General features: G+C 43.8%; 1 protein-coding gene across 2 annotated transcripts; it reads left to right on the plus strand.

Moving 5' to 3' along the window:
* The first annotated feature begins 3595 nt into the window (after positions 1 to 3595).
* LOC146797038 (myosin-4-like) lies at positions 3596 to 62330 on the plus strand. 2 transcript variants are annotated; one of them, XM_085629644.1, is made up of 41 exons: positions 3596 to 3773; positions 4200 to 4245; positions 8102 to 8320; positions 8431 to 8574; positions 9536 to 9692; positions 9780 to 9807; positions 9914 to 10034; positions 10130 to 10222; positions 10332 to 10395; positions 10483 to 10581; positions 14709 to 14812; positions 14946 to 15084; positions 16885 to 17003; positions 32126 to 32275; positions 32373 to 32543; positions 32630 to 32936; positions 33050 to 33126; positions 33288 to 33375; positions 33481 to 33598; positions 33923 to 34046; positions 34131 to 34267; positions 34359 to 34614; positions 34706 to 34948; positions 35039 to 35215; positions 35423 to 35568; positions 37464 to 37554; positions 37662 to 38051; positions 38134 to 38260; positions 38597 to 38715; positions 42264 to 42460; positions 42551 to 42734; positions 42820 to 42985; positions 47846 to 47970; positions 48074 to 48382; positions 48473 to 48676; positions 49388 to 49513; positions 49763 to 49933; positions 50025 to 50129; positions 50671 to 50766; positions 60952 to 61086; positions 62176 to 62330. In XM_085629644.1, the coding sequence occupies exons 3-41, from the start codon at positions 8117 to 8119 to the stop codon at positions 62191 to 62193; spliced, it is 5829 nt and encodes a 1942-aa protein (XP_085485770.1). In that variant the 5' UTR covers positions 3596 to 3773; positions 4200 to 4245; positions 8102 to 8116; the 3' UTR covers positions 62194 to 62330. The 2 variants fall into 2 exon arrangements, with proteins under 2 accessions (XP_085485770.1, XP_085485769.1); XM_085629643.1 differs by having other exon boundaries at positions 3757 to 4245.
* The last annotated feature ends 81849 nt before the right edge of the window (positions 62331 to 144179 follow it).

Raw genomic sequence — 144179 nt, forward strand, 5'->3', positions numbered from 1 at the left:
CCTAGGGCTGAAAAGTATTCACAATCGTTTTTTATTGACGAGGTTCGGGCTCGACCTCTTTCACTACTATTTGGTACACCCCCTTGGCTCCCATTGAGGTCAGTGCATCATGCCCTGTGGCTGCGACGGTGAGTCTCCTCAGGATATGATGAACTTTTTAATGTTTTGTACTTTTTATGCTATTCCTAGAAAGTTATTTATTATTCCCATTATTAAAAAAATGGGTTTTAGGAGGGTGAGACCAGCTTTTATCTTTTTACAACTTCTCTCTAGTGATACCGTTTTGTATACTCTTAATTGTTTACGGGTCGTCGTCAGACTCAGGGCAAGCTGTAATTAATATCTGTATTGCAATTCATGTATTTTTATCCTGTGATTAGATTACCCGGAACTTACTATATTTGTCAATTTGTAACCCGAATCATGGTTTATTGATGTTTGTATGACTTTCATGGTTTTATCTTTAAAGCCAAATAAAGTTATTGTTGTTGTTGTCTAAATATTTTGTCCTCTTAGTCAGAAACTCCATTCCAGAATGTAAATAGAAATAAAACCAAGATTATGAGGTTCAGTACAGAAGGGCATCGGACCAATACCAAATATAAGTGGTTCTATAATAATTCTGCATTAGAATTTGACAGATACTGAACATATTGCACACACATCTAAGAAGCCATATGCTCAAAAGAATGCACTGAAGCCACTTTATGGAGCATCAGGTTACAGGCACTTTAATAATCTCCTAACAGTATATGAAATGCAGATTTCGTCGACCCTTCTTTATGCTCTAGAGACAATAAATATTAAGTAATGGCACTTTATGTATAAGGTGAAGGGGAAGATCCTCTGCACTATTTGCACTTTAAATTCTATGGCCTCGATAGAAGCGCTAAGGCTAGAATTTGGATTGGTGAGCACTTACAGAAGGGAATAGCTGCCAATCTAAGATGGTATTATATCCTTTATGCCAAGCAATAGTCTTTAAGGCGTCTTATGGCCATGGAATGTCTTCTTCCCACCACTGCGGCGAGTCCATTTAGAACAAATATTTTAGCTGCCCTTTAGCACTTTTCCCTGACTAAATCAGAGATTGTGAATATGAACTATGTTCACCTTAAAAGATTTTTAAAGCTTACTATAGCACCCTGTTCGATGGAGAATTATATGGTTATATGTAGCGCGAAACCTCGGTTCCAGTGTGTCACTCAATCATGTCAGGCAGCAGTACCCCAAGTGTATTTGAACTGAAACCTGGATCACAGGGTGCAAAGATGTATAAAGCTTTGTAGGTTGAAATGTTTACCGTTAAAAACTGTGACAGATGCATGGCAGAAGGCAGTCTGGGACGAAAGAATTTGCACTTTATGTCATAATGGTATACAGACTATTGAACATGTATATTTATTTGTCCTGTCTTAAGGGGTTATCAACAGAGATTTTTAAAATACCCCTTTTTAAAAAACACGGATTTGCAACTGCTAAAGCTGTTATGGAGGTGATAAACTGTCCTTTGAATAAATGAATGTGCTGTAATATTTTTAAATTTTTTTGCTCTTTTTTAAAGTTGCATTAATTGCTGTTTATATATTGTAGATCTCCTTGTAAGATCAAAATCTCTAATACAAATCTTGAACCTTGATTACTCAAATGTGTATTCACCAAGGTATACATTTTATAACTCGTTCTTTGTATATGGATAATTCTACACACTAAAACTGAGCCAATCCATACTGGAATCAAGCCCCTTGGAATACATGGGATCTTCGGCCAATTGATGACATACTATATACCATTCTTGGGCATAAACATCACCCTACCCCGTCTATATGGTCCACTTGCATTGCAGCAGGAGAAGCTAACTGAATGATGAAGAGCATGCCACCTTTTTAGCGCAAATTTTTTTACCGCCGGCTATCGCTGGATTTTATCGCTGAGATACGCGTTGCTAATAACACGTATTTCCAAGGCGATAATGAATCCACGATAGCCGTGATAACATGCTGTATCGTGGGAAAACAAGCAGTGATTTCCCAGCGATACTGCAGACCTTAATGATAGGCAGGTATGGTCTCAGCCATGCAATCCACCTCCAATGTTAGAGATGGCTAAGTCGTATTTTTTTGAGGTGTTAAAAACCTGCGATAAAGGGGGCTTAGCGCGGCTTTCAAGCTTGCATCGCCGGTCTTGTGCAGCTTTGCTAATATCCCGAAGCTGTATTAGCGAGTGTTTGCCATGGGGTGGTGTGGAGGAACGCCCACTTTGCATGTCATTAGCGATAAATATCGCTGATATGCAAAGTGGCACCAAAACGGTCGCTTTCGCCATAAAGCTGTCGCTAACAGCTGTTAGCGACAGCTTGCTAATAGGGTGATAGAAATATCGCCGCTTTAGCGGCAAGAAGTGCCGCTAAAGCCGCGATACCGCCCTTGCTAATATGCCCCCAAGTCTTTGACTCAGTATCACAGATGGGTTGGGAGATATTCAAGTTTCCAGGTAACAGCAAACTCGAAGCCTACCTAAGGAGACAAACAGGTTTGCAGAGAACACACAGACGCTGTGTTTTACCATGCTAGGATTCTGTTTTCACTCCAAACAGGTTGCCATTAATTCTGTGTAGTTTTCCTTGTGATTGTTATCGGCTAGTGACCGAGAACAAAGTATTAGCATTTATAGCTATAGTGCGAGATGAATCACCAATTGTATGTCCAAAAGCACAGCATTCACTATCAGTTAGATCCCCAAAAATTGTATTTTGGAAAATAGTGTGGAAAGGGTAAGATCTTCCATCATATTTTGTTGCTTTATTGCTCTGTCACTTACATCAATTTGATTATATATTTATGCATGTAGGCTGTTATTAAAGGGTTTTTGCAACTAGGAATGCTGGCTGGACAATACTTGATTGTTGCTATAAAAACGGAGTTATGGTACATACGTTCCCAGTGTCACAGCTCCTCCTTAGAGCTCGCTCTGTCTTGACTGCTTGAACAAACCACCTCGGAACATCAGAGAGGTTTTGGGACCAACTTTCCAATGCTGGAGAGTACCCAATGTTTTGTTACGTAAAAGACAACTGCAATCTTTGATATTGTAGGAATGATTGGGAAAGAAGTCTGACACCCAGAGTGGAACAGCTAGCACTACAGAGCCCAAAGCCCATTCAGAGCGTCCAATAGAATGGAAGTACTCAAGTATAATTGGGAACACTAGTGAATAGTTTCAGTTGTAGAGGGTCCCCAGCCATGTGACAAGAAGATGCGAAGAATGGAACCCCTGCACCCCATGTTGTTATTAGAGCTGAGGAGCATTCAAAGAAGCCAGAAACGTCACAAACACGGTAACCTTTCTAATGAGACACTTTAACATTGTGCTCACATTTTAGCATGTGATAAAATATAAATATAAATAAACAGTACAAACCTCTGGTGAGGCTTCTCTAAAAGAAGTTTAGAGCATTCTATCCATTTTCATTAGAATATTGCCTCTGACGTTCAGAGTCCAGCAGCCAGAAAGGGCTTCCTACACTGCATGCTCTCTCATTTCTAAATCATAAATCTCCTGCCCGTATTAAAGCACGGAGCTACTTGGCACCAATAGGCAGGTTTAATTATACCAGATATATTTAGTATTAACGGTACACGGTGGCTTGGATTTCAGCAGAACTTTGGCAGCGCCTTATTCCCTTGAGAGGGAGGACACAGGTGCTGAATCAGCAGGTGAATTTCCTATATAAGAAGAGATGAAGTGCAGTACTGAAGCTTCAGACTTTTCAGGTAAGTGCAGAAACTTTGTCTGGGACTTGGGTCATTTTGCATGCAGTAAGACAAGCAGAAGCTGCATGTCTCGAGTTCTGCCTCGGGACTTTAGCTGGATTTCTCTTTCCCATCATCACTCACTCACCATTCACTCACCTGCCCACTTGATAGTTCCTTTGCCTCCCCCTTACTATCTCATTCAGTACCGTGTTCAGTCACTAACTTAATTGTTCACTTAGTAACTCACTCACTTATCTGCTGCTGCTTTCACTCCTTTATAGTCGCCCACGCATTAGCTTCCATTCAGTCTCTACACTACTCCCTCAGTAACTCACTCACTCATCACTCACTCACGCGTAGTAGCAACTATAACTAGAAGATACATTTTCTCATTTTAATAGTGAATAATCTTAATAACACAGGTATTTTTGCTTTTCCTTCCAGGGACCCTGGTGAAGGTTTCTTTCTCCTAACACAGCGACGCTGTCAGGTAAGGCTTTTGTTCTATTGAGGTCATGAAGTCACAGGATGTCAGACATTAATTGCTTTAGGTGTTCATGGTTGAATACTAACGCTTTATGCATTGTACACAACAGCAATCCTCAAACATTAGAGGGTCCACAACCCACCCCTCAGCAGAGGCAGCTCAGTGAGGCTAGGATCCTGTAACACTCAGAACAGCACTTGCTACATATGGTCAGAGTACTTCAATCATAATATCCCATAAGAGCTTCTTGTCCACGCTGCACTCAGCACAGGTGCAAGGCTCCTTGTGATCTTGTGGAAGGAGCAGTCCCATGAGTCTGGGAACGACGATCATCTTCAAAGATCTCGGCCGATAGAACGGCAGGTCAGCCCTACGTACATGTTATGTTATGTTATGTTATAGTGTGTTTATATAGCGCACGGCTACTCCAGAGGAGTGTCCCGGCGCTTTCCACAGGCAGCTCAGTGTAACACAGCAAAACAAACAAACAGCAGAGCACAAGGCAACAGGGGAGAAAGAAAAACCTAAAGGTTAAAAAGCCAGGTCTTCAAGCTCTTTCTGAACTGCAGCAAATTAGCAGAGCTGCGTAGAGCCAGCGGAAGCGAATTCCAAAGCTGGGGAGCCTACATGCATACCAAACAAACATGATGGTCCAACAGTGGCACAGACTCTCCTCTGTCGTGTGTGGGGGGCTTTGTGAATACTTATATTGGCAGACACGGAGCATGTGAGTGATGCTAGTGATCAGCAGACATGCTTTCTCCAGTAGTCATTCAAAAAGCAACAACTCTGCAAATGTTGGTAGATCCACCTTTACTGGCTGCTTGAGACACGTACTGTGTCATCCCTCTGCGGTACTGAGAACATTGAACTCAATAACTGAGTGGACCCTCATTACGGAGGATAATTCTTGATAAACACGCTTTTATAAGTGGCTGGTAAACATATCCACACAGCTTTCAGGGGTGTTTCCCCCCTCTACAGTACTGGACACATTGAACTCAATAACTGAGCAGCTCCTCATATTATTTATGTTAAATTCTTAATAAACAGGTTTCTATTAGGGGCTAGTACACATATCCACAAAGCTTTTAGGGGTGTCACCCCCCTTTCAGGGGAATCATCCCCCCCCCCCCACGGTACTGGAAACATTGAACTCAATAACTGAGCAGCCCCTCATATTATTGAGGATAATTCTTGATAAACATGCTTCTCTTAAGGGCTGGTACACATATCCACATGGCTTTCAGGGGTGTTTCACCCCTCTACAGTACTGGAAACATTGAACTCAATACTGAGCGGCCCCTCAGATTATTGAGGACAATTCTTAATAAACATGTTTCTATTAGGGGCTGGCACACATATCCACACAGCTTTTGAAACTGCCTTCTACATTGTTGGGCACACAGATCGTTAATACTGAAGGACATCCGACACCTGAAGACGCCCCTACAGACTGTTCTTTACCAACTGGAGAGGGGAGATATAAGTATAAACTGACAAAAAGTATTCTGAAAACTGGAAAAGCCTTTAAAAAACATAAAGGGAGCCTTAACATTGTGATGTTAGCAAACTGAAAACTGGTCATACTCAATAATTGATTGTAGGGCTCCCATTTGCCACTATGAGGAAGGACACAGCCATAGCAAACACATACCAAATCACACACAGGTATGCATTGGGTAGCAGGAGGATTGCTAACATTATCAGATGGCTCAGATTGTGGCAACCGGCAGAGATGGACAGGCCATTCCTCCACTCTGACATTTGCCTGTAAGCCGGCCAACTCGGTGCTGCTTTAAAATCAGTGTGAGCTACCATGACCCCACTATGCATCTAGGGCATCAGTAAAGCACTATGTTTACCAACAGGATGGGCACTTTGTATATTGATTAATATATGAGTACCTGTAGAGGACACTTATTGGCAGCAGCTTTTAAATAGTGAAAAGATGTTTACTATACTTTACTAACACACAATACACACTACACACTAACACACAATACAGTGAACTATGCCGCAGAAGCAGCAGAAGCCGCAATGCAAAGGAACAGCAGAGCAAGTTTCCTTCATATATTCAAAAGTTGCCACAAAAGTATCAGCAGAACACACTTACACACACACACAAACGCATATACACTGAAAAAAACACACACATACACTTACCCACACGAAAAACGTGTGGAACAGCAGGTGGAAAACCCGTAACAGCTTCATTCGTGTTCACTTAGAAGTAGCAACATCAATGCACCTACTTAAAACACACAGAACAGGTACATCATCTGACAAGACTGTAAGCTTCCCTTATTTTTCGTGTGTGTGTTGCTGTAATGGTTTTGTGTGTTGATGTAAGTATATAGATTGGAGAAAGGTGCTCTGGTTGGAGGTTAGAAAATGTACTTGCAGGTAGATTGATCAAACGTAGATGATAAAGTCTCTGATTCGATGCTATATACATTTATGTATTAAGGAGATCTGTAAAATACTGGTTGCCATCTTGCAATAAACACATAGCACTGAGTTGCACCAAAGCAAAGCAGGACAAACAATCACTAATAAGTACCATGTGGTTAGAGTCCAGTAGGATGGTACGGAATCCACCACGCTGCACTCCATGATCAGGATACCAGGAAAAGGATTGTCTCTCACATTGACTACAGAAGAAAGGTTCTTTGGAAGTACAGAAATTACAGGACCTTTCGCTGGAAGCAAGACATTTTAGACTGTACGATGCTGTATTATTTGAATTCAAAGCAAATGGTTACAGGCCATTTCTTGTAGCTATACGGATTTTGCCTCCTCCAGTGGATCTACTGATGCGGAAGAAGCACTCAAGGCAGAGCTAAATGCTCAGTGAGCACACTGTTTTATTCAGCACTCAGCATTCATTTCACAAACGGTGCAGGGGAGAGGGGACATCTTGCACAGAGGAAGAGTTAGCCTACGTCGAATTTCAAACACGGCTGCCTATCCCTACCTCTTCCAGGGACAACAGAATGTGTATGTAGCTTGATGAGTTCTACTTGCTTAAGTCCATTTCACAAATCAATTTCTTAAAAGAATACACGTATGTAGTGTCTTCTGGTGGTACTTTAATGGGATTAAGATGGCAAGGGAAAGCTTTGCAAGTGGATGTGAAGGGGCAGGTGAGGACAAACAGAATATTTTGACTATTTGCCCTCAATGAGCTATATGTACACAATACCTTTCATATGGAATAAGGGGGAGCATGTCTTCTGTTTTCTGTGCAGCACAGACTGGGGGTTGGATCACTTCTAGCAGCATACATGAACCCTAGGGTAGAGTTACTGCTTCTACATCTGCTGAGGGAGTGCTTGCACCTGAAGTTTAATGTCCAAACAAGCTTCCCCACTGCTCCTGACAAGCCAGTAAAAGCACCCTCTGTCACTCAGTTAGTCTGAGTGTCCTGTCCGCGGGCAGTCCCCAACCAAGGTGACCCCTAGCCCCATTGGCTAACATTGGCACTCTGCATCCGGCCGGCCTAGTGCCGCTGGTGGTGCCCCTTGAGTGCCTTGTCTAGCCCTATTAAGTCCACGACTTTCTACACAAATGACAACCACGTTGTCAGTAAGTGTTAAACGTGCTTGTGTTTTAGTGAAGTGGACACATTTCAAATATGTCACTTGTGAACAACAGGTTCAAAAGCTTCACTGCCGTGAACCAGAGCACCTAAACTGCAGGCTCAGAGAGCATCGTCATTCGCAATCCACTGAAGTCTTTATTGTCATATGTGGGGGTGCTAAATGGATAAACTGCATTTATCTGTTTCAGTGATGTTTGTGACAATATATGTCCTTTGTCTTTGTATGACAAACATCTTGTTTCTAACCACTTTTAGTGATTGCCAGCAGCCATGGCTTCAGACGCAGAAATGGCCGTGTTTGGGCAAGCCGCACAATACCTGCGCAAGTCTGACAAAGAACGCTTGGAAGCTCAGAATAAGCCCTTTGATGCCAAGAACTCCTGCTTTGTAGATGATGAAAAAGAGCTTTTCGTTAAGGGAATGATCACGTCTCGAGAAGGTGGCAAAGTCACCGTGAAGACCGATGATGGAAGGGTAAAAAGAGTTTTATACCAACAATGATGTAAACAAGCCAAGCACCATAATGCAGCAGACATCTCTGCTCAACTCCAACTTTATCTTTGCATGTCTTTCTTTCTTTCTAGACTGTAACAGTCAAAGACACGCAAGTCTACCCCCAGAATCCTCCCAAGTACGACAAGATTGAAGACATGGTCATAATGACCCATCTGAATGAAGCCTCCGTGCTGTTTAACCTCGCTGACCGATATGCAGCCTGGATGATCTACGTAAGTACAAATCAGTGACGCTTCAGCACTGCTTGCTTTTTGTTCACTAAGATATTTGTCAGTAGATGTGACATACTCATGAAGTAGGTGTAACTTACTCCTGAATTTTATGAGCAAATCACACGTACGGAAAAAAAGCTTTGTTATTTAGGCCATGTACGTTCAGTGACCAGTGTATGACATGTATCACCTCTTAAGGGGTGAAACAACTCAGTGCATGTTCAGAAACTGACACAATTGATCTGTGTGCTAAGTGTACACATGCCATTCTTTTTAAATGTTGTTTTGTCTTACGGCAAGGACCCAAGTGCACTTTATATAATTATTTTCTCCACTGGTCTCACTCTTTCACCTTCTGGGTTTCATTATCATAAAAAACATATATACTCTTCTGATTTTGCCCTACTGTCTCCCTTTTGAATCTTGTTAATGACTCATGTTGTTCACCTGATTAAACGCAAGCTAGCCTCTGCATTTCTTTTTTGCCGCCAGTGCTAAACGGGCAACATAAACACTAGTGTTTCCTCAGCTAGGTGAAAGATGCCAGAAAGATTTTATAGTCTTGGTTACTAAAATTCTAAGAAACTCCACATGCACAGATTACTATTGTGAAGCGCAAGTTTAATCATGCATACCAAAGGTGGAAAAGGAGAAGGGAGCTGGCTAAAATTGGTGTGGGGAAGAACTTTCATATCACAGTGGGCATGAACGAGATCCTGGCATCACTGAAATGCCAAGCCATAGTGGCAGATTCTATAATGGACCTGATTTCTATCAGGTCACAATGCAGGAGTAATCACATACTCTTCAGGGTGATAGTGATAGTAAACAAAGGAGCATAAATGAAAGGTAACCAATTAAGATAATTGTGAATGTTTAAAACATGTCAAAGTAGAAAATCTCTTCTCGTTACTACAAAATTATGGTTCCTGACACCTAAATAAGTTATTTCCGTTTACAGACCTACTCTGGTCTTTTCTGTGCCACTGTGAACCCCTACAAGTGGTTGCCAGTGTATAACCCTGAGGTTGTAGATGCCTACAGAGGCAAGAAGCGCCAGGAAGCCCCACCTCACATCTTCTCCATCTCTGATAATGCCTATCAGTTCATGTTGACAGGTAAGGTTTTGTTTTAAATTGTGTGCACTGTTTCAAATTCATCATTGCCTACCCAAAAATGACATGTATTTATTTTCTTTTAAAAAGATCGTGAAAACCAGTCCGTCTTGATCACGTGAGTAAATCACATATTGCTAAAAAGTCCTTTGCAAGAAGCACATGTTTTATGGTGTAACATGTCAATGTACATGATCAATTAATTTTTCTGATTTTATTTAAAGTGGAGAATCTGGTGCAGGGAAGACTGTAAACACCAAGCGTGTCATCCAGTACTTTGCAACAATTGCTGTTGCTGGTGGTGACAAGAAAAAGGAGGGCCCTGCCATGGCCAACAAAATGCAGGTTTGTAAATTATGTTTAATGGATTTTTACACAGCTGCTCATGATTCTCAATATGCCAGACTATTTCATACATGGTGAAACTTTGCCTCTAATAGGGAACTCTGGAAGATCAAATCATCCAGGCTAACCCGCTGCTGGAAGCCTTTGGTAATGCCAAGACCGTGAGGAATGACAACTCATCTCGTTTCGTAAGACTTCCACCTTCATTTATTTCCTTCCTAATTCTCACTTTGAAAGAGTCATTTACTGTCTTGCAATAAAAACTTGAATCTATTTTACCCTCTATTTACCCTTTAGGGTAAATTTATCAGAATCCATTTTGGAACTACAGGAAAACTGGCTTCTGCAGATATAGAAACATGTAAGCGTTGAATCTAAAATCTACATATATCATCAAATATGCCCCAAAATAAGTAGTACTCTTTATTATTGATGCTTTATTTTACAGATCTGCTGGAAAAGTCTAGAGTAACATTTCAGCTCTCAGCCGAGAGGAGTTATCATATCTTCTACCAGATCATGACCAATAAGAAGCCAGAGCTTGTTGGTAAGTTTTAGAAATGGTCATAGCTCCAGGTTTCAGAATTCATCTGCACCAATGAGTGTTAAAGAAGGCCAAGACAGCATCGCAGAGATAACAGGGACAAACATCGCTTGAAGTCTGATTTGTCTTGAAAAAAGGAAAATCATCTCTATTTGACCAACATGAAGTCGTTGGGGAACATGCATGTTTCCTTAGCATCGAATCGCATTTAATGAAAAATTCAGAAAATAGCTTTATCTGGCAATCATTCTCACCAACAACGTTTCCAAACTGAATATGAACAATTTTTACAGCTGATATAAATTATTGAACATTTTACACTTGAAACGGAGTGTAAAATCTCAGGTAATTACAGTTGATGGCTATGTAAAGACATTTTGAGGGCCATTTAGTGCATTCTTCCAAAAGTTCAAAACCCCCAGGTGACATAACACATAACATCCCCTATATCAAGTATTATAGCCCTCATTTTTTCATGACCTGTGAGGAGAAGCCCCATGATGAAGCAGCCTCCCTTTGTGTGGGTGAGAGCTTTTATCTATTAAAAGGAACATCACATCCATATCTGAATAGAGAGGATATTCTTCCTTCCAAAAACACCAGCACAAAACTAAGGGGCTAAATTAGTAGCTACTTTAAGAACAGCAGCGATGGAGCAACTCTACCTCAACCATTATTTCCTAATGCTTCTGTTTTATTAGTTCGATGTCACTTAGAAGTAGATATTCAACTGCTGCAGCTGGGACAGTAAAATAATACTATTACTAAACTATTACAAAATAAGACAAAGACACACCACTGAGTCCAAAGTGCAGCCTGTTGACATAGAGATAAAGAAGCACGGTGAGGCCCAGACCTTGAAGTTGAAGGAAAACCTTATGACTGAAATTTGCAAATTGCAAGCATAATTATAAATTGATGAGTAAAAGAGTGTGCATTTATTTATATATATATATATATATATATATATATATATATATATATATATATATATATATATATATATATATATATATATATACACACATCCACATAGACACACACACACACTCACAAAAGACAGCATCCCAGCTGTGCATCTGTCCCCAATGATTGCAGCGTGTGCTCAGGTGCGGGGAACCTGTAATATTCTAATCCAAAACTTAGTGAGTCACAAAGAAACGCACACTCTCCAGATGTTAGAATTCCCAAGTGCCTATTGCAATGGCAGTGACACACTCACAAGTTGCGAGAACCCAAGTTCTCTTGATCACCACTGATGTTCATCAGTCAAATTTACATATATACTTTCACCTGTGCCATAGAAACAAATGAGGGACTGCACATGCTGCAAGGGTTCAAAATAAATCGGTGCCATCTTAGAAAGGATTTTTACATACATGAGAGTATTGTAAAAAGAATAAGATTTAAGTCACAGGCGGGTGCAGCTCATCATGAAAATGCCCAATATTACTGCAATTATTCTCATTGCATCTAAGGAATAAAGCAAAGTATAGGGGAACGTGATGGTTGACGAAACATTACGTTCATGATTTCACCAAAATACAAGAAACAAGGCAGCCAAGTATTGTCATGTTGGTGTTCCCAGTGCATAAATAAGTCATCAATCATGCCCAAGTGGGCAATCGATCACCATTGACAAGGTACAAGGGTAGACTCACAGGTAAGGCATTAGGTCCAAAATAAATAAATAGGTACCTGCTTAGAACGGCTAATTACATCCATAGGGACCGTGTAAAAACATTAGTAATTGAGTCAGAAGCTAGAACAGCTTATATTGAGAGGGCCAATACATATTGTAACGTGATGAGCTCCAGAAATACAACAACGTATAAGGGCACAAAAGGATGCATTCAAAATTGAGCAAGCATGTTGTGAATTCAGCAAAATTGAAACAGACATGATTCAGACAACTAAAGAGTTATGGCGCTCCCGGTGTACACTTTAACAGTCATGCCCATGTGGGCAGACGCATACTTTCCCTGCAAACACAGTATGCAAACAACTCGCACTGTATAATCTTAATGTTTGAAACACATAAAGTAAAGGTTTGTGCTGCATGAACCAATTTCCAAAATGTTCAACATTTGGCCCAAGTGGGCATGCACAGTAGTTGATTACTACCATAACAACCAAATGGCAGTAACATAAATCTTTTAAGGAGGCAATCCTCATATGAATAACATTCAAAAATGGAAATAAGTCATAAAAGCACTCAATAAATATACTTAAATTGGTGCCAGAAATGCCAACATAAGAAAAACAATAGATACAGTCCCAATGTACCCATACAGGGCCCTAAATCATCATGCACATCAATACAAGAATGTTAACAGATAGTAATAACAAAAATAGAAGAATATCCAAAATGTACAGCTAGCTCCTTATCCATCATATTCAATACCTATAGATATTGCATGTTGAACCCAATAATGTAACAGGATTCCAGCCTCCTGAGCGCTAGAAACCTTTTGCCCCTGACCCCTCCCGCCCCCCCTTCTGATGTGGGTCACGATGTGGTCAAATGCAAAAAATGTAACAAGTCTGAATTGCCCATATGGAATTCCTTAAATTGCATTGCCACTGGATATTTTTGTCATTGTGCACAATGACCTTCCTGTGCTCCAATATGCGTTTTCTGACTCTATGTATCATGCTCCCAATGTAGTAAAGATTGCACAGGCGTTTAAGGGCATTGACTCAGAATTCAGAGTTACCTGACAAGCCTTTGGAGATCATGAACAGCTGGGAAGTATTGGGTATCACAAATGAGCATATATCAGCGCTGGACTTGCAAGCTTTGCAATTCCTTCATGTCACAAATTCTACAGTGCTAATGGTACCATTATCTTCACATTGATTGGTGATCATATTATTGCAGAGTATGTCTTTCAGAGACTTACTTCTTGCGTATGAGGATGAGTGGTCACATGTTTGGGGATGTCATCAGTGTGACGCACATGCCAATGTTTGTGTGGCACTCTCCTTAATTCATTGGCTTGTTCAGTAAATGATTTCTTCCTTTGAGACAAGGAGAGCTTCCCTCTTGAGTTTGTTCACTTCGATATCAGTAGCTTCACTATGTCAGTGCTGTAGCCCCTAGTACGGAACCTGCCTAACATAATTCTTTTCTCACATTCTCACAAGAATTGCGTCATTACTACAATTACACCTTGCGCGGATTAGCTCAACATACTACATGCTACTGATTAAACTCTTAGGATGGCAACTAGTTACATGCAAAATGTTGTTTCCATTGGGGTTTTTTCCTAAACAGAACAGTGTCAACCTGAGAATTCATTATGGTGAGCTTTAAATCTAAAAATTCATGGCTGTATTTGTTGATGTTACTCGTGAATTTCAGGTTAAGATTATTGGAGTTGAGTTCTTCCACAAACTGTAAGGCAAGTTTATTGGACCCTTTCCAGATGGCAAAAATGTCATCAATGTAGAAAGCTCAGAGCACTACATGTTCATCATAGAGACGGATGTCACTCATGGTTTGCTCCTCCCCCAGCCCATGTAAAGACGAGCCTAGCTGGGGGCGAAACAACTCCCCATCAGAGTGCCCAGGGTTTGCCGATAGTGTTTGTTGTCAAAAATGAAGTCGTATTTGTCAAGACAGAACCTGATCATAAAGAGGATGGTTTCAGTGTGGAATAATTGGGACAGGGAACTTGCTCGCAGGAAGTGACGACATGCCTCTATCCCTAAATCATGAGGGATAGATGTTTAGAGGCTGCAGACATCTAATCCCATGAGTACAAAATCTTCCTACCATGTTATGCCATTAATTATCCTGAAGAAATACCATAGCCAAATATTTAGTATTCAAATCATAAAGCTGTTTAAATTGCAAGGATGTTTGAATCTTAATGACTGACTTAGATTAGTTTGATATATAGCATCATCAAAATTGTTTTGAAATGAAAACACTTGATGGTGTCGCTAAATAAATGTGTTAAAATATCTGTAAATTAAACTGTAAAATATGAGATTTTTAGATACCCATAACATTTAGTCACAGGTCAGAAGGGAATTCAAGCACTTTGCATCTAGATAGCCATAGGTGTGTCATGAACAGGGGCCTACTGTAACATTTGACTCCTCGTATTATTTCTCCTAAACAGAAATGCTCCTCATTACCACTAACCCATATGACTTCCCAACCATCAGCCAGGGTGAAATTACGGTGAAGAGCATTGATGACGAAGAGGAGCTGCTGGCTACTGATGTGAGTTACAAATACCACAGCTCGCCTTGTGTTGTTAATTGAAATTACTATAAATAAGGACACAAACCAATACATGACTATGTCTCTAACTAAATAGTATCATTCATAAAATGCTCCCCTTGTTTCATGCCAGAGTGCCATTGATATCCTCGGGTTCAACCAAGATGAGAAGATCGCCATCTACAAGCTGACAGGAGCAGTCGTTCACCACGGAAACATGAAGTTCAAGCAGAAACAGCGCGAGGAGCAGGCCGAGCCCGATGGCACAGAAGGTAGGGCATGCTGTGCACTTCATCAAAGAGAAAATCATCAGATATTAAAGTGCAACTGTATCGCCCAGTGATTACAACTAGAGCCTGCCTACTGAATAGATTAAAACAAGCAAGGTGAGGTGAAGATGGAACGCTACAGAGAGGCAGAAACCAGAGGGATTTACAATGTAAGAGAAATGTTTTTTAAGAAGAGACATGGGATATAAAGACAGTTTGACAAATAGACACAATATTACTTTAATGTACAAAGTAAGAAAATAATATGTGAAAACCCGATAAAACAGCAAAGGATTTTACAACTATAACATTTTCACTTCTTACTTATTTTAAACAAATACCTATTGTATTATATTGCATTGGTATGGGTGAAATTTCAATTACACTGGAGTAATTTCGGTATTTCCACGTTACTCTTTGATGCGGATTATAGATAATTACACAATTACGCCTGCTCGCATAATTTGGGGGGAAATCCTAACTGCGAGAGCACATTTAGCGGGTATGAGTGGCTGCCTGCACTCACTTTTGGTGTTCTCATGCATTAAGCAATATTTTGTACTGCAGGATGCAGTGTCACGTCCCTTTTGAGCTAAGAAACTTGAGGTAAATGCTGGGAGTAACTTGGGGTAAAATCCTACCCCATGAGCACATTTGGCAAGCACGAGCGGCCCCTCACGCTGGCTATTCGCGTTCTGTTGCCTTTGGTGCTATTTCTTTGCGCAAATATGCCCTCTTGCGTCCATTGCATTTTTACGCTAAGAAATAGCAATAAACGCCATTCCATGTAATCTTGCAGAATTCTTAGCCAATTCCGTGTTATTACGCTACACAGGTCACATGAGTTACACCCGACCCTACCTAAAATATTTTTTTGACTATTGAGAAAGTAGCTCCTTGGTATGTCTATTTTACATAGTGCTTTGTAGTCCTGACAAGGACATAGGAGATTCTTCCCTTGCATCACGGGTGCCCTCGAGGTTCATGGTTGAAAGCATGTTAGTTGTGGGTTGTCCTGTTTCTGAGGAAGTTGGGTGCTGTGCAAGAAGATAGGAAACAGACTAGACGTGTTGTGTGAGGCTTTCTGCCCATAAGTTGAGAGTGTGATAAACAGCAACAGCCGCTGATGCAGGTCCATAAAAAATATATGTTGCTAAATGTTATATATGGGGTTGCTATTTAGCAACTACAATTGCCACATCTTATTGGTCCTCACACATTTGTGGGACATATGCAGGAGTCTTCTAATAATTTTCAATGGTGCCATGGCTGTGATGACTGGGACATTTCATACAACATCGTGCTGCATTCTGGACTGTTTAATAAAGGAATGGTCTAACCATGCACTGATATCTGTCAATGGTGTGTAAATAGAGATTGATTCTTTGTATGTGTGCTGGATATTATATTGCCTTAACTTTAAAACTAACAGAGCACTGTATACTAATTAGTGTAAAGATGATTCAGTATTTATACTACTTCTTAACTGCAACACTTTCATGTCTGGAGACATTAGAGGAGCACACCTAACAAGACGAATCAGTCACTCGCTTGACATTTACAAGGTAACGATTACAGAAACCTGTTCCCTGTAAACGGGCAGAGGCAAGTAATGAGATTGGAAGACCCCTAGAATGGGAGGCAATGTGTGGCTGAAATCCAGTTACCCTGTAATAGATAACATGTTGCATTGTGATGGACAATATGCTAATGTTTACAAGTTAAAGTGTTTACACGAATTGTAAAATTAGATGATGATGCAAAAGACCGTAACACACTCACCCCTCTCATTTCTACCTGCAGTTGCTGACAAGATTTCTTATTTGATGGCTCTCAACTCAGCTGACTTACTGAAAGCTCTGTGCTACCCAAGAGTGAAGGTTGGCAATGAATATGTCACTAAGGGGCAGACTGTTAATCAGGTACATTTTTTTACATTTTCAACATACCCTTGACATATTGGAATCAATAAAACGCACTTCTTTCTAAACAAAAGTTGCACTGTGGCAAACTTACAAAACATTTAATTGAATGCAACCCAGTACCACTTTTACCAATGATCAATTATTACACTAAAGTGTAATAAGATAGTTCACAAATGCACTTCAAAATAGAAAAAGTATCTTTAACCATCTAGAGTACCAACAGATAGTCTCTTAAGATCCCATGTGCAGAACAGTGCTCTCAGTGATCCTTAAAAATGATTATGTGGGAATTTTATCTCTAAATAGCAATGGATCTAATATTTCTGAACTGTATATGAATCATTTTAGTCAAAATCTATTGGAAAAAGACACACCAGTAACTTATTAGCAATGTTTCCGTTCTGCTGGAATCTAAAGCAGACACTTGATTTATTTGTAAGAAAAGTTGATATCATCACTGGCCTCGTACATGCACTTGGGAGGCAATAAAAACTCTGGGGCTTATTTACAAGCCCCTTGCGCCACCGGTACGTCAGTTTTCCCACGTTAAACATTACGCAAAAGTGGCGCAAGGGGCTTGTAAATAAGCCCCTCTGTGTACCCCTTAGTAAATGGAATCCCACTTTAGCTTGTCATTATTTAAACTCAGGTCTAAGATCCATTTAGCTACCTGTGTACCTCCAGTTAGCAGTAAGCATTCCAGCATTAACCCAGAACATTAGGTTGGGGCAAAGTTAGCACCCTGCCAAAGAACTCAATCAAACCTTTTGTCTGTGAGGAAAATACCGAAATGAATCTTGCCTGTCTCCACATAAACTAGCTATGGATAGCATATTCCTGCCATTCCGCTTCTTTTAGGTGCTTCACCTACCCCAAACCCCCCTCATTTACTGAATGCTTAGTCTATTACCCCAGTTATGTCCTGTTCCTTAAATGTTGTAGGGAAATCTGTAAGTTTCCTTGTAAAGGGCATAGTTCGTTTAGCATTAAATAAATAAAACACATACAGGAAGCTGATATGTCAAATTCATGAAGCCGCAGATGCAAATTTGCAAGTAGCAGCATGATCCTCACCACAGTGTCAGAAGCTACAGGCCCCTGATTCACCAATGCGAATTGTGGGCAAAGAGGAAGGCTGGGGCGAAAGTGCAGAGGCTGCATCCCAGAGGTTGAAATCGGCATGGCGTGGGAGAAAGATATTCCCAAGATTTAACCATTTGATCAAAACAGTTCCCATACTTTTTATTAAAAAAACAAGTGTTCCTAAACGGCTGAGTTGCTTCAGGTTGAAAGGGGAGAAGAAGGGACTTCTTTAGCGTGAAGTAGGAGAAAGGCGAGGTAGAAGGAACAAGCATTCTCTCTAGGGTGTCTGCTACCTAAAAGAAATATAAATCTAGAATGTGTCCTTTACAACGAACCCTAAAAAATTGTTTGCACTAGTTACAATCAGCGCATCACTAAAAATGTAACTTTTGAAAGCACTAAAACATATAAACTAAATCTTTTTGCACATGACTGTATGTGTGCAATTTATCTTATAATTGTGTAATACATATTTTAAATTGATGACTTTCTCAGTCACTGGACTTTCTGTCACAAGTGAAGTCACCCACTTCTAAAATATGGCTGCTTAAGGGCTGGTGTAAATTAAGCTTTCATTTATTACTTAACTAAAATGTAATGTGACGACAAGCAGGATGTGCTATTGTCATATGAAAAATAATGGTCACTGGTCCGCCTCAAAGATTCAATTTAGATAGAATGTTTTACCACTGCTCCTTTTCCTAATGTTGGACAATTAAGTGATTTGCAAGAAAAGAATCTGAGTTGACCCATGGACACAGTGTACCTATTAATATCTCTACTTGTAGCTCTCAACCAAACGTAGTCAAAAATCCTCAACTTGCCATTCTGGTCTGCATTCTCCTGTGAAACTACAGGACTCCTCCGTTGCCCTCACTACAAGGTCTCCTTTGTGAGGCCCGGTAACTTCACCTCAATGAATGTATTAATACCAGAAGTCCTGGTAACTCTTGGTGGGAGGAAGACATACCGGGAATTTCTAGCGGCACTGTGAGGATTCCCATAGAGATGAGGAATTACCAGGGGGATCAGTAATTCCGGGACCTATTGACCCAGTAATTCTTCAATTTCTTTTTGAACTTTCACCCAGGTTTTTTTGGTTTCTTTAAACAGCAAAAATATCCGAATGAATCAAAATGTATCCACAGTTCTCCAGCGGATCTTGTCATTCCTATGAATATGGGAACATATGTTAGTTGATGCAATGGAATTAAGGGGGACCTTGTATTTGAGGTAGTCCAATGAAATAAAGCCATCATATTAACATGCTTTCTGAACATTTCTAAACTGCAAATGAAACATTAAAAAAAATGGAAAATAAAAAAAAGTTAACTACCATATGTATTCTGCCATTTGATTCCCGGTACTGACAGTACTTCCTTACACCCCCTCCCGTTTTCCTGATGACTATTGTTTGGTAGATGGATTAACACACAATGGATGTTTTTTTAGGAAAGGGCAATATTTTCATGAGGACATTCACAAGGAAGAAGCAAGTAGAGGCAACATGTTTGAACTGCCCTTCTACCGAGAGTTCCAACTCGAGGTATACCCCCAAGTTTTTTACAGTTAAGGCAAAGATAGATAAGACAGAAGGAGGGCAGAGGGCAGAAGTCCAGTGTACAAGGGATAAGATAGCACCTCTGTTTTTTTTTAGTTGAACATCACAATCTTACATAGTAGCAAATCTGACACCGCAGCTTTACACAGTTGGGGGAACTCAAAGTGGGCACAGCTCGATCTTTCCATAGTAATGATAAGTTGGGAATTGTCTGCATAATTTATGAAGCAAAGGCCAAAAGATTTCCCCAACTTAACCAACAGATGTACTTAGATGTTGAAATGCACTGGGGTTAATGCTGACCCCTAAGGAATGCCTTGGTGTTGTGTCTTGTACTCTGACACAAATAGGGTAGGTAGATTGCCTAAGACCTACCTTCCAGGTACTATAAACACCAATTGAGCGCCATCCCCCAATTCTAATCTCCTGTAGACGGCAAATAAAATAGTGTGAGATACCGTATCAAATGTGGCATAAAGATCTGACAGCACAAGAACCAACGGCTCTGCTTTGTCTGTCAACAGTCGGTGACAAATATTTTCCCACTTTAGGCGGGTCTACTCTTTTATTTGATTGCTCGATTGCAGAGTCGCTTGTGCTTCTCTGTGCTGTTCCCTTATCAACTTTTGATTATGCTTGCAAATTTCAGTCATAAAGTACTGCTTCGACTTCAAGTTCAAAGCTTCAGCATTCTTCTTCTTCTCCATGTCAGCAGGCAGCACTCTGGACACAGTGGTCTCTTTTGCCTCATTCTTTGACTGTTTAGTAATAGTATTATTTCTAGAGGGCACTTTACTGGTAAAACAGACGCATTGGGAAATAATGACTTGAGTAGAGTTGCTTTATCATTGCTTTTATTAAAGTAGCTAAGATAAAGCTCCATAGTTTTGTGCTGGTGGCATACTTCATCATAGGGCTCCTTCCAAAGGTGATGTACCAATGAGGACTACAATCCTTGCTAGAGGGGTGCTCCTGGTGTCCCTATGTCTGTGTTTTCATGGTGGAAATGTCCTAAACTTGAAAGGGGAAAAAAATGGAAAAGCTAAAACTACTGACTTTTAAACCACAACATTAGTCTTGACTCCAGTGTGGAGTAAGAAAATGCATGCAAATAATTCAGGCCTGTAAGGGGATCTTCATGGAGTGGCCATACATGGACTGGTGTTGTGAAAGCTGACAAAATATGATTCAGCAATGTACCAACCCCTCTGTAGGGATGCAGAATCACCCATAGTTAAGTTTTCCTGGAGATGTTAGACGCTTCACCCACCCTTGGACTTTTCTTGTCTTGTATTCTATTACTAGAAATCGCACTTCATGACAATCACAAGCCATGATGCCACACACACCAAGAGGGTAATGGTCTTGATGAAAGCAAATTAAACCCTTTGAGGGCATTCTTCTTGGATGGAAACATGTCAACCACTTGCTTCTCTGCATTTAAAAAAATACATATTTTTATTAGTGTTTTCAGCAAACAACATATGATGCACAACAATACACTAAAAACCATATGTACATGGTTTTGAAAGCACAGCGTTCAAGGTTTGCAACAGCACAGTGTAGTATCAATGGTATCGCAGTGGCCATTCCGTAATCAGGTATCACATTACCCCAATGTTCATCACCCTGTGTGGTTTGGGGTGGTTCCTCGCTTTCCCCAAATCTAAACCATAGTGTTTTATCCAGGGACACCATACCTTTTAAAATTCTTTGGGCTCCCTCTAGCCTTGTAGGTGACTTTTTCAGCTGCCATGTAGAGATCCATCCCTGTTCTCCATTTCCAAAGGGTTGGAAGTTTGGGGCACCCCAATGTTTAGCCACATCCCGTTTTGCCACTACAAGGCCCAAATTGCTAAACAGGAGTTTGGCTCGAGGGACGTTCACCTCTGTGAGTATACCTAATAGGAAATACTTAGGGTCAATTGGGTAGTGTTTCTCCCAGTATCTATTGAGTTCCTCCACTATACTGGTCCAGTACAGGTGAATGTCAGGGTATTTCCACAGTGTGTGCATGAACAACCCCCTTTCTGCCATACAACGCAGACAACTGGGGGAGTCCCTCATTCCGAATCTATGCAGGCGGGCCCTGTCATAATATGCCATGTGTAGGATCATAAATTGGATCAGTCTGGAGTCTGGATTTGATTGCAAATTCTTTCGGGTGTATCAAAGCTGCCTCCTAGCCCGTATCGTCCAGGTCTCCCACCTCCATTTCCCATCATGCCCTTAGCTTCGTCAATGAGTCAGGCCTGTTGTTAATAATTGTCCTATAGGCCAATGATATCTCTCCCTGGAGCTGTCTCCCCTCTAAAGATGCATATTCAGGGATATTCTCTATGTCGATTCTCACAGCTTTCCAGGCAAGTTTGCATTGCAAGTATTTGAAATGTTGTGTTGTGTTGATTGTCTCTTCAGAGGGAACTAAGGGGAATCAGTGTTTCGTCTTCTACGAGGTCTCCCGGTTTGAAAATCACAACGGTATCCCATGCCCTGAAACCCTTCAACTTCCCAGTTTCCTTCAGACGTGTTCCTACCCATAGTGGAGTCGCTTGTGTGACCCATGCGTCCCATTTTATCCACCCCCTTGCAGGCTTCTATGGTCATCCGTGTTGCTAACAGTAGTTTCTTTGACCATTTCCCAGTGTAACGGTAGTGTAGGTATGAGTGTGTTTGAAATTGAGTTCTCTCTATTGCTTAGGTCACGTCGTCCCCAGGTGAGTGTCCCCGGTCATTGAGTATTAAGTGAGCCGCCCAATAGCATGCTCTTATGTCTGGAAGGGCAATGCCCTCATTATATTGATTACGTTGTAATGTTTGCAGTGCCACTCCTGGATGCTCCCCACTACACAGCAAAGTCCAGACTCCCCCCTCTATCCTGACTAAGTTTTATCAACTGGTTCATGGCGGCCCTTCCCAATAATGTTAGGGGCAGTGTTTTCCATCTTTTTCAATCCTAATGGAAGTCGATCACTACTCTCCAAATGTTGCCTTCTAGGCTATCTTCCTTGTTTGCGTTCACATACGGACCCCTAATATCGGAACTCCTCTCTATCTATGCGCAATTATTTTGGGAAGACATGTGCGTCAAAGTGCCGTCCTGCCAGATATAAGCAGGATTAGTCCCAATTAATCTTTTAACCCGCATGTGCCCCATATTGTTCAATAATGGGACTGTAGTATTGGGGCTTGTGACATACAGCAGGATGTAGTTGGCGGAGAGTGAGATCCGTTCATCCCCCTTCGGCCCCACGCTCTTTCTAAACCCTATGATGCCTGTGTGTAATCAGACTATACAGCCAATGGCTCCAGCACGAGGGCGAACAATAGGGTGGACAAAGGGCATCCCCGTCTCGTGCCCCTCTCATTTGGGAATTCTGCAGACAGCTGCCCATTCATCCTCACTGGGGCTATCGGTTCTTTATAGAGAAAAATTCTATCCAGGCCATGAATTTGGGACCAAATCCGTATCTCATCAGAGCCTGCCTCACGAATGGTCAATGAACTGCATCAAATAACTTCACTGCATCCAGGGACAGTAACATATGGGGGCAATCTCTGTGCTGTGCTGTCTCAAACTCATTGTAAAGCCTGCAAAGATTGTATCTGGGTGAACTCTTTGGCATAAAGCCCAATTGGTCATTATGTATTAGGGAGGTAATTACTGTTGAGAGCCGCTTGGCAAAGTAATGTGGTCTCAATGTTCAAGAGGCGGATCAGACGATAGGAGCTACATTTCGTTGCGGGCTGGCAGGGCTCATGAATCCCCACTATTGTGGTGCTCTGGAGGCCCAGGGGGACAGTGCAGCTCTCCTTTTCCTCCGTGAACAGCTTAAGTAGGTTTGGGCTCACTGTTTCGGCATTTCTCCTAAAGAGCTTTGCCAGTATTCCATTAGGGCTAGGGATTTTCCCTGTATTTAAATTGCCTACGGCCGCCAGCACCTCCACAAGGCCCACATCTTCCTCTAAGGATTGCAGTCTTCTGCTGTCAGGGTTGCACCCCTTCAATGTAGTCCCTTATCTGGAGAGTGTCAGCCAGTGGGCGTGCTTTGTAGAAGTCAACATGGTATCGGACAAACTCCTTCGCAATCTCCCCGACTGTGGTATATGATTTGGCACTCTCTCCCAATATGGTATGTACCCATCACGCTCTACCTCCCTCTTGCCCAACCATGCCAGCAGTTGCCCTGCTTTGTCGCCTGCATCACAGAGACAACGTTCTGTGGGCTGGATCAATGTTTTGGCCTCCTGGTGGGCTAACACCTGATGTTCCTTGTGGATTATCGCAATGATGCGCAACAATGAGGGGTCTGTTGGTGCTCTAGGTTGTGCCTCTAACTCCACCAGTTTCTTCTCCAGCACTTCTATTTCCTGTAGCTCTCTTTTCTTTTTGTATGCTATGATGTTTTCCGCCCTATCCCTCAGTACTGTTTTGTAGCCCTCCCAAAGTGTGATGGCCGATGACACCAAGACTTTGTTTTTTTTAAAATATACTTCTGTGTCTTCACTAATTTCTTGGGCGACAATCTTGTCCCTTAACTCCCAAGCGTTGAGTCTTCACCCTGTTCTAGATCTATGAGATCATGCCCGAATTGTAAGCCACAGCGGCGAGGAGTCTGACAGACCCCTGGCTCGGTATTCTGCCTTCTCTGTCTTCTCTACCTCCCATGCAGGGGCAAAAATGTAGTTTAGTCTGGAGAATACCTTGTGGATACCTGAGAAACAGGAGTATATATGGTCGTCAGGATAGCAGCAGCCTCACAGGTCCAACAGCCCCAGGGTTGTCACCAACCCTGCCAGTGCAGTCTCCCTCCGTGACCCTGGAGTCGAGCAAGTACAGTCTAGGTGTGGGCTTATAACATCATTGAAGTCGCACCCAATTATTTGGCTGAGGGAGCCCGCCATCAGTAGTATCTCCGCTACTTAGTCCAGTGTCCGTCTTTGTAACCGTGGAGGGGCGTACACGCTGACCAGGGTTGTGTCTCTCTGTCCCCCATTCCCTTGACTGCCACATATGTCCCGTTAAGGTCAACCAATGTTTTTTCCATCCTGAAGGGGGGGGGGTTCCTGATCAATATGGCAACCCCTTGGGAGCCCATTGTGAATCCCGCATGTGCCAGTGTCTTGTAGGCCCCTCTACCCAGGATCCCACACTGTGAGCCCCGTAAGTGTGTCTCTTGTTGCAGGACCACTTCAGGTTTCAATCTCCTGATGTACGCCACCAGCCCTCTTCTAATCTTATTCCCTAGCCTGTCTGCATTCCACAACAGTATGGAGCTTCTCCTATCATCTTGAGTGTCAGCCCCACTCATCTGGGGTGTGTGATGGTGTCCCGCCATTAGGCATGGTGGCCCCTACAGCTGCACCTATTTGCATTCTTACTCCATTCCACATGTATGAACAACTCCCAGCAGCTTAACCCAACCATTCATACCATCCCTCCCCAATATCCCCTGCGCACCTACCTCTTCTGTCAACCTGACAAATGTGCCACAGGTAGGTTAGAGAGGCCTGTCGCCCCCCTCCTTCCTAGATTCAAATTCCCACCCTGCAACCCTAGAAACTCTGTAATTTACTTACAGAGTAGTCAGTCTTAAACTTGTAAGGTACAAAACAAAAGAGTTAGGTTGAAGAGTTAGCTAGAGAGCACTCTTTCAAGTGCATCCAAAGGCTCTTTGTATTTTGCCGACCCTTCATCCTCCACGGCTCCGTCTGGCTTGTTCACTTGTTCAGTCATATCTCTCGTCTCATGTTGTGTCTTTGACAGGGTGGGGAGATTTGGGTCAACGATTCCGCTCCCAGATTTGCTCTTGGTATTTTCAGAGTCTGTGGAGAGTTGGTGATCGGATAAGTCAGATGTGGTGTCCCTCCATTGCTAGTCTTTTTTCACCAACAGGTCGTACCTTCTTCTGTTTCTGATGAGGGACCAGACCCCGAGGTCTGTCATCTCATGGGACGGGGGTCCCCACCCGTTGTTTACTCGCAATGCCACTACCATGTCCCCTGCTTGTTTTCCGACTTTTGGATCTGGCCCCTCCCATGTGACTCTATGCTGCCGTTCCTGTTCTGCTCTGTTCAGTCTCATAACATAAAGCGCACGTTCGCCCAGAAGGGTTTCTTGGCGCTGAATAATTGTTTATTGTTACCAAACTCAATGGTACTCCTTTTATCAACCACAGAAGGATGAAAGGCTGAGTGGACCCACATGGATTTGAACCTGTAATTGGGAAACATCGTTTACAATGCACAGTTACAACACGTGCCATTACAACGCAATTTTTACAATGCAAAATCCATTACAACGCATGTCATTTCAACGCATGGCATTACTACGCATGCCCCAAAGTAATGCCCCAGCGGAGTAAGAATAGTAATTTGCACTGTAATGGATTATGCGTTGTAATGGCTTGCGTTGTAATGACATTCGCTGTAATAGATTTTGCATTGTAAAAAATGCATTGTAATGGCACACAACAAGTGTGTTGTAACGTCTTATTCCTTGTGATCATGAGGCTGAACGCAGGGCCCCTACAGTGGATGTATGTATGTATAGGATTTTTAAAGCGCCGGAATCACCCCCAGAGGGGTATGTCCACACTATCTTTGTGGGAGAGTCAGACGACCATGTGCGGATAGAAATTACACCCTGAAAAGAGCAGTTTTCAGAAGTTTCCTAAAGTGTACAAGACTGGAGCATTTACGTAGGTCCACAGGTAGGGTGCTCCAAAATTTTGAAGCCAGATGGACAACCGTTTTGCCACCAGTCCTAAGCTTCTTGAACCGGGGAACCACTAACAGCCATTTTCCTTCTGACCTTAGGTGACGATTGGGGCAGTAGACTTTGAATTTATCTGCCAGATTGGGGTTGGTGCTATACAGAGCTTTATGCGTGAGGCAACCAAGCTTAAAATGAATTCTTTGACGGATAGGGAGCCAGTGAAGCTGTTTTAATAAAGGGCCTGCTGAGGTACGAGGAGGTTTTTTTAGAGCTAGGCGCACGGCCACATTTTGAACAATCTGCAGTCTGCTGAGAAGGGACTCATTAGCAGATATCAGCAGAGCATTGCAGTAGTCCAGGTGGCCAATAATCATTGCCTGGATCAAGGTTCTTCGCACGGCGAGTGGCAGCCAGCGAAACCCTCTTCGCAGGAGGTTTAAGGTATGGTAACACGTCCCCATTGTGGTCATAACTTGGTCCTTAATAGATAATAGAACATCTATGCGCACCCCCAGATATTTTACTACGGAGGTTGAAACGGGGGCTGGACCTAATGTAGCAGGCTACCACCTAGGGGACCAGACGGCTTGAGCTGTACCAAACAGCAGGATTTCCGTCTTAGACGCATTTAACTGTAGACAGTGGTCCGTCATCCATTCTGATATAGCTGACATACCCTTTGCAAAATGCTGCTCAATATCCTCAGAGTCCTTATCAAAGGTTAGAAGCAGCTTGGTATCGTCAGCGTATGAGAAAGGGGTAAAACCGAGCTTCCTGATAACCTTGGCCGGGGGGCCACATAGACATTAAACAATGTCGGGCTAAGACAGAAGCCCTGGGGCACCCCCTTAGTAAGTTTTAAAGTTTGGGACCTGAAAGTGCTCAAGTTGATGGTCTGAGTGCGCTGGTAGAGGAAACGGATGAGCCAGTTGAGTACCTGTCCCTGCAGCCTGGCCTCTCTCAGTTGAAAAATCAATTTCTGATGAGAGACCGTGTCGAAGGCTGCTGTCAGATCCAATAAGACCAGAATCACTGCTTTATTACCATCTAAAGCCATTCTGATATGATCCGTGACTCCAATAAGGGTTGTCTGTAGAATGGTGAGGTCTAAACCCAGATTGTGAAGTATGGTTAGCAAGGTATTCCATGAGCTGAGTGTTGACATCGCTCTCCACCATTTTATTCATCAATGGGAGGAGCGAGATGGGAAGATAATTTGAGAGTGTGTCATCAGATAGCTGATCTTTTTTTTTTTTATAGGAATCACTTGAGCGGATTTCCAGGCAAAAGGTAAAATACCTTCATGTAAGGAGGTATTCAAAATCTCCGTAATCGGGGCAGCTAAAATAGGGGCAAGCAGAGCATATTTGTATGCTGGCATAACATCTAGGGGGGAGCCCGATTTCGCTGTGCTAAGCATAGCTTCCACCTGAGAGACCTGCATAGCATTGAAACTATACAGGCCCATTTTTAAATCTTCAGCTACTTTAGAACCCAGGTCAGTGGGCACAGCATAAACAGATTTTTGCGGAAATTCACTATAAATCCGATTTATTTTCTCATCAAGGAAAACAGCTATGCTGTCACAAAGGCTCTGAGAAGGAGTGATCTGTTGGGCGCAAGCTGTAGGCTTAGTGAAGGAATTAAGGACTTTATATAATTCCTCTGCAGAGTTTCCTGCCTGGTTCAATTTTAAAATAATATGATTTTTTCGTGCACTTTTTAAGTTCTTGTGGTAAGCAGCAAGGGACAATTTAAAACTAAGTTCATCATTTTCAAAATGAAATTTCCGCCATCTTTTTTCCAGCACCTTACAACTGGATTTTTCCCTGCGTAATTCTACAGTATACCATTTGTCATTTTTTTTCCTAGATTTGTTCGTGCAGTGTTTCAGCGGGACCAGCGTGTTAATTATTGTGCTAACATTGTTTTTAAAGACCCTCAGTTTCATAGTACTGTCCATGTGTTCCTTGAAAATCATGGGCGTATATAGTTTACTAAAAGAGTCATGCGTGACTCATGCCATCGTCTTTGAGGGACAGTCTGAGCGCTTTCAACCAGTTTCTGTCTAATGCAGCTAGTGATCCGAAAAGGGATCATAGAATGATCCGACCATGTCAGTGTGCAAGGGGGATCAGCGTTTATAAAAGGGGAATTAGTGAATATAATATCCAGTGTGTGGCCGGCCACATGTGAGGGGCCAGCATTAATCTTTCTCAGTCCCAGGATGGCCATGTCCGTTAAAAAACTAGCAGCCTCGTTATTATCTTTATCCTCGCTGTGGATATTAAAAGCTCCTAACAGTAAAAAATTATTAGAGGTAACAATGTGAGTGGCGATTTGCTCAATTCATTTTAAATTAAAATCTTTAAGTGGGCCCGGAGGGTGATAAATAAGTGCGCCTTTTAGGATTTCCTGAGAAGATAGCTCAATTTTAAAAATACACATTTCCATCAAGCTATCCGAGACGGAGTCAACCACTGTAGCTTTCAGCTCTTTTTTAAAGATAATGGCCACTCCACCCCCCACTTTCCCTACTCTATCCAATCTGAGAATACAGTAATTCTCAGGGAGCGCAAGGGAGATATCAGGCGTGGAAGTCGGTTTTAGCCATGTCTCTGTTAAAAAGCCAAGATCAGGAGATTCTGAACTAAACAAGTCCCAGAGTTCCGTGGCATGTTTCGGTAAAGAACGTACGTTAGCTAACAGCACCTTCCAGGTATACAACAGTTTTTTTGTGTTAAATCCAGTTGAGCTAAGAATCTCATCCGTTACCCCAGTCATACTCTTCTCGTGAGCGCCACATGCATTAGTCCACAAAGCCACCACACCCATCTCAGGGGTAGTCATTCCTCTATCCAGGTCCATGCCTTTTCTGGCACTTGGAAAAAGATGGCCTTACCCCCTATTATGACTTTGAGCTTTGCTGGGAACAGCAACGTGTATTGCACATTAATTGCCCACAGTTTCACTTTGACTGAATCGAAGGTCCACCTCTGTTTATGTATTTCTCTGGAGTAGTCAGGAAACACCATGTTTTTAAATTGTGCATGCCTGTTCTTTCCCATGTGCCTCACCTCTCGTAGTATTAGGCTCGATCTAGGTAATTTAGGAAACGGGCAATGACTGTGCTTGGGGGTGCTCCCACCATTGGTTTGGCAGTCAGAGCCCTATGGGACTGCTCTATTACAAAGCATGAGGAGAACTGTGCTGTGGAAAGAGAGTCTCTCAAACATTTTTTCAGGAATGTCCCCTTGTTGAAGCCTTCAACCCCTCCGGCAAACCAATGAAACGCAGGTTGTTTATCCGTGCCTGGTTTTCAGCATTGTCGACCGTCCGGGCCAAATCTTTCAGGGTAGTTCGAACATCTGTGACTTCATTTCAGGGGGTATGTGTCACGTCTTCTATCTCTGATATTCTGCTTTCTGCCTGGGTTACTATTTTAGAGACATTACAAAGATTTAGGCGGGGAGAGTAACTTCAGAGCGTTCCTCCCCCATTCTCCATTCCAGGATTTTCCTTTAACCTTGTATGGCCTGCAGGAGCACAGATTTGTCTGGCATAGTAGCTGTATCCTCCTCCGACCACCATTTTGCCCTGTTTCGGTTGCTTGGGTTCTTTGTCTTTAGCCATGTTGGCTGGTTTTGTGGCAGTGTCTGGGAGCTGGAGCCCGGAGGGACACCAGGAAGAGAACGTTATACCAGTTCAGGACTCTCAAAGGGATGTCGGGGGTGTTTGCATCACCTTGGCTGAAGTACTCGTGGTGCAGTATTTTCTCTGTCACAATTCAGGTGTCCATTTTGAAAATGATCATGAAGATCTGACTTCTGCATGCCGCTGGAGGAAGATGTCGTTTGTGGCTCCCATGTTTCGATACGTCTAGGCTTAATCTTTACCTCCACTGCCTCTTGTTGTGAGGTCTAGCAGGCTCTCAGTGTTATTTTGGCCTCCAGGGTCATTGATGTCCTAGTCTCATTAATTGATAGAAGTGAGACAGGGGTGTCTCCTTTATTTATGTCTCGACCTGGCTTGCAGTGTCTCCCTCCTGTATTCGCCCTCAACTTCTCTCACCTTGTGGGGATAATAACAATGTCACCGCAATTTGTTCACCAGGAGCTTCCACAGGGCAAAATCTCTTTAGTGGCCCGAGATGAGCGGTCTCCGCCCTTTCATCTCTTCTCACTCATGGAGGGACAAGGACCACCGAATATCTGTGTAGTGAGTCCAACAGCCATCCACCTCCTCCTCCCAGTCTGCCCTCCCGAAGCTTCAGTGTCCGCGGAGAGGGAGTTTTCCTCACCCACACCATCGTGACAGGCCTCCACACTGCCCATTCTGCCTCGCAGGCCACTCAGTGCCTTTTTCCGTCACCTCTGTCCGCATTGTTCTAGTATGGTAATTCTCTCCTTCTGTGCCTCTTCTCATCCACGAGCCGCAGGGCATTAAGCATTAGGTCGATGTCATCCCCTTCAGCCTAAATGTCCAACAGTGCACTTTCTTAAAGGGTCTCGCAGACTCTACTGGTGTCCACAGGGCAAGCGCAGCCTCACGCGACCACTCCCAGCCACATCCTCGCATGGCCCCAGTGCCATATCTGTCCTCACCGGCCCAGTCCCCATCTATGCCCCGGGGGAGTCGTAACTTTAGAGTGTTTTTTGTCTCTTCCACTCCACTGTGCGCACACCAGTTAGGCTCACTCCGTTGGAGGGCTCCGCCTGCCCCCTCCCGCCTTCCACGGACTCTGCTCAGGGTCAAGTGTTCAGCACCACACGTTCTGGTGGGGAGAGGGATGCGGGCCATCTGCACCTTATTCTATTGCGGGAAAGGGGCTTCTCTGGCGTCTCTCACTACGGGTATCATTGTCTGGTGTACCGATCTCACCGTCCTCGCCACCATGTTGAGGGTGCCTATCAGGCCTCTAGTTTGGTGGGTCACCTGTTCCATAATGGGCTCCTCTTTCAGCCTGCTCTGTTGTGGACCTTGGAAATTGATCATGTTTTCTGAATTTGGACAGTATGAAGATCACAGGATTATAGTAGGATTACGAACCGGCCGGCAGAGCTGGTAAGAATAGCTGCTAATTGGCCATTTCGCTGATCACGCCGTCACTTCTATGCATTTTCTAATCCACACACTGGAGACAGGAATAAAGTCCAATACAAATTACCTGAATAGACAGGATATTTTACCTATTTACTTCACATTAAGAGTACTTGTTGTATAGTTATTGTCTTGGGAAGGTGTATAGTGACTATCTTTTGGAAGACACCCTGTCTTTTTTCTTGCCTTACTGATTTTGAAACCGGAATTAGGACCATAAAATTCATAATGTTTAATACTCCAGCCTGAGAATGAAGAAGAAAAGCATTAATCCCTAAAACCACCCTCTACATGCAGATCTTCTTGCATAGATTGCAGCTGAACTCCCAGAGACAAAAAGAGTCTGTATTATGTATAAACCTGACAGGTATTATCTTACAATGTGCCATATAAGAAAACAAAAAGTAAAAACTGAAACTACTTAGCTCATTCTGCACCTGGTATTTTCTAGCAATAGGTGTGGAGGACGTTCTCATGAAAACAGTGATATAGCTTTAGGAGCTCACACCACAGCCTCTCCGCAAACAATCTCCTTAACTTTTCCTTCTTTGTATATGACTAACAAAAATATTTGGATCTTTTAAACATGCAGAAAATAAACAATGTACGGCTAACTACACTGCTTGAAGCTGACCAATGTAATCTTTTCCCCAAAAGGTCTATAATTCCATTGGTGCGCTCTCCAAGTCTATTTATGAAAAGCTCTTCTTATGGATGGTGATCCGCATCAACCAACAGCTGGACACCAAGCAAGCCAGGCAATACTACATCGGTGTCTTGGATATTGCAGGGTTCGAGATTTTTGATGTAAGTTTCAGATCTTTTGGTGAGTGATGTTTTAAACCATGCTGACACTCTGATCATAATAAATCTCTAATCACAGAACATCTGTGTTATGTTTTAGTTCAACACCTTAGAACAGCTGTGTATCAACTTCACCAATGAAAAACTGCAACAGTTCTTCAACCACCACATGTTTGTCTTGGAACAAGAGGAATACAAGAAGGAAGGCATTGACTGGGAATTCATTGACTTCGGCATGGATCTGGCTGCCTGCATTGAGCTTATTGAAAAGGTGGGTGTCTATGTGAACAACTTGTGGATTTCTATATGTAGTTAACAAATACACTGAAGACTCATAGAAATCTTTATGCTTCTCAGCCCATGGGCATTTTCTCCATCCTTGAAGAGGAGTGCATGTTCCCCAAGTCTACAGACACATCCTTCAAGAACAAGCTCTATGACCAACATCTGGGCAAGTGCAAGAACTTTGAGAAACCTAAGCCAGGCAAAGGAAAGGCTGAAGCTCACTTCTCCCTGGTGCATTATGCTGGTACTGTGGATTACAACATCACCGGCTGGCTGGAGAAGAACAAGGATCCATTGAATGACTCTGTCATTCAACTGTATCAGAAGTCCTCCCTTAAAGTATTGGCCATGCTTTACACAGCAACTGCTGCAGAGGCTGGTAAATATTTTGTAGTAACACATGTAAAATGACATAAAGAGAAATATGCTAAGTGGGCACTCTTGAGCAAGTGCCCGATGAATGGATTTTTTTTTGCTATGTTCAAATTATAGAAGCAGCTGCTGCTGGTGGAAAGAGTGGAAAGAAGAAGAAGGGTGGATCTTTCCAGACGGTGTCCGCTTTGTTCAGAGTGAGTAGTATACATAAACTTATATTTCTGCTGTACAAATAGCCTTTTGGTATACAGTACAGGTCAATAGGTCTTCAGAGTTAATTGTTGCATCAAATTCGTGAGGCATTGACTAAAATATTAGCAATATTTTAAATACACGTATATCACTACTACTACAGGAAAATCTTGGCAAGCTGATGACTAACCTGAGGAGCACTCATCCCCACTTTGTACGTTGCCTGATTCCTAATGAGACAAAGACTCCAGGTAGAGTGTCTCTTTAATGACTACCCATTCATACAGTATTTGAGCATCACTGTGTTGCTTGTGAGCATTAAGTGAACTGATATGAGCTCTATTCTCTGCCTTTAGGTGTAATGGACAATCATCTGCTGATCCATCAGTTGAGATGTAATGGTGTCTTAGAAGGCATCAGAATTTGCAGAAAGGGATTCCCAAGCAGGATCCTCTATGGTGATTTTAAGCAAAGGTAAAAAGACTGCACGAAACAGTTAAATACATCTTAAACCATAACTAAACAATTGCACAGTGCATAGTTACATTACAAGAATAGAAATGTATATGATACCTGTTTAGTTAAGAGCTGGCATAATTGTTTTTATGACTCATGGAAAAACTAAGATATGCACTAATGAAGTGAGAGAAAGCAAACTTATACACAGGACTTCTTTCTCATAAATATGTAATATAATATTTGTATGAGCTTTCCATTTATCAAATTCACATTTTAAATAAATTTAAATAAACCTAGTGCTATTACCACAAAAGTAAGAGTGTACATAATTTATTTAAGGTACAAAGTGCTCAATGCAAGTGCAATTCCAGAGGGCGCATTTATTGACAGCAAGAAGGCTTGTGAAAAACTGTTGGGTTCCATAGATATTGACCACACTCAGTACAAACTTGGACACACAAAGGTAGGGAATTACGTAATCACTTCATAAAATGGCAGCTGATCATATTGCAAGAAGGACTTTTCTCATTCACTTCTTTCATTAAAGGTGTTCTTCAAAGCTGGTCTCCTGGGTGGTCTAGAAGAAATGAGAGATGAAAAGCTGGCAGAGCTCATCACACGCACACAGGCGGCCTGCAGGGGATTCCTCATGAGAGTAGAATTCAGGAAGATGATGGAAAGAAGGTTTTTACTAGAACTGATTCTTCAGTGAAACTTATATTACTAATCTATAATGGGTCTTTTTTAATTTCTTCTTTGTTTCAACCCCAAACAGAGAATCTGTAATGACCATCCAGTACAATGTCAGGTCATTCATGAATGTCAAAACATGGCCATGGATGAAGCTTTACTTTAAGATAAAGCCACTTCTGCAGAGTGCGGAAACAGAAAAGGAAATGGCGAACATGAAAGAAGAGTTTGAAAAGACAAAAGAAGCTCTGATAAAATCTGAAGCAAGGAAGAAGGAACTGGAGGAGAAAATGGTTTCCCTTATGCAGGAGAAAAATGATCTTGCATTACAGGTTCAGTCGGTAGGTGAAATTTCATACATTTCAAGGATGACTGAGTAAGTTTTTATAAACAAAAATTAATTAAACTTACTTTATTGTAATATTAAATTAGGAAAGTGAAAACATTGCAGACGCAGAAGAAAGATGTGAAGGTCTCATTAAAAATAAAATCCAATTGGAAGGTAAAGTGAAAGAGCTGACAGAAAGACTTGAAGACGAAGAGGAAAGTAATGCTGAGCTGACAGCCAAGAAGAGGAAACTGGAGGACGAATGCTCTGAGCTGAAGAAAGACATCGATGACCTTGAGCTTACTCTTGCCAAAGTAGAGAAGGAAAAGCATGCCACGGAGAATAAGGTAATGTGATAAAGTTCGATTTAAATCTAAACATCAACATAGTAAATTGAAGAATAATTAAAATAACAGCTACTCATCTGTGTGATTTAGGTGAAAAACCTCACAGAGGAAATGGCGGTACTTGATGAAAACATTGCAAAGGTTTCCAAGGAGAAGAAAGCACTCCAGGAGGCCCATCAGCAGACCCTGGATGACCTACAGGCAGAGGAAGACAAAGTCAGCACTCTCACAAAAGCCAAAACTAAGCTGGAACAGCAAGTAGATGATGTAAGTGCCCATGAAAAGAGAAATAATAGAGAAAACCTCAACACATTTCTTGTTATAATGCTGAACCAGTACATGGAATTTACCAATAATAGGTGTAGCTCTTTCAAAACTCTCCAGTTAAGTAGTCATTTTGTTCAGTAATTAGTATTAAAGAAAGAACATCTTTTTGAATAGCATCAATTAACCAACATGTTTATCAATACACAGCTTGAAGGCTCCTTGGAACAAGAGAAGAAACTTCGCATGGACCTAGAGAGGGCCAAGAGGAAGCTTGAGGGTGACCTAAAGCTGTCCCAGGAAACGACAATGGATCTTGAGAATGCTAAGCAGCAAAGCGATGAAAAACTGAAGAAGTTAGTGTCAACAGAGAAAACCTAATTCCTAAAACCATGTTTTTGTTTCAGTTTCAATGATGAATATTTGTAGCTTTTTTATAAATTGTTTTATTAAAAAACTATTTGTTGTTACTGGCAACTTTCAAAACAAATGTATATATTTAGAAGACATCAATTTCGAGAGTACTTCATTAATGAAAAGTATACATATTGATTACATTACATTTCTAGTGTGTCTTTGAATGTGTCTGTTTCCAACACAACAAAGTCCGGACTCCTGGAGGCAGAGGTCTGCCACGGACAAAAGGAGAGAACTCACGGAGATGAATGACAGGTTAAACAGGGCACAATAGACAGGGCAAAACAACAAACACCAGAAGGGGAAGCACACTCCAGGGAAGAGAGAGGATAGTACAAGAGAAAGAAAGACACCAGAAGAGGAGTCCACGGAGCTCAGCTGACAAATAATCGTAGTCAAAAACAGCATGCTCCATGCACAAAGAAGGGTAGCACCAGGACCAGTAGAGACACGACAGAGTCTCGCTAACCTTGTGTGTCTCACACCTGGAAGAACAGTCTCACTCGATGGGTGTGATTATCACATCTCGAAGATGAAGAAAATTTCATTTGTTGGTGTGTGAGTCCCACCCCTTTGAGAACAGTCTCAATTAATTGAATAGTCCTCTTGTGGCTAAGAACGTGGTTTAAATTAATGTTTTATAAATATATATATTTGTTTTGGAAATGTTCAAGATGCCAGAAGAACAGATACTGACCGCTGGAAATGTACAAGGGATTACACTCCAAAAAATGAGTTTCGCTGTAGTAAGTTAGATTGCAATCCAATATATGCACCTTGGAATGCCATCTACTTCATTGGGCCTGATTTTCATTTCTTCGACAGATGATGGCTGTAGTTAGAATGTAAAAAAAAAAAGTAAAGGACAATCTTTGTGGCGGCTGCAGAAAAAAAGACGACAGCAGGCGCTGGGTAGGGGGAACACAATAAAATCAATCTGTGGCCACCGAAACATCATGCTGGCTATATTATGTAGGAAGGTTCAGAGATAGTTTAAGAAGAGGATTTTGGGTGGGGGGAAAGAGATGAGGATAGGCAGATAAGCAGAGGTGCTGGGAAAAATACAACATGCTACCACTGACACAATGCACTTATTCATATTGTTCGTAACCTTTGATGGGCCCGGAAACATGAGTTACCAGGACCATTGGGATTACGAGTAACATGGTAATCCCAATAGCACTGACATTTCCCCCTAAGGACATCAGCTGGTCAAAGCAGCTGGAATTCCTTGGCAAAAATACTGTAAGGAGTGAAGAATAAACAGGGGAATAGGTGTGTTAAATCAAATTCAACTGGGTTTGCACATTTCTACGTGGATCATCAGGGTCCAGCCTGTAATGGGGTAACATTAAGGTTTGTAACTGTAGCTACTGGACCTGGAATTTCCAGCGTCATTACCAGTCTGTATGTAATGATGGCTAACCTGGCACAAAGTAAGAAAGGGGAGCGGCAGATCAGAAGGAGGAGAGAGCTATAGACTACAGCAGGGTGAAAAGATAGGGCTTAAAGTCTGCATGGTGAGAAAGAATTTAGTGAAGGCACCAAAGTAGGCAAGTCACTAGCTGCCAGGCTGCCACAGACCACAGGAAGTGGGGGCAAAGCAGAAGCAGGGTTAGTGGGTGATTGTTGAAGCAAGCATCAATTCAATGTATATGCATTGAAGTTATATAGTGTTTTAGTGTATTATTATTCTTTTCTTATTTTGTATTTTATTTTGTGTTAACAAAGTAAATTTTGTTATGTTTAAACCAATAGACCTAAAGCTCTACTGTCAAAATCCTACGGTTATATAAATTACTTGAAAATAACACCACATTTTCCACAAAAACAGGAAAGACTTTGAAATAAATCAATTTCAGAGCAAGATTGAAGATGAACAATCTCTGGGAGCCCAGCTGCAGAAAAAAATCAAAGAGCTTCAGGTACTTACATTTAATATATGTACTTCATTAAGTGAACTAGCATGGCTGAAATGCATACTGTTATCATTAGATTGCCATTTATAGGATTTCATATTTTAATATTTGAGGCTCGTATTGAAGAACTAGAGGAGGAAATTGAAGCAGAGCGTGCAGCTCGGGCAAAGGTTGAGAAACAAAGGGCTGATCTCTCCAGGGAACTTGAAGAAATCAGTGAGAGACTGGAAGAAGCTGGTGGAGCCACTTCAGCCCAGATTGAAATGAACAAGAAGCGTGAAGCAGAATTCCAGAAAATGAGGCGAGATCTGGAAGAGTCAACTCTTCAGCATGAAGCTACTGCTGCTGCCCTTCGCAAGAAGCATGCTGACAGCGTTGCAGAACTTGGGGAACAGATCGACAATCTGCAGAGGGTCAAACAGAAGTTGGAGAAAGAAAAGAGTGAATACAAGATGGAAATCGATGACCTTGCCAGCAACATGGAGAATGTTTCCAAGTCTAAGGTGAGACATTAAAATGCAATCTTCTGATAATGAAGTTTTACTCAGTTATGGATTATAATGCCAATGCAATCTGTTTTTAAAGGCCAACCTTGAGAAGGTTAGTCGCCTTTTGGAAGACCAACTCAGTGAGGTTAAAGCTAAAGATGACGAGCATCAGCGTCTCATTAATGACCTCACCACTCAGAAGGCACGCTTCCAGACGGAAAATGGTACGAATTTTTACACAAATGTTTGTTGATTTACAGCACATATCCTTAAAGTTATAGAGTAATACATACGAGAATCATACAGGAATATTTAGCAATATGGATCCCCTGTTTCACCATGTATGACTGATAGCTTTCTTCTCAAAGCACCTCACAATTATCTTTAATGTAATGCATTCCTTACGACAGTGAGTTATACAAAGTTTCACGCTCCTGGTGTGATAATCACTGCATATGCACAACCTCAGGGAAGGAACCCCAAGAAGAAACAAAAAAATTTCAGGAAAGCATTAAAAATTCACATTAAAGGTACTTACATGACTTGCTTGTTTGTTAAAGGTGAACTCTCTCGCCAGCTGGATGAAAAGGAATCGTTGATCTCCCAACTCTCTAGAGGCAAACAAGCCTTCACTCAGCAGACAGAAGAGCTGAAGAGACAGCTGGAAGAGGAAACAAAGGTACCTTATTTTCGACTTTTAAAACTCTGCCCCAAGCAAATGTCTTCACAGAATATTGAAGGCCACATTTGGCTGACAGAAACAGCAATTGCAATGAATAAGATGCATTTTATGGAAATAGTAGCATAAGGGGAACTTAGACACAATATTAATGGAGCTCCAGAACATGCATACGTCCCTTTCAAAGCACCACCGCCTTTTCATCCGCGTCAGTTCAGGTAATGGAATGCAAACTACGTTTTCACGCAGTTAAGGAAGCCAACCCAAATAGAGTGGATGAGTTAGTGAGATTCTTGTATGACAGTGAAGTGGCTTCACTGGGCGCTCAGTTCAGATAGAAGGAATAAAAAATTAGTCAACAACTGAGAAAGCCTGAGAGAAAGATCTCGGACATCACTGGCCAAAGTCTTTCAAACTGTTTACCTGGAAACACAAGACGGCTAGTGCTTGATGACAGATCAGGTCCAGAGAGGTGGGGATAGGAGAACCTGTTAGGGATACAAACAGAACAAGAACCCATAGGTTATTGACATTGTTAGGAAATTATACTGTTCTGTAACAGTGTATATCAAAATGCATTAAGGCAGAAGCAGCGTGGGCGCATATCTTAGTTCTCTCAAATGAAAAACTGAGAGGAATCGAGCAGTATGATCGCCTCAAGCTAAAGGAAGCATGATAGTAATCTGTACATCAGGGATAAGCAAAGGATTACAAGTACGGTAGGGGCACATTAGAAAATCAATATAGGCCTAGTCGCTGCTGTCTGAGTCCAAATTTCCTTGAATCTTATCTTAAGCATGAGCCCAATGTAAAGACTTTGCTTTCAAACAGATAGAGGCCCATGATAAAAAGCATATCAAGTCATTAAAATTTGAGAAACATTTAAGTTTGTTTACACATACTTGTGTCACACCAGATCATCACATATCGAAATAGATTGCTCTATATGATTGCTCTTTGATACATGAACCACATGACTTTGGACAGAGGAGACATAGCAGCCCTCATCTTCCTGGACTTCTCTGCAGCATTTGACCCGGTCTTCCACCCCACCGCACCTCATCCTCAACCAACACCCATACGACATTAGGATCCAAGGACACACACTTCAACGGATCTGCTCTTTCCCCACTAGAAGGACCCAGTCAGTCAGCCTGGCATTATACACCTTGAAAGCCTGTGACCTCATCTGCGTAGTTCTGCAAGGATTCTCCCTGAGCCCGACCCTCTTCAACGCATACATGATCACTCTAGCCAGCTTCGTCCATTCTCACAACATCAACATCCTCTCCTACGCTAAGCACACAAAACGTATTCTCTCTCTCTCACTGAGAAGATGCCCATACCCTGATCAAATTCAATGCCTGCATGACTGAAATCACCCACTGGATGAAGACCAACTATCTAAAGCTAAACTCACCAGAAGACTGCAGACTAATCAGAACTCAGCAGCCAGAATCACTCTAAACCTTCCACACCATCAGGCACATGCATCAATGTAAAAACCGGTCGCAAACGGGCAGATTCTCAGAATCAGCCCCTTTGCGACCGGTATTTTTGCATTTGGGATGCATCATCCCAAATGCAAAAATCGCAATTTAAGGAATCTCTAAATTGCGATTCCTTAAATTGCGATTGCATTTAAGGAATCCCAAATTGAGATTCCTTAAATGCAATGCATCAAAGTGAAGAAATTTGCGATTTCGCTAATAGGGGGAGCAAATTACCATGAAGTTGAACTTCATGGTAATTTGCAAAAACTTTGAAAAATACACTTTTGTGCATTTTTCAAAGTTTCATGCTACGCACACACATTTTTTTTTTTTAACACGCACTTTATTGAGTTTTTGTACAGACACCCACAAATCTGCACACAATATTTATCAGCAGAATCCCTGAGGTATAATCAACAGCCCCCCGCCAGTTATACAGTACATAGTACGAATATACATACATCTGTCCAGAGCCATGCGTCGAATAAACCAAAAACCTCCCTAACTAAAACCTACCCCTAACCACCATGAAAAGTATAGATTCCCTCCCCCTCCCTCAGTCCCCACCAGCAACGCAGGTATCCGTCTCTGTTCTTATGTATCCTACATGCCAAGGAAAAACTATGTGTTAAGCTGTGCGATGATCCCATCTTGTTCCGGGGCTATCTCCCCATCCATGGCCTGCCCTTCTCTATCGTCATGTGGCTCATAATCTCGTAGTGCCTGCACTAGCATCTCCCATGCAGCCGCCGCCTCTAGCGCCTTATCATCATTACGCCTGCGCGACAACTGATAACGCAGTGCACCCTCACTGGTGGCCCATTTGAGAAATTCACCTTTCCATCTTTTACTGGTGGGGCTCACTGTTGCTTTCCAACGTTTCGTGATTTCCCGTTTTGCCAGTATAAGTCCCATATCTATGAACTTACTCGTAATCTTATTCTTGGGCGTGTGGGGGAACCAGTGCAGTATACTAATGGCCATATCAAACACCAGCCGCCGCTCTGTCACCTCATTCAGGGTATCCCCCACCTCCTTCCAGTAAAGACCCATCGCTGGGCATGACCACAGCATATGCTCCAGCCCCACCCCCACTCTCGTACATCTGGGACATGCCAATGTTGCGCACACACATGCCCTTAGAGCATGTGTGTGTGCAACATATGTGCACAGATCAATTTCAGGGGTGCAATAGGGTGTCATTTTGACACCCATGCACCCTTGAAATTGCATGAGCAATTTGCGAGTATCTACTGGTACTCGCAAATTGCTCATGCAATCTCCAATTCATTCCTATGGACCTGGAGGCCCATAGGAATGAATGGGACGGCATTCCTTAATTGCGACGCGCAATTTGCGAGTCGCAATTAAGGAATTTGTAGGAATCGCTATTTTTATAGCGATTCCTACATGCACAGGCTTTTGCAATTCCTTAATTGCGATTCGTTAAAAATCGCAATTAAGGAATCGCAAAAGTCTTTGTTGATGCATGTGCCAGCATATTCATATCACACCACACCCGGAGGGACTCCTCTGGCTTCCCATTCACAAACTAGCACAATTTAAACTCCTCACTCTCACTTCCAAGGCCTTACATAACACTGGCCTTGCATACCTCAACAAACGCATTTGCTTTCACAAACCTTCCAGACTCCTCCCCTCGTCCGGTCCCATACCTGAACACATCCCACACATAGAGAAGCCAGATCCAGTAGTCAAGCCTTCTCTTACATTGATCCTAGAGCGTGGGACAACATGCCACTACACATAAGAGCCTTCTTCACACATTTTGAAATCAACAGGAAGCTGAAGGCTGGCTTTTCGAATAGTCCCCTCTAGGCATTAGGTTTGGTTAGACTCACGCCTGCTCAGCGCCAGCATACCCACCCGGGTGATAGTGCGCTCTACAATTCTACATAACGTAACAACATAATTCACACTTATTGTTGAACAAATGTCATTCAAAAAACACAGCACTTCTACTCTTTCAAACAGACATGCTGTGTCATACAGTATTAATACTGTGAAGGTGTATTTACATTTTGATCCACACAGGCAAAGAACGCCTTGGCACACGCTTTGCAATCTGCTCGGCATGATTGTGATTTGCTCCGTGAGCAATATGAAGAAGAACAAGAAGCTAAAGCTGAGCTCCAGCGTGCTCTGTCCAAAGCCAATGGGGAAGTTGCCCAGTGGAGGACCAAGTATGAAACTGATGCCATTCAGCGGACAGAGGAACTGGAAGAGGCCAAGTATGCTGAGTTGAATAAGCCAATATATTTTGATGTGTTATAGCTGAGCTATTTTCACTGTATAATAATCTGGTTCTTCCAAATATCTAGGAAAAAGCTGGCTCAGAGACTTCAGGAAGCTGAGGAACAGGTTGAGGCAGTGAACTCCAAGTGTGCATCTCTGGAAAAGACCAAGCAGAGACTACAATCTGAAGTAGAGGACTTCATGGTCGATGTTGAGAGAGCTAACAGTGCTGCTGCAGCTCTTGACAAGAAACAGAGGAACTTCGATAAGGTAACACCTGACACAAAGATTCATAGAAAGCATTTCAACTACTTTGTGCAGGTTCACTAAGTACACTGCATACTTTTTTTCACAGGTCCTTGCAGACTGGAAACAAAAGTATGAGGAAGGCCAAGCTGAATTAGAAGCCACTCTGAAGGATACCCGCTCCTTGAGTACTGAACTGTTCAAGATGAAGAATGCGTATGAGGAGTCTCTGGATCACCTTGAAACCTTGAAACGTGAAAATAAGAACCTGCAACGTAAGCTTCTCAGTATATGTTAATAACGCTCAGGTCACTCAACATACAAAGAAATGATAGCTGTTAACAATTTCATAGCTGTTAACAATTTCACCAATCTTAATACTCACAAAAATTTAGTTAACATAATGGCCAACCATATTTGTGATTTATAGGTGATTAAGCCGTCTATGTTAAAATACTTAGTGCCTGATTACAATGTTGGTCGGAAAGGCTCCAACAGCTGGCCGGAGGCTTTCCGACCGACATTGTAGGTTGAAACTCCAACCACCGCATTAGAACGACGGCGGTCGGAATCTAAACCGGTTGCGGAATCCGACTCGGTTCCGAAGGGCTCAAGAATGGCCTATAATCCCTTAAGGAAGGTGTTTCCACTGTCGGGATTATGAACTTTGTTTCTGACACCATTTCCATGTCAGCCTTTCCAACATGGAAAGGCTGTCGGAAAGCGATTTTGGGGGCCCCAAGCAGGGCCCCCTACTCCCAGGGGTCACCTATGGTCCACTCTTGAGAATCCCTGCACTGTGTGGCAGGCACCATGAGGTGCCTGCCACACGTTGCAGGGATTTTCATGAACTCATTTCTTAATGGGAGCTTGTGCTGCAGGTTTCCACCTGACGCACAAGCTCCCATAGAGAAATGGGAGTTTGCGACCGCACCATGCGCTGCCACATCATAATCAGGCGTGCGGATGCACCGACCTATGGTCGGGTGGTTCCCACACTGAAACGGTGTTGGTCGGAGACAACTCCGACCGACATCGAAATCAGACCCAAAGTCTTTTTTAGTTTTTAATATTATTTTTCATTTGTGCAATAGCAACATCTGAACTATATATGTATCACATTCAAGTTTCTTTTAATCATCAATAATGCAATCTTTGAATTAACTATTCTAGAATTGGGATAGAAACTGCCCAACATTTTTTATTCTTCTGAGTTAGCATTGAAGGATGCTTCTAAGTCAGACTGGTTGCCATTGTAATAAACCCTCTCTACCAAATTGCAGAGACTTTTCTGAAAAATGTTGTAGACCATTTAAATGATGTGTCCATGGTTGAATGAAGCAAACTCAGTAGGGCTATGATTTGAACAGAGTTAACATCTCAGACAGAATAAGAGGCTAGTGACCCTGGGGTTTGTGCACAGCTTACATACAGTATTTTTTGAGGCATAAATGAATCAAAAGAATATGTTTGTGATCAACTAAATAGTGGAAGGTTAACTAGATAGAGTCTAAAATAAGCCTGGAAAAGGCCATTGGGTTTCTGGCGCCGAAGTTGCGCCTAAGTTAAGCCCGTCTGCGCCCGTCCGCGACGGGCCGGGACTAGGGACTATACACTCTGCCCCTGCTGTGGCTTATTCGGCTGCCCAGCTCACAGCACTGTCATCTTCTCTCGCCCCGCCTCTCCCCCTCTTGCAGCTCCTCGACTCACATGGTATCCTCTTTTCTCCCCCTTCCTACCCGGTACCTATCACTCCTTGCCCTATTCCTCGCCCGTTCACCCCTATCCCTGCTCCCACCACTGCTTCTGTCCATCTTCTCAATACCCGCTCTGCGGTCAAGCATCAGACGGCCCTTTTAAACCTTTTGACCACAGACTCCCCTGACATTCTTTGCCTGACCGAAACATGGTTTTCCTCTGACTCTCTCCCTGACCTTCTGGCCATCCTCCCCGACTCTCATTATGCCCTTCGAGCTGATCGCCCGGGAGGCAAAGCCGGGGGAGGAGTGGCGATGCTCATCCGCTCCTCTCTTAAATTTCAACTTCTTACTTATCCTCCTATACCCAATGTGGATTACCTGGTGGCCCGCTCACTCAATCTTTTGGTGCCTATCACAGTTGTTCTCGTGTATCGCCCCCCCCAATCTATGCCTTCTTTTGTTTCTTCCCTCCAGGACCTTTTGGCCAACTTGGTGGTCAACAACTCCTCGGTCCTCTTGCTCGGCGATTTTAACTTCTGGCCGGGTGATATTAGGGAAGACTCTTCCTCTAAAGATTTTTCTGCCACCCTTCACTGTCTGAACTTCACACCCTACGTCACAGCTCCCACTCATGTTCAGGGCCACACTTTAGACCAAATTTGGTCTACTTGTTCTAATATTTCCTCTCTCTTTATTTCCCCCTGTGTCTGGTCGGATCATTTTAATATCTCGTTTTCCATTTCTCTGGGCATGGCCGTTAAGCCCTCCCTTCCTAAAAATCTCTTAGCCCGAAATTGGAACTCGATTGACCTCGACGCCCTCACGCTCACTCTGGCTTCTTCTGCCCCGGCTCTTAACGACCTTCCTTCCCCTTGACTCCCAAGCTGAGACCGTTGGCACTTGGCTCGCTTCTTCTTGCGACCTAGTCGCCCCGCTCAGAAAGGTCAAAAAGGTTCGTCCCCATGACGCTCACAAGTGGTTCTCTCCCGAGCTTAAAGTGCTCAAACTCGATCTTAGGCGATCGGAACGCCTTTGGAGACGCAACTACAGTCCATCTCGGCGCGTCAAATACAAATCTCTTCTCACGGAATACAAAAAAGCGATCACTGCAGCCAAAACCGCTTACTTTACTGAGAAAGTGGCTTTGGCTGCCAATAAGCCTCGGGAAATATTTTCCCTGGTTCACGCTCTAGCCACTTCTGATCGCTCCACCCCCGGTCCCGTTCCCTCACAAACCCTCTGCTCCTCACTCAATGATTTTTTCATTGACAAAATCTTGAAGATAAAAGCCCACATTCCCCCTGTGCCCCAACCTTGTCTTGTCTTCCCCCCCCCTCCTCCTCTCTCTTCTTTTGTCTCCTTTCCTCCCATTTCTTTTGAATTATTTTCTAAACTCCTGGCCAAAATCAGGTCAGGTTCTCCTGCCGATTGTGCGCCAGCTCGTATCCTCAAAATCTTATTCACCAGCTGCTCTGCTCCCCCTCTTGCTCTTCTCAATTCTTCTTTGGCTTTGGGTTCTGTCCCTTCCTCTTTTAAATCTGCTATTGTCCTTCCCATCTTTAAAAAAACTGGCCTGGATCCCTCTCTTCTTTCTAACTTTCGTCCCATTTCCCTTCGCCCATATCTTGGAAAAATTCTTGAAGCACATGTCACCTCTTGCCTCTCCTCCTATGTCGAGCAGAATGGCTTATTGGCATCTCACCAGGCCGGATTCCGCCCGGGTAATTCCACGGAGGTGGTAGTCCTCGCGGTTCTGGATGAGCTCAAAGCGAAAGCCGATCTCAATCTTCCTCAAGCCTTGGTCCTCCTCGACTTGTCCGCTGCATTTGACACGGTCGACCATTCCATCCTTCTCGACCGTGTCAGATCAGCTGGTATTCGGGGTGTGGCCTTTTCCTGGATAGCGTCTTTTCTTCGGGATAGGTCCCAGGCGGTCCATCTCTCTGGCTTTTCGGCCCCCTCCCGCCCGGTTACCTGTGGCGTTCCCCAGGGCTCCTCTCTTTCCCCTTTACTTTTCAATCTTTACATCCAACCCCTTATTACTTCCCTTCTTGAGCTGGGGGTCTCTGTATATAACTATGCCGATGACCTTCAGCTCATCTTTGATTTATCCTCTTCTTCTGACTCCCTTCCCAAATTGTGTTCTACTTTAGTTTTTATCTCTGAGTGGATGAGCGCCAACCATCTGAAACTCAATCCTGACAAGACGGAACTTGTCCTCACGGGTGGCCCCTCTAACCCTTGGTCCCCTGCACATTGGCCCCCCTCTTTTGGTCCCCCACCTTCACCTGTCCCCTCTGTCCGTACTCTTGGCATCAAAGTCAGCCATGACCTTTCGATGCATAGTCAGATCAGCTCCGTCGTTTCTTCTTGTTTTTTGTCCCTTCGTCTCATCCGGAAGATCTCTCGGTTCTTTTCCACTGACGCCCTCAAAACCATAGTATTGGCTCTTGTCATCTCCCCCATCGACTATGGAAATGGCCTGTATGTAGGCATTCCTGCTTTTCAATCTCGCCGACTTCAGGCCATTCAAAATCAAGCTGCTCGCCTTATTCTTTCCCTTCCTAAATTTTCTCACATCACTCCTGCACTCAAATCTCTTCACTGGCTTCCTGTACACTTTCGATCTTTTTTTAAATTGGCCTGTCTAGCCTTTCAGGCTCATTCCCGTTCTGCCCCTCTTTTCATCACTTCTCTCATTTCTTCTTATGCCCCCTGTCGCACCCTTCGCTCTTCTTCTTTGTCTCTCTTGCACATCCCTCGTTTTCGTAAATCCAGAACCGGGGGCACTCGCCTTTTGGTTCTGGCCCCTCAGCTCTGGAAAGTCTCCCCCTTTCTATTCGTTCTATTCCCATTTATTCCCATTTTCGTAAAGCTTTAAAAACCTTCCTCTTCTCTCAGGCTTTCTCTCCCTAACCCTTCGGTCTGATTTATGTGAGTCTTGATCAGGTTTTAGCGCCAGGAAGCCGCTTGGCCGCAGTGCGCTTTATCAAATATCTTTTTCATTTCATTATTTTTTGAGGCATAAATGAATCAAAAGAATATGTTTGTGATCAACTAAATAGTGGAAGGTTAACTAGATAGAGTCTAAAATAAGCCTGGAAAAGGCCATTGGGTTTCTGGAGTCCAATGGACAAGACTTAGAAGCCAAACTCAAAATATTTAGAGAAGCCTACTTATCAACACTACAGATGAGAAACGTCATACTATTTAAAATTTCCTAGAAATCAGTTGAATATCTCAAAGCAGACACAATTTAATTTCGGGTATACAAAGAAAAATTATTCATTAACAAATTGTTTGCAGGGGAATGTCAGCATAGCAATCTCTCCTAAAAATGTATCTCATTAAAGACCTCTTTAATATTGATTATTCAAAGGTTAATAGCGTCTTTGTTTAGAAATAAGCTACCTTTATATACCTATATCTTTCCAGAGGAGATCTCAGATCTTACTGAACAGATAGGAGAAACCGGAAAGTCTATTCATGAACTGGAAAAAGCAAAAAAACAGATTGAACAAGAAAAGAGTGACTTCCAAACAGCCCTGGAAGAAGCCGAAGTATGTAAAACAGACATGTTAATAACAATAAAACAATTCAATTGTTGTGATTCTAAGCAATGATTAAATGGTCTTCAAACTGTACATTTTTACGTTTTGAAAGGGATCATTGGAACATGAAGAAGCTAAGAGCCTGCGAATCCAACTTGAGCTGAACCAGGTGAAATCCGAGGTTGACAGGAAGATTGCAGAAAAAGATGAGGAGATTGAACAGCTGAAGAGGAACAACCAGAGAGCTGTAGATTCTCTGCAAAGCACACTTGATTCTGAGATCAGAAGCAGAAATGATGCCCTGAGGGTGAAGAAGAAAATGGAAGGAGATCTTAATGAAATAGAGATTCAGCTCAGCCATGCGAACCGCCAGGCTGCAGAAGCACAGAAGCAGCTCAGAAACATACAAGGTCAACTCAAGGTACTTTGATAGTAACAACAGCAGAAAAGTGGTGTTCTTCCTTTCATTTTGGCTAAAGATAGCTAAGTCATAACATGTTTTTTTTTATAGGATGCCCAATTACATCTTGATGATGCTACTAGGGGACAAGAAGACCTGAAGGAGCAGGTGGCTGTTATTGAACGTAGAAACAATCTGCAGCAGGCAGAAATTGAAGAGCTAAGAGCTGCTCTTGAACAGACAGAACGATCTCGTAAATCTGCTGAACACGAACTTCTTGATGCCAGCGAACGTTTGCAGCTCCTCCATTCTCAGGTAGAACCTTTTTATATATACATTTCATGATATATATAAACATCTTATTACGAACAATGGGGTCTTCAAGAAAAATATTTGTATAAAGGGTGCAAAGAGCCAGTGGAGGCTGGCAAGGATTGGGGGTGACAGGGCAGGAGGTGGGGGGAGATGATGGGGGAAAATCGGGTGTAAAAAAATAAAAAAGTACCTTCTTGCTGCATCTCTCCTCCGTAGTCCCTCACACTCGCCAGAACAGGAAGCACACCCAGGCTCCCCAGAGCCTATCATAACGCTGCAATGCAGCGTTGTGATTGGTCTGAGCACCGTGATTTGGAGCTCAGACAGGCAGTGAGAGCCTAGGCATGTTCTCCACCCAGGCTGCAGAACAACCTAGGTGGAGAACATGTAAATTGCTCATGAATGTTTGGCCGGCTCGAGACAAAGTGAGCTCAACACTCCACCTGCTCCTGTCGTCAGAGTAGCCCGCCCGCCCTGCTAAGCTACGCAGCAGGAACAAATAACATGATAATAACGTCAAATTATTTTCATGTTATTGTTCCTTTAAGTGGGACGACGTTCCTCCGCCTTAGCGGAGGAGCCGCCACTGCAAAGAGCACATTGCACATGTCATTTCTGTCAGGTATAGTGCGGTTTGCAAATAATGATGAACTTGGAGGTTTTCCACTTACTCACAGGTTAATGTTGAATGTATGTTTCTTTCTTTTTAAGAATACAAGTTTGATCAACACCAAAAAGAAGCTTGAGAGTGACAGCGCCCAGCTCCAGAGCGAAGTAGAGGAAGCTATCCAGGAAGCCAGGAATGCTGAAGAAAAAGCCAAGAAGGCCATTACCGATGTAGGTTCCTTATTGAAACTAAGGAATTAAGTAAAAAAATTTATGGAATTCTCAAAAAACAATATACGTGCAGAGTTGTGACTAGTTCTTGCACAAATATACAAACTGTAATTGTAAAAGTTCAGTCAAGTAAAACAGTCACTTACTATCATAGTACTTATATGGTATTTTATTAATATTTTTAGTTAATGTGATTCATTAGAATCTGTTTTGTTCTATAGTAAGTCACATTTTTATGCTTTCATGAAGGCTGCTTTGATGGCTGAAGAGCTGAAGAAGGAACAAGACACAAGCGCCCATCTTGAGAGGATGAAGAAGAACCTGGAGCAGACCGTGAAGGACCTGCAGCATCGCCTGGATGAGGCCGAGCAACTCGCCATGAAGGGAGGAAAGAAGCAGCTCCAGAAACTGGAGAGCAGAGTGAGTTATACATTGAAACTTCGAATTGGTTAGATAGTGGGGGGCTAATGACATAATATACATAATGTTATCTTATTCACACTATTCTCAGGTACATGAACTGGAGAATGAGTTGGAAGCTGAACAGAAACGTGGGGTAGAAGCCATTAAGGGTGTTCGCAAGTACGAGAGGAAAGTTAAGGAACTGACATTTCAGGTATTTGAATATTTACTATTTGAAGTATTTTCTAGTAATCATAAGTAATTAGCTATTCTCCATGAAGCCTAACTAGACTGCACCTTTTGTTCCCCTCGTTTACATATTAGCTTTTCTTTTAACTGCTCTGAGGGCAATGTTTTTGGAATGTAAAAAGTACTACCTTCTAAGTACTCCTGCTCCAAGTCCTCTATTTGCTTAAGGCGCCTTGGACTTCTACATCTGCTCATACCAGAAGACATGTCCGGTGTGACTAAGAAGCTATTATATTGTGCCATCTTTATAGGTCTTTGCTAACCTCATTGAAGGATTTGCAACATCCAAGTACATACATATCACCATAATAGCAACAGAAATCTAAACACTACAACTTCTGTAGATTTTATTGTACCTAATCGTTGTACATCCTCACCCATACTGATGTTCTCATCAGAGTATACATCTACATGTATTCTAGATTTGCTTAAAAGTTTACCAGACTGCGGTCATTGAAAGAATAACCAGATTGCACTGATGATGTGCGTTTTCCTTTTGCTTAAAGTCTGAAGAAGATAAGAAGAATGTCCTAAGACTTCAGGACCTCGCAGACAAATTGCAATTAAAGGTCAAAGCCTACAAGAGACAAGTCGAGGAATCAGTAAGTTATGTAATATTTTTAAACATACTGTTTGTAATACAGGCACCTATACACACATCAAAATAGAGCTACTGGTTCACAGAACTCCTGCCAGGACTACTTCTGGCTGTAGAATGACTTTATTTCCATAACACTGTGATTATACAAACAAAGTGTGATATGAATCGAACCACTGCACTATGCAATAGCAATGTTGAAAAGCTCAGCTGGGAAGTCTTAAAATATGTTAAAAAGAAAGTCTCATCTAGGAGAAAGCACTACCATAACATTCCTGATTAAAGCAATGTGCTGTCACTTACTTTTATACATTTCCAAAGAGATTCTGATAAGAGGAAGCCTTCTACTACAGGATTTTTTGCAGAACTATTTAGTACATTATAATATTCAAGGACAATGTCGTTTTTACCTACAGCTGAACAGCTGGGCATGAAGAAACGTTTGTCAAGAAGAGCTTGGGGGGGGGGCGGGGGGGGAGTTGACTTGGACATTACAGCAATAGGTTGGATGCATAGCCTAGAGTTCTGATACCACTGGCCTGCTGGTGTGAGTATCATGAGCCTTCTGTCCTAGCCCCATGCCTCTGTGCAGCTAATTGTGGTCCTGGGTGGTGTCGGGCAACTGTGAGGAGCTGTGGAGAAGCATTTCTGCAGCCTCTGCCGCTTGGTGGCTGGCGTGGTGAGCTGGGCCGTGGTGGAGCACTCTCTGCAGCTGCTGACTGCCAATGGCCCGGAGGAGTGCTGGACGGGGTAGAGGAGCCAGAGGGGCCTGGAGCAGCCTGATCTGGAGCACCATCGGCGACGCATCTGGCGAGGTGTGCCGGGCTAGGTGGCAATGTGATCGGGCGGCCTGACAGGCTGTGCTGGGCCGACACCATAAGGAGGCACTGGACGGCACAGAGGAGTGCAAGGAGCCCGACGAGGGTGCTGTGGACTTGGCCGGTGGGACTGCGCAGCTAGAACCGATTATCTAGGAGTGAGCTTAAAGATGACATGAAGAGCCCCTGGGTGCTGATTCGTCTGAGGGGGGCAATACTATGAGATGCCACACTGCTGGGGCTTGCTGGGGCCCATGCCATCGGACACCCTCACTCCTCTTCTGGTACAGCGGGGCCAAGGAGTTGGCCCTGGGACACATCAGTGGCTTAGATCACTGTTAGAACTGTTGGTGGGCCAGGAGGCGGAGCAGGCCCTCGGTGGGGCTGGAAGTGATTTGGCAGTAAGGCCCTCCCCCGTCTGGCGCGGGCCTCACGAGAGAGACAGCTGAGGGCCATTTGGACCTTTGGCTGCTGGTGGGGGAGCTGGTGGAGGATAGTGGGCTCGGACCTAATATCCCCCACAATGATACACAGTAAACCCGAGGTCCGTGCCAGTAAATGGGGCCATGGAGGGCCATGCTCTGGAAGGGGATGTAATGGACTTGGAGGTCTACATGGCCACAACTGTGGTGGCCATCTGAGACACAAAGGAGGCACTGGAGCATAAAATAGAGGTAGTGGTGATTGATGTGGATCTCCGGAGGGCGGACTACACCAAACTGGCCAACAGGGTTACTGATGTGGAGTCAACTATGGTCTGGCTTCAACTGGCTGTGACGGACCATGAGGACAGGTTGACCAGGCTGCAGAGGGAGGTGGAAGTCCTATAAGCCATGGTGGAAGATGCTGAGGGGTGCTCCCACCGTAACAATATGCCTTTGGTGGGGGTCTTGGAGAAGGGGGCAGGACCCTTGAGGGAGCTCTTTGTGGAGCAATGGCTGTCCTCTGGAGTTGCTGGGGGAAAGGTGATGTGGCAAGGGTGCATAGGGTTTTGGGTCGCCCCTGGTGCCTGGAGTGTCAACCAGACCAATAGTGGCCCACTTGCTCAAGTTTTGGGGCTAGGACAATATTCTACAACTGGCATGAACTCACGGGATCGGGCGAATTGAGAACAGCCTACTGAGCATCTACTCGGACTATAAGTCTTTGGTCCAACATAAACAGGAGTCCTTTTTGTCTGTGAAGAAACATCTGCGCCATCTCAACTTCAAATATGCCTTGCTGTTTATGGCACATATCCAGGTGTCAGTGGACAGAGCAGTTCATTTCTTCATGAAGGTGAAGGCGGTGTGGTTCTGGCTGGAGAGGTAGGGCCACCCGTTGCCACAGGGTCATGGAGAGCACTCCCCTGAATGGCAGGCTTGACGGCCCTGACGGCGTACACAAAGGGGGGCAAGGGTGACCTCCGTGAAGGCTGAGGCAAGAACGGAGCGAGACAAGGCAGTCACGGAGCTACAACGTGGCCTCCTGCAGCCCACAGCGAACCAGAGGGAGTCCCAGGTTTGGGATCTGGGACGGTCAGAAGATTGACTAGTTCCAGTGCAGACATTCAGAAAGTGGACCTCCAGAGAGTCACCTCCATGATGGCAAATGAGGTCGTCTGACAGGTCACCTGATGGGAGGATGCAAAGGGACTCCTGTGGACTTCAGGGGTTGTGGGCTGGTTGTATGAGCAGGGTGGCTGTTCCCCAGACAGAGCCTGAACCAGGTAGCTGGCCACACAATACCCTACTGGACGAGTTATGATTGTAAGTAATACCCAAAGTTGGGTTGGGGGCCGACATGTGCCTCTAGTGTTGGGGGGAGGGGGTCGTTCAATACTCTAAGCACGAGGTGGCAAGGAGGGTTGTTGGGAGGGGATAGTTGAAGGGAGTTGCGGATGCTATAGCAGAAGTGGGGACAAAGTGGGAGATGGGGTGATTTAGAACACTCCTATCACTCACAGACAATTGTACAGATAGGTTCTCAAGAACTAGCCTGGGGCACCTCCCTTACAATCCTCTCGTGGAATGTGAAAAGGCTTGAACCAAGCTGAAGAGCAGTGTGGTACTGTTGTACTTAACAAGACAAGCACTGGATTTGATTCTGTTGCAGGAAAGGCACCTGGGGGGTTCCAATTGTGATTTCCTGAGAGGGGCAAGGATAAATCTCTCATACATGCGGGCTACACTGCTGGGGCCAGGGGTGTTGTAATCCTTATTGGCAGATCCACAGCGTTCCAAATAACAAACACATGGACAACGCAGTGTTTTTAGCTCGTACTAGTAATGCGCTCCGCCGATTAGTGATGGGTTATACTAACTTTATGAACCAGCTGGACATGAAAATTAATTATTCAAAGTCCTTTGTCTTGGTGGCAGGGCCAAAGCAGCTGAAGCAACCACAAATCTGTATTGAAAGGGGCAAGTTGGGAGTTTTGGATTCTTTTAATTATTTAGGGATTATGTTTGACTGCCAAAATAACTGGCAAAGCATGGTCATAAATAGGGGGTTACAGATGGAGAAAAATATTGGGGCACTTTTTAAATTTATTTAAAAAAGTAGGCTCTAAACCTATTGAAGCAATTAAAGTTTATGAAGCCAAAACGGTATCTGCTGCCACTTATGGAGCAGCTGTCTGGGGCATTAGAGATTGCCCAAAATTACAATTTATAGAAGATACCTTTTCGAAAAATTTGGTTTCACTGCCAAAATCATGCTCTAATTTTAATTGTCATACGGAATTGCGAGTCCCTTATATAACTGATAGAATTTGTGTAGCGCCCATCTTAATGTGGCACTCGGTCTGGGGGAAGGAAACTCTCTCGTTAACTAGGGATATTATAAATGACGTCTTAAAGCTCGATGGTGCAAATAATATCAGTTGGTTATGTTATGTTGGATCTACACTTCAAGCAGTTGGGTTATGTGATCTGTTCACATATCCCACAACTTGCTGGTCTATTTCTAAGAAAGATTTAAAAAAACATTTGTTATCTAGATTACAGGCAAGGAGGGAGGTCTCCAATTTTAAGATGACAACTGTTAGAGCATTCTTGGAGGTTCCAAGCATAATGCAAATGGATGTGAATGCATTCTATCTATCGTTCGTCACTAATTTACAACATAGATATATTTTGGTTAGATTTCGACTGAATTATATCCCTTTGATGTTAGGTCTACCTCGTAATATCTATGTAACATCTGAATTGCCATTTTGTACATGTGATGATCGATCTATTCAGAATGATTAGCATTTCTTGTTTTTTTGCAAATTTTATTGTGAGGAAAGGAAAAGGTTTATTGTCCCCCTTATCCGTAAAATGAATTTTAGGCAGTGTTGTGTGGCCCTTTATTATCTGCAGTTATTACCTGATCCTTTTACGTGTTTTTCGTTGGCGTCCTTCTTTTAATCTGCTTTAAAAAGGAGACGATTAATTCATCAATCTAATAATTAACTGAAGCTTTAACTGTATAAATTGTGTTAATCACTGTATGTATATATGAATTTTTTATAACCTTTGTAATAAGAATAATGCTGTTTTTAATGTGTCTTTTTTGGTAAGATTGGAAATTGTTTTATCTGTAGAATACTTTTTATGCCATCATTTTGTTGGCTAAATAAAGTTATTTCTGACTGACTGATCTGTCTGGATGTTGGGCGGCGGTAGGTGGTGTGTGGAACGGGGAGCGCCTAATAGTAGCCTCCTCGTACCCCCCCAGGCCTCCAGGGGCCCAGCCAGGAGGGCCTGGGAAAATGGATCGCTGACTATCCAGAAACCTTGTTACTGGTGAGAGGGGACCTCAACCTGACCCTGCACGGAGAGGTGGACTAAATGGTACATACGGGGGTGGAGGGGAACCCGGGCCTACCCACAGCTTTGCTCCTTTTTGGGGGCCTTGGGGTTGAAGGACCTGTGGCGGGCCTCTCACGTGGGGGACATACAGTTTTCTCATGCAGCCAATGCCTCCCTTTCGTTGGCACATCCTGACTACTCTCCGTTATCGGGGACCCAAAGCTTTTGATACGGAAATCAAGCCTATTTGATGAGGGGGAAATCAGACTATTTCCAGATTGTCACAGAGTTGTGGGTGCAAGGGCCCTGTTCCAGATCCGGCTGGCTCCTGGACCAGTGGGAGCTGATAATGACTGGGATACTTGATACCGCAACTTAGAGGTGTCTGGCCAATATTTCCAGAAGAATGAGGGGTCAGTGTCTTCTGCGATGGTGCTTTGGGAGGCATATAAGACAATGGTGCGGGCCAGCTAACATTGCATGTGGCAGGGAAGAATAGGGAGAGACCTTGAAAAGCGATGGAGGTGGAAAGAGAATTGTTGGAAAAGGAGGCTAGGTATGTGGAGTCACCTGACCCGGAGAAAGCAAGTAATGTTTCTTAACTCAGGGAGGAATATAGACGATTGGTTCATCAGAAAGTGAGGACACTTTATAGAGCAAGGCAGAGTAGAATCTATGAGAAGGGGAACAAGCGGGTAAGATGCTGGCCTGATTGGCCTGGAAGGAGTAGTGCCAATGTTGGATCCCGGAGGTATGCATGCCAAAGGGGTTGAGAACGGAAACCCTCAGAGCAATAGCCCGGACCTTTGCGCACTACCTCAGTACTCTTATTCCTCATCGCTCTCTTGGAAGATGGAAGAGGACATGCATGGTTTTGTGTATGATGTCCCAGTGCCTAGACTAAGTAGAGAGGCTAGGGATTCACTATAGGCCGTGATCACTGACAGAGAAATCGCTGAAGCCCTGACCCAAATCAGAAGTGGGAAGACCCCAGGTTCAAATTATGTCCCCCTGAGTTTTTGAAATGTATTAAGAGCAAGGTGATAAAGCCTTTGCATGCTCTGTACTGCGAGGCCCAGATGCAGGGTGGGCTTCCCTGGGATCTTAGGCAAGTGCTGATAGTGTTGACTCACAAACCCGGGAAACTCTCATGGGACTGTGCCTCATTCAGACCAATTTCCCTCCTAAACATGGAAGCTAAAATGCTAGCTAAAATTTTGGCGAACCGCTTCTCGCAAGAGATAGATGGCATGGTGGCATGGGTTCAATCAGGATTCATGGCGCTAAGATCTACACATCGCAATCTCTGGCAGCTCTTCGGTTGTCTGGTCATGGCGACTCCATATACACGAACCGGCAATTCTCTGGGCGTGGGATGCTGAGAAGGCATTTGATTCCTTAGTGCGGCCCTCTCTACTGGCTCTCCTTGATCATTTGGGCTTCGGCCCAAGTTCCAAGCATGGGTGAGCCTCCTTTACCATGGGACTCCGGTGCAGGTGAATGGCACACAGAAGGATTTGAATTGGGTAGGGGAGGTGCCCCCTTTCTCCATTGCTCTTTGTGTTGGTGCTGCTGGCAAATTGAGTTCATCAGGATGCAATGTTGCTGGGTTTCCGATGAGATGGTGACTGGGAAGATATGATCTCCCTTTATGCAAACAATGTCTTGCTCTACCTTACAGATCCAGATCACTGCATACCGAGGGTCATGAAGATCCTGTAAATCTTTGGTTTCTTCTCCAGCATAACTATCAAATTAGGTCAATCCACAGTGTACCTGCTTTCTCGTTGGGCATCTCGGTGCAAATGGCCCGGCAGCTGATGTGGGCTCACCTCGGTTTCACTTACCTGGAAATCTATGTGACCGCAGACCGTAATATGTTTTATGATAAGAACTTGAGGAGGATATTGTGGAACGTCCGTAGGGATCTGGAACACTGGCGTCGGCTCCCCCATCCCTGTTGGCTAGGGCAATATGATGATTTATCTTCCTAAGTTCCTTTATGCTGTGCAAAATTCATTGTTCGAGGTCCCTGACCATTTTTTCTGAGCAGTGGAAGCGGAGGTTAGAGTCCTTCTCTGGGATGGGGCCACACTGAGGATCACTCTTGGGACACTGATGAGGTGTCTGATGGATGGGGGTATTGCCCTGCCGGATCTTCAACTGTACTATTGGGTGGCTCGTCTCCTACTGGTCAATGACTGGACCTTTGTGGATCAGAGGGAGCTGACCCTGATGGCAGACAGGTGGGCACTGGAGCCCACTGGATTCACAGGTGGCTCTACAGTGCAGGGAGAGTGGCAACCCTCCTGGAACTGACTGCCTTGGTGGTCCAGACGTGGAGGCCTGTAACAAAAAGACTGGGATAGGTGGGTCAATTGACACTGGAGAACCACCGTGGGACTTGGGTGCGTTGGCAGAGCTCCAAAGGGTGTTGGGCTACCCGCACTGGGATATTTTAGCATCACAAAATTGGGTGATCTCTCAGCAAAGCCAGTATGATATGCTGTGGGGGGGATGGGGCATTTTTTTACGATTTTTTACAGATTAGGTCCATCTTGACATGGCCGATCCACTGCCCTCAAGTCTGCATTATGGGGAGATGGGACTCAGACTGCTACCTGAGGGCCTACTGGCTGTGGGGAAGGCCTTTCCATACACTTTGGTAGTCCCTGAGAATAAAGGCCTTTGGGGGGAGTTCAATGCAGGCTCTCTATGCCCAGGGGGAGATCCTGAAACGAACTCCTCTATTGGTCTGTATGGGCATCTAGGGAGAAGTGACCCTAGCTAGGTACACATTTTCGCTTTGCAGGTTTGCACTGGCAGTGGCAAGAAGGGAAGTGATAAGATATTGAAGTTGTGCACAGATTCCTTTACTGAGAGACTGGGAATCCAATATGGAGTGGTGCAGGCAGGAGCTGATATACCAAGCAGGGCAGGGTGCCTTGGAAGTTCTCAAAAATATGGGACAGTTGGTCTGAGGCAGATGGGGAGTGATGGCGGGGGGCATGGGGAAGGAGAGTCCCAGGAATGACTGTAATCTGTGCAGGTCTAGGGATGGAATTGTGAAATTTCCGATATGAGTGTTTACCAACTTCATTCTAACTTAAGGCTGACACTGTCACTTGATGTTTCCTATGCATCTGTGTGCCACAGCAACATGGGAATTAGGTAGATCTATGTATCGTTTTATAAACTGTTTGTTGCAAGAAAATATGATAAAAAGATTTTGTTTTAAAGAGCCTCTGGGTGGCAGCAGGTGACGGTCTGGATTCCCCCATCATAGATGGGAGCGGCAGCTGTTGATCTAATCTATTGAAAACCTTTCAATTGCACTGCCATGCAAAGGCGCACGTGTGAAGGACTAGGCTCACTGGAGTTACAGATAATGTAATGGCATATAAGGAACACGGGTAGTCTTGGCAGACAAATATACCCGGAACAAATGTGGGCCATTTATTTCTAGTTTAGAATAGTTCATTCAGATATGATCCTCAGAATTACAAGTTCCAGCAGTTTCCAGTTCAGATTAGGTGAATGATCTTCTATTGCCTTAAAAGTTGTAAAACAGCTTGTATTCGTGTCGCTGGGACACTCCTTTGGAGTAGCTGTGCGCATTACAAGTCACTTCTTCATCATGAGTCGCTTCATCACCTGTGAACTCTTCTGGTTTTTCTACCATTTAGATGAGTGGAAAAGAATTCCCACCACCTATATGCAACTTTGCTGTGCACCAAAACAAATGTTAGAGGTGACAGGATATGAAGTATTGTATTTCAATATTTCTTTATTTCGGTTAATAACCTTAAAAGAACAAACACAGGTATTTACAAGACAGGTTAAAACTGTTAAAAAAGACTTTAAAAGGATAAAACAGTTCATTTGGGATGTTACTTTAGATTAGAAAATAGTGGGAAAATCAATCACATTTCCAGTCCTTGGCTTTGTGCTTTGAGAAAGTTCCTCCTAGCCCACCACATGGAATTTAAAAAGCATGAGACCGCATAGACAATATGGGGATCGGTGTTATATTTTAGAAGTCTAAATGCTTCCATACAATGAGTTGTGCCTAGATTACATAACTGTACCAACCATCTATGTCTAGTTGAATGATAACCCAGGCAAAAAAAGAAGACATGGAGTTCAGTCTCTTCGCACATGTTACAAGCTGGGCACCCCACTGGATTGCCACTAGACCATTTACAAGTGAATGCAAGCAAAGGGAGACAACCATGCCGAAACTGCACATAAAGTTTCCTGCCTAATGCCGGAAGAACTTCGTCGAGGCATGGCTCCAACTTGTATGTGTCCTTTACGTCCCAAAAATGTGACGTAAGGGAACCATGGGCAGATTCTGCATGGATTTTTACGGTTTTTCCGCTCCAGTAACTAGAACTTAGATGTTTGTGTGAGGTTTTCCGACGTGCTGTGTCAGGGTTGTCCTATAGGTCTTTTCGTCCTATTGCACCGAGGCCTTCCCTAATATATATGAGCCATGGCAGCTTTCCTGAACCGGAGAGTCTCAGAATTTCTAAGAGCTCTGATCTGTACTCTGCCAGTTACGGTGTCACCCAGAGACGCCGCCAAAAGAGTAAAGGCCTGCAGCCAATTTCCTCAGCGATGGATCTCACCCCTAGGTCCAAATGCAATGGAATCAATCGGGCTCACTGGTTTGTGGAATGACTTTCTAAAAAACCTAGCCATGCCGCCTGTGGTCCGTGTCAGTTTGAGATTTAACTTATTTATTTGAGCCCCCAGGTCATGTTTTCAGTGAGAGTCAAACCCAAGTAGTCGAATACAGATACCCACTCCAGGGGAATGCCATTCATATGCGGGTTGGGACGTGTTGATTTACTGGGGTTGAAGACCATGAATTGTGTTTTTTGAATGTTGATCTCCAATCCCCTGGACCTCCAGAACTCACAGAACCCATCTAAGATTCTCTGAATACCCATAAGAGACTTAGAGAGGAGTAGGGTATCGTCTGCGAACATTATGGCCGGAATTTGCTTTTGTGCTATTTTAGGAGCGTCTGTATCCTTGCAAGCTCTCAGCGTTCCTACCAGTCCATTGATGTAAATGCAGAACAGGGTAGGGGCGAGCACACATCCATGTCCTACTCCCCTATTTACAGGCATGGGCTGTGTCAGTTCCCCGTTTTTCCCATATCTAATTTGGGCGCAGTTTCCATTATGTAACCTTCTCAGTAGGTCTAAAAGGTAAGGGGGAAGTCCTAGCTCGCTCAAAACCCTCCACAAAGCATCTCTGGGTACCAGGTCAAATGCACTCTTTAGATCAACAAAGACCAGATACAGGCTACCCCCTTCTAGATGGACTGTTTTCCAGTAGAGAAGCTGGAGCCTGAAGATCTGGTCTATTGTTGTTGTGTTTTTTCCCTGAAACCAGCCTGCAAAGGGGTCAGAATCTTTTGTTCCTCCAGCCAGGATTTCAGACGTAGTATGAAGTGAGTTAGGATGCATTTTTACAACATCAATGGAAAACGATCCTGTTTACAATTGGCTTTGACAAGCTAGGGTAGTTCTGCAAATTCATTACATGCACGTGCCTTTTATTTTGCTGTTTTCCTCCCATTAGGAGGAACAAACCAATGCACATCTGACTCGATTCAGGAAAGTGCAACATGAACTTGAGGAAGCAGAGGAGAGAGCAGACATTGCTGAATCACAAGTGAATAAACTCAGGACCAAGAGTCGTGAAGTTGGGAGCAAGGTAAGCTAAATCAAACGGACGTCATACGATTTTGTTTATAGTTTTTAATTTTGCCAACATCATACTGTGTACCAGCTTTGGAGCACTTTATCGAAGTTGCAGAGGATGGATTAAGAAGAGTGAGGTAGACTTACAGAAGGATGGGAAACCAGCGGAGCCAGTGCATACTGGGAGCTCAAAGAAGAGTTTAATTGTATAGAGCTTGCAGCAAGAGAATCTACGTAGAAAACGTTTTGGATCTAGTTGTCAGCTTTTAGGTCCTTGAGAAGAGTTTGTCTACTGAGTTGAAAATTTGTGTATGGCGGAAATACTTGGAAATAATTCAAAGCAATTGTTATGTACAAAGTCATGTAAGCTGGAGTGGAGTTCAGAAGAGGTTCAAAGTTTGAATACATTGATCTGGAAATCGAGAGGCGCGAAGGAATGGCCAACTAGATTGCACTCCAGAAGTCCAGGCAGGAACCATCAGAGAATAGCAGCTCTACCTGGACTTGTTTCAAAATGACTTTTTTAGATGGCATATCTCTCTTAGAAGTTCTTCTGCTGCTCCTTCTCTTTCGCAGTGAATGGAATTTATATTTATGTGTAAATTAATACAAAATGTTCTACCAATATAAAATAAGAAAATTCATCAGTGGTAAGTGAGGTAAAGAAAATCACTTCTGTGCTACAAAACAATACTTTTGAACGATAAGACCTACGTTCTTAATCCCCATAAATACAAAAGCTTATTTTTTAAGATATATACAAACTTGTTCTTGATAGCGAACGCCTTTAGCGATACTCACAGTTATTACCCTCATAATGAATAGATATACAAGGCAACCAATTCTATGCATTTCTAACTATAAGTCTGCTAAAAGTAATAGGTCACGTTTGACCAGTGTCCATTTTAGGAAAATGCAAAGCTGTTAGTGGGTTAATACTTTCTTTCGATATGTTTTTTGCTGCCTTGAAATATTCAACTTATTTTTAGTAAAAATGCATTTTTATTAAGTGCTTGCTTGATGCAGTCATTAATAACTTATGTTTTGTCAAAATAAAATATACATTCTAATTAGTGTTTTAATAATTGTGTCTTTCTCCTAGAAAACCGAAGGTGAATAGTTGCTATATTTCTATCAACAAGTGAAGAATAACAAATTTGCAAAATGTGAATTTTTTGCTTCCTTGAACTTCTGTATTTATTTGTTGGCTTCCTTGTGTCAACCTGCATAACAATAAAAGTGTTACTGTTTTACCAAGTTTTCTCACCTCTGCATTAAGTATGGACTTTGATATGCAGGCTAGAGTGTCTTCAGTAGGTGTTTGTGAACATGTTATAGTTGTTAAATGATCCCCTTGTTATCTTCTCTTCCCTTGTGTGCTAGCATGTGTCAGCTTCAGACCAAAAGTAACATTCTATAAACAAGCAAAATAAAAAGCAAAAATAAAACCTAACACAGAAACAAAATGCAGGGCATCCATGTAGACTGGCTCGGTATATACTAGACCAAAGTAAGGTATAGTGTGCACAGAGTCCAGTGGCTCCTCAATGGCTTTACAGAGGTTAAAGTAGATAATACCAATGATCTCTTTTGTGGTAGGGTGGGCGAGCAGTAAGGCTTATCAGAGGTAATGCTAAGCATTTGTTGTACACACAGGCAAAAAATGATTGCACACACTCAGTGACTAAATACGAGACCAATGGTTTCTAAAAATATTACTTTCAGTATATTTATTTTATAGAACCAAAGATACTTTGTTGCATTAAAATACATTTTGCAATATCACTTTTTCAATATCAAAAGTGGACACTGCATTTTTCAATCAATACAATGTTTTCCTATGGGAGAAAACACAATTAGCAGGTAAGTTAAAAAAATTACGAAATTGAGCTTTTGGATGAAGAATCAATACCAGGCAAGGTTCAGGTAAGTGACCTCAGTGCACCACCAGCGGCACAGGAGCCGGGTGCAGAGGTCAAACTCAGTTACTGATGCCAATGTTATCCACTAGAGAAAGGGGGCAATCGAAGTGGTACTACTTGCAGGTGAGTAGCACAGTTTTGGAACCCACTCTCTGTGGTTTAGGGTAAGTCCAGGGTGGTCACAAGACAGCACTGAACTTACACCACCAGCGAAACACAGGTGCAGAGTGGCAACACAGCGTCAGGCGCCCAATGCAAAACAATGGGGAATCTTGAACTTAGAAAAAACCTACAGCTGCACAGGTAGGTTGGGGTGTGCTGATGCATTGGCTCACCGTCGGTAGATCTACCCAGGGCCCCGGGACTCTGGATGCAGGGGTACCTTTTGGCGTTAGAAGTCAGCTTACCAGTGCGGTCGTGGTTGGAGGGATCGTCATGCAGAGGCTGCTGTTGTCGACGTGGAATCCGGCAGGGGAAAACCCATGAGGGACACTTGCTCAGGATCGCTGGGGAACCTTAACTGGACTGGTAGGCCTCTTGGACTCAAGCTGCGGGCATCGGGTGCAGAAGTGATCGACTTTGCAGTTCCACAGGCAGAATGTTGGTCTTGAAAACTTGGCTTTCGGACAGGTCTGCTGCCCATGAGAGATCAGGAGTCTTTGTTGAAGGCAGGTAGATCTTTGCATTGCCAGGCATGCCGTCCCCAATGTCTACATCATGGGTACACCAGTGTGTCTGTCCAGGGGTTAAGGAGAAGAGCTCAGCATACTGCTGCAGGACTTGCCTGCAGTCAGCCTGCTGTTGGGCAAAGAGGGTGCCTCAGTAGACAACTCCATCAACTAACCCATCTGCTGGACTGTAAGAGCGGTAGCCCGGGAGAGGTTTACCCTCTGTCTCCTGATCCTCATCAGTAACCATCATCATGGTTACATCAGCCCTGTCCTGAAAAAGTTTGAGGCAGTTCACATGGATCACCCTCTTGGGGGCCCTGCTAGTGCCCAGGTCTACCAAGTCGGTGACAGCACTTTTCTTTTCTAGGATAGAGTAAGAACCACTCCATTTGTCATGGAAGGTCCTTGGTGCCACAGGCTCCATAACCCACACCTTCTGTCCTGGTTGGAATTCAACCAGAGCAGCCATTTGGTCATACCAGAGCTTCTGATGCTCTTGGCTGGCCAAAAGGTTTTTAGATCCTTTCTCCATGTACTCCGTATCCTGGTTAGGTTCTTGGAGACGCTTCTCCCAAACTTCCTACACAAGACAAAGCTGTACCCTAACAGGATGGCCTAACAGAAGTTCAAAGGGGGAAAACCCAACTCCCTTCTGAGGCACCTCTGTAGGCGAAAAGCAGGCATGGAAAAAGGACATCCCATCTCCTTTTGAGTTTTCAGAGAGCCCATGATCATGCCTTTCACTGTCTTGTTGAAGTTTTCAACAAGACCATTGGTCTGTGAAGGATGTATGTCGTTACAACGCACACTTTTACAACGCATGCACTTACAACGCATTTTTTACAACGCATAATCCATTACAACGCATGACATTACAACGCATGACACTACAACGCATTTTTAAAAACTACCTTTACAACGCATTTCCATTACAACGCATACTACCTTTACAACGCATACCATGACAACGCATAATATTAAATTGCATTTAAGGTAAGTATTAGATAGTATAGGGGTAAAAGTTACTTTTCTAACTCCAGGGGGTGCAACAGTAGGGTAAGTGTTGGATAGTATAGGGGTAAAAATTACTATTCTAACTCCAGGGGGTGCAACAGTAGGGTAAGTGTTGGATAGTATAGGGGTAAAAATTACTATTCTAACTCCAGGGGGTGCAACAGTAGGGTAAGTGTTGGATAGTATAGGGGTTAAAATTACTATTCTAACTCCAGGGGGTGCAATAGTAGGGTAAGTGTTGGATAGTATAGGGGTAAAAATTACTATTCTAACTCCAGGGGGTACAACAGTAGGGTAAGTGTTGGATAGTATAGGGGTAAAAATTACTATCCTAACTCCAGGGGGTGCAACAGTAGGGTAAGTGTTGGATAGTATAGGGGTAAAAAATACTATTCTAACTCCAGGGGGTGCAACAGTAGGGTAAGTGTTGGATAGTATAGGGGTAAAAATTACTATTCTAACTCCAGGGGGTGCAACAGTAGGGTAAGTGTTGGATAGTATAGGGGTAAAAATTACTATTCTAACTCCAGGGGGTGCAGCAGTAGGGTAAGTGTTGGATAGTATAGGGGTAAAAATTACTATTCTAACTCCAGGGGGTGCAACAGTAGGGTAAGTGTTGGATAGTGTAGTGTAATATTATGCGTTGTAATGGTATGCGTTGTAATGGTAGTATGCGTTGTAATGGAATGCGTTGTAAAGGTAGTTTTTAAAAATGCGTTGTAGTGTCATGCGTTGTAATGTCATGCGTTGTAATGGATTATGCGTTGTAAAAAATGCGTTGTAAAGGTAGTGCGTTGTAAAAGTTGCGTTGTAAAGGTTGTTCCCCGTTTGTGAATGATAAGGTGTGGTGAACTTATAGTTCACCCAACACTCATTCCACGTGTATCAGCTATGCAGACATGAAGTTGGAACCTATGTCTCACACCACCTTCTTAGGAAACCCTACCCTGGTAAAGATACTAATGAGGGCCTTGGATACTGCAGGGGCTGTAGCAGTCCTAAGGGGAATTGCCTCAGGATACCTGGTAGCATGATCCATTACAACCAGTATGAATTTGTTTCCTGATACTGTGGGAGGCTCAGCGGACCCATTATGTACATACTTACCCTTACAAATTAAACCTCAACCACTGGTAGTGGATTTAAGGGGGCATTTGGGTGTCCAACTGATTTGCCACTGACTTCACAGGCACACGGGAGCTGACAAACCCCTTTACTTTCTGGGACATGTTTTGTCAGGAGAAATGGCAGACAAGCCTATTCCAGGTATTTGTCTGTGCAAGATGCCCAGCCCGCTAGGGGGATGTCATGGGCCGATTTGAGGAGGAAATCTATAAACGCCTGAGGCACTACCACCCTCCTAGTGGCACTAGGTTTGGGGTCTTTGGCATCAGCGTAAAGGAGTTCCTCCTCCCAATATGTCCTGTGGGAGCCACTGCCATCTCCTTTTTCATGTGCAGCAGCTTGCTGTCTCAGGCCCCTTTAAGAGTTGGACTGCTCCTCTGTCCAAGGCACAGCTGTTCCCTAGAGGATCCCCCTGGACCCAGGAGCTCAACCTTGTACGGTTGAAGTGCCATAGGCTCAGTTCCCTCCAGGGTTGACAAGTCCTCTCCCTGAGGAGAGAGGTGCTGAGCTTTTGCTGTTCAGAAGCTAGTTCCCTAGTCTTCTTACCTTTTCCCTAGGAAGGTAGGGACATTTTTCCAGGCTCCAACACTTATTTTTCACCCTGTGCTCGGCATTGTGCCCTTGTTTTCACACACACCAATTCATGGATTCCCAGAATGGCTGCACAGGATTTCCGTTCTTCCTCAGCCCATGCTGAGGGCTCCAGATCATTCCCTAGCAGACATTAAATTGGGATCTTGGTGGAGACCATTACCTTTTCCAAGCCAGTAACCCCTCCCCATTCTAATGTCACCATAGCCATGGGGTAGACTGTTGTGACACTATCAGAGTTGGTGACTGGGTAGGTGTTTCCAGACAAGTATTGTCCTAGAGAAACCAGTGTTTCTTTCACCATGGTGACACTGGCATCTGTATCCCTCAGGGCTTCTATCCTAGTCCCTTTATTCAACAGGTACTGCTAGTACATTTTCATATTAGGTGGCCAGCCAGTCAGAGTGGCTAAATCTACCCCACCCTCAGAGACTAAAACCGCTTCAGTGTGAACCCTGATTTGCTCTGGGTACACTATTGATCCCAACTGGAGACTTGTCACACCAGTGCTAACTGGAGAAGGACTAGGGGCAATCTTTTCGGGACAGGCAGAGTCGCCAGTTCTGTGGACTAACTTTTTACAGTTGTGATACCAGGCCTTTAGGGGATCAATATTTTTACCCTTGTACCCACTATTGGCCTAGGAAGAGTTTTGAAGCCCACCCTCCTGTGCAGGTTTTTGGGGGGCTTTTAGAAGACTCTTGATTTGTATCTTTAGCATGATCACCCACTTTCCCCTGGGAGGTTTTGTAACTACTTTCTTCTGTTATGTTATGTTAGCAGTTTTGTAAAGCGCAACAGCTGCCCTGGCAACGGGGCGTCCCGGCGCTAGAACCATCGTAACCAACTGGGAGAAAAAAAAAAAAACCCTAGTCTTGACTCAGTACTCTGCCTTCTTTCATAACTCTTGGGGAGAAATTAGACCTAGGTCTATCAGATACTTATGCAACTTTTCATTAGTACAATTACCTAAAATTAGGTTTTTTTCGTAAACAGATTGTAAAGTCCAGCATAGTCATGCACTTCACTGCCAGTCAACCAGACATCTAGTGTTTTTACTGAGTAGTCTATAAAGTTACCCCAGGAGTGACTCGAGATTTTGTGAGCCCCGCTGAATCTAATTCTATATTCCTCAGTGGGGAGTCCAAAAGCCCTCAATCGGGGTACCCTTCATGAGGTCATAGGACTCAGCATCCGCCCAAGTAAAGGTATGGAGTCTGTCCCTGCAGTTACCAGTGAACAGTGCCCAAAGCAATGCTCCCCAGTGTGACTTATTCACTTTTCTCATTCCACAGGCACTCTCAAAGGGTGTGAACCTTTTGGTGATATCATCACCTTCCTCATATTTGGGGACAATCCCTTTGTGGATTTTAGGGTCATAAGAAGTCTCTCTGTCCCTAGGTATTACATTTCTGCCACAATTGATGGGTGCTAGACCCAATTCTTCTCTCTCTTTTTCTAGAGCTGGGAGTTTAGCCTCCAGGGCCAGTCTCTCAGTCAACCTTTCTAAAGGATGTCTTCTTCATTGAGGCTGTCCTCAATGTCACTTGACGGGCCAGTCCCATCTGTGTGGAATCTAGATACCCTAATCACTCCTTTTGGGAGGATGGGTGGAGGGACTACACCCGCTTTATGTAGGTGAGGGGAAAGGGAATTGGCTTCCTAATCACTACATTCTCCTTCTTCAGGGAGGTCATCCTCTTAAGAAGGGTGTTCCTTAGCATATTCTGCCAAGAGCTGCTGGAGCTTAACCTTAGTAGGATTGGAACCAGTTTTTTTGAGTTTGCAGACGGTCCTTAGCTCCTTCCAGCCAAGATTAAAGTAAGGGGTAAGGTTGAGTTCCTCTTCTATAATTTTACTAATAGTTGGCGTCTATTACAAAAAGGACTGCACCAACTTCTAAGTACTTTCCCCCTAACTTAAGCAGACTTTTCAAACTTTTAAAATACTAAGAGGGACTTAACCAAGGTCCTGACAAAACTTTTACAAATCTGGAAAAATGGTCATTCAAAAATACAATTAATCTTTTGGATTGCAGTTGTGTTTTCAATTATTGTCAGAGTGGTCCAGCAAATGCAAAGTCGTAGACCTCACCGCTGATCTCCCAATGTAGGAAGCTGGCTCTGTATGTACTATACCAAAGTAAGGTATAGTGTGCATCGACTCAGTTGGTCTCCAGATGTTTACAGAGGCTTAAGTAGATAACAGTAAAATCTCTATTTGCGGCAGTGTGGTCGAGCAGTTAGGCATATCGGAGGTCTGTGTTAACCATTTGTTGTACAACCTCAGGCAAGAAATGATTAGAAACAGTCAAAGACTGAATCCAAGACCAATTGTTTTGTATAAAAAGTTATTACTCTGTTGTTTTATTTTTCGAACCAGGAGGAACTCAGTTGGAGGTAAGTGACAGTTTCAAGAGTATCAATACTGTTCAAATACAGTAGGTGTTGTGTTGCAAAGATAGTAAAATACTTTACAGTAGTATAAAAATACATTAGTAATGTCAATCAAACAGCAGCAAAGTTAGCAAATGAAAAAGATAGACATTTAATGTAGCAGGCAGAAAATGCAATGCAATCATATGGAAGGGAACCAGTTATACGCATTTACAGGTAAGTACTCAACTTACACATCCAGTATTCGGGGGTTTGGACCAACACTAGACAAGGGTCAGATCAAGGTAGGTACTGCACCACCAGCTGCACTGGGGCAGCCGGGTGCAGAGGACACAGGGCCCAATGTCAGTCAAAAGAGATTGGGTGCACCTACAATAGGTGCGGTTTGCAGGTAAGTACCCGTGGTTTCAGGGCACAGGGATTAAAGCAAGTATAGGGGGCCACAAGCAGCACCAACCTTACTCCACCAGCAGCACAGAGGGCAAATCAGTTTCGGGCACCCAATTCTTTTCAATGGGTAATCTCGGTTGCATAAAGAGGCTGCAGGCTCCGACCAGGAAGCTGGATGAAGGTCACTACTGTCTGGCCGGGTAAGTTGGGATGTAGAAGGAGGCTTGGGCACCATCAGCTGGGCTCCCCAAAGTCGGGGCTGAGGATGCAGGGATTCCCTTTGGTGTCGGATTTCCTTTACCGGAGCCAGTCGCGGTCAGGGGGACCCTTCAAGATGAAGCTACTGGCATCTTCGTGGAGTCCAGGAGAGGTCCAACAACGCAGGGTTTGAGTTCAGGATCGCTGGGAAGGCTTCACTAGACAGGTGAGCTACTCAGACTTGGGTCGTAGGCGTCAGGTGCAGAGTGGGCAGGGATTGCAGTTCCAGTTGGATCAGGAGTCCTGGTAGTAGGATTCCTCTGGACAGGGCAGCTGTCCTCTGGAGATCTGGTCTTTGTTGAAGTTCTGCCAGTCTTTGTGGGGTTCTGGAAGTCGCTAGGCACAGGATAGGCACCGACGTCTTCGCAGGGTCTTTGAGCAGGAGGCAGACTGGCGGGGCTGGGTCCAAATCTGTAGTTTTCTTCAGGCTCAGCTTCACGGCGTCTTCTTCGTCCTCTTCTTCTTAAGTCGCAGGAATCTGGAGGATCAAGGTTCAGGGATGCCTCTAAATACCGAATGTAGGGGCGCTACTGGTACAGGCAGGTAGTAGTCAATGGGCTGCTTACCTTTTAGGGTGACTACACCCTTAGTATGTTCCCTCCATTTGGGGAGGGGGCATTCGCTAATCCTATTGGCTAAACTCCTTCCATTCAACATGAAGGATTTCTTAAGGAGAGGGCCACCTCAGTCCGGCGCACCTTAGTGGTGGTTCTGGCTGAGGGGGGATACACCTTTCTTGACTACTAATTTTTCCGCCACCCTTGCCGCCAAAAGTAGAGCTTGGTCATTGGGGTGGGGGGCACCTCCACTAGCTGGAGAGGCCCTGGCTAGCATAATGAAGGGCAGGAAGCCTTTGAGGCTCACCACCATGAATGCTGTTTCTGCTTGGGGGTAGGTGTGAAGCACCTCCACCCCAAGCAGCCTTTCTCCCTGACCCAAGAGAGCACAAGGGCTCCCACCTCAGGGGGTCAGAAAAATGTCTGTGTGTGGCAGGCTGGTGCAGACTAGTCAGCTGCACACTAAGGAGTTGGTTGTTTTATAGGGAGCATCTTAAAGATGCCCTCTGAGTGCATTTTGTAATACATCAAACACTGGCATCAGTGTGGGTTTATTGTACTGAGACTATTGATACCAAGCTTCTCATCATTCAATAAAGCCATCATAGAGCTGTGCAGTTCATAATGACAAACTCCCACATCATATACTCGGTATGGCTTCACTGCACTTACAATGTGTAAGAATGGACTTAGACACTGTAGGGGCCTATTGTAGGGGCTATGCCCTCACTTTTGATTTAGTGCACCCTGCCTTAGGGCTGTAAGACCTGCTAGAGGGGTGACTTACCAATGCCACAGGCAGTGTTTGTGGGCATGGCACACAAGGATGTGTGCCATGTTGACTCTTCGGTTTTGTCGACTCTGCACCAAAACACGGTAGGCTGCAGTTGCCATCTGCATGTGTTTGATGAGGGGTCTCTTAGGGTGCCACAATACATGCTGCAGCCCTTAGAGACCCTCTCTGGTCACCAGGCCCATTGTATTAGTGGTACCTTTTACATGGGACTCATAGGTGGGCCAGAGGTGTGCCAATTGTGGAAACAAATGTACAGTTCTGGGATAGAAAATAGGCACTGGGAACCTAATTAGCAGGGACATTCAGTCAAAGTGCATCAGATATGAGACAAAATGGTGGGGGGGGGGGTAACCATGCATCAAGGGGCACTTTCCCACAGGTATGGATAAGAGTCAGACACTTCTTGTTGATTGAGGATAACCTCTTGCGTTTTCTGTATCCAGGAGTGCTCCCAGATAGTGGATCATTTACGTAGAGATGAGAGTGTTTTTTTTAAAGTTGATCTGGAGCCCCAACTTCTGTAGCACTTGTATGCAGATCTGAAGGTGTTGCTGAGTGAGGCAAGGAGAGGAACCTTTGAGTAGCCAATCGTCTAAGTATGGGTAGATGAAAAGCTTCCTCCTCTGCAGATAAGCAGCTACCACTGCCATGCACTTGGAGAACATGTGAGGTGCTGAGTTGAGCTCGAAGAGCAGGGCCTGGTACTGGTGGTGCAGATTGGGGTGTACAAATCCTCCCTACTTCCACGGATAGAGCAATATCACAGATGCACGCACACACACTCATCATACGCTTGGGCCCATTTTACTAACATACGCTCAAATACTCTACCATCACTGAACCTGTGGAAAGAAAAAAACTCCTAAACACCCTGCATCTACACTGAGGTCGATAAGACCTAATTGTGACTGTCCTGAGTCATGATCTAAACAATCTATACAACAATAATCAAAATAGAGTACTCAATAATTGACAAGAAATAACCACCAACACTGTATTTAAAATTATGGTACTTTATCTAAATTAGTTAAGGAAATCAATCAGAGTAAATCATTTTTCTCATAATTACCTATTCTAGCTAAATGTCAGATTGGGTCAGGACAGGTCTCTCAGTAGAAGTCTCCCGAGTCGCCGTCCTCACAGCATAGATCCTCACCAACGCAGGTTTGGGAAGAAGTGGCAAAGTGGCAAAGTGGCAAAAAACCCTCTCTAGTCTAACAATATTTATATTAATTAGCCACATGAACGCTTCCCACGTATAGTTTTCTCTTGTTAATTCATGTAAGTTAGTAAAAACATTTACACAAAACAAATAATTAACGTTACAGATTAATATTTTTAATTTTTGACACAAAGACAAACCGGAGCTTAAAAACCCAATAGATTTTCAACAGAAAACTCTGCTCCAGCAATCCCCCCTTTGGTGATTATATCACCAAATAAACAACCCAAAAAAAAAAAAAAAACATTTAGTGAAATTTAGTCCCATTTTAGGAGAAATTTGGAAATGTCTTTTTCTCCTTACACAACACTACACACCAGACACCCTTTCATCATCCCTCTTTGTTTCCAAGTAAACACTCTCCCTCAATTCTTCTAATTCTATTTCTTGTGGTTCTCTTTTCAACCTTTTACTTCTCTTTTCATTATTTCTTTTGATTAATTTCTTTTTCCCTCCCCTGTTTTTACAACACAAACACACCAATCTTAGTATCAATAAAGCAACAATTATACAAGTCAAAGGAAACAATATCTTACCTATAATAGTACTACCTATTTTTGCAATAAAACTCCTAACAGCAACTATTCTATTAGCTAATTTAGTCCAAATACTTTCAGCTTCAAGTGGTACTAATTCTTCATGCAAATCAGTAATATTTTTGATATAGACCTTCAGGTCTTTGCTTTCGTCTGGAATGTAAGTGCAACAATGTTGAACTTTCAGCATTCCACAGACTCCACCCTCCTTGGCTAATATAATATCAAGGGCAAGTCGATTTTGCATTGACATGGCACGTACGGCAATCAATTCCGTATTCACCAATAGAAACCCTCCAGCGGTATTTGTCGATAAGCGATCCACCACTGTTGACAGTTTCCGAATCCCATGAGCATTTAAAGAAATTCCCACTGCTGGAATTAAAGCTCCAAAAATGTCACCTACAATTTCAGACCAAGTTTCTCTCTTAAAACGTGTTAGTAAATTAATATGTTCTACATCTTCTATTCTATCTATATGAAAGATCTTTGGAAAGACCAGGCCCACATAACACGTGCCATACCAATGGTCAGGCAACTTGTAATAAGCCTTGTTCCCACAAACATAATACACTCCTGGGAAAATTGGATCCTCTCCTCCCTTGAAACCCCATCCTGTCGCAATGAAGTATGTATCATGACACTCACTAGTCCCAACAAAATATGTATCATATTGAGATTTCCTTCTTGTAATGCACAGCTTACCCTTCTGTGGTGCATCTAGAGCTAAAGTTGGACTAGCCCCGTTTCTCAATTCTTTTCCCATCTCAATGTCCCAAATTGTCTCACTCACTTTATATTTCCCTGCCTTTTCATGCATGCTCAATCTCCTTTCCTCCACCATATTTAGGAAAGCTTTCTCCTCTTCTTTCAGACTGCATGTTAAATTATTCTTAAAAATGTAATCTAATGTTAATTCTTCTTTCTCAATAAAAATCTCACCAAAAATGTTAGCTTCTTTAGCCGGATTCAGCTCTTTGTTCATTGGCAATTGCCCAAAAATGTTATCTTTGTCAGACATCTCATAATCTATTTTCCCTAACAAATAAAAAACACTACTTAACACACTACAAGAAATTCCATACGTAGCTGGTAAATGGTGATAAGTAACACCCTCTGAAACGGATGCAGGTAATTGCATACAAACGTAGCAATCCCTAACTTCCATTGTCTTCACATATTCGTATAACAACTTTGAAAAAACATTACTAGAAAAATCATTTATTGACCTATCTTTATGTACGTAAGTGTTACTAATTCTAGTCGGAACTACTTTTTGTGAACTTTTCTCTGCAAAAGTCACATTCTCAGTGTGTATTCCTAAAGTGTCTAATGTAACCCTAAAGGTAACTAATAAAGCTAAAACACCCCATAATAGCATTAATAATCCAGTACAGCAGCAGCACATTTTACACCATCTTCTTAAGAAGGCACATCTACTTTGATTATTCTCTATGTTAGCCATTTTACTACTTTGACCGTGTCTTTTGGCTTAGCCTCTACTACTCCACTACTTGAGTTTCTAGAACTCTGAATTACTTCAAACAGCTAATTTTCAGTCTTTCTTCTTTTCACTTTCTCCAAGTGATTTCTTCTGTTCACTCAGTTTGGATACTCATCATTCTTCACTTCAACTTCTTCGACATCAAATTGTATTAGATCTCCAACAATATCCTCAGTATCCGACTTTTCATCAATGTCAGTCAAGATAACTTTCAGGATTTCACCTGTATCTTCCTCAACCACTTCTCGTACGGTCTCCTCTGGATTTCTTTGACTTTCTGCCTCTTCACCTTCAGACAGTGCCACATACGTCCATTCCGGCGACCTATACTTCTGGTTAGGTTTTCTGATTCTTTTGATCCCCTCTGGTTCTTGTTCTTTTGACTCTTTTCTCTTTTCACCTTTTACTGGATTCTGACTCGACACCTCATTCACTTGTTCAGCTTTCGAGGTATTTGCTCTTATCAGTCTATATCTCAGCCTCTTTATTCTGTTGTTAGGCCAAAGATCTCCTCTTACAACCTTTTTCGGTCTTGTTTCTGTATTATTTCTCTCTCCAATCCAAGTTCTCTTTCTTAGAACTCGACCCTCCGATTTTTCATTCTCACTTTCATCCGATTCTGTCTCAAATGCCTCTTGTTCTTCAGCAGTTTTCTTTCGCTCCACAGTCTTTTTTACCACTGTTTGAGACTTCCCTAACTCTTTCCCTCCTCGGGTCTCCGACACGCAATCTTCTTGCTGTCTACTTGTCCCTTCACCTAGCTTAACAAGAATGTTCCCTACACCTCCTCGGGGGTCTTCCGCAATCTGTCCCTCTCTATCTTCTTCTGACCCTGCTTCTTCAGGTACAATCTCAAGTGGTTCTTCAATCTCCTCTTCTGATTCAGGAGTCTCTGTGGAATTGCTCTTTTCTCTTCTTTTTCCTTCACTGCTTTTCAGAACTTCAGGCTCTTTTGCAGAATCCGATCTTTTCCCTGAGACTTTCAATGGTTCTCTTGAAGTCTTCTCTGAAACTTTCACTGGTTCTGTTTCTTCATCATCACTGGAATCTGACTCTTCAAAATACTCCTTACCAGTCCCGTCTTTTGGATTTGGAACTCTCAGAGTATGACTCGCATGTACCCAATTTTTCACACCAGCACACTTTACTGCAGTTGTCGTAGTCAGAATGACTTGTCTCGGCCTTCCCCACCTTGGAACCAAGCAATTTCTTCTTCTGTGCACTTTAATCCTCACCCAGTCCCCTGGACTCAGATCATGAGCTTGCTTCTTCTCAAGTGTGGTAGCTTCTTCTCCAACCTGGTGAAACACAGAATGAACTGCGTCAGCCAGGCCTTTACAGTAATCCAAAATCATGTCATCAGTTATTGTCATCAACTTATTTGCAGGCACATATGCATGTCGCATTGCACGTCCCATCAAGATTTCATGCGGGCTTAAACGAGTAGTTCTATCTGGAGTAGATCTAATAGTCATTAGCACTAGAGGCAAGACATCAGGCCATTTCATTCCAGTGGCTAAACACATCTTACCAATCCTGTTCTTGATTGTGCCATTTATCTGCTCAACAACACCAGAAGCCTCTGGCCTGTATGCACAATGTAGCTTCTGCTGTATGCCCAATGCTTCACAAATCAAACTCATGAGTTCATTATAGAAGTGTCCACCTCTATCAGACTCAATCGTTACTGGAAACCCGTACCTAGGAATCAACTCCCTTAACAGTAACTTTGCCACTGTTACTCCATCATTTCTCCTAGTCGGATAGGCCTCCACCCATTTTGAAAACAAGCAGACTACCACTAGAACATACCTCAGTCTGTTCACTTGGGGCATTTCAATGAAATCAATCTGCATTCTTGTGAAAGGACCACCTTCTCTGCCTATTGTTCCCAGACTCACCACTGTCTTTTTCCCAGTGTTAAATTGCTGACAAATCAAACATCTTTGACAGATGCTTTCTGCAATTGTCCTGAACTTTGCATTGTACCAAGTCTGTTTAAAAGACCTGATCATCGCAACCCTTCCCAAATGTCCCTGGCCATGATACATCCTTGCCATTGTCGACAACATAGAGTTTGGCATGACTGGTCTGCCATCTCTATAGACCCAAACATGGTCTGTTTCTCTTGGGGCACAACCTGCCTTGATCCAGTCTTTCTTTTCTTCCTTTCCTGCCTCATCCTGCAACTGTTTCACTTCATCCCACGTTTCTAGGACATTAGTAAACATCACAGAACAGAAAGACATTTCACTTTCTCGTTCCCGATTAATCGATTGGTTATTCTTTGCACAATACTGAGCAATGTCATTTGCATATCTATTGCCAACTGTCACAAAATCATCTCCTTGTCCATGAGCAGCACATTTCACAACTGCTAATTCTTTAGGCAGCTGTATCGCCTCAAGTAATTTCCCAATCACTTCAGCATTCTTTATTGGAGTCCCACTCGACGTCAAGAAACCTCTCTGTAGCCAAAGCTGGCCAAAATCATGCACAACTCCAAATCCATACTGACTATCGGTTATCACAATATTCACTTTTAGGTAAATACGAAAAACACTTTTTTTCTTTACCTGGAGGGGTAGAGAGGATATCAAGTTAGAGTAACTCCTCCTATAATATAATCAATTATTCACTTAAATTACTCTAACGGATCAACCGTGGTTGATATTGGTGCACTTCAATGGGGAGAGATGTGAAGGATCTAATTAGAGTAAATACCTACGTCTTCACCAATAGGTGAGCAAGGAAAAGTCTTCCTTTTAGTTTATTTACCCTCACACACCCTAGTGGTGTCATGCTTCATCATCGGGTCACCCCGACGCCTAAAAGTCGGGGTGGGCTCAACCACAGTATTGGGAGCTCTTGGTAGAAGTTGGTGACCTGGGGGGCTGAATAAATTAAAATACCTCAAACAGATCCCCGGTTTCCCTTTATTCTTGGGTCTGTTTGGGTAACTAAAAATTAAAGATAGGGTCTTACAAGGAGTCTTATGGTCCTAAGACCCTAGTGCCAACATGTTTCAGTCCAATTTTGGCCTTATGGGTCCTGGACTTTCATCAGGGCTAGGTTTTGGCCTCCCTAGGAGTCAGGCTATGAGGGGGTTTCCCTATCCTGTATGCGATTCAAGGGCAGAGTAGCTGCTCCTTGTAACAATGATTGATGATTTACCAATCACGGGTAGTGATCCGTCTGTGAAGAAAAAAGACAGACAACAGAGAAAAACGAAAAGACAAAAACAACATACATTTTATAGTAATGTCAATGTTTTTCTTCCAGATTTCATCCCACATCGCGTGCTCTGGAACTAATTAATAAACCACTAGTGCCAATATGTGTCTATGACATAGTGGTAGTCAATTGCTTCCAAACTTGTGCCACTCACGTGCTTGTCATCATTTAATACTATAAAGTGACAAATGATCGGTGGGGTGGCTGTGGTACTCAATAACTGATCTCAATTCGTGTCAGTATGTCTATGCTTATACTAGTGTAACACTCCATGCCTCACATTCATTCCACATTCATACAGTGTTAGTGCGAAGAATAGCCATAATCGTAATCATGTTGTATTTATGATTTATCCCTCCTGATTCTGTGCGAGAAAAATACAATAATAAAATCTTAGTCCCTTACCCGATTCTTGAACGGATTCTGTATCTCAGGGGATCGTTAAGCATCTAGGGGTAGCTTTGTAGTCAAACCCTACATTAATGACCCCAGATGGTTAAGGGAGACAAATATGGCGAGTGGTTATTGTCTAACCTAACAAGACTAAGTTTCCCTCGTATTTCCCATATTGAGAAACGAAGGATTAAAATTACTTAGGGATCGTATTGGAAGTTGTCAGACTTAGACTTACTTCTTCAAAAGTCCTGCCCCGCATGCACACCTACTTGGCTCTGGTCCCCGGCTTTCGCGTTTTGAAAAGCGAAGGGACCCTGTATTTGAACCCGTGGGTTGTCATGGAGACAAATTGGAATGACGTGCGTCCTAGGCGCATTTCCGTATACGTCATAACGTTAGTTACGTACGCGGGCCCATGGGGTTTGTAGTTCCAAAAAAATGTATGCATACGCCGAGATCGGGATCTTGTATAAGATCCCACCTCCCAAAAATGCCAACCCTGCACCACGTCTCTAGATGCCACATCGTAGTGCAAGCATGCGATTAAAAAGTATATGCGGGCCGTAGTTGACGGTTTTGCACATAGTTATCGCCATGGAAAAATGGAAACACCGTTGTTACGTATGGCCACGTACCGGGAGACTTGGGTGATGTAGTTTTTGTTTTGGCTGATACACTACGGGCGAGTGAATAACACCGATATCATTATCCAGCGATTATTGTCTATGGGATACACGACATGTGTTTAATACAAGAAGGTGATTGTATGTTCTTATTAGAGGACAGTTGAGGCATACTTGGTGTGCCATCTTTTCAGCTTTTTACTTGCTCACTGTCTACTTGAGAAGGTCCAAACAACAGAATGACAGCAGATTTTTCTGGTCGGTCACCGATAGTGATGCATAAGTAATTTGAATTCAGCTCATATAGGAGGATCAGCGAGGGAGTTTATATTTAGGTATCCTCCATGTGTTATAGTGGAGGGAGCTACCTTCCTTGTAGCAATTAAAAAGTTTGATTAAGAATATTTAATCTTTATCTTTTTATATATGCACATATAAAAGGTGTTTGTAATTAAAATTATATATACATATATATGTATGTTCCCTTAAACGAAGGGAAAAGAAGGCGGAAATACCAGCATATACCAATGCTATCATTAGGAATATGAGCGAGTGCTCATGGTGTCACCAGATAAAGGACCCAAAATAGTATAGAAAGTGTTAGTGTCCGTTTTTAATAAACACATAACCGGAGGGTAGCCTAGTTATATACAACTTCTATTTGTTTAGTTGGTTCCAGGGTATGCAATCGTTAAGGCCCCTTTCATAAGTTTTCAATCGGTGGACCCAACGTTGTTCGCGCTCCAAAAGTTTGTATTGGAGATTGTTAACATGCTTGATCTTTTCTATGATGGTCCACTTTATTTCAGTGTCTTTGTGTTTTTTGTCATTGTAGTGTGCAGTCAATTTAGTTGCAGTGATTGCACGTCTTATTGTGCTCCTGTGTTCACTAATGCGTAATTTTACTTTTCGGCTTGTCATACCAATATACATTAGATCGCACGGACACTTGATCATATAGATCACTGCTTCAGAGTTGCAGTTCGTATGAGTTCTCTGTTCCCATGGGGAATGTAATCCCAGATCTATCTCTTTGGTGTGTTCTGTGAATGGACATGCTACACATGTGCCACAAGGATAGTGTCCCGTGACCTGAGGTGTATTCCAGAGGGTTGACTGACTGGTGATCTTTGGTGTGTATGTGTCAGTGTGTACCAGTAGATCACGTAGACTTATATTCCTTTTAAATGAGAACATAGGTTTTTCAAACGTTATTGTATTCGATGTCAGGATGGACCATTTTTTGTTTATTATCTTCTTTAGCTCATTCGAAGATGTGTTATATGTTGTAACACATATCAGTTGGTCACTGTGTGTCTTTTCATGGGTCTCTAGCAATGCCTCTCTTGGTGTATTTCGGGCTCTCTTATTTGCTTTGTCTATAATCCTTTTCGGGTACAGTTTCTGTTTAAGTTTGTTGGTTAAGATGGTCGCTTCCTTTTTGTATGTTTCTAACTCTGTACAATTTCTACGAACCCTTAAAAATTGGCCTACAGGTAGGTTCTCTCTTAATGAGCGCGGGTGTGCGCTATCGAACCTAAGTAGGCTATTTTTATCTGTGGTCTTGGTGAACAGAGAGTTCTTAAGGGTACCTTCACTAGCTGTGAAGACTATGTCTAGGAAGGATAATCTTTCTTTATTCATACTCATTGTGAAATGTAGATGGGGATTCAAACTATTGATCCATTTCTTGAATGTTTCCAAGCTAGTAGTATCTCCTTCCCAAATCAGAAGGACGTCATCAATATACCTATACCAACAACGTATGTTGGCAGTGAATGGATTGTGTGTCCATATATGTTGGTCTTCAAAGTGTCCCACATATAGACAGGCCAGGCTTGGGGCGAATGTACTGCCCATCGATGTGCCGTGAGTTTGTAGATATATCTGATCTTCAAACTTAAAAAAGTTTTCAGTGAGTGCTAAATGGATGAGTGTAGTGATCCATTCAACTGGCGCTGCCCATGGCCATTCTTCCTTTCTGAGGATCTCCTCAACTACCCTGATGCTCTCGGTCTGAGGGATGTTAGTATATAGCGCCTCAACGTCAAGGCTGACCAGGATGTTCTTCTCTGGATTATATTGTATCCCGTCCAGTAGATTGAAAAGATGTTTTGTGTCCTGTACATAAGACTTAATCTTCGTTACGATGGGTCGTAGGAACCAATCTGTGTACTTGGACAAGGGTTCAAGAATGGACCCTATCCCCGAGACGATCGGTCTTCCTGGTGGGGGTATCTTCCCTTTATGTATTTTCGGTATTGTGTAAGAGAGAGGTGTTCTTGGTTCCTCCTGATTTAGAAAGTCATGTTCCTTCTTCGTGATCCAATCCTTATCCAGTGCCTCCGCGGTCAACGTGGATATTGTTGTCTTGATCCGTTGTGTGGGGTCACGATTGATTTTTTTGTAGTACTTTGTGTCGGCCAACAGGTTCATGCATGCGGTTCTGTAGGCACTTGTACTCTGGATAACCGTGGCCCCTCCTTTATCCGCAGGTTTTATTATTAGGTCAGTTCTAGACTGAAGGGAGGTTAAGGCTTCTCGTTCCTTCTTACTTAGATTGTTGAAAGTGTCTCTCCTAATTTGTAACAATTCCACATCTTTTGTTACAGCTTCTTCAAAGGCGAGTACCTCTGGCGGCATCATGTTGGTAGGGGGATAGAAGGTCGATCTGCAACGTAGGTCCGTGTGTGTTTCGTCCAGGTGTGGGTCTTCTTTGTCCCTAAAGAATGTTTTTAAGCGGATCTTCCGGAAGAAGTCACCCAATTCACAGCGTAGTCGGAACTTATCCAAATGTGACGTGGGTACGAACCCTAGTCCTTTTTCCAGTACTGTTTCTTCATCTTTAGTAAATATAACATCCGTCAAATTTACCACTAGTCTCTCATGCTGCTCGTCCCTGGTTGTTGGTCCCGGGTGCTGCTCCGTGTGTTCATGCTGCTCCGATCCTCTTCCCATTGTACTCTTTTGTTCCCTCTTCTTCCACGTCTGCCTCTCCTGCCGCCCTGTCCTAAAAAACGTTGATTGTAGTCGGGCTGGTAGTAAGGACCCATAGGAAACTGGGTCGGGCCTTGAAATGGAATTGGTCCAAATGGGGCGGGCCATGGGTACATCTGCTGGTGTCCATATCTCTGGTTGTAGTTACCTCTCCGTGGTCTTCTACCCCTACCTCGCCTGCTCTTATTTGATCCATCACTGGACCAGTTGTCATAGTCAGAATCCGATGATCCCGTCTGTTCACTATATACAGATCCTGAGTCCGAATTTTCCTGGCCTTTGTAGTCGTCCCTGATGTAGGGATAGACCTTTTCGTGACTAAACTTTTTTAGGTCTTTCTGTAGTTTGTTAATTTTACTTTGCATGAGATAGTCTTTATGTTCACTTATCTCCTTATTTACTTCCTCAAGTTTTTTCTTAAATATGGATAGTTTTATCTCTGTCGCTAGTGAATCCTCACTGATTTTGATTTTTATCAAAAGAGCATCTGCTAAACGTTTCGCAGTATTGATGATTAAAATGAGCCAATCGCGCGAGCATCTCCACGCAATTAACGACCATTCTTTTTTAAATTGGGGGTCTTCGAGAAAAATTCTAGGTGCATTGGTGACAAGTAATCCTGTCGGTGCTGTGTTGCCTCTTAGGTACTCCGTCATGATGGCTCCATGTAACAAAATTTTCATTTGGTTACGTTTCAATTCCTTCAATTCATCCCAGTTCTGAGCTTGGGAGAGATTCTGACTGATGTTCGTGTCTGGTAATAGTGATGGTCCTGCTAGAATGGCTGATGCTATATCGTCCGAATAGCCAATACCCAATTGTTCTGCCATATTTTTACAGTTAGATGATTAGCTATTGCTTTAGTGTATTGTTAAAAAGGAGGGAGAAGGGCACGTGGATTGAGTGTGAGTGTAAATGAAGGTCACTAGAAAAACAAATAATGGCTTATGTTACAGATACTTTCTGGTGATACACCCTGCAGCTGTGCGCTGCGCTAACACTATATTCACTTTTAGGTAAATACGAAAAACACTTTTTTTCTTTACCTGGAGGGGTAGAGAGGATATCAAGTTAGAGTAACTCCTCCTATAATATAATCAATTATTCACTTAAATTACTCTAACGGATCAACCGTGGTTGATATTGGTGCACTTCAATGGGGAGAGATGTGAAGGATCTAATTAGAGTAAATACCTACGTCTTCACCAATAGGTGAGCAAGGAAAAGTCTTCCTTTTAGTTTATTTACCCTCACACACCCTAGTGGTGTCATGCTTCATCATCGGGTCACCCCGACGCCTAAAAGTCGGGGTGGGCTCAACCACAGTATTGGGAGCTCTTGGTAGAAGTTGGTGACCTGGGGGGCTGAATAAATTAAAATACCTCAAACAGATCCCCGGTTTCCCTTTATTCTTGGGTCTGTTTGGGTAACTAAAAATTAAAGATAGGGTCTTACAAGGAGTCTTATGGTCCTAAGACCCTAGTGCCAACATGTTTCAGTCCAATTTTGGCCTTATGGGTCCTGGACTTTCATCAGGGCTAGGTTTTGGCCTCCCTAGGAGTCAGGATATGAGGGGGTTTCCCTATCCTGTATGCGATTCAAGGGCAGAGTAGCTGCTCCTTGTAACAATGATTGATGATTTACCAATCACGGGTAGTGATCCGTCTGTGAAGAAAAAAGACAGACAACAGAGAAAAACGAAAAGACAAAAACAACATACATTTTATAGTAATGTCAATGTTTTTCTTCCAGATTTCATCCCACATCGCGTGCTCTGGAACTAATTAATAAACCACTAGTGCCAATATGTGTCTATGACATAGTGGTAGTCAATTGCTTCCAAACTTGTGCCACTCACGTGCTTGTCATCATTTAATACTATAAAGTGACAAATGATCGGTGGGGTGGCTGTGGTACTCAATAACTGATCTCAATTCGTGTCAGTATGTCTATGCTTATACTAGTGTAACACTCCATGCCTCACATTCATTCCACATTCATACAGTGTTAGTGCGAAGAATAGCCATAATCGTAATCATGTTGTATTTATGATTTATCCCTCCTGATTCTGTGCGAGAAAAATACAATAATAAAATCTTAGTCCCTTACCCGATTCTTGAACGGATTCTGTATCTCAGGGGATCGTTAAGCATCTAGGGGTAGCTTTGTAGTCAAACCCTACATTAATGACCCCAGATGGTTAAGGGAGACAAATATGGCGAGTGGTTATTGTCTAACCTAACAAGACTAAGTTTCCCTCGTATTTCCCATATTGAGAAACGAAGGATTAAAATTACTTAGGGATCGTATTGGAAGTTGTCAGACTTAGACTTACTTCTTCAAAAGTCCTGCCCCGCATGCACACCTACTTGGCTCTGGTCCCCGGCTTTCGCGTTTTGAAAAGCGAAGGGACCCTGTATTTGAACCCGTGGGTTGTCATGGAGACAAATTGGAATGACGTGCGTCCTAGGCGCATTTCCGTATACGTCATAACGTTAGTTACGTACGCGGGCCCATGGGGTTTGTAGTTCCAAAAAAATGTATGCATACGCCGAGATCGGGATCTTGTATAAGATCCCACCTCCCAAAAATGCCAACCCTGCACCACGTCTCTAGATGCCACATCGTAGTGCAAGCATGCGATTAAAAAGTATATGCGGGCCGTAGTTGACGGTTTTGCACATAGTTATCGCCATGGAAAAATGGAAACACCGTTGTTACGTATGGCCACGTACCGGGAGACTTGGGTGATGTAGTTTTTGTTTTGGCTGATACACTACGGGCGAGTGAATAACACCGATATCATTATCCAGCAATTATTGTCTATGGGATACACGACATGTGTTTAATACAAGAAGGTGATTGTATGTTCTTATTAGAGGACAGTTGAGGCATACTTGGTGTGCCATCTTTTCAGCTTTTTACTTGCTCACTGTCTACTTGAGAAGGTCCAAACAACAGAATGACAGCAGATTTTTCTGGTCGGTCACCGATAGTGATGCATAAGTAATTTGAATTCAGCTCATATAGGAGGATCAGCGAGGGAGTTTATATTTAGGTATCCTCCATGTGTTATAGTGGAGGGAGCTACCTTCCTTGTAGCAATTAAAAAGTTTGACTAAGAATATTTAATCTTTATCTTTTTATATATGCACATATAAAAGGTGTTTGTAATTAAAATTATATATACATATATATGTATGTTCCCTTAAACGAAGGGAAAAGAAGGCGGAAATACCAGCATATACCAATGCTATCATTAGGAATATGAGCGAGTGCTCATGGTGTCACCAGATAAAGGACCCAAAATAGTATAGAAAGTGTTAGTGTCCGTTTTTAATAAACACATAACCGGAGGGTAGCCTAGTTATATACAACTTCTATTTGTTTAGTTGGTTCCAGGGTATGCAATCGTTAAGGCCCCTTTCATAAGTTTTCAATCGGTGGACCCAACGTTGTTCGCGCTCCAAAAGTTTGTATTGGAGATTGTTAACATGCTTGATCTTTTCTATGAAGGTCCACTTTATTTCAGTGTCTTTGTGTTTTTTGTCATTGTAGTGTGCAGTCAATTTAGTTGCAGTGATTGCACGTCTTATTGTGCTCCTGTGTTCACTAATGCGTAATTTTACTTTTCGGCTTGTCATACCAATATACATTAGATCGCACGGACACTTGATCATATAGATCACTGCTTCAGAGTTGCAGTTCGTATGAGTTCTCTGTTCCCATGGGGAATGTAATCCCAGATCTATCTCTTTGGTGTGTTCTGTGAATGGACATGCTACACATGTGCCACAAGGATAGTGTCCCGTGACCTGAGGTGTATTCCAGAGGGTTGACTGACTGGTGATCTTTGGTGTGTATGTGTCAGTGTGTACCAGTAGATCACGTAGACTTATATTCCTTTTAAATGAGAACATAGGTTTTTCAAACGTTATTGTATTCGATGTCAGGATGGACCATTTTTTGTTTATTATCTTCTTTAGCTCATTCGAAGATGTGTTATATGTTGTAACACATATCAGTTGGTCACTGTGTGTCTTTTCATGGGTCTCTAGCAATGCCTCTCTTGGTGTATTTCGGGCTCTCTTATTTGCTTTGTCTATAATCCTTTTCGGGTACAGTTTCTGTTTAAGTTTGTTGGTTAAGATGGTCGCTTCCTTTTTGTATGTTTCTAACTCTGTACAATTTCTACAAACCCTTAAAAATTGGCCTACAGGTAGGTTCTCTCTTAATGAGCGCGGGTGTGCGCTATCGAACCTAAGTAGGCTATTTTTATCTGTGGTCTTGGTGAACAGAGAGTTCTTAAGGGTACCTTCACTAGCTGTGAAGACTATGTCTAGGAAGGATAATCTTTCTTTATTCATACTCATTGTGAAATGTAGATGGGGATTCAAACTATTGATCAATTTCTTGAATGTTTCCAAGCTAGTAGTATCTCCTTCCCAAATCAGAAGGACGTCATCAATATACCTATACCAACAACGTATGTTGGCAGTGAATGGATTGTGTGTCCATATATGTTGGTCTTCAAAGTGTCCCACATATAGACAGGCCAGGCTTGGGGCGAATGTACTGCCCATCGATGTGCCGTGAGTTTGTAGATATATCTGATCTTCAAACTTAAAAAAGTTTTCAGTGAGTGCTAAATGGATGAGTGTAGTGATCCATTCAACTGGCGCTGCCCATGGCCATTCTTCCTTTCTGAGGATCTCCTCAACTACCCTGATGCTCTCGGTCTGAGGGATGTTAGTATATAGCGCCTCAACGTCAAGGCTGACCAGGATGTTCTTCTCTGGATTATATTGTATCCCGTCCAGTAGATTGAAAAGATGTTTTGTGTCCTGTACATAAGACTTAATCTTCGTTACGATGGGTCGTAGGAACCAATCTGTGTACTTGGACAAGGGTTCAAGAATGGACCCTATCCCCGAGACGATCGGTCTTCCTGGTGGGGGTATCTTCCCTTTATGTATTTTCAGTATTGTGTAAAAGAGAGGTGTTCTTGGTTCCTCCTGATTTAGAAAGTCATGTTCCTTCTTCGTGATCCAATCCTTATCCAGTGCCTCCGCGGTCAACGTGGATATTGTTGTCTTGATCCGTTGTGTGGGGTCACGATTGATTTTTTTGTAGTACTTTGTGTCGGCCAACAGGTTCATGCATGCGGTTCTGTAGGCACTTGTACTCTGGATAACCGTGGCCCCTCCTTTATCCGCAGGTTTTATTATTAGGTCAGTTCTAGACTGAAGGGAGGTTAAGGCTTCTCGTTCCTTCTTACTTAGATTGTTGAAAGTGTCTCTCCTAATTTGTAACAATTCCACATCTTTTGTTACAGCTTCTTCAAAGGCGAGTACCTCTGGCGGCATCATGTTGGTAGGGGGATAGAAGGTCGATCTGCAACGTAGGTCCGTGTGTGTTTCGTCCAGGTGTGGGTCTTCTTTGTCCCTAAAGAATGTTTTTAAGCGGATCTTCCGGAAGAAGTCACCCAATTCACAGCGTAGTCGGAACTTATCCAAATGTGACGTGGGTACGAACCCTAGTCCTTTTTCCAGTACTGTTTCTTCATCTTTAGTAAATATAACATCCGTCAAATTTACCACTAGTCTCTCATGCTGCTCGTCCCTGGTTGTTGGTCCCGGGTGCTGCTCCGTGTGTTCATGCTGCTCCGATCCTCTTCCCATTGTACTCTTTTGTTCCCTCTTCTTCCACGTCTGCCTCTCCTGCCGCCCTGTCCTAAAAAACGTTGATTGTAGTCGGGCTGGTAGTAAGGACCCATAGGAAACTGGGTCGGGCCTTGAAATGGAATTGGTCCAAATGGGGCGGGCCATGGGTACATCTGCTGGTGTCCATATCTCTGGTTGTAGTTACCTCTCCGTGGTCTTCTACCCCTACCTCGCCTGCTCTTATTTGATCCATCACTGGACCAGTTGTCATAGTCAGAATCCGATGATCCCGTCTGTTCACTATATACAGATCCTGAGTCCGAATTTTCCTGGCCTTTGTAGTCGTCCCTGATGTAGGGATAGACCTTTTCGTGACTAAACTTTTTTAGGTCTTTCTGTAGTTTGTTAATTTTACTTTGCATGAGATAGTCTTTATGTTCACTTATCTCCTTATTTACTTCCTCAAGTTTTTTCTTAAATATGGATAGTTTTATCTCTGTCGCTAGTGAATCCTCACTGATTTTGATTTTTATCAAAAGAGCATCTGCTAAACGTTTCGCAGTATTGATGATTAAAATGAGCCAATCGCGCGAGCATCTCCACGCAATTAACGACCATTCTTTTTTAAATTGGGGGTCTTCGAGAAAAATTCTAGGTGCATTGGTGACAAGTAATCCTGTCGGTGCTGTGTTGCCTCTTAGGTACTCCGTCATGATGGCTCCATGTAACAAAATTTTCATTTGGTTACGTTTCAATTCCTTCAATTCATCCCAGTTCTGAGCTTGGGAGAGATTCTGACTGATGTTCGTGTCTGGTAATAGTGATGGTCCTGCTAGAATGGCTGATGCTATATCGTCCGAATAGCCAATACCCAATTGTTCTGCCATATTTTTACAGTTAGATGATTAGCTATTGCTTTAGTGTATTGTTAAAAAGGAGGGAGAAGGGCACGTGGATTGAGTGTGAGTGTAAATGAAGGTCACTAGAAAAACAAATAATGGCTTATGTTACAGATACTTTCTGGTGATACACCCTGCAGCTGTGCGCTGCGCTAACACTATATTCACTTTTAGGTAAATACGAAAAACACTTTTTTTCTTTACCTGGAGGGGTAGAGAGGATATCAAGTTAGAGTAACTCCTCCTATAATATAATCAATTATTCACTTAAATTACTCTAACGGATCAACCGTGGTTGATATTGGTGCACTTCAATGGGGAGAGATGTGAAGGATCTAATTAGAGTAAATACCTACGTCTTCACCAATAGGTGAGCAAGGAAAAGTCTTCCTTTTAGTTTATTTACCCTCACACACCCTAGTGGTGTCATGCTTCATCATCGGGTCACCCCGACGCCTAAAAGTCGGGGTGGGCTCAACCACAGTATTGGGAGCTCTTGGTAGAAGTTGGTGACCTGGGGGGCTGAATAAATTAAAATACCTCAAACAGATCCCCGGTTTCCCTTTATTCTTGGGTCTGTTTGGGTAACTAAAAATTAAAGATAGGGTCTTACAAGGAGACTTATGGTCCTAAGACCCTAGTGCCAACATGTTTCAGTCCAATTTTGGCCTTATGGGTCCTGGACTTTCATCAGGGCTAGGTTTTGGCCTCCCTAGGAGTCAGGATATGAGGGGGTTTCCCTATCCTGTATGCGATTCAAGGGCAGAGTAGCTGCTCCTTGTAACAATGATTGATGATTTACCAATCACGGGTAGTGATCCGTCTGTGAAGAAAAAAGACAGACAACAGAGAAAAACGAAAAGACAAAAACAACATACATTTTATAGTAATGTCAATGTTTTTCTTCCAGATTTCATCCCACATCGCGTGCTCTGGAACTAATTAATAAACCACTAGTGCCAATATGTGTCTATGACATAGTGGTAGTCAATTGCTTCCAAACTTGTGCCACTCACGTGCTTGTCATCATTTAATACTATAAAGTGACAAATGATCGGTGGGGTGGCTGTGGTACTCAATAACTGATCTCAATTCGTGTCAGTATGTCTATGCTTATACTAGTGTAACACTCCATGCCTCACATTCATTCCACATTCATACAGTGTTAGTGCGAAGAATAGCCATAATCGTAATCATGTTGTATTTATGATTTATCCCTCCTGATTCTGTGCGAGAAAAATACAATAATAAAATCTTAGTCCCTTACCCGATTCTTGAACGGATTCTGTATCTCAGGGGATCGTTAAGCATCTAGGGGTAGCTTTGTAGTCAAACCCTACATTAATGACCCCAGATGGTTAAGGGAGACAAATATGGCGAGTGGTTATTGTCTAACCTAACAAGACTAAGTTTCCCTCGTATTTCCCATATTGAGAAACGAAGGATTAAAATTACTTAGGGATCGTATTGGAAGTTGTCAGACTTAGACTTACTTCTTCAAAAGTCCTGCCCCGCATGCACACCTACTTGGCTCTGGTCCCCGGCTTTCGCGTTTTGAAAAGCGAAGGGACCCTGTATTTGAACCCGTGGGTTGTCATGGAGACAAATTGGAATGACGTGCGTCCTAGGCGCATTTCCGTATACGTCATAACGTTAGTTACGTACGCGGGCCCATGGGGTTTGTAGTTCCAAAAAAATGTATGCATACGCCGAGATCGGGATCTTGTATAAGATCCCACCTCCCAAAAATGCCAACCCTGCACCACGTCTCTAGATGCCACATCGTAGTGCAAGCATGCGATTAAAAAGTATATGCGGGCCGTAGTTGACGGTTTTGCACATAGTTATCGCCATGGAAAAATGGAAACACCGTTGTTACGTATGGCCACGTACCGGGAGACTTGGGTGATGTAGTTTTTGTTTTGGCTGATACACTACGGGCGAGTGAATAACACCGATATCATTATCCAGCAATTATTGTCTATGGGATACACGACATGTGTTTAATACAAGAAGGTGATTGTATGTTCTTATTAGAGGACAGTTGAGGCATACTTGGTGTGCCATCTTTTCAGCTTTTTACTTGCTCACTGTCTACTTGAGAAGGTCCAAACAACAGAATGACAGCAGATTTTTCTGGTCGGTCACCGATAGTGATGCATAAGTAATTTGAATTCAGCTCATATAGGAGGATCAGCGAGGGAGTTTATATTTAGGTATCCTCCATGTGTTATAGTGGAGGGAGCTACCTTCCTTGTAGCAATTAAAAAGTTTGATTAAGAATATTTAATCTTTATCTTTTTATATATGCACATATAAAAGGTGTTTGTAATTAAAATTATATATACATATATATGTATGTTCCCTTAAACAAAGGGAAAAGAAGGCGGAAATACCAGCATATACCAATGCTATCATTAGGAATATGAGCGAGTGCTCATGGTGTCACCAGATAAAGGACCCATAATAGTATAGAAAGTGTTAGTGTCCGTTTTTAATAAACACATAACCGGAGGGTAGCCTAGTTATATACAACTTCTATTTGTTTAGTTGGTTCCAGGGTATGCAATCGTTAAGGCCCCTTTCATAAGTTTTCAATCGGTGGACCCAACGTTGTTCGCGCTCCAAAAGTTTGTATTGGAGATTGTTAACATGCTTGATCTTTTCTATGATGGTCCACTTTATTTCAGTGTCTTTGTGTTTTTTGTCATTGTAGTGTGCAGTCAATTTAGTTGCAGTGATTGCACGTCTTATTGTGCTCCTGTGTTCACTAATGCGTAATTTTACTTTTCGGCTTGTCATACCAATATACATTAGATCGCACGGACACTTGATCATATAGATCACTGCTTCAGAGTTGCAGTTCGTATGAGTTCTCTGTTCCCATGGGGAATGTAATCCCAGATCTATCTCTTTGGTGTGTTCTGTGAATGGACATGCTACACATGTGCCACAAGGATAGTGTCCCGTGACCTGAGGTGTATTCCAGAGGGTTGACTGACTGGTGATCTTTGGTGTGTATGTGTCAGTGTGTACCAGTAGATCACGTAGACTTATATTCCTTTTAAATGAGAACATAGGTTTTTCAAACGTTATTGTATTCGATGTCAGGATGGACCATTTTTTGTTTATTATCTTCTTTAGCTCATTCGAAGATGTGTTATATGTTGTAACACATATCAGTTGGTCACTGTGTGTCTTTTCATGGGTCTCTAGCAATGCCTCTCTTGGTGTATTTCGGGCTCTCTTATTTGCTTTGTCTATAATCCTTTTCGGGTACAGTTTCTGTTTAAGTTTGTTGGTTAAGATGGTCGCTTCCTTTTTGTATGTTTCTAACTCTGTACAATTTCTACGAACCCTTAAAAATTGGCCTACAGGTAGGTTCTCTCTTAATGAGCGCGGGTGTGCGCTATCGAACCTAAGTAGGCTATTTTTATCTGTGGTCTTGGTGAACAGAGAGTTCTTAAGGGTACCTTCACTAGCTGTGAAGACTATGTCTAGGAAGGATAATCTTTCTTTATTCATACTCATTGTGAAATGTAGATGGGGATTCAAACTATTGATCCATTTCTTGAATGTTTCCAAGCTAGTAGTATCTCCTTCCCAAATCAGAAGGACGTCATCAATATACCTATACCAACAACGTATGTTGGCAGTGAATGGATTGTGTGTCCATATATGTTGGTCTTCAAAGTGTCCCACATATAGACAGGCCAGGCTTGGGGCGAATGTACTGCCCATCGATGTGCCGTGAGTTTGTAGATATATCTGATCTTCAAACTTAAAAAAGTTTTCAGTGAGTGCTAAATGGATGAGTGTAGTGATCCATTCAACTGGCGCTGCTCATGGCCATTCTTCCTTTCTGAGGATCTCCTCAACTACCCTGATGCTCTCGGTCTGAGGGATGTTAGTATATAGCGCCTCAACGTCAAGGCTGACCAGGATGTTCTTCTCTGGATTATATTGTATCCCGTCCAGTAGATTGAAAAGATGTTTTGTGTCCTGTACATAAGACTTAATCTTCGTTACGATGGGTCGTAGGAACCAATCTGTGTACTTGGACAAGGGTTCAAGAATGGACCCTATCCCCGAGACGATCGGTCTTCCTGGTGGGGGTATCTTCCCTTTATGTATTTTTGGTATTGTGTAAAAGAGAGGTGTTCTTGGTTCCTCCTGATTTAGAAAGTCATGTTCCTTCTTCGTGATCCAATCCTTATCCAGTGCCTCCGCGGTCAACGTGGATATTGTTGTCTTGATCCGTTGTGTGGGGTCACGATTGATTTTTTTGTAGTACTTTGTGTCGGCCAACAGGTTCATGCATGCGGTTCTGTAGGCACTTGTACTCTGGATAACCGTGGCCCCTCCTTTATCCGCAGGTTTTATTATTAGGTCAGTTCTAGACTGAAGGGAGGTTAAGGCTTCTCGTTCCTTCTTACTTAGATTGTTGAAAGTGTCTCTCCTAATTTGTAACAATTCCACATCTTTTGTTACAGCTTCTTCAAAGGCGAGTACCTCTGGCGGCATCATGTTGGTAGGGGGATAGAAGGTCGATCTGCAACGTAGGTCCGTGTGTGTTTCGTCCAGGTGTGGGTCTTCTTTGTCCCTAAAGAATGTTTTTAAGCGGATCTTCCGGAAGAAGTCACCCAATTCACAGCGTAGTCGGAACTTATCCAAATGTGACGTGGGTACGAACCCTAGTCCTTTTTCCAGTACTGTTTCTTCATCTTTAGTAAATATAACATCCGTCAAATTTACCACTAGTCTCTCATGCTGCTCGTCCCTGGTTGTTGGTCCCGGGTGCTGCTCCGTGTGTTCATGCTGCTCCGATCCTCTTCCCATTGTACTCTTTTGTTCCCTCTTCTTCCACGTCTGCCTCTCCTGCCGCCCTGTCCTAAAAAACGTTGATTGTAGTCGGGCTGGTAGTAAGGACCCATAGGAAACTGGGTCGGGCCTTGATATGGAATTGGTCCAAATGGGGCGGGCCATGGGTACATCTGCTGGTGTCCATATCTCTGGTTGTAGTTACCTCTCCGTGGTCTTCTACCCCTACCTCGCCTGCTCTTATTTGATCCATCACTGGACCAGTTGTCATAGTCAGAATCCGATGATCCCGTCTGTTCACTATATACAGATCCTGAGTCCGAATTTTCCTGGCCTTTGTAGTCGTCCCTGATGTAGGGATAGACCTTTTCGTGACTAAACTTTTTTAGGTCTTTCTGTAGTTTGTTAATTTTACTTTGCATGAGATAGTCTTTATGTTCACTTATCTCCTTATTTACTTCCTCAAGTTTTTTCTTAAATATGGATAGTTTTATCTCTGTCGCTAGTGAATCCTCACTGATTTTGATTTTTATCAAAAGAGCATCTGCTAAACGTTTCGCAGTATTGATGATTAAAATGAGCCAATCGCGCGAGCATCTCCACGCAATTAACGACCATTCTTTTTTAAATTGGGGGTCTTCGAGAAAAATTCTAGGTGCATTGGTGACAAGTAATCCTGTCGGTGCTGTGTTGCCTCTTAGGTACTCCGTCATGATGGCTCCATGTAACAAAATTTTCATTTGGTTACGTTTCAATTCCTTCAATTCATCCCAGTTCTGAGCTTGGGAGAGATTCTGACTGATGTTCGTGTCTGGTAATAGTGATGGTCCTGCTAGAATGGCTGATGCTATATCGTCCGAATAGCCAATACCCAATTGTTCTGCCATATTTTTACAGTTAGATGATTAGCTATTGCTTTAGTGTATTGTTAAAAAGGAGGGAGAAGGGCACGTGGATTGAGTGTGAGTGTAAATGAAGGTCACTAGAAAAACAAATAATGGCTTATGTTACAGATACTTTCTGGTGATACACCCTGCAGCTGTGCGCTGCGCTAACACTATATTCACTTTTAGGTAAATACGAAAAACACTTTTTTTCTTTACCTGGAGGGGTAGAGAGGATATCAAGTTAGAGTAACTCCTCCTATAATATAATCAATTATTCACTTAAATTACTCTAACGGATCAACCGTGGTTGATATTGGTGCACTTCAATGGGGAGAGATGTGAAGGATCTAATTAGAGTAAATACCTACGTCTTCACCAATAGGTGAGCAAGGAAAAGTCTTCCTTTTAGTTTATTTACCCTCACACACCCTAGTGGTGTCATGCTTCATCATCGGGTCACCCCGACGCCTAAAAGTCGGGGTGGGCTCAACCACAGTATTGGGAGCTCTTGGTAGAAGTTGGTGACCTGGGGGGCTGAATAAATTAAAATACCTCAAACAGATCCCCGGTTTCCCTTTATTCTTGGGTCTGTTTGGGTAACTAAAAATTAAAGATAGGGTCTTACAAGGAGTCTTATGGTCCTAAGACCCTAGTGCCAACATGTTTCAGTCCAATTTTGGCCTTATGGGTCCTGGACTTTCATCAGGGCTAGGTTTTGGCCTCCCTAGGAGTCAGGATATGAGGGGGTTTCCCTATCCTGTATGCGATTCAAGGGCAGAGTAGCTGCTCCTTGTAACAATGATTGATGATTTACCAATCACGGGTAGTGATCCGTCTGTGAAGAAAAAAGACAGACAACAGAGAAAAACGAAAAGACAAAAACAACATACATTTTATAGTAATGTCAATGTTTTTCTTCCAGATTTCATCCCACATCGCGTGCTCTGGAACTAATTAATAAACCACTAGTGCCAATATGTGTCTATGACATAGTGGTAGTCAATTGCTTCCAAACTTGTGCCACTCACGTGCTTGTCATCATTTAATACTATAAAGTGACAAATGATCGGTGGGGTGGCTGTGGTACTCAATAACTGATCTCAATTCGTGTCAGTATGTCTATGCTTATACTAGTGTAACACTCCATGCCTCACATTCATTCCACATTCATACAGTGTTAGTGCGAAGAATAGCCATAATCGTAATCATGTTGTATTTATGATTTATCCCTCCTGATTCTGTGCGAGAAAAATACAATAATAAAATCTTAGTCCCTTACCCGATTCTTGAACGGATTCTGTATCTCAGGGGATCGTTAAGCATCTAGGGGTAGCTTTGTAGTCAAACCCTACATTAATGACCCCAGATGGTTAAGGGAGACAAATATGGCGAGTGGTTATTGTCTAACCTAACAAGACTAAGTTTCCCTCGTATTTCCCATATTGAGAAACGAAGGATTAAAATTACTTAGGGATCGTATTGGAAGTTGTCAGACTTAGACTTACTTCTTCAAAAGTCCTGCCCCGCATGCACACCTACTTGGCTCTGGTCCCTGGCTTTCGCGTTTTGAAAAGCGAAGGGACCCTGTATTTGAACCCGTGGGTTGTCATGGAGACAAATTGGAATGACGTGCGTCCTAGGCGCATTTCCGTATACGTCATAACGTTAGTTACGTACGCGGGCCCATGGGGTTTGTAGTTCCAAAAAAATGTATGCATACGCCGAGATCGGGATCTTGTATAAGATCCCACCTCCCAAAAATGCCAACCCTGCACCACGTCTCTAGATGCCACATCGTAGTGCAAGCATGCGATTAAAAAGTATATGCGGGCCGTAGTTGACGGTTTTGCACATAGTTATCGCCATGGAAAAATGGAAACACCGTTGTTACGTATGGCCACGTACCGGGAGACTTGGGTGATGTAGTTTTTGTTTTGGCTGATACACTACGGGCGAGTGAATAACACCGATATCATTATCCAGCAATTATTGTCTATGGGATACACGACATGTGTTTAATACAAGAAGGTGATTGTATGTTCTTATTAGAGGACAGTTGAGGCATACTTGGTGTGCCATCTTTTCAGATTTTTACTTGCTCACTGTCTACTTGAGAAGGTCCAAACAACAGAATGACAGCAGATTTTTCTGGTCGGTCACCGATAGTGATGCATAAGTAATTTGAATTCAGCTCATATAGGAGGATCAGCGAGGGAGTTTATATTTAGGTATCCTCCATGTGTTATAGTGGAGGGAGCTACCTTCCTTGTAGCAATTAAAAAGTTTGATTAAGAATATTTAATCTTTATCTTTTTATATATGCACATATAAAAGGTGTTTGTAATTAAAATTATATATACATATATATGTATGTTCCCTTAAACGAAGGGAAAAGAAGGCGGAAATACCAGCATATACCAATGCTATCATTAGGAATATGAGCGAGTGCTCATGGTGTCACCAGATAAAGGACCCAAAATAGTATAGAAAGTGTTAGTGTCCGTTTTTAATAAACACATAACCGGAGGGTAGCCTAGTTATATACAACTTCTATTTGTTTAGTTGGTTCCAGGGTATGCAATCGTTAAGGCCCCTTTCATAAGTTTTCAATCGGTGGACCCAACGTTGTTCGCGCTCCAAAAGTTTGTATTGGAGATTGTTAACATGCTTGATCTTTTCTATGATGGTCCACTTTATTTCAGTGTCTTTGTGTTTTTTGTCATTGTAGTGTGCAGTCAATTTAGTTGCAGTGATTGCACGTCTTATTGTGCTCCTGTGTTCACTAATGCGTAATTTTACTTTTCGGCTTGTCATACCAATATACATTAGATCGCACGGACACTTGATCATATAGATCACTGCTTCAGAGTTGCAGTTCGTATGAGTTCTCTGTTCCCATGGGGAATGTAATCCCAGATCTATCTCTTTGGTGTGTTCTGTGAATGGACATGCTACACATGTGCCACAAGGATAGTGTCCCGTGACCTGAGGTGTATTCCAGAGGGTTGACTGACTGGTGATCTTTGGTGTGTATGTGTCAGTGTGTACCAGTAGATCACGTAGACTTATATTCCTTTTAAATGAGAACATAGGTTTTTCAAACGTTATTGTATTCGATGTCAGGATGGACCATTTTTTGTTTATTATCTTCTTTAGCTCATTCGAAGATGTGTTATATGTTGTAACACATATCAGTTGGTCACTGTGTGTCTTTTCATGGGTCTCTAGCAATGCCTCTCTTGGTGTATTTCGGGCTCTCTTATTTGCTTTGTCTATAATCCTTTTCGGGTACAGTTTCTGTTTAAGTTTGTTGGTTAAGATGGTCGCTTCCTTTTTGTATGTTTCTAACTCTGTACAATTTCTACGAACCCTTAAAAATTGGCCTACAGGTAGGTTCTCTCTTAATGAGCGCGGGTGTGCGCTATCGAACCTAAGTAGGCTATTTTTATCTGTGGTCTTGGTGAACAGAGAGTTCTTAAGGGTACCTTCACTAGCTGTGAAGACTATGTCTAGGAAGGATAATCTTTCTTTATTCATACTCATTGTGAAATGTAGATGGGGATTCAAACTATTGATCCATTTCTTGAATGTTTCCAAGCTAGTAGTATCTCCTTCCCAAATCAGAAGGACGTCATCAATATACCTATACCAACAACGTAATTGGCAGTGAATGGATTGTGTGTCCATATATGTTGGTCTTCAAAGTGTCCCACATATAGACAGGCCAGGCTTGGGGCGAATGTACTGCCCATCGATGTGCCGTGAGTTTGTAGATATATCTGATCTTCAAACTTAAAAAAGTTTTCAGTGAGTGCTAAATGGATGAGTGTAGTGATCCATTCAACTGGCGCTGCCCATGGCCATTCTTCCTTTCTGAGGATCTCCTCAACTACCCTGATGCTCTCGGTCTGAGGGATGTTAGTATATAGCGCCTCAACGTCAAGGCTGACCAGGATGTTCTTCTCTGGATTATATTGTATCCCGTCCAGTAGATTGAAAAGATGTTTTGTGTCCTGTACATAAGACTTAATCTTCGTTACGATGGGTCGTAGGAACCAATCTGTGTACTTGGACAAGGGTTCAAGAATGGACCCTATCCCCGAGACGATCGGTCTTCCTGGTGGGGGTATCTTCCCTTTATGTATTTTCGGTATTGTGTAAAAGAGAGGTGTTCTTGGTTCCTCCTGATTTAGAAAGTCATGTTCCTTCTTCGTGATCCAATCCTTATCCAGTGCCTCCGCGGTCAACGTGGATATTGTTGTCTTGATCCGTTGTGTGGGGTCACGATTGATTTTTTTGTAGTACTTTGTGTCGGCCAACAGGTTCATGCATGCGGTTCTGTAGGCACTTGTACTCTGGATAACCGTGGCCCCTCCTTTATCCGCAGGTTTTATTATTAGGTCAGTTCTAGACTGAAGGGAGGTTAAGGCTTCTCGTTCCTTCTTACTTAGATTGTTGAAAGTGTCTCTCCTAATTTGTAACAATTCCACATCTTTTGTTACAGCTTCTTCAAAGGCGAGTACCTCTGGCGGCATCATGTTGGTAGGGGGATAGAAGGTCGATCTGCAACGTAGGTCCGTGTGTGTTTCGTCCAGGTGTGGGTCTTCTTTGTCCCTAAAGAATGTTTTTAAGCGGATCTTCCGGAAGAAGTCACCCAATTCACAGCGTAGTCGGAACTTATCCAAATGTGACGTGGGTACGAACCCTAGTCCTTTTTCCAGTACTGTTTCTTCATCTTTAGTAAATATAACATCCGTCAAATTTACCACTAGTCTCTCATGCTGCTCGTCCCTGGTTGTTGGTCCCGGGTGCTGCTCCGTGTGTTCATGCTGCTCCGATCCTCTTCCCATTGTACTCTTTTGTTCCCTCTTCTTCCACGTCTGCCTCTCCTGCCGCCCTGTCCTAAAAAACGTTGATTGTAGTCGGGCTGGTAGTAAGGACCCATAGGAAACTGGGTCGGGCCTTGAAATGGAATTGGTCCAAATGGGGCGGGCCATGGGTACATCTGCTGGTGTCCATATCTCTGGTTGTAGTTACCTCTCCGTGGTCTTCTACCCCTACCTCGCCTGCTCTTATTTGATCCATCACTGGACCAGTTGTCATAGTCAGAATCCGATGATCCCGTCTGTTCACTATATACAGATCCTGAGTCCGAATTTTCCTGGCCTTTGTAGTCGTCCCTGATGTAGGGATAGACCTTTTCGTGACTAAACTTTTTTAGGTCTTTCTGTAGTTTGTTAATTTTACTTTGCATGAGATAGTCTTTATGTTCACTTATCTCCTTATTTACTTCCTCAAGTTTTTTCTTAAATATGGATAGTTTTATCTCTGTCGCTAGTGAATCCTCACTGATTTTGATTTTTATCAAAAGAGCATCTGCTAAACGTTTCGCAGTATTGATGATTAAAATGAGCCAATCGCGCGAGCATCTCCACGCAATTAACGACCATTCTTTTTTAAATTGGGGGTCTTCGAGAAAAATTCTAGGTGCATTGGTGACAAGTAATCCTGTCGGTGCTGTGTTGCCTCTTAGGTACTCCGTCATGATGGCTCCATGTAACAAAATTTTCATTTGGTTACGTTTCAATTCCTTCAATTCATCCCAGTTCTGAGCTTGGGAGAGATTCTGACTGATGTTCGTGTCTGGTAATAGTGATGGTCCTGCTAGAATGGCTGATGCTATATCGTCCGAATAGCCAATACCCAATTGTTCTGCCATATTTTTACAGTTAGATGATTAGCTATTGCTTTAGTGTATTGTTAAAAAGGAGGGAGAAGGGCACGTGGATTGAGTGTGAGTGTAAATGAAGGTCACTAGAAAAACAAATAATGGCTTATGTTACAGATACTTTCTGGTGATACACCCTGCAGCTGTGCGCTGCGCTAACACTATATTCACTTTTAGGTAAATACGAAAAACACTTTTTTTCTTTACCTGGAGGGGTAGAGAGGATATCAAGTTAGAGTAACTCCTCCTATAATATAATCAATTATTCACTTAAATTACTCTAACGGATCAACCGTGGTTGATATTGGTGCACTTCAATGGGGAGAGATGTGAAGGATCTAATTAGAGTAAATACCTACGTCTTCACCAATAGGTGAGCAAGGAAAAGTCTTCCTTTTAGTTTATTTACCCTCACACACCCTAGTGGTGTCATGCTTCATCATCGGGTCACCCCGACGCCTAAAAGTCGGGGTGGGCTCAACCACAGTATTGGGAGCTCTTGGTAGAAGTTGGTGACCTGGGGGGCTGAATAAATTAAAATACCTCAAACAGATCCCCGGTTTCCCTTTATTCTTGGGTCTGTTTGGGTAACTAAAAATTAAAGATAGGGTCTTACAAGGAGTCTTATGGTCCTAAGACCCTAGTGCCAACATGTTTCAGTCCAATTTTGGCCTTATGGGTCCTGGACTTTCATCAGGGCTAGGTTTTGGCCTCCCTAGGAGTCAGGATATGAGGGGGTTTCCCTATCCTGTATGCGAATCAAGGGCAGAGTAGCTGCTCCTTGTAGCAATGATTGATGATTTACCAATCACGGGTAGTGATCCGTCTGTGAAGAAAAAAGACAGACAACAGAGAAAAACGAAAAGACAAAAACAACATACATTTTAAAGTAATGTCAATGTTTTTCTTCCAGATTTCATCCCACATCGCGTGCTCTGGAACTAATTAATAAACCACTAGTGCCAATATGTGTCTATGACATAGTGGTAGTCAATTGCTTCCAAACTTGTGCCACTCACGTGCTTGTCATCATTTAATACTATAAAGTGACAAATGATCGGTGGGGTGGCTGTGGTACTCAATAACTGATCTCAATTCGTGTCAGTATGTTTATGCTTATACTAGTGTAACACTCCATGCCTCACATTCATTCCACATTCATACAGTGTTAGTGCGAAGAATAGCCATAATCGTAATCATGTTGTATTTATGATTTATCCCTCCTGATTCTGTGCGAGAAAAATACAATAATAAAATCTTAGTCCCTTACCCGATTCTTGAACGGATTCTGTATCTCAGGGGATCGTTAAGCATCTAGGGGTAGCTTTGTAGTCAAACCCTACATTAATGACCCCAGATGGTTAAGGGAGACAAATATGGCGAGTGGTTATTGTCTAACCTAACAAGACTAAGTTTCCCTCGTATTTCCCATATTGAGAAACGAAGGATTAAAATTACTTAGGGATCGTATTGGAAGTTGTCAGACTTAGACTTACTTCTTCAAAAGTCCTGCCCCGCATGCACACCTACTTGGCTCTGGTCCCCGGCTTTCGCGTTTTGAAAAGCGAAGGGACCCTGTATTTGAACCCGTGGGTTGTCATGGAGACAAATTGGAATGACGTGCGTCCTAGGCGCATTTCCGTATACGTCATAACGTTAGTTACGTACGCGGGCCCATGGGGTTTGTAGTTCCAAAAAAATGTATGCATACGCCGAGATCGGGATCTTGTATAAGATCCCACCTCCCAAAAATGCCAACCCTGCACCACGTCTCTAGATGCCACATCGTAGTGCAAGCATGCGATTAAAAAGTATATGCGGGCCGTAGTTGACGGTTTTGCACATAGTTATCGCCATGGAAAAATGGAAACACCGTTGTTACGTATGGCCACGTACCGGGAGACTTGGGTGATGTAGTTTTTGTTTTGGCTGATACACTACGGGCGAGTGAATAACACCGATATCATTATCCAGCAATTATTGTCTATGGGATACACGACATGTGTTTAATACAAGAAGGTGATTGTATGTTCTTATTAGAGGACAGTTGAGGCATACTTGGTGTGCCATCTTTTCAGCTTTTTACTTGCTCACTGTCTACTTGAGAAGGTCCAAACAACAGAATGACAGCAGATTTTTCTGGTCGGTCACCGATAGTGATGCATAAGTAATTTGAATTCAGCTCATATAGGAGGATCAGCGAGGGAGTTTATATTTAGGTATCCTCCATGTGTTATAGTGGAGGGAGCTACCTTCCTTGTAGCAATTAAAAAGTTTGATTAAGAATATTTAATCTTTATCTTTTTATATATGCACATATAAAAGGTGTTTGTAATTAAAATTATATATACATATATATGTATGTTCCCTTAAACGAAGGGAAAAGAAGGCGGAAATACCAGCATATACCAATGCTATCATTAGGAATATGAGCGAGTGCTCATGGTGTCACCAGATAAAGGACCCAAAATAGTATAGAAAGTGTTAGTGTCCGTTTTTAATAAACACATAACCGGAGGGTAGCCTAGTTATATACAACTTCTATTTGTTTAGTTGGTTCCAGGGTATGCAATCGTTAAGGCCCCTTTCATAAGTTTTCAATCGGTGGACCCAACGTTGTTCGCGCTCCAAAAGTTTGTATTGGAGATTGTTAACATGCTTGATCTTTTCTATGAAGGTCCACTTTATTTCAGTGTCTTTGTGTTTTTTGTCATTGTAGTGTGCAGTCAATTTAGTTGCAGTGATTGCACGTCTTATTGTGCTCCTGTGTTCACTAATGCGTAATTTTACTTTTCGGCTTGTCATACCAATATACATTAGATCGCACGGACACTTGATCATATAGATCACTGCTTCAGAGTTGCAGTTCGTATGAGTTCTCTGTTCCCATGGGGAATGTAATCCCAGATCTATCTCTTTGGTGTGTTCTGTGAATGGACATGCTACACATGTGCCACAAGGATAGTGTCCCGTGACCTGAGGTGTATTCCAGAGGGTTGACTGACTGGTGATCTTTGGTGTGTATGTGTCAGTGTGTACCAGTAGATCACGTAGACTTATATTCCTTTTAAATGAGAACATAGGTTTTTCAAACGTTATTGTATTCGATGTCAGGATGGACCATTTTTTGTTTATTATCTTCTTTAGCTCATTCGAAGATGTGTTATATGTTGTAACACATATCAGTTGGTCACTGTGTGTCTTTTCATGGGTCTCTAGCAATGCCTCTCTTGGTGTATTTCGGGCTCTCTTATTTGCTTTGTCTATAATCCTTTTCGGGTACAGTTTCTGTTTAAGTTTGTTGGTTAAGATGGTCGCTTCCTTTTTGTATGTTTCTAACTCTGTACAATTTCTACAAACCCTTAAAAATTGGCCTACAGGTAGGTTCTCTCTTAATGAGCGCGGGTGTGCGCTATCGAACCTAAGTAGGCTATTTTTATCTGTGGTCTTGGTGAACAGAGAGTTCTTAAGGGTACCTTCACTAGCTGTGAAGACTATGTCTAGGAAGGATAATCTTTCTTTATTCATACTCATTGTGAAATGTAGATGGGGATTCAAACTATTGATCAATTTCTTGAATGTTTCCAAGCTAGTAGTATCTCCTTCCCAAATCAGAAGGACGTCATCAATATACCTATACCAACAACGTATGTTGGCAGTGAATGGATTGTGTGTCCATATATGTTGGTCTTCAAAGTGTCCCACATATAGACAGGCCAGGCTTGGGGCGAATGTACTGCCCATCGATGTGCCGTGAGTTTGTAGATATATCTGATCTTCAAACTTAAAAAAGTTTTCAGTGAGTGCTAAATGGATGAGTGTAGTGATCCATTCAACTGGCGCTGCCCATGGCCATTCTTCCTTTCTGAGGATCTCCTCAACTACCCTGATGCTCTCGGTCTGAGGGATGTTAGTATATAGCGCCTCAACGTCAAGGCTGACCAGGATGTTCTTCTCTGGATTATATTGTATCCCGTCCAGTAGATTGAAAAGATGTTTTGTGTCCTGTACATAAGACTTAATCTTCGTTACGATGGGTCGTAGGAACCAATCTGTGTACTTGGACAAGGGTTCAAGAATGGACCCTATCCCCGAGACGATCGGTCTTCCTGGTGGGGGTATCTTCCCTTTATGTATTTTCGGTATTGTGTAAAAGAGAGGTGTTCTTGGTTCCTCCTGATTTAGAAAGTCATGTTCCTTCTTCGTGATCCAATCCTTATCCAGTGCCTCCGCGGTCAACGTGGATATTGTTGTCTTGATCCGTTGTGTGGGGTCACGATTGATTTTTTTGTAGTACTTTGTGTCGGCCAACAGGTTCATGCATGCGGTTCTGTAGGCACTTGTACTCTGGATAACCGTGGCCCCTCCTTTATCCGCAGGTTTTATTATTAGGTCAGTTCTAGACTGAAGGGAGGTTAAGGCTTCTCGTTCCTTCTTACTTAGATTGTTGAAAGTGTCTCTCCTAATTTGTAACAATTCCACATCTTTTGTTACAGCTTCTTCAAAGGCGAGTACCTCTGGCGGCATCATGTTGGTAGGGGGATAGAAGGTCGATCTGCAACGTAGGTCCGTGTGTGTTTCGTCCAGGTGTGGGTCTTCTTTGTCCCTAAAGAATGTTTTTAAGCGGATCTTCCGGAAGAAGTCACCCAATTCACAGCGTAGTCGGAACTTATCCAAATGTGACGTGGGTACGAACCCTAGTCCTTTTTCCAGTACTGTTTCTTCATCTTTAGTAAATATAACATCCGTCAAATTTACCACTAGTCTCTCATGCTGCTCGTCCCTGGTTGTTGGTCCCGGGTGCTGCTCCGTGTGTTCATGCTGCTCCGATCCTCTTCCCATTGTACTCTTTTGTTCCCTCTTCTTCCACGTCTGCCTCTCCTGCCGCCCTGTCCTAAAAAACGTTGATTGTAGTCGGGCTGGTAGTAAGGACCCATAGGAAACTGGGTCGGGCCTTGAAATGGAATTGGTCCAAATGGGGCGGGCCATGGGTACATCTGCTGGTGTCCATATCTCTGGTTGTAGTTACCTCTCCGTGGTCTTCTACCCCTACCTCGCCTGCTCTTATTTGATCCATCACTGGACCAGTTGTCATAGTCAGAATCCGATGATCCCGTCTGTTCACTATATACAGATCCTGAGTCCGAATTTTCCTGGCCTTTGTAGTCGTCCCTGATGTAGGGATAGACCTTTTCGTGACTAAACTTTTTTAGGTCTTTCTGTAGTTTGTTAATTTTACTTTGCATGAGATAGTCTTTATGTTCACTTATCTCCTTATTTACTTCCTCAAGTTTTTTCTTAAATATGGATAGTTTTATCTCTGTCGCTAGTGAATCCTCACTGATTTTGATTTTTATCAAAAGAGCATCTGCTAAACGTTTCGCAGTATTGATGATTAAAATGAGCCAATCGCGCGAGCATCTCCACGCAATTAACGACCATTCTTTTTTAAATTGGGGGTCTTCGAGAAAAATTCTAGGTGCATTGGTGACAAGTAATCCTGTCGGTGCTGTGTTGCCTCTTAGGTACTCCGTCATGATGGCTCCATGTAACAAAATTTTCATTTGGTTACGTTTCAATTCCTTCAATTCATCCCAGTTCTGAGCTTGGGAGAGATTCTGACTGATGTTCGTGTCTGGTAATAGTGATGGTCCTGCTAGAATGGCTGATGCTATATCGTCCGAATAGCCAATACCCAATTGTTCTGCCATATTTTTACAGTTAGATGATTAGCTATTGCTTTAGTGTATTGTTAAAAAGGAGGGAGAAGGGCACGTGGATTGAGTGTGAGTGTAAATGAAGGTCACTAGAAAAACAAATAATGGCTTATGTTACAGATACTTTCTGGTGATACACCCTGCAGCTGTGCGCTGCGCTAACACTATATTCACTTTTAGGTAAATACGAAAAACACTTTTTTTCTTTACCTGGAGGGGTAGAGAGGATATCAAGTTAGAGTAACTCCTCCTATAATATAATCAATTATTCACTTAAATTACTCTAACGGATCAACCGTGGTTGATATTGGTGCACTTCAATGGGGAGAGATGTGAAGGATCTAATTAGAGTAAATACCTACGTCTTCACCAATAGGTGAGCAAGGAAAAGTCTTCCTTTTAGTTTATTTACCCTCACACACCCTAGTGGTGTCATGCTTCATCATCGGGTCACCCCGACGCCTAAAAGTCGGGGTGGGCTCAACCACAGTATTGGGAGCTCTTGGTAGAAGTTGGTGACCTGGGGGGCTGAATAAATTAAAATACCTCAAACAGATCCCCGGTTTCCCTTTATTCTTGGGTCTGTTTGGGTAACTAAAAATTAAAGATAGGGTCTTACAAGGAGACTTATGGTCCTAAGACCCTAGTGCCAACATGTTTCAGTCCAATTTTGGCCTTATGGGTCCTGGACTTTCATCAGGGCTAGGTTTTGGCCTCCCTAGGAGTCAGGATATGAGGGGGTTTCCCTATCCTGTATGCGATTCAAGGGCAGAGTAGCTGCTCCTTGTAACAATGATTGATGATTTACCAATCACGGGTAGTGATCCGTCTGTGAAGAAAAAAGACAGACAACAGAGAAAAACGAAAAGACAAAAACAACATACATTTTATAGTAATGTCAATGTTTTTCTTCCAGATTTCATCCCACATCGCGTGCTCTGGAACTAATTAATAAACCACTAGTGCCAATATGTGTCTATGACATAGTGGTAGTCAATTGCTTCCAAACTTGTGCCACTCACGTGCTTGTCATCATTTAATACTATAAAGTGACAAATGATCGGTGGGGTGGCTGTGGTACTCAATAACTGATCTCAATTCGTGTCAGTATGTCTATGCTTATACTAGTGTAACACTCCATGCCTCACATTCATTCCACATTCATACAGTGTTAGTGCGAAGAATAGCCATAATCGTAATCATGTTGTATTTATGATTTATCCCTCCTGATTCTGTGCGAGAAAAATACAATAATAAAATCTTAGTCCCTTACCCGATTCTTGAACGGATTCTGTATCTCAGGGGATCGTTAAGCATCTAGGGGTAGCTTTGTAGTCAAACCCTACATTAATGACCCCAGATGGTTAAGGGAGACAAATATGGCGAGTGGTTATTGTCTAACCTAACAAGACTAAGTTTCCCTCGTATTTCCCATATTGAGAAACGAAGGATTAAAATTACTTAGGGATCGTATTGGAAGTTGTCAGACTTAGACTTACTTCTTCAAAAGTCCTGCCCCGCATGCACACCTACTTGGCTCTGGTCCCCGGCTTTCGCGTTTTGAAAAGCGAAGGGACCCTGTATTTGAACCCGTGGGTTGTCATGGAGACAAATTGGAATGACGTGCGTCCTAGGCGCATTTCCGTATACGTCATAACGTTAGTTACGTACGCGGGCCCATGGGGTTTGTAGTTCCAAAAAAATGTATGCATACGCCGAGATCGGGATCTTGTATAAGATCCCACCTCCCAAAAATGCCAACCCTGCACCACGTCTCTAGATGCCACATCGTAGTGCAAGCATGCGATTAAAAAGTATATGCGGGCCGTAGTTGACGGTTTTGCACATAGTTATCGCCATGGAAAAATGGAAACACCGTTGTTACGTATGGCCACGTACCGGGAGACTTGGGTGATGTAGTTTTTGTTTTGGCTGATACACTACGGGCGAGTGAATAACACCGATATCATTATCCAGCAATTATTGTCTATGGGATACACGACATGTGTTTAATACAAGAAGGTGATTGTATGTTCTTATTAGAGGACAGTTGAGGCATACTTGGTGTGCCATCTTTTCAGCTTTTTACTTGCTCACTGTCTACTTGAGAAGGTCCAAACAACAGAATGACAGCAGATTTTTCTGGTCGGTCACCGATAGTGATGCATAAGTAATTTGAATTCAGCTCATATAGGAGGATCAGCGAGGGAGTTTATATTTAGGTATCCTCCATGTGTTATAGTGGAGGGAGCTACCTTCCTTGTAGCAATTAAAAAGTTTGATTAAGAATATTTAATCTTTATCTTTTTATATATGCACATATAAAAGGTGTTTGTAATTAAAATTATATATACATATATATGTATGTTCCCTTAAACGAAGGGAAAAGAAGGCGGAAATACCAGCATATACCAATGCTATCATTAGGAATATGAGCGAGTGCTCATGGTGTCACCAGATAAAGGACCCATAATAGTATAGAAAGTGTTAGTGTCCGTTTTTAATAAACACATAACCGGAGGGTAGCCTAGTTATATACAACTTCTATTTGTTTAGTTGGTTCCAGGGTATGCAATCGTTAAGGCCCCTTTCATAAGTTTTCAATCGGTGGACCCAACGTTGTTCGCGCTCCAAAAGTTTGTATTGGAGATTGTTAACATGCTTGATCTTTTCTATGATGGTCCACTTTATTTCAGTGTCTTTGTGTTTTTTGTCATTGTAGTGTGCAGTCAATTTAGTTGCAGTGATTGCACGTCTTATTGTGCTCCTGTGTTCACTAATGCGTAATTTTACTTTTCGGCTTGTCATACCAATATACATTAGATCGCACGGACACTTGATCATATAGATCACTGCTTCAGAGTTGCAGTTCGTATGAGTTCTCTGTTCCCATGGGGAATGTAATCCCAGATCTATCTCTTTGGTGTGTTCTGTGAATGGACATGCTACACATGTGCCACAAGGATAGTGTCCCGTGACCTGAGGTGTATTCCAGAGGGTTGACTGACTGGTGATCTTTGGTGTGTATGTGTCAGTGTGTACCAGTAGATCACGTAGACTTATATTCCTTTTAAATGAGAACATAGGTTTTTCAAACGTTATTGTATTCGATGTCAGGATGGACCATTTTTTGTTTATTATCTTCTTTAGCTCATTCGAAGATGTGTTATATGTTGTAACACATATCAGTTGGTCACTGTGTGTCTTTTCATGGGTCTCTAGCAATGCCTCTCTTGGTGTATTTCGGGCTCTCTTATTTGCTTTGTCTATAATCCTTTTCGGGTACAGTTTCTGTTTAAGTTTGTTGGTTAAGATGGTCGCTTCCTTTTTGTATGTTTCTAACTCTGTACAATTTCTACGAACCCTTAAAAATTGGCCTACAGGTAGGTTCTCTCTTAATGAGCGCGGGTGTGCGCTATCGAACCTAAGTAGGCTATTTTTATCTGTGGTCTTGGTGAACAGAGAGTTCTTAAGGGTACCTTCACTAGCTGTGAAGACTATGTCTAGGAAGGATAATCTTTCTTTATTCATACTCATTGTGAAATGTAGATGGGGATTCAAACTATTGATCCATTTCTTGAATGTTTCCAAGCTAGTAGTATCTCCTTCCCAAATCAGAAGGACGTCATCAATATACCTATACCAACAACGTATGTTGGCAGTGAATGGATTGTGTGTCCATATATGTTGGTCTTCAAAGTGTCCCACATATAGACAGGCCAGGCTTGGGGCGAATGTACTGCCCATCGATGTGCCGTGAGTTTGTAGATATATCTGATCTTCAAACTTAAAAAAGTTTTCAGTGAGTGCTAAATGGATGAGTGTAGTGATCCATTCAACTGGCGCTGCCCATGGCCATTCTTCCTTTCTGAGGATCTCCTCAACTACCCTGATGCTCTCGGTCTGAGGGATGTTAGTATATAGCGCCTCAACGTCAAGGCTGACCAGGATGTTCTTCTCTGGATTATATTGTATCCCGTCCAGTAGATTGAAAAGATGTTTTGTGTCCTGTACATAAGACTTAATCTTCGTTACGATGGGTCGTAGGAACCAATCTGTGTACTTGGACAAGGGTTCAAGAATGGACCCTATCCCCGAGACGATCGGTCTTCCTGGTGGGGGTATCTTCCCTTTATGTATTTTTGGTATTGTGTAAAAGAGAGGTGTTCTTGGTTCCTCCTGATTTAGAAAGTCATGTTCCTTCTTCGTGATCCAATCCTTATCCAGTGCCTCCGCGGTCAACGTGGATATTGTTGTCTTGATCCGTTGTGTGGGGTCACGATTGATTTTTTTGTAGTACTTTGTGTCGGCCAACAGGTTCATGCATGCGGTTCTGTAGGCACTTGTACTCTGGATAACCGTGGCCCCTCCTTTATCCGCAGGTTTTATTATTAGGTCAGTTCTAGACTGAAGGGAGGTTAAGGCTTCTCGTTCCTTCTTACTTAGATTGTTGAAAGTGTCTCTCCTAATTTGTAACAATTCCACATCTTTTGTTACAGCTTCTTCAAAGGCGAGTACCTCTGGCGGCATCATGTTGGTAGGGGGATAGAAGGTCGATCTGCAACGTAGGTCCGTGTGTGTTTCGTCCAGGTGTGGGTCTTCTTTGTCCCTAAAGAATGTTTTTAAGCGGATCTTCCGGAAGAAGTCACCCAATTCACAGCGTAGTCGGAACTTATCCAAATGTGACGTGGGTACGAACCCTAGTCCTTTTTCCAGTACTGTTTCTTCATCTTTAGTAAATATAACATCCGTCAAATTTACCACTAGTCTCTCATGCTGCTCGTCCCTGGTTGTTGGTCCCGGGTGCTGCTCCGTGTGTTCATGCTGCTCCGATCCTCTTCCCATTGTACTCTTTTGTTCCCTCTTCTTCCACGTCTGCCTCTCCTGCCGCCCTGTCCTAAAAAACGTTGATTGTAGTCGGGCTGGTAGTAAGGACCCATAGGAAACTGGGTCGGGCCTTGAAATGGAATTGGTCCAAATGGGGCGGGCCATGGGTACATCTGCTGGTGTCCATATCTCTGGTTGTAGTTACCTCTCCGTGGTCTTCTACCCCTACCTCGCCTGCTCTTATTTGATCCATCACTGGACCAGTTGTCATAGTCAGAATCCGATGATCCCGTCTGTTCACTATATACAGATCCTGAGTCCGAATTTTCCTGGCCTTTGTAGTCGTCCCTGATGTAGGGATAGACCTTTTCGTGACTAAACTTTTTTAGGTCTTTCTGTAGTTTGTTAATTTTACTTTGCATGAGATAGTCTTTATGTTCACTTATCTCCTTATTTACTTCCTCAAGTTTTTTCTTAAATATGGATAGTTTTATCTCTGTCGCTAGTGAATCCTCACTGATTTTGATTTTTATCAAAAGAGCATCTGCTAAACGTTTCGCAGTATAGTCATATCCTGACTCCTAGGGAGGCCAAAACCTAGCCCTGATGAAAGTCCAGGACCCATAAGGCCAAAATTGGACTGAAACATGTTGGCACTAGGGTCTTAGGACCATAAGACTCCTTGTAAGACCCTATCTTTAATTTTTAGTTACCCAAACAGACCCAAGAATAAAGGGAAACCGGGGATCTGTTTGAGGTATTTTAATTTATTCAGCCCCCCAGGTCACCAACTTCTACCAAGAGCTCCCAATACTGTGGTTGAGCCCACCCCGACTTTTAGGCGTCGGGGTGACCCGATGATGAAGCATGACACCACTAGGGTGTGTGAGGGTAAATAAACTAAAAGGAAGACTTTTCCTTGCTCACCTATTGGTGAAGACGTAGGTATTTACTCTAATTAGATCCTTCACATCTCTCCCCATTGAAGTGCACCAATATCAACCACGGTTGATCCGTTAGAGTAATTTAAGTGAATAAATAAAATATCGGTTATCACAGTCACTCTCAGATTCTCTCCAATTTTGCAAGCTTTTGTCAATGCCACCAATTCAGCAACTTGTGCAGATTTTACTCCTTTCAACGGTGATGCTTCCATAACCTCTGAAACCTTGCACACTGCATATGCTGCACACAGCACACCCTCATCATTCCTTAGACATGATCCATCCACAAACAGCACATGATCACTCTCAAGCAAGGGAACATCCCTTATGTCTGGTCTCGGTTTTGTACAGTAATCAAGCACATCCAAACAATTGTGATCATCTTCTGTTTTCACACCCACATTTTCAATATCCGGCAACAATGTCGCTGGATTCACATTCACACATCTCTCAAGAGTCACATTTGATGCTCCCAGAATGACTTTCTCATATTTAGTCAGCCGACTATGTGACATGTACTGGGTTCTGCTTCTTGTCAAAAGAATTGCCACATTATGAGGTACGAATACCCTTACAGGATATCCCATTATGATTCCCTCACTTTGTTCCAGGCTTCTGCATGTTGCAGCCACAGATTTCAAACAACCTGGTAAACCTACAGCTACAGGGTCAAGTGTCGATGAGAAGTACGCAATAGGCCTCCTCAGCTGTCCGTGCTTCTGAATTAACACTGAAAGTGCACATCCATTTCTCTCACTGCAGTACAACTCAAACTCCTTTTCATAGTCTGGCATACCCAAAGCAGGGGCTTCACACATTCTGTTTTTCAGCTCCTCAAATGCTGCCATTTGTTCTCCATCTAGTTCCAATGGGTCTGTCATCTCACTTTTTGTCAGCTTAATCAGTGGTTTTGCTATCAGAGAAAAATTAATTATCCACTGACGACAATAACCCACCATACCCAGGAACATTCTCACTTCCCTCTGGGTCTTTGGGGCCTTCATTTCCCTGATGATTTTGATCCTGTCATCAGTCACCTTTCTCAGACCTTTTTCAATATTGTGTCCAAGATAATGCACCTCTTTCTCACAAAATTGCAATTTGGCTGGAGATACCTTTAACCCTCCATCTGCCAGATGATTCAGTAAAGCTATGGTATCTACTTCACAAGCTTCACGTGTCTTTGATGCCACAAGTAGGTCATCAATATACTGCACTAGTACTGAGTTTTCAGGCATAATCAAGCTCTCCAATGATTTTTTCAATAACTGATTGAATATCGAAGGACTCTCTGTATACCCCTGTGGGATACGACACCATGCTAAAATACGCTGGCCAAATCTAAATGCAAAAATCGGCTGGCTGTCATGATGCAATGGAATTGAAAAGAAAGCATGACACAAATCAATCACTGAGTACCACTCAGCATCATGTGGAATCTGATACAAAATCACTGACGGATTTGGCACAATAGGACAACATGCCACCACAATTTGGTTAACTTTTCTCAAATCTTGTACAATCCTGAATTTCCCATTAGGCTTCTTTAGCCCCATTATCGGTGAGTTACACGGGCTACTCAGTAATTCTCTCAGAACTCCCTGCTGAATCATTTTCTCAATTATAGGAGTTATTCCTTCAATTATTTCTGGTGTCATTTTGTACTGAGGAATGTTAGGATAGGTAATTCCCTAGATTTTCAACAGAAAACTCTGCTCCAGCACTGGTAGTGCCTGGATGCTACTTTGAAACAAAGGAGCTTTCGGTGTTTCCTGGAAATGGGAATGTGGACGTTGCCATCCTGTAGATCGATGGCCCACAACCACTCTCGTTGAATGGCAAGCTTCCTGAACTTCACTTTGCGGATAAACTTGTTTAAGAGTCTTAAGTAGAAAATGGGTCTGTATTCCCAATTTGGACCCTTTTTTCTCACCAGAAAATAACAGGAAATGTATTTGCAGTCCTTCCTAAGAAACAGGAACATTTTCGATTGCTTCTTCTTGAAGCAGAATATTGACATCCTTTTGTAGTAAGTCTTTTTGATGTTCTCTGTGGAGGAACACTAGGAGGGGGAGACTTAAACCTTGTGGAGCAACCAAACTGCATAATATTGAGCACCCATTAGTTGTTTGTAATTGTGTACCACTTGTCCAGTTGCGTAAGAATACTTCTTCCCACTTGAATGGGGAACGGAGACGGGGAAGTGACAGCTCATTGCTTTGCTGGCATTTTGGCAGATGATCGTTTCACAAAAGAGGGCTTGAGGAGATTTAAAGACCCATAAGGGTTAGCTCCCCAACTTTATTAGTCACACCAAAAAATTAAACCCTTGGGCCTGAAAACATTACTAGCCTTGCTGATGAAGGGACCTTCACCCGGGAGAATTCCTTTCTTTCTTAGGACAATTTCCCTCACCCACCAGAGGTGGCTTGCTTCATCATTGGGGAACCCCCTCTTATCGTGTGCCTAGTCACAATACGGGCTACAACCGCCTCACTGAGAGGGAGGAGCTCAGGGATGTTTTAGTACTATGGGAGGCATATACTAAATACCCTAATGTAGAGCTCGGGGTGGTGAAGGCAGCAGAGAAAATAAGGAAAAAATTATTAAAACTAACTACAGGGTTCACTGCAAAATCTTTAACTGGGTTAGGATTAAAAACCAGTGTGGCACTGCGGGACAAATTAAACCCGCTTGTGTGTCACAGAGGTCAACATGTTTCAGCCAATGACTCAGTTGCTCTGAAAGCAGACAATGATGCAGAGGAACAAATACACATATAATTCTACAGGGAAAAAACAAACTGGTCGCTATCTATGAGTCCTCAATCTCTACACTTATTTCCTTTATACTAATCCAATACACACTCCACATTTAGTTATTAAAGAATATATTTTGTCTGTTTTATATCACAAACATACACGAAAATACATACAAAAAACACATGTACATAAATAAATATATACATATACAAATAACCAATCCTTCCTGCCCGTTGTCATTACATACGGATGCTGAAAATAAACAGAAAACGTAATTCAAGAAAAGCAATCCGGAAAAGAAAGAGGTAGTCCATTACACACTCGAGGGGCTCAAACAACCCTCCACTTGGTACCAGGAACGTGTAATCAAAGTTTTTTTGCATTAATCATAATCTGTCGGACTCCTCCATGATATAAGGTCGACACATGTTGGCCTATTCATTCAGGCCTCGTCAGGACATGGGAGACAAGAAATGGCAATAGCTACAAAAATTATTTATACCGTACAATACCAACTATTATGGTATTATTAAAAAACAAAAACTAGAGTGAGCATGACAGTACCACACCTGTATAGAGCATATGACCTCGGGTGTTAGGCTCAGGTATACCAACCAAAATGATGTGTTTGAAAAGTATATCAAGTGGGAAAAAAACAAGTGATAAGACCACAGATAACAATTCAAAACAATTATAGCTATATATTCACCATGTTCCACCACCAATGTGAAGTAAAGAGACTGTAATATAGACCAAGGTACTGACCGAGAAAGAATCAATAAACAAACAATGTCGAAATCCAAGGGTCTTCTGTATATACGATACGAAGTGCAGTGGGTGCTACTCTAAAAGACTTCTGTATTGTCACTAATATTAAATAACCAACGGTAAGTCAATACATTCCCAATAACTACCAAAAACAATAAAAAAATAAAAATTCGAATACAGGTAAAGAGGGGTACTAACCTGAAAAAATCAGAATATATCAGCGTGGCGGTCCATGCATAATAAATGAAAAAGGTCCACTTCTGCTGGGCAAACGTCCCGTATATTCACGCTGCACAGAAGCAAGCAGAGGCACAATTGAACCAATGCTTGGCAGAGTTTAGAACGAAGGTACTCAGGAATACTAATGCGGCACACTTACTTGGGAGCTCAAAAAGGTCCTCAAGGCCGCTCATCCTCCACCGCGTTACTGCTAATTAAAATGAGCGGTGGGTGGCTGCTCGAATGCATAGGTGGTTTTGGCGGCGTCCTCCGTGTCGGAATTCCGATCACATGAAGACGGGGGACGCCCGCCTACGTTCTAATAATGACGGGTCCGAACATTGAGAGAGGGCTACGAAAATAACCGGTCCTCTACCTTTGGTAATGATGAACACAGAGGGTGGACAAGTGGAATGCCTGACTAGTGTATGGGCTGGTCCAAGGTTTCTACGTACGGGCCTGACACCCCCGGGAGAGGACTCCATTATGGTCGAGCTTCTCGCCCTGGTGACTGCTGAGGGACAGATCTCGTGCCCACCTGGAAAGGACAAAAGCCCTCAACCTACACAACGAGAAAGTAACAAATAAGGAAATAGTAAAAAATATAAACAGAGATAAAAAAAGGCAAGAACAGAGTAAGAAAAAAGCCATAACACACTCCAGTAGTCCTGTCATGTCTCCCGAGGTGGGTGGTATGAGTGCATATAGGAGAACAATCAGCCATACAATTTAAAACAAGCATTGGCATAGCCAATAGGTCTCGCCTTTGGGACCTTATAAGTGTTTAGCCATGCAACAGTTGCATAACTAAATGCTTATAAGGTCTCAAAATCGATACCTATTGGCTATGCCAATGCTTGTTTAAACTCTTCTAAGTGTTTAAAGAAGTAACTGTTCAACGAAGCAGGCAGATTAAGTAATTTTCGGCCACGAAAGTGAAAGTGATCGCGATCAAACATCAAAGCGGCCGTGCGGCCGCGAAAGTGAAGGTAATCGCGGTAAATCGTGGCGCGCGCGCCCGCGCACATGCACTGTAGCTCTAGCCTGGCCTGGTAGCACTTTTTGGAGCCCTCTCAATAAGTCTCGCCAGACCAGCGCATGTGCTGGGTCAGGCGAGACCTAAAAAACATGGGATGAAAGCAACAAATATTTTACTGACTCTGTAAGCAAGGAAGCAATTGTTAGCAAAGAGAACATCGTTTTTACAATAGAACAAAATTGTTTTAACAATGGAAAAAATTGTTATATACATAATGGTCATCGCCAATTGATTTAGTTATAACCTAACAGATTTCAGAACGTTGGTGTAGATGGAATACGTACACAGCAATCTAGCAGCGCTTTATTACAAGAGAGCATTGTCTCTTTAAACTGACGGTAAACACGTTCATATGTGTTAGATTCTTAAAGCAGACTGCTTTTCTTCAAAGTTAATTTCACTCTTCAATCTCCACTTTAAACATAAGGACGATTGGATTAGCACTTTCCTGGCTCAGTGACCTCTATATCTAGATGAGTCATTGCCATCTATGAGCGCATGACTTAGACTTTCGTTATTCCCTCTGAATAGGCATCCCAATATGAGGAGGTTCCCCAATGATGAAGCATGCCACCTTTGGTGGGTGAGGGAAACCGCCCTAAGAAAGGAATTCTCATGGTTGGTGATCCCTTCATCAACAAGGCTAGTAATGTTTTGGCAGATGAGTATGATGGTCGGGGAGCTCCCCTTCCTCTAGCCGGTCGGCGGGGATGGTAGTCCGATCTGGACTGATGTTGCTGTTGAGTTGCCCAGTGAGGGGTTTGAACCCTCTGCTGGAAAAAGCGACGATAGTAGGGATGGAACTTATGGTGGAAACCTGTGCGCTTCTCAAGTCCTACTGCTTTGAGGGTATCTAGCTCGGACTTCATTTTTGCCATTTCATAGTCTGCATGAGTATCGAACCATGAATTATCGTTGAATGGCAGGTTCAGTATTCTGTGGTAGGCATCAGGTTTAGGATCCGTCAATCGCAGCTAGTAAGAGCGCCGTGCACAGATGCCATGGGAGTATCCGTGGGGTGCCAGATCAGAAGCATCTGCGGCTACGCTGATGATTTAGTTAGCCACCAGACCACCCTCCTTTGGTGATTTTTCAGTAACTCTGGACAGAGTCCCACAGACCTCTGTCGTACCTCATTAATAGTGCAGAGGCACTGATGACTTTCATGAAAGATGCAGAGGTGTGGCGCATCTTTTTGCCCAGTGAGTCCATTTGTTTACTGTCTTTATCAGGAGGCACTGTGGAAGAGGACGTCCCTGGATGGGCCTTCCTAGCAGCAGCTACTATTACTGAATCAGGTGGTGGATCGGATCTGAGAAAGAGGGGGTCTTGGTAAGGCTCTTTGTACGTCTTCATGATGCGGGAAAGAGCTGCCCCTACCAATGCCGGCGTGAGAAAAATCTGTATCACTGGCTCTAAAAGACCAGGGACCAGCAGTAGCATTGGTTCTGGATGAGGGTCTGTGATGTAATGTCTCGAATATCACAGAAGCCATTGTGACCGGAGCATTAAAGGTGATGAGATTGTCCTCAGGTGAAATCCTTGCTCTAGGTGCCGCTGACCACTTTGGAGAGTAATCTCGCACTGAAGAGCGAGAAGAGGCAGTGGATCATGAGATAGACCTTTGTCTGTCTCTGCGAGATCTTGATGAATGAGATTGGCGAGATCTAGACTGTGTACAGCTGAGAGGTGTTTTAGGTCCTGATCTCCGTGAAGATGGCGCTCTATGCCTCAGTGGGTATCTTTGTGCTGACCTAGGAGAATCTTTTAGAGGAGGAGTATTTGCCGAGACCCTAGATGGACAGTAGGTCTGGGAGTAGTCCGATCATGGACTGTGATGCGGCACTCCCCATTCTTTCACATTCTGAAGCCAACGTGGGGAAAGACTGATAGGCTTAACAGACTCCTCTTCCAGAGCTGGAGATGTCTCTGGAGACATTTGGACTTTTGTGATCACTGGTGACGAAGAGCTGCTTCTCGAAGTCGACTTTCTTGGTCTCAATGTCGAGCTACCCTTTCTGAGTCTGCTGCAACAGGATGCACAGCTCTCAAGTCAATGAGTGCTTCGAATATCGACCGACTCGTATGTCCTTAGACGGTGAGCCACAGGTCTGCTTTTCCGGTGCCGACCAGTGCTGCGTCGGCGAGGGCCTCGACATTGAGCCTTGCGACTGAGATTGCTGCTTTGACTTCGATCTTTTCTCAGCCATCAAGTGTGTCCTTCAATGCAATCTGGTGACTCTGGAAAGCGCCCCAGCTCAATACCCTAAGTACTGTCTGGAAGGTAGACACACCTCCTTGTGATAGGAAACCTATTGTTCTACCTTCCCCTGCTCAAGCTCAGTAGCAGGAGGGCAGAACAGCGTCTGTGGTTGGCAGCAGCACTAGCTTGCTGGCAGACCTTGAAAGGCTGTAACCGGGAGTACAGGGGGCTCCCTAAGGAGCACCCCAGTATAAGGGATCATACCTCCAACATCAGAATCAGTGTTGGGGTATGATTCCAACATGTTTGATACCAAACATGACCAGGTTTGGCGGAGCCATCATATAGTTAAGACATCCCGTAATAACTGATAACCACTATATGTCTTAAAATGGCTGATCACACCTAGAAACCCTGGAGAATTGACTCTGCGGTTTGTAGGTGTGTACTATTCATGCAGGGGCATCCTCACACTTATAACCAAGCACCCTGCCATTTGGACTGAAGAGCCTACTATAGAGGTGTCTTACATGTTTTAGGTCTCAGATAGACAGCGCTTGCACTGTCTCTTCGAGACATGCTGTATCTTCTTTGTGGGCTACAGGTCGCCTTAAGGCTTCCCATTTGCTGGCTCCATTGTCACTCTCCTATTCTTTCTCCTCATTTGTCCATGACATGCATTTGCCATGCCTCTTGCTATGTTTACCACTCCCCAACAGCAGGGACTAAGTAGTAAATAAGTACACTGGTAACCATTTTGACATATGTTCAGGAACTTCTTTTGTCTTCAATCTGGAGCACTTGAGAGAGTGCTCTTGGTTTACTGCTTATAGCCCTGTTACAGGGCTATAAATCTCGTTTCTTATCGCACATTTCCAGTGCATTCAATGACTGAGGACTGTGTTTTAGGTCTCGCCTGACCCAGCGCATGCGCTGGTCTGGCGAGACTTATTGAGAGGGCTCCAAAAAATGCTACCAGGCCAACCTAGAGCTACAGTGCATGTGCGCGGGCTCGCGCGCCGCGCTTTACCGCGATTACTTTCACTTTCACAGGCCGCTTTGATGTGTGATCGTGATCGCCATCCCGATCACTTTCACTTTCGCGGCCGCTTGGCATAGCCAATAGGTCTCGCTTTTGGGACCTTATAAGTATTTAGTTATGCAACTGTTGCATGGCTAAACACTTATAAGGTCCCAAAGGCAGACCTATTGGCTATGCCAATGCATGTTTTACTTGAGAGACGGTATTAGAAGGAAGGTGCTCTGGTTTATAGGTGTCATCTAAATAGTACACATGTACCCCCGCAATTCTCGCATTCGACTGCCTACGTCCTCTTTTGCTCCATGTGTGCTGCTCTGAGCTCTAAAGTTTTTGTAGGACACTCCAAGAGTAGCTCCCCGAGTCCGGGTTTGTACTTTGCATTGTGGGACTTGCAGTCCCGACTTAACAACAATAACACTTTGCCGAATCCTAGACGGCAACGAAAAAACATCTTGGGCTGGATGAACTAATCACGGCGAATTCAGGCAACTTTGATGTTCTCCGGTACTCCTGCGCCTTTCCCACACCTCTCACTAACCCTGTTGTGATTCGTGCCCCAGTTTCACCACCGGGACCACCTACAGGTCTCTGGCACCCACATTAGTTTCCTAATTATACTCCCTCCAGCCCTGCCAAGTCCTCCAGGTCCATGACTGATTTGTTACCCCGTGTTCTTTTTTTTTCTTTGAATTCTGGGACTTGCAGACTTGTTTATTCCATCATTAAACAGGACTAAAAGTCCCAGAATTCAAAGAAAAATAACTGGACTGAAGCAGCACATCACTCATGGACCTAGGAGACTTGGCAGGCATGCCCATCCCGTTCTCTCCTGGTTGTATCTGTTTCTCAGCACCCCAATGATTTCCACTGGTCTCAAATGCTGCAGGAATTCAACACAAGTACTACCTCTCAATCTAATACCCTGTATCCAAGTCAGTAAGTTTATCTAACGTTCCACCCAACCTCACAGCTTCACTGTCCCACCAACTTCCCATTACTTCACCGCAGCTATTCTCCATGCCTCATCAGTCTGGCAGTACATAGTAGAAGACAACTGGGCAGCTGCGTCGGCGTGAAGCAAGTGTTGGCTGGAAGGTGGACAAGTAGCTGCAGTCCAAGAGTTTATAGTTGGCCTCACTTCTTGTTTTCAAAAACATGAGTAGACATGCTGAGACTGGTTTGGGAGCCAAAGGTAAACTCATTAGATGCTTTGGTGCAGAGCTGGCCCGGTTCTAGAGGGTGGGCCAGGCCCTCCCAAGATAGCCCCATGGCCCACACAATGCCAAAGCACAGGAGGGAAAAATGTTTTGTTCTGTTTTTCCGAAGAAAAAATCACACCTGCCTTCAGCCTCGCTATCAAAACCTAATTGTGTAACTTTTATGCATAACGCCAACACCTCGGGCTATTATAAGTGCTTGGGGGCAGGAGTGAGGTCACAGGGGATGGTTGCTTTTACTGTGCATGTGTAAATGGAGGGGGTACTTTCGACACCCCCACAATATCGAGACCGTAAGCTCCAGTCATACAGTAATGAAGAAGAGATGAAATGAGTTTTATGTCGTCAGAAACAGTGTAAAGGTTACTGCGATTGCAAGAAAAGTAAGTGAAAATGCCCAGACAATCAGGATATACAGTTCAGTAGAATTGTGTTTTATTTTCTTTCTGCTGGGATGCTATTCCGTACTTATGGCTGGGGTCACAGGAATTATACCGTGTGGGAAAATCAAATTATGCTGCAGGGTTGACTACATTTTGTGCCAAGAAAAAGCAAATAGTGTATTGGGGCACATTTTGTGATAGTTTTACTTAATTATTTGTATATGTTAACACTGTCTTGGCAAAGCTTATACCTCTTTAATACCAATTTAGCACTAAAATGCAGTAATAGGCAACTGAAAGGAATGGAATGGAATTTATTTACTGATCGATTAATTAAGATCATTACAGTAAAAAACAATAGAGCGTTGGGTGCGAAGTACGAACCCCAATGTTATTCATATTTCATTTATCTTTAAAAACCATTCATAAAAGCGTTAAAATGCTCAGACTTAAAAATTATCTGGGCAGCTTGGTGGTACCCCTTAGTGCCTCTTGGGTACCACCCTAGTTGCTTCAACATCATTCGGCATGTCAGTTGCAGATACAGGGTTGCATCCTTGTGACTCATTTAAGGCGATCCTGATCAGGTGCGTAAATTTCCTCATTCTTGCTAAGTTCATTGTTGTTGACTTGGAGAAGCATATGGCCGAGGCCTCTCTGCAGGTCTTTGCCCCATTGGCAATGCAAATCAGGCGGAGATGGCGCCTGTAGTCATTGTTTAGTTTGGGGCAGCAGCACAGGAAATGCAACCAGGATTCCCTCTTAAAGGAGCAGTCTGCCGTCTATTTTTTCCCCCTTACGTGCCCATGGTGGATTAAAGTCAGTGATACGTAGTGTTATTAATTTCATAAAAAGGAGTTTACTATGAACTTGCGGTGTCAGCGCCTCACTGAGATAGAGTTGGGCTTTCCCCGGCATGTGTGATTTGTTCAATGTCTCTAATTTGGAGCTAGAGCGAAGGGCTTTGATGTCTTGTGCAAAGGATGTTTCTTGAACTTGCTTGTTTACTGCTCTCTTCCAGGCTGTAAGCGGAATTTCCCGGAGGCGCAGGCTAGCTGCCTCTATCTTCAAAGTGTTGATACCGAGGTCCAGTTTGAGATTCCAAGTTGTCCCTACCTCCTCAAAGGCAGATCTCAGTGGATGTCTTAAGGAGTCCGCAGGGGCCCTCAGCGTCCTTAGATAGAACTTTATGAGGTCCCCTTGGCATGTCAGGTCTGGCCTCTCAAGTCCAAGCTCCAATATCAGCCTTGATTTCCTGGCAGGCTGAGGAGCAAGCAGTACTGATTTATAGGCTTTAGCTTGGGCTTGGTTCAAGAAGACATCTAGTGTCCCTGGGAAGGCCAGGTGACCATAACTGATGGCTGGAAGCAATTTTGCTTTAAGTGCCGCCAGTATTGGGGAGGCTGTGGGGCTCAGCAGATGGTGGCTCAGCTTTTTTTAGTGAGTTTATGACATTCTTGGCATTGGAGTGCAGGTGTTTCAAGTGAATCTTTGCATTAGCCCACTCTGAGAGCCAAACCCCAAGATAAATGTGGCCAGCTGCTGTGCCTATTTCTATATCCCCAATGCGCCATAGGGTTTGCTTTTTGAAGCGATATCTCCCAAAGACAATTACCTTAGTTTTTCCCTGGTTGACCTTCAGGGAGTTTGCCTTGTTGTATCAATCCAACGCATGCAGGGCTCACTGAAGGCCCACTTTGGTGTGGTCCATTATTGCTGTGTCATCAGCGTATTGTAATACTGGCAGCCTCAATCTTCCCAGCCTGGGAGCAACTAAGTTGGCACCTTGCAAGGCAGCCACCAGATCGGCGGTGTACAAGTTGAAAAGGATGGGTGCCAACACACAGCCCTGTTTGAGCCCGTTGTTTGTGGCAATTTTGGGGGACACTATGCGGGAGCTTGTTTTGACCCGCACCCAGGTATCACGATCACTTTCACTTTCGCGGCCGCACGGCCGCTTTGCATAGCCAATAGATCTCGCATTTGGGACCTTATAAGTATTTAGTTATGCAACTGTTGCATGGCTAAACACTTATAAGGTCCCAAAGGCGAGACCTATTGGCTATGCCAATGCTTGTTGTTCATGCTCTTTGGTCTCTACTTGCGGGTCTTAAAATGTGTGCAATTTTCACTTTGCGGAAAGTTGCCACTCCTCACACGACACAGTATTTATGGATTTCAGTGCAGAAAAAGCACATCATGGCGCCTCCGTATTAAACCTGACACAGGCAGCTGGGAGACCAACGCTGCGCACACAGTGACAAAGGGATTCCCTGGAACAAACAGCGAGTTCCGGGGCTCTAGCTGTGGTCTGGACAAGAGAACCCACCTTCCCCGTGCCCCCAGGAGCATGCTTAAAATAACTGCATGCAAGCTGTAGCAAGAGTGTATCCAGCAAACAAAGTCAGATACAGACAACTGAGCAGCAGCGTTGGTTGGGAGGTGTGCTTCACGCGAAGGATGCAGATGCAGAGCATGTGGCTCTGATAAATCAGCCTCATAAAGAACCATTAGGCTGAAGCTGGCCATGCAAATTGTTCTACTTTACACTTTTAGAAATGGAGATGTCTTGAGGTAGAAAGGCGTGCATGAGGGCTGTATGAACTCCACGCATAGGGTTGCGGGGGGGGGGTGACATAAACATTTAGACGTGTACCGCTGAACTCCAGCGTAAGTCCACCAGACTGAGGGGTATTTTAATTTCCTGTACAGAGAGGCACCTGCATTACTTTTTTTGCTACTTGCTTTCTTTGAAACCCCATTCGAATCGTGCTGTGGCCAAACAGAGAAGCAGCAACATTTGGTTTGGTTACAGGACAGCTCACTGAGTGGTGAGTCCACAGGCCCTGCAGTCGAAGGGTGTCACCTTCGACAGCTCCACGCACTATCGAGCCCCCAGCAGGCCTTAGAGGAAAGACATCTGGCACTGGCAGATTAGCCTACAAATCACGATCCGATCTCTCGAGGAACCTTCAGGTCATTATTATATTTACACGCTGTCTACTGCTCTAACTTGTGCATCGGATGCCCTCATACACGTGCCTACAATCAAACCCACTCAGTGTTACAAACAGGACCCCTGAAAAACAACCAAGGTGATAAACGGCACTTAACATGTATATATTTAGCAACAGACTTGTTTTAAAAGTGGTTAATTGTTTTCTGAAAAGTGAGTTCATTTTAGAGTGTTATTGAATTCTCAATTAATACACCCCACGACAAACCCTCCTTGGGGCTACTCAATCAAAACATGCACGTTTGTAGGCTGAAGTTCTCTACATTTTCAATTCAGGAACTTAAGTGTTCCATATTTTGGTGCTCTCTACCGTCTAACAATCTAGGATTCCCAGATGCCTTCAATAGGTGCACTGACTTCATGATAAGGGCATTCCTATAATAGTTTTTTTACATGTTTAATAATGCAATAGCTAATGCGTGCGTTACTAATGCAAAACAATGTCATAGTTCTAATCTCTGAACTTCAGAACGTACAGGGATATCGACTGTGGATGTTCAACTCATTGTGTCATTTTCTTACATCAGGTAATAATAATAATATTAATTCCTGTTTGTAAAGCTCGAGCCTATCACCCTCTTAGGGGGTTTAAAGCGCTGGGGGCCATCAGGAAGATTAAGTGAGCTATTGCCCAGAGTCACATGATGCTAGCTGGGCTCAGCTGCCGTTGGTGCCGGGGATTAAATCGTAAGCCCCATGCTCTGGAGTCAGCCACTCTGGCCACTGCGCCACACCTCTCCTAAGGTTAATTTGTTCCCGAAATGGTATTGTGTGGTGCATCTACACAGCATTTTATGCCGATCTGTCCAAAATCACACTGGACATGAACACCAAAAATAGAGCCCGTCAAAAATCCAAGGTCTGCTTCTTGAATCAGACCCCATGCAGAGATGAGGGCACGTGCAGAATGCAGTGTGAACAGAGGTGGAGCTCCTTGGTATTGGCATTGCAGTTGTGTCAGAAATGCCACCTGGCCTGGACAATGGACGCAGGCATGAGCAGTGGAGATGTGTGTACACCTGAAGCAGGACTGGGAGTGGAGAGGGGAATCATTACAATCAGTGGATGACCCTGGTGGCCCTTTCAGCATATAGCGAAACTGTGATGTCCAGTACCATTAAAAAAGCAATGTTTTGCAGCGTTTTTTTGTTTGGACTAACACAGCAAAGCATTTTAAATGGGGCGCTATGTTACTTCATTGAATGTAGCCTCTTACAACTTACCATGAAACAATGGTAGCACCAAAGAGAAATAGTCACAATATAAATATCTCCTTGAATGTATGCATAACCATTTGCAACATAACACAGGATAGTAACAGCAGGCAGTCTTGAATAAACAGCTATAGACCCCACCAGCTACAGATCCCCACACAAATTGCCAGCAATTTAGTTGGCATTTAACCCTGCTTGGTAATTTAATGCCATGAGCAAATCGTTCTGAAATAAGAAAAGTGAAATCATTATAATTTCTTGCTGCTGTATTGCAGTCTTTTTCTAAACAAAAATATATTTGAAAGATAATCTCTCTAAACCCATTCACCAACATGACAGAACCTAAAATACCACTATAAAATAGAGTGTTCAACATAACTAAGCCCAACAATTGAGATTTAAAACGGTCATCAAATTAAGTCTTAGCGTGAGAGAAACTAGTACGTGTTGGACTAATGTATATTATGTTGTCAACATAAGCTGGGAAAAAAGTGATTTTCCTATTGAATCACATTTATAAAGTCATAATTTGGGGGCAGGAAACTGAGCAAGAGTGAGTTAACATGCCCACTAGTCATTCAAAAGTGAAAGAAAGTGCTAAGGTCTCTGTTAGATTAATCCACCTCCTCAATAGTAGGGCGAGGTTTGGCAACACCCCATGAAGCCTGATCGCCAAAGTCGGTACCGGGCATTCACCCAGGCATCCCACCCTGGTAGAGTTTCAAGATTATGGGGTTACAGACCTTCTCCAGCTCTTTCTGCTGGTGCTCGTACTCCTTCTCTGCTAGCTGGTTGCTCTCCAGCCAGGAGATGGTCTGGTTACATTTGTCCACGATCTTCTTTTTCGCTGATCTGGTCTTTAAGTTTGTCGTCCTCCACAGTGCTTTTCATGTTGAAGGCGTAGGATTCAACTGAGTTCTTGGCAGTAGCCTTCTCTCTCTAGGCTTCATTATCTGCTTTGTATCTCTCTGCCTCCTGCACCATCCTCTCGATCTCCTCTTTGCTCAGCCAGCCCTTGCCATTGGTGATTGTGATCTTGTTCTATCTGCCGGAACTCTTGTCGACAGCAGAGACATTCAGGGTGCCATTCTGCCACTCACCTTCCTCACATCCATCGTGAGTTAATCCTCCCTCTGAGTGGCGTCTCACTTTTATACAGAGACTCCTTTTTTAGCTCAAGAGCAGCACATTCCTATTATTGATTTGGTGCTTCTTGCCACAGTTCATCAATGGGAAGTCGTTCTAAATTTCAGTTCAGTGAAAGGCCTACTGCTCTCCATCTTGGAAAGTGCTAGATGGATGAACATGACTGGTGAAAAAAGGGCGCATCTACAACTGGGGAGCAGTGGAGGTGTAAAGAATGTGACAAGATAAATGCAAAGAAAACTCAAAAAACAACCAGTACAACCTTGGTGAGGTGGAGGTCACGTCACCTCGCTGCACCTATTAGCAGATTGAGATAATATGCAATTAGAATAGAGTTTTTGGAGAATGACTTACTTCTTTCACATTGTCAGTACTACGTGTGGGATGGAAGTGACAAGAGGGTAGGCAGATAACGGGTTGCCTAGCCTCTTTTTTTTGTTTTTGTTTTTGTTTTAGAGACTCTTGAACTTAGCTTAATGGACTTTGGATGTAACTCCCCTAGCCTTCGGCTTCTTAAGCTCCGTAACATTCAACCATTGGCATGACATTTTCAGGCACATCATTGATCATCTTATAATTTTTCTCTTGTTTGTTTCATTGTGTCCTCCAGTGGAATGCAAGGGAGCCAGTTTTTGGGTCCAAGCCTAGCAGACAGCACAGCTGTCTGATTTGCTAACAACATCTTGGGGACATTTGGAAAGGTTCACTGGGAATGCATTCCGCCCATAGCTTACCATTGGCTTTGTGGTTTGTAACTCACATTTGCTTGGTTTCTGTTTGCTGGCTTTATTTATTTTATGCTGTCCAGCTTGAGGTCCTCCCTTTCCTTGCGCAAACCATTTTTTGTGTATTCTTCCATCATTACACAAATTCTGTAAACAGGCCTTTAAATCTTGTACTTATCTTGTCACATTTCCTGTGCAAAGACAGAGGTCAAATGTCAGGGTCTGTCTTCCAGGGATTTTGGTGTTTACCTTTCTTTCTGTGACTTCAAAGTGAGAGGATTTATGTGAGCATCATGCTGGCTAATCTGGGTATTATTCTAGCACAAAACAAAATGTAAATATCTGTAAATGAACTGTGCAGATATTTCAGAATATGGAAAGCACGAATCAAGCATAATTCTGATAATTCAGAATGTGGTGGAAACAAATATTTTATTAATGCGATCAAAACAAATCATTACACTAGGTCATGACATTTCCACACATTATCATTTGTGTACTGTATACTTTTATCAGTAAAGCTGTATGTCACTGCAGATGCAATGGTCATTCTAATTGAAGATGTGTTGTCTGTATTGGCAGTGCACTACCACACCATGCATACTCCACCTTACCCAACTCCATTCTACTCGCACCACTCCACAACTCGGTACCAGTTCACACTATGCCACTCCACACGGTGTCACTGCAATATACTCTATACCACTCCTCACTATGCCATTCCACTCCACACTGAGACTCTGCACTCTACTCTACACTACTCCACTCTGTGCTACTTTACTCAACGCATCTCTACTCTACACCACTGTACTCTATACCAGCGCACTCTACTCCACACTACTCTAGTATGCACCACTGCACTCTACGCCACTTCACTCCAACTTGACACAATCTACTCCACGTCACTCTATTCCACTCTGCACCGCTGCGATCTACGCCACTGCACTCTGTATCAATGCACTGCACGCCAATGTATTGTGCACCACTGCACCCAACTATACACTACTCTGCAACACTCAACTCTACTGCACTCTGCCACTCTACTTTACACCATAGCGTTCTTTATCTTTGTCACTTTTCTCTGCATCAGTCTACACCACTGCACTTTGCTACAATGCACTCTACGCCACTCTACACTCTGTGCTGTGCCACTTTGCTCTGCGCCACTCTGCTCTGCACCAGTGCACTCCACTCTGGGCCCCTTCATGTCACTGCACTCTATGCCATTGCACTCTGCGCAACTGCACTCTGCCCCAGTGCACTTTGCACCACTATACTCTGCACACAACTCTACTGTATGCCTTTCTTATCTACTGTTCACCACTCTACTCTGCCAGTACACTCTACTATGAACTCTGTGCCACTTCACCACTGCACTCAACTCTATGCCACTCTACTCTGCATCACTCCCTACCACTCTAATTTATTCTGCATCCCTGCACACCACCCCACTGCACTCCTACACCTCAGCACTCTACCTTGCATCACTCCCTTCTACCCTGCACCTCTCCTCTCTACCCCGCATTACTCCACAATGCACAATACCATTCCACATAATGAAGGCAATCACATGTAATCTCACTCTATATATTTCCTTGACAGTTAATATCTAGTAATTACTATCCACATAATTCCACAGCACACCATGCCACATATTTCCACTACACTACTTCACACCACAACACACAATTCCACAACACACTATTCCACAACAAACAATTAAAAAAAAAACTCTCTACCTCACACTTCCACTAACCCTGTCATCTCTCTCCCACACATCCATTAACCCTCTCCTCTCTCCCTCACATTACCACTACCACCTCTTATCTCACAATTCCACTATGACCCTCTCATCCCTCCCTCACACTCCCCGTCTCCTCTCTATACTGCCTGCTCACACATACTACCTTCCTATACCTCCTCATGCTGTGCATTTTTCCACCTCCCCGGGTTGCCCTCCCACTCATCCCTCTCTCTCTCGTACTCTCTCACACCTCTCTCTAACTCTCTCACACACTCTTCCCGCCTCTGTCACGTGGTTCACTTCAGGTCTTCAATCACAGTTTCTTTTCTGTGCCTTTTGAAGATTTCCATCCCGCAAACTCACGCCTTCTTTTCTTCTTAGGGTGTCTTCTGTTTACACAGGAGCTTCCTCTTTATGCATCTGTCACCTGCCATACCCTTCTTTCTCACAAACTCTTTCTGCTCCTCTGTCTGGAGTTCTTTCACCGCTTCATGTACAAATTACCTATCCCTCTCTATCTTGGTTTCTATCTATTCTGTGCAGCTCTTATCCCTATCTATTCACCATGCCACATAATTCCACTACACAAATGCACTACAACCCACACAATTCCACAACTAACAGTTCCAATTCACCCCACATAATTCCACTACACACAGCATACATCCACTCCTCTCCACTCCAAACAAAATCACATACATGAAAGACATTGTCATTTACAACGCCAATAGCTCTAACTCTGGCAAATGCGAGACCTATTGCATTGCAAATGCTTGTTGTTTTTTTTACAACAAATTTTATTTGTCAACAGCCATATCTGGCCTGGTAGGGCCAAGTCACAAATGATTATACAATATACACAGTAGCATTGATTATGTCAACTTTTTGAATCCAATAAAGCAATTGAAAAACTAGTGCAAACAAATACATTTCTCCAACAATAAACGGTAGTGTCACACATTTGATATAAAAATGAATACATGCCATACTCAACCACCCAGATCGAATATCAATCCATTTACAATCATGTACATCCCACATCATCGTATCATTATATCCATTACTAGTCTATTGAAACAGCTGGAATGGGCTCCAAATATAGACCATGATACTCTGCCCATCGCTTCCAAATCTTGGGGTGCTTCGGGGGGCATCCTCCTGCTTTATATACTGGTAGCTCCAACCCCATACAAAAATCAAGTCCCCTTTTCTATACCCCAACTAAAGGTGGGGAGGCGTCCTTCAACGTCTTTGCTATGTCTCGTTTCACCAGAGTAAGGCCAAGGAGCAATAGTTGCAGTTTATATATGTTGCCCCCAATACCATCAGTGATGTGAAGCATGGTCAATCGTGGTGAGTATGGTATGTCCCACCCCAAAACCTCAGACATGCATGTAAGTACGCCCGCCAGAACCTGGAGAGCGCCGTGCATAGCCACACTGTATGTATGAAAGTACCATCGGCATTTCGGCAACGCAGGCAGAGAGGAGATTCAATTAGCCCAGTGCACCAAAGCTTATATCTAGTATAGTAGACCCTGTGAAGGTATTTAAATTGTATGAGCCGCAATCATGCCGCAATCAATGGCCTCACTATGGGGAGACTCCAGTGCTTCCGCCCAATCCTCGTCATCCAGGGGGCCCAGGTCCTCCTGCCAAGCCTCGTGTGTTCTGCTGAGGGTGGTGGGGCTATTTGTGACCATTGTTCGATATATCTTCGTAATCTTATGTTCTCCGAGTTCCCCCATAAATAAATTGGCTACAATAGGGTTAAAGTCCGATATAGCTTCCTGACTTGTGAGGTAAGGGGAGAAAACATGGCGGAATTGAAGATATTTATAGAATTGCGATCTGGGCATTTCATATACTTTTTGGAGTTCCTGGAACAACTTTAAGGTCCTACCGTGAAGAACATCTCCAACGGTACACATACTGATGGCCTCCCAGCCAGAGAAGCCAAGTAGCCCTGATACCTGAGGCAGAAGACCATTGTGCCATATGGGCGCTTCCTTTGTAAGTTTGTTCCACCACCCCATTTGATGTAGTGATTGTTTCCAGATCTTAAAGATCGTGGCGGTTGCAAGCGGCAGTACTTTTAGTGTCAGGCCCTCATAGAGGATTGTGTGAAGTGACTTATTACCCATCTGCCAGCGTTCAACTGCATATGCGGGATCACTTCTATCCCCATAAAACCAGTCATTCAGGATAAGGAGGCGGGAGGTCGCATAGTATGACTGAACGTCCAGCGTCGCTAAGTCCCCACAATAAGTAGATTGGAAGCATGTTCTCAATGCTACCAGGGCAGAATCACCACCCCAGAGGAAGTGTCTTGTAGTTGCATTCATTTGCCTAAACCAGGTGGGCGGTATCGGGTAAAGGTGATTTTATAGTTGATACAACAGGCGGGCAGAGAAACCATCTTGAAGATGGTGGATCTGCCAAACAGGTAGAGCGGCAGGTGTGACCAAGAGCAGGTCTGTGCCCTAATCTGTACCCACAGCGGGGCAAAGTTCCTTTCACAAAACACGGGCTGGGAAGATGATAGGAAGACCCCCAAATACTTAAACCCGTCTGGAGCCATCGTCACCTCGTTTACCCATGTACCCATGTGGCATCTGCCCCACAAAGGCCAGAGGAAAGATTTTCTAGCATTCATTTACAACCCAAATGTCTCACCAAAGATGAACAATAGTTACTTACCTGTAATCTGTGGTTCTCCAGTATTGGTGTCTTTCATAGATTCACATGCCTGAATCATTCCCCGTCGTCGGAGTGGGAGTCCCACGGTACATAAAAAAGCAATAATTATGCATATACCAAACGAAAAACCCTGGTAACCTGAACCAGGAAGTAAAGTAGCCTAAGCTACAAGGGAAAAAACTTCCACAGCTATGACTATCACTGTCATTATATACAGTCCAAACTGCAGCCAATCAGTCGACAGCACCCACCAGAATGTTCTCCTCAGAGGCTCAGGCTGTCAGATTTTCTCGCACAGGAGTGAAGTAATAAACCATAGCCTAAAAAGCCTCTGAGGGGAGGTGGGCGGGTTGCATGTGAATCTATGAAAGACACCAATACTGGAGAACCACAGATTACAGGTAAGTAACTATTGTTCTTCTCCAGTATTTGGGGTGTGTTTCATAGATTCACATGCCTGAATCAGAGTAGATAGCAGTACATAACCTTTTGCTCATAAGACGCCACTTTTCATATATATATATATATATATATATATAGACCATATACATTATGAAACAGTATAACCATACAGAAATACACATGTGTTTCAATTTATGCAAAACAATTTCACATCACAAAAAGCGTCTTATAAAAGCATAGCGGAGGAGGGAGAACAGAGGCTCACCTTATTTGAAAAGATTACGTAGAACACCTTGTCCCACTGAACCATCCGCATCACTTGCAGCTTCCAAACAGTAGTGTCTGGTAAACGTATGGCAGCTGGACCATGTTGCCGCTTTACAGATCTGGTGAAGAGGCACACCGGCGAAAAGAGCTGTAGATGACGAGATTGCTCTCGTAGAGTGTGCTCTTGGGGTCGCTTGCAATGGTCTTCCAGCTTGATCATGGCATAAACAAATTGCAGCTGAGATCCAACGAGCTATGGTTGGCTTTGATACTGAATGGCCTTGACGTGGTCTGCCATAAGCTACCAAGAGCTGGTCCGATTTGCGCAGTGGTGCTGTACGTTGTAAGTAAAACTTCAGACATCTCTTGATGTCTAGGGAATGCAAGGCCCTTTCTGCAGCTGTTTGCGGATTTGGGAAGAAAGTTTTCAAAACTATGGGTTCATTAAGATGGAAATCCGTCGGGACCTTTGGCATACATTTTGGATTAGTGCGCAGCACCACAGAATCAGATGTGAATTGCAGAAAGGGTGGATGAATAGTGAACGCTTGAAGGTCACTAACCCTTCTTGTAGAAGTTAGAGCCAATAATAAAGAAACCTTCCAAGAAAGGAACTTTAGATCCGCCTTGTGGATGGGCTCGAAAAGATGCCTCATTAGTTGTGAAAGCACTATATTAAGGTGCCAAGAAGGAGGCGGACGCCGAATAGGCGGAAACATCCTAAATAGCCCCTTAAAAAAATTGTTGGATAACTCTGTTGGAATAGAGAGAGTTAGTACCATCCTGTCGGAATCTTGAAATTGCAGCTAAGAACACCTTCAAAGTAGAGTGGGAAAGACCAGACCTCGCCAATTGTAGAAAGAAAGGCAGAAGTTGTTCCGGCTTTGCGTGGATCGGATGGAGATTAACGGATTGACACCACATGCAAAACCTCTTCCACTTTAGTTTGTAGGTCTTAACAGTTGCTGGTGCTCGAGCATTGGCCAAAACCTCTTGGCAGTCTGGAGGGATATCTAGGTGTGCAAATTCAAGCTGTTGAGGAGCCATGCCGCTAATCTCAGCGATGCTGGGTCCGGATGACAAATTTGACCATTCTGAAGGGTCAGAAGATGTGGAATTGGTCGAAATTGTATGGGCTCGGCCTCTGAGAGGAGGAGAAGCTCTGTAAACCAGTACTGGCGGGGCCACCTGGGAGCAATTAAGACCATGCGGCAAGGCTGTTGTTTGATCTTGCGCAGAACTCGTGGAACCAACGGGATCGGTGGAAAGGCGTAAGCATATATTTGCGACCAATTAATCGAAAAGGCATTCCCCAGCGAGTCCTTGTGGGGAGCCCAGCTTGCGAAGAATGGGCATTTGCGGTTCTGGCTGGTCGCAAAGAGGTCTATATCGGGATGCCCCCATTCGTGAAACACTTAGTCTAGGAATGGTTGGTGTAACATTCGTGATTCGACGTTGTGGTCCTGCTGAGGGAATCTGCCAGAACATTCGTGATTCCCGGGAAGTGAATGGCTTTGAGGTTGATCTTGTGGCGGATCGCCCAATCCCAAATCTCTTGCGCTTGCTGGGATAGGAGGGTTGACCTCGTCCCGCCTTGTTTGTTCAAGTAATGCATACTTGTAGTGTTGTCTGTTCTTACAAGTATGCATGCTCCTCGGATGATGGTCTGGAAGGATTTTAGAGCCAGGAATATGGCTCGCAGTTCTAGCAGGTTGATATGCCACTTTCTTTGTTCTAGAGTCCACCTGCCATTGATTGTCATTCCTTGAAGGTGCGCTCCCCAACCCTCGAGGGATGCGTCTGTGGTGACTGTGAACTCCGGCATTTCGACCAGAAATGGGCAACCCTCTTTCAAGTGGTCCATCTGACTCCACCATTGAAAGGCCTCTCGCATTCGTGGGGTGATGTGAATGAGATCCTCGAATGACCCTGTGATCTGAAGCCATTGCAGATTGAGTTCCTCCTGCAACGGTCTCATTCTGTACCGACAGTTGGGAATGAGATGAATGCAAGACGAAATCATCCCTAGGAAGGATTTGTATACACGGACTGAAACGCACTCTTTTGAATTTAGAGAGCGCGCAAGATTGCATATTTTTGTTTGCCTTTCTTTTGATATGAAGGCTTTGACCAGATCCGTGTTCAACGTCGCTCCTAGAAACGTTCTTCTTTGCGAAGGAATTAGATGTGATTTCTCCAGATTTGTTGATAGACCCAGGGATTGGAAGAGTAAGAGGCATTTCTGAACATGCTCGGATGCTACCTTGGCGGAACTCGCCTTGATAGGACAGTCGTCCAGGTACGGGAATATCTGAACTCCCTGCAGACGGAGATGCGCAGTCACTGGCGCTATGACCTTTGTGAAGACTCTGGGTGCAGAACGGAGCCCAAATGGGAGGACTCTGAATTGGAAATCCCTGCCAGCCACTCTGAACCGTAGATATTTTCTGTGCCTTGGTAGGATTGGTACATGAAAATAGGCGTCCTGCAGGTCGAGGGTGGCCATGTAATCTCCCATCGAAAGCAACTGCAGAATTTCTTGGAGCGTCAACATTCGGAACGACATTTTCTTTAGGAATTGGTTGAGGGCGCGAAGGTCGAGAATTGGACGCCACTCTCCTGATTTTTTCCGGATGAGGAAAAATCTTGAGTAAAAGCCCGTTCCCTTTTGTAAGAGAGGGACTTTTTCGATTGCTCCTTTTTTAATCATCAAATTTATTTGGGAAAAAAGCTCCTTGAGATGAGCAGGGGGGTGGACCTTCGGGAGGAGAATTTGGCGGAATTTTTGTGAATTCCAGAGCATGCCCTCTGGATATCATATCTAATACCCACTTGTCTGAGGTAATCTTGGACCAATTTGAATAAAAGTGGGATATTTGACCTCCAATCTTTGTACGTGGGAACGGTAGAGATGGTGGCAGGTGGCTGAACTCATTGCTTCTTACCGGACTCTCGTCCGCGAAAGGACTGCTTCTTACGCGACTGCGAAAATTGTTGATTTCGCTGTCCGTAATACTGCTGGCGATAATTCTGAGATCTTTGGTTATACTGAGAGGTTTGAAACGAACGCTGTTGGTTATTACCTCCCCTGCTAGAGAAGGATCCACGTCCTCTGGCTCCCCGGAAGGTAGATTTTCGGAATTGCAAACTACCCAGGGACCTTGCCGTCTCCGTATCCTTCTTTATTGCCTGTAGCGCTTCATCTACATGTGCACCGAACAAGGATTCACCATCAAATGGCATGTCTATAATTTTAGACTGCACCTCCTGGCGAAACGATGTGGACTTCAGCCAGCCCTGCCTTCTCAGCACTGCGGCTCCTGCCAGCTGCCTGAAACCAGTTGATGCCACATCCACTGCTGCGTCGATGATTTCCGCAGACGCATACTCTCCTTCCTGCAGGATCTTTATAGCCTCGGATTTTGAAGGCTCCGGTAACATGTCGAGGAAAGGAGAGATGTCGGACCACATCTGGCGGTCGTATCGCCCTAAAATCGCCAGGGAGTTTGCAGCCCGAACTGTGGTGGCTGCCATCGTAGACACTTTCTTTCCTATTGCGTCCAACCTTCTACCATCTCTATCAGGTGGAGCTGATATGGGTGTTGAGGGATTTCTAGCCCGTCTCTGAGCTGCTTGTGCTATAACCGAGTCTGCCTTAGGTTGACCAATCAGGCATGCTGGTGAATTACTTGGGGCTCTATATTACTTGTCCAGCCTTGGTAACACTGCTGGAAGAGAATTAGGGGTAGCCATCAGTCTCAATCCCTCTTTCCAAATAAAGTCAATGATTGGGATTGCCCGAACCTGCTTCCTTGGTTGGTCCTTGAAGTCATATAGGAAGCAGTCATCTTCCTTTGTTTCCATGGGAATCAGGAATCTCTTGGTCGCTCTTTCCATAAGTGAATGGAAATTCCCAATGTCCACCGGGGGAGAGTCCACCGGAGCTGGAGCACTTGGAGAAGGAGTTTGTACTTGGTAATTATCCCACTCCGACATGATAGATTGATCATCTACCTCTCCTTCCTCCCTTTCATCGTCTGAAACCTGCAATTGCCGAGATGGCAACGGAGAAGGTGGTCTTGGTGACTGGAGCGACGACAACTGTACTCGTGGTCTGGGTGTAGCCGGAAGAGATTCCGCCGTTTCCGAAGGAGGAAAACGTCTATAGTAATCTTGCAACATATACTGCAGATTATCAAGTAGTTCCAACGGCATTTGACCAGACGGCACTGGTGCAGGTGGTGTTGGCTGTGGTTCCCTATTAGGATGTTCGTACTGTTCATCCTCATCATCCTCATCATCCTCATCTTGAAATTTGATGAGAAGCTCCGATGGACTCCTTGCAGTCCGAAATCTCTCATCTTCTTCGGAGTAGTTATCCTCCGATTGTAAAAGTTGCGCCGGTAATTTTAGAGGCGATATAGCCTCTAAAGACGATCCTCTACGCTGTAGAAGCGTAGATGCTGGTGACCTTTGATCAGACACGACAGACGACGGAGTCGCAGTCCATAACTGCATATCCATGCAGGTAGATAGAGAAGGTGGTAACACTCGTGTCGACGGAACCAATCCTGACGTTACAGCCATTTTTGATGACGAGGCTGTTTTCGTCGACGAGATGGCATCCGTCGACGATGGGACACTCTTCGCCGACGACGGTGCCGACGACGAGACAACCTTCGTCGACGAGGGTGCCGTCAACGAGGTCGTCTTCGTGGACGAGGTCGTCTTCGTGGACGAGGTCGTCTTCGTCGACGAGGGCGTCGACGCGTCCATCTTCGTCGACGGGGTTTTCTTCGTCGACGAGGTATTCGTCGTCGACGATGCAACTGTCGACGGTGCCACAATCTTCGTCGACGGAGTAGACGTCGACGAAGTAGTCGGCGGAGCCAGCTTCTTGATTCTTACCGTAGACGGAACGGAGACGAGAGATGACACTTCCCTCGTCGACGAGATGGGTTTTACACTCACCGAAACCAGCGTCGACGGCGATGAAGCTGATGACATTACCATTTTAGGTCTCGGCGACGAGAATGTAATCGTCGACGTTGAAATCGCGTCGACGATAATAACTGTCGACGCCACTGCCGTCGACGGCGCCGTCGACGACGGCAATCTCACCTGAGGTGATTTCTTGTCAGGAAAACTCTTAGTTGGCTGGGTTTTTCCTGTTTTCCTAGGGGGCGTAGAGGGCTTGGATCCTGAAGGTGGAGATGTCTTCTTAGATGAAGACGAAGACTGCCCCGAGCCCTTAACAGACTGGGCTTTCCTCAACACCTTTGCCCCAGTAGAAGAAGATTCTTCCTCAGCCACCCTTTTTCTGGACGAGATAGAGGAACCAGAGGCAGTTTCTATCTCTGATAAAGGAGCATCTTTATCCTTAAGCTTCTGTAGCCACAGAAGAAGGCGTCCTTCCCTATCCCTTAAGGTCTTCTGAGAGAAGGTACGGCAAATCTTGCACTCCTTCACCTCATGATCAGGATAGAGGCAATAGATGCATTTTTTGTGAGGGTCTTCAGAAAAAAGCCTAAGCTTTCCGCAGGATTCACAAGATCTGAAGAGTGATTTCTTTGTAGTTGACATCCTAGAAGTTGTAGAAACAGCAGAAACTTGAAGAACTGAGCAGAGCTCAGGGAGACTCCCTTCACACGACGTGCGTTAGAAAATCTTACAGCCTGAGCCTCTGAGGAGAACATTCTGGTGGGTGCTGTCGCCTGATTGGCTGCAGTTTGGACTGTATATAATGACAGTGATAGTCATAGCTGTGGAAGTTTTTCCCCTTGTAGCTTAGGCTACTTTACTTCCTGGTTCAGGTTACCAGGGTTTTTCGTTTGGTATATGCATAATTATTGTTTTTTTATGTACCGTGGGACTCCCACTCCGACGATGGGGAATGATTCAGGCATGTGAATCTATGAAAGACACCCCAAATACTGGAGAACTGTATTATCCTGAGCAGTCTTGTACCCGACCGGTTGTGTAAGAAAAAACTAAATATCATCCGCAAGTGTCAGAGACTTCCCTGGACCATTCAAAACATCGGACTTGTGCATCTATCAGCACCCAGGCCGCAAGAGATCCCATGGCCAATTCGAACAGATATGGAGAATGGGGACAACCCTGGCGTGTACCCTGCCCAATAGGGAAGGTGTGAGAGGTTGAGTCCACGACACGAATAGAGGCGGTAATGTCGATGTATAGGAGTTGAATATATTTAAGCAGACAGGAGCTGAAGTTTAATCGACTCAGGAGTGCGAAGAGGTAGGTCCAGCTAAGAGAGTCAAAAGCCCTGTCTATGTCAGCCAGCAGGAGCACCGCCGGCTCCGCAAGATGATCCACTGCCACAATAGAGTTGTGGTACAAAAGGGGGTGGTGATGGACGGAGCATCAGAACCAGTCAAACACTCACACCCAGTCAACAGATCTGGGTTTGATCCATCACCGTTCTTTAGCCCACTCTGCCACCCCAGTTCAGACATGGCCATATGCAAATCAGTCTGACCCTGTGCCTCATGGGAACAGTCCAGTCCGAACTGCCAAGCCATGCCTTCCCTGGACCGGAAACAAGCTTCCTAGGACCGGTTTCTGGCATTTCAGCCGTCTTCAGCCAGGTTTGCTTGAATCCAGTGGCAAAGTGAGCAAGGGACTCAACGTCTGAGCATACCCTGCCAACTTATGGCGAACAAAGCGGTACAAAAGGGGGTGGTGATGGACGGAGCATCAGAACCAATCAAACACTCACACCCAGTCAAGAGATCTGGGTTTGATCCATCACCGTTCTTTAGCCCACTCTGCCACCCCAGTTCAGACATGGCCATATGCAAATCAGTCTGACCCTGCACCTCATGGGAACAGTCCAGCCCGAACTGCCAAGCCATGCCTTCCCTGGACCGGAAACAAGCTTCCTAGGACCGGTTTCTGGCATTTCAGCCGTCTTCAGCCAGGCTTGCTTGAATCCAGTGGCAAAGTGAGCAAGGGACTCAACGTCTGAGCATACCCTGCCAACTTGTGGCGAACAAAGCGGTACAAAAGGGGGTGGGGATGGACCGAGCATCAGAACCAATCAAACACTCCCACCCAGTCAACAGATCTAGGTTTGATCCATCACCGTTCTTTAGCCCCCTCTGCCACCCCAGTTCAGACATGGCCATATGCAAATCAGTCTGACCCTGTGCCTCATGGGAACAGTCCAGCCCGAACTGCCAAGCCATGCCTTCCCTGGACCGGAAACAAGCTTCCTAGGACCGGTTTCTGGCATTTCAGCCGTCTTCAGCCAGGTTTGCTTGAATCCAGTGGCAAAGTGAGCAAGGGACTTAACGTCTGAGCATACCCTGCCAACTTATGGCGAACAAAGCGGTACAAAAGGGGGTGGTGATGGACGGAGCATCAGAACCAATTAAACACTCACACCCAGTCAAGAGATCTGGGTTTGATCCATCACCGTTCTTTAGCCCACTCTGTCACCCCAGTTCAGACATGGCCATATGCAAATCAGTCTGACCCTGTACCTCATGGGAACAGTCCAGCCCGAACTGCCAAGCCATGCCTTCCCTGGACCGGAAACAAGCTTCCTAGGACCGGTTTCTGGCATTTCAGCCGTCTTCAGCCAGGCTTGCTTGAATCCAGTGGCAAAGTGAGCAAGGGACTCAACGTCTGACCATACCCTGCCAACTTATGGCGAACAAAGTGGTACAAAAGGGGGTGGTGATGGACGGAGCATCAGAACCAATCAAACACTCACACCCAGTCAACAGATCTGGGTTTGATCCATCACCATTCTTTAGCCCACTCATTAGGGCGTGTAGCGCGGCTTGGCATAAAGACGGCTTGCACCAGGTGCACCAGGTCTGCAATGTATGGTACTATGCGGTTGGCAATAACCTTAGCCAGAAGTTTGGCCTCCACATTTAGGAGTGATATTGGGTGATATGATGCGTGATGTTCAGGGGGTCAGCCAGGCTTTAAGAACACCACTGTTTTGGCATGGCACCAGTCACTTGGAAGGCGCTGGTTATTTACCGCTGCGTTCAGTGCCGCCAAATAGGGGGTCAGCAATAGGGACTGGTATTTTTTTATAAAATTTGCACGGGAAGGCGTTTGAGCCTGGTGCCTTACCCGGGTGCATCTCAGAAAGCGCCTGTTGAAGTTCCTCTTCTGTTAGTGGAATGTCCAGTTCCTCTCCTACGGAGTCCGTGAGGGCTTGTGTAGGCATGTCATCTATAAATTTATAAATAAGGGCCAGTGTCATAGTTTCTTTAGAGGCATATAGATCCGCATAATAGTTTTCAGAACTGGCTGCAATCTGCAGTGGATCAGTAAGTATCTCCCCGGTAGGGCGGCGAATAGTCGGAATAGTTAGAGGGCAGCTCACCCGTTGGCATAAACGATGTAACAATGCGCTGGATTTGTGCCCCATTGGTGGACCCTGCTACGTGTAGCCAACCACGCCACCCTAGCCTCATCTATAAGTTCACTAGCATATAGTTGCTGCGTATGTAGCAATTGTCGACGCGCTGTGTCATCATGTCCCCCTCTGCTTCTGTGCTCTAAATCTACGAGTAGTGCGTCCATCTGTATGCACAAGTTACTACTTGTGTAACGATATATCTGTAAGAGACATTAGTTAGTGATAGATTCCTTACCTTAGAATATCCCCAGGCGTCAGACTCGATCCGGAAGGTTTTGCTAGCAGTAGGTGGCATCATGGGGCTCCGCGTCCGTCGCTGGCGTCGTAAGTGCCGAGATGACGTCACAGAGACTACTTAGGTGCCACCCATGCACGCTGACGTCAGTTCTGTACACGACTTTCCACGCCAGGAACGCAGAGCCATGCAAGAAACTGACCACTAGTGCCAAGAAACTACGGCAGTGAAGGTGATGACCTTAACCCTAGAAATTAGTTCGCAGAACGGGGAGGATGGGTGGGGCGGTAAGGAATCTATCACTAACTAATGTCTCTTACAGATATATCGTTACACAAGTAGTAACTTGTTCGTCTGAAAGAGACACGCTAGTGATAGATTCCTTACCTTAGAATAGATACCCCAGCAACACCAACCCCGGTGGAGGGTCTGCGAATAGATTACACCAGAAAGTCACGGAGAACAGAACGGCCATCTCTCCGGACCTGACGGTCAAGGCAGTAATGCTTGGTAAACGTATGCAGCGAGGCCCACGTAGCTGCCTGACAAATGTCCTCCAAGGGAACACCGCGTCCCAAGGAAGTAGTGGCTGCCGTTGCCCTGATAGAATGGGCACGCAGCCCCACAGCAGGCTCCTTCTTAGCCAACCAGTAACATGCCTTGATGCAGAGAACGACCCACAGAGAGATGGTCCGTTTGTGCACAGCCCGACCTCCTTTGGCGCCCACATAGCCAACAAAGAGCTGGTAATCGACCCGGAACTGTTGTGTGCGCTTCAGGTAGAACGAGAGCGCACGTTTTGGGTCCAGACGGTGGAGCCTCTCTTCTCTTTTGAAGGAGGCGGAAAGAAGGTGGGCAAAGTGATGGTCTGCCCGATGTGGAAGGGCGTGACAACCTTTGGCAAGAAAGAAGGACGGGTCCTTAAAACCACCTTGTCCAGATGAACAGAAAGGAAAGGCGGTTTAGAAGAAAGAGCCTGGAGCTCACTCACTCCTCCGGCAGAGGTGATAGCTACCAGGAAAGCCGTATTGAGAGTGAGAAGACGCAAAGGACAGGTATGAAAGGGGTTCGAAGGGAGCGCACATCAGATATGTCAAGACAAGGTTTAAGTCCTATTGAGGCATTATGAACAGCACGGGAGGAAACGTGTGCGTAATGCCTTTGAGGAAACGGTTAACAACCGGGGACTTAAAAAGAGAAGGCTGATCTGGAAGCCGTATAAAGGCAGAGAAGGCCGAAAGATAACCTTTGATAGTGCCCAGAGCGGAGCCCTGCTGGGCCAAAGAAAGAAGGAATAGAAGGACTTGGGAAAGAGGGGCAGAAAGGGGATCCACAGTCTTAGCTGTGCACGATGCCACAAACTTGTTCCATCTGCAGGCATATACCGTTTTAGTGGAGGGACGCCTGACTGCCAGAATGACATCACAGACTTCGGGAGGAAGATCAAAAGCTGTCAACTGTCGCCGCTAAATCTCCACGCATGGAGCTGGAGGCTGGACAGGTTCGGGTGGAGGACCGTCCCCTGCTGCTGTGACAGAAGATCCTCCCGAAGAGGCAGTCGGATCGGGGGATCGATCTCCATGCTGAGTAGCTCGGGATACCAGTATCTTCGTGCCCAATCCGGAGCCACAAGGATGACTTGGGCCCGGTCGCGCCGAATCTTCTTCAGCACTCTGGGCAAAGGTGGTATAGGCGGAAAGGCGTACAATAGACTGCAACTCCACTCGTGACGAAAAGCGTCGCCTAGCGAGTGCTGCCTTGGAAATTCCAACGCACAGAACTGATGACATTGCGCATTCTCTTCTGTGGCGAATAGATCTAACCAAGGCTCTCACCCACTGCTGAAAGAGACCTTGTGCCACATCCGAGTTCAGACGCCATTCATGATCCATCAAGCACCGGCAGCTGAGTTTGCCCGCCCTGGCGTTCAGAGAACCTGCCAGGTGTTGAACCACCAAGGTAATGCCTTGATGTTCCAGCCATGTCCAGAGGCGCAGAGCCTCCTGACATAGGGTCCAGGACCCCACTCCGCCCTGTTTGTTGCAATACCACATGGCGGTGGTGTTGTCCGTGAACACCTGCACTTCACTTACCCGGACAGAGAGAAGGAATGCCTTCAGTGCAAGTCGGATCGCCCGAAGCTCCAAAAGGTTGATATGGAGCCGGGATTCCGCCGGAGACCAGAGTCCTCTGATCTCCGCCTCTCCCAAGTGGCCTCCCCATCCCAGGAGGGACGCATCCGTCACCAATGTGTGCTTTGGTTGAGGAAGGGAGAGGGATCTGCCACTGACCCAATCACGATTCATGAGCCACCACTGGAATTGTCGTACAGTGCCCTCTGAGATCTGGACATGATCAGACAGGTTGCCCTGCTGCTGCGCCCACTGGAACTTCAGGTCCCACTGCAGAGCCCGCATATGCCGTCTGGCATGTTGCACTAGCAGGATGCAGGAGGCCATCAGGCCCAGGAGCCATAGGGTCAGCAGACTGAAACCCAGGATAGAGGCTGAAAGATCGGGATCATAGCCTGAATATCCCGGACTCGCTGCTCGGGAGGATAAACCCGAAACCGCGTAGAATCCAGAACCGCTCAAATGAAGGGGAGCTGCTGAGAGGGACTCAGGTGCGACTTCGGCACGTTGATGGAGAACTCCAGCAAATGCAGGAGGTCGGCCGTAGTCTAAAGCTGGGAGACGACTGCCTGGGGCGAGCCCGCCTTCAACAACCAGTCATCGAGGTAGGGGAAGACTGACACCCCTTACCTACGCAGATGAGCTGCGACCACCGCCATCACTTCCGTGAACACCCGAGGGGCGCTGGTAAGGCCGAAGGGGAGCACGGCAAACTGAAAATGCCCCTGGCCTACTGTGAACCGCAGATAACGCCGGTGGGCCGGCAGGACGGGGATGTGAAAATATGCGTCCTGCAAGTCCAACGCTACCATCCAGTCTCCAGGGTCGAGGGCAGCCAAGACCTGAGCCAGAGTCAGCATTTTGAACTTCTCCTTCCGGAGGAAGCGGTTGATGTTCCGGAGGTCCCAGATGGGACGCAGACCCCCTTTGTCCTTCTTGGGGACCAGAAAGTAGTGGGAATAACAACCACTCCCGACTTCCGGCCCAGGAACGCACTCGATTGCCCCCTTGGACAAGAGGGCCGTAACCTCCTGCTGGAGAGTTGCCAAGTGGTCCCCCGACATGCGGGGGTACCGAGGTGCCATGGCTGGAAAGGGAAAGGAGTAACCCTTGTGGAGGATCTGCGACACCCACTTGTCCGATGTATTAGCGTGCCAGTTGGGGAGGTGATGCCGGATCCTGCCACCCACTGGCGTGGGGTGCTCCACAAAGCTCGCATTAGGAAGGTTTGGAGGTAGAAACAGCGGGGGCAGAGGTGGATTGACCCCCGCTAATTCCCAGACCCGCCCCTGAGGAAGCCGCATCCGCGGCCGCGCTGAGGCTGGATCTGCATAGGCTTGCTGAAGGAACGGGCCTGGGCACCTCTGCCGTGGCCACAAAAGGAACGAAAACCAGGAGTGGCTGGGCTTTTTGCGGAAAGACCTAAGGACTTGGCCGTGGCCCGCAATTCCTTAAAACGCTCCAGTGTACTGTCGGCCTTATCGCCAAACAGGCGAGTGCCATCAAAGGGCATGTCCATGAGTGAGCTCTGGACATCTGGCGATAACCCGGTAGTTCTCAATCAGGCGTGGCGACGAAGCGCCACAGTTGTAGAAATCACCCTACCCAGTGAGTCCGCGGTGTCCAAACCACACCGAATGGCGAACTTACCCGCATCCTTGCCCTCGGCAACAGCTTGGGACAGCACAGCCTGGGTCTCTTCAGGACACTGAGGCAACAGTTGTGCAACCGTATCCCACACCGGGTGGGAATAGCGACCCAATAGGCA

Source organism: Triturus cristatus, chromosome 10 (genome assembly GCF_964204655.1).
Source record: "Triturus cristatus chromosome 10, aTriCri1.1, whole genome shotgun sequence".
NCBI classification, from domain to species: domain Eukaryota; kingdom Metazoa; phylum Chordata; class Amphibia; order Caudata; family Salamandridae; genus Triturus; species Triturus cristatus.

Bases quoted from the DNA above. Each gene is read 5' to 3' on its own strand.
- LOC146797038 (XM_085629644.1), top strand. From the start codon at position 8,117: ATGGCTTCAGACGCAGAAATGGCCGTGTTTGGGCAAGCCGCACAATAC. The intron at 34,268-34,358 runs GTTTTTACTAGA...AACCCCAAACAG, and splicing joins AGGAAGATGATGGAAAGAAG to AGAATCTGTAATGACCATCC. The intron at 38,716-42,263 runs GTACCTTATTTT...TGATCCACACAG, and splicing joins AGCTGGAAGAGGAAACAAAG to GCAAAGAACGCCTTGGCACA.